The sequence below is a fragment of the Hyaena hyaena genome, unplaced genomic scaffold, assembly GCF_003009895.1.
Source record: "Hyaena hyaena isolate Hyena2069 unplaced genomic scaffold, ASM300989v1 scaffold_8, whole genome shotgun sequence".
Classification (NCBI taxonomy): Eukaryota; Metazoa; Chordata; class Mammalia; order Carnivora; family Hyaenidae; genus Hyaena; species Hyaena hyaena.
Genome location: NW_024080640.1, coordinates 2,632,168 through 2,776,346, shown reverse-complemented (window position 1 = coordinate 2,776,346; position 144,179 = coordinate 2,632,168). Strand labels below are relative to the sequence as shown.

The window sequence follows — 144,179 nt, the reverse complement described above, 5'->3', positions numbered from 1 at the left end:
GGAGGACTTCATAGAAGAGTTAGTACCTGAGCTGAACCTAGGGAAAGAAGGAGTTGGACTTGGGGCAGAGTCATATAACTCGAGGTAAATAAACATTATAAAAAATGCTCCCGTGAGAACACAAAAAGGTTGCTGTAGCATCATCAGACTCCCAAGTATGACTTTAGTATACAGAGCATGAAGGAGGAGACAGAAAAAAAGAGGGATTCGGCAAGCAATTAGAAAATAGCAATGGCTGTTAAGCTAAGAAGTGACATAATAAGAACCCTACTTAAGAAGATTAATTGAACAGAATAGCATGAACTAAAAAGGAAGGGCTAAGGTCAAGGCAAACAGAGGCTATTGTGTTAATCCAGGCAGAAAGGTGAAAGTCTAAAGAAATTGGCACTGGGAATGGAGAGACTGTAGGAAGAACAATATAAAATTAATATAACTTGGCAATTGATTGGATGTTGGTGACACGAGAAGAGAGGAATTAGAAATACTGCTAAACTCTATGCAGCTATAACAAAGGATGAAAAAAGCATTTGATGAAATGATGTCCAAAATACATGCATGAAAATGCAAGTGGAACTGTGTATATGGTATGCTATTTGTATTTTTTAAATTTTTTCTGTTTTTTTATTAAGTGTAATTGACATATCATTATATCAGTTTCAGGTATACATCATAATGATTTTATATTTGTATACATTATGAAATGATCACCACAATAAGTCTAGTTACCATCTGTTACCATACAAAAGTTAAAAAAATTTTTTTTTCAGGGCGTCTGAGTGGCAGTCAGTTAGATGTCAACTCTTGATATTGGCTCAGGTCATGATCTCAAAGTCTGTGGGATGGAGCCCCGTGTCGGGCTCTGTGCCAACAGCACAGAGCCTGCTTGGGATTCTCTCTCTCCCCGTCTCTTTCTGCCCCTACCTTGCTTTCTCTCTCTCTCTCTCTCTCTCTCTCTCAAAATAAATATGCAAACATAAAAAAAATGTTTTTTCTTGTCATGAGAACTTTTTAGCTTTACTTTTCTTGGCAACTTTCAAATATGCACTGCAATGTTATTGACCTTAGTCACCATACTGTACATTACATCCCCATGACTTATTTGTTTTATAACTGGGAGGTTGTACCTCTTGACCCCCTTCACCCATTTCACTCACCTCCCAACCCCTTCTTCCCATAATTTGTATTTTTAAAAGGGAAAAAATGGAAATAAAGATATTTATAGGCATATGTCTCTAAAGGAATACACACAAAACTTTGGCATTAGTGGCATGTTGAGAAGGGAAATGGATGATTGGGGTTCAGTAGTGGGAGAGTCTGTTCATCAATGAACCTTTTGAATTTTGAACCACTTGGATATATTACTTGGTAAAAACAATTCCTAAAACTGCTGGACAAAAACAAACCCCAAGCTCAACGATAAGGCTAAAGTATGGAACTGGTGACAGCAGCTCCTTTACCAAAAATAAAGACAAGAAGAGACACTCATTTGAGGAAAAATGATGTGTTTCAATCATGACATACTGAGACTGAGATGTCAGTTGTACACACATCCAGTTGGAGGCATCCAGCTAGCAGTAGAGGAGGGGAGAACTGAACAACACAGGGTCATTTGGCCCTATCTGGCCTTTGCTAGAATAGTCACTGGAATGGTGCAGACAGAAACCAGAATTCATGGGGTGGCTGGCTGGCTCAGTCAGCAGAGTATGTGACTCTTGATCTCAGAGCTGTAAATTGAAGCCCTGTGTTGGGTGTAAGAGATTATTTAAAGATAAAATCTTAAAAAAAGAAAAGAAAAGAAACCAGAATTCAAAGTGTAGCAGACTGAAGGGGAAATGGGAAAGAAGAGGTAACTGGAGTAGACTGTTCCTTTAAGAACGATGGATAAAAAGGAGTAAGGGTGGGGTTGTGGTGGCTAGAGAGGACTCAAGTCAAGGTAGAACGAGGCAGAGTTGAACATATTTTTAGGTTTTTGGAAAGGAGCCAGTAGAAAAAGAAAATTTGAAACTACAGGAAGAGGGAGGAATTGATGGAGCAAGGTCCCTGAGGAGGAGAGAAAGCACAGGAGTGGGATGAGGTTGAAGGGAGGTGGGGCACCTCCACATTTAAGAGAAGCCAGAAGGGAAGAAAGGAGAGATGAAGATACAGATGTGATGTGCATGTTTGTAAGGGGTTGATGAGGGAGTGAGGATTCAAGTTGGTTAGTCCTTGTTTTCTCTGTGAGGCAAGGGATTAAGTCATCTCTTCAAAATGGGACCCAACAGTCAACAGTCCAAAGGTGTGGAACAGGCCTTGCTTAGGGAGAAAGCACCACACAAGCGCAGACAGGAGGGCTGACCACTAGTGCTAACAGCCCAACTGAAATGAAGACCCACTCATATGGTGGCAGCAATCAACATGGATTACAAACCACTTCCTGTGACTTTCCACAGCAGCCCATAGACACTCAGGTGGCCAATGCATACTTTTGTTTGCTTCTTTGGGGCTTTCTCTTTTCTTGAGAGTCAACTTAGGTTTGTTTTTAACTGTGGTAAAATACACTATATTGGTTTGGTCAGGCTGCCATAACAAAATACCACACTTGGTAGCTTACACAGCCGAACTTTATTTTCTCACAATTCTGTAGGCAAGAAATGTGAGCTCAAGATGTCAGCAGGTTTGGTTTTTTCTGATGCCTCTCTCCTTGGCTTGCAGAAGGCCACCTTCTTGATGTATGTTTATATGGTCATCTCTCTATGCATGCAGTTGTCCGTCATATGTCTCTCTCTGTGTCCAGATTTTCTCTTCTTATAAGGATACTGGTCATATTGGATGAGGGCTACCCTAACAACCCCATTTAACTTAATTACCTCTTATAAGGCCTTTTCTCCAAATACAGTGATATTCTGAGGTACTAGGAGTTAGGACTTCAACATATGAATTTTGGGGAGATGCAATTCAATCCATAACATGCGTATAATATAAAATTTATCTTAACCATTTTTTTAAAATGTTTTATTTATTTCTAGGAGACAGAGAGAGAGAGAGACAGCGTGAGCAGGGGAGGGTCAAAGAGAGAGGGAGTCACAGACTGAAACAGGCTCCAGGCTCTGAGCTGGCAGTCAGCACAGGGCCCGACTCGGGGCTTGAACCCACGAACCGCGAGATCATGACCTAAGCGAAAGTCGGACGCTTAACCGACTAAGCCACCCAGGCGCCCCTATCTTAACCATTTTTAAATGTAGCTGTTTTATTTTGTTTACATATACATTATGGCTCATGAGTCTTACTTGCTTTCCATAGTAAGAAGATATCCCAGGGCCAAATACAATTTTTCAGGCTCATTCTTGCTACATACTATCAATCAACCATTCCTATAAAAATTTCACATTCCTATTAGAAAGGTATTTAGGGACCACAATCTAGACACTAGGAGTCATCATTGCTACCGGGTTGTCAACTTTAATGGATAATAGTATGAAATAAGTATTTTTTAAAGAACAAAAACGGGGGTGCCTGGGTGGCTCAGTCAGTTAAGTATCAGGCTCTGATTTCAGCTCAGGTCATGATCTCATGGTTCGTGATACCAAGCCCCACATCAGGCTCTGCGTTGACCACAAGGAGCCTGCTTGGAATTCTCTCTCTCCCTCTTCTCTCTTTTCCTCCCTCCCTCTCTCCCTCTCCCCAAATAAATAAACCTTACAAAAATAAAAAATAAAAGAACAAAAAGCGTTTACACTGATACTTCCTCTTCCAATTTAACCTTACAATTGTTTACTTAATCTTATCAGTTTTGTGCTTGTATCACTTTTATCTTACACTGAAAAAAATTAGTTCCTAACAACATCAAAACAATTATCATAAAAGCAGGTATCCTCGGGCATTAGGTCCCTTAGAATAGCCCTCCATCAACGAATGGGTGGGGGCTGGAGGATAACTACACCAGCTTCCTCACTTCTTGTTTGGGACCATGTGAGGCATGTTCTACACTGTTTCCCAGAGTTCTTCAGTGAGGTCCAGCTTCAATGCCATATAATTCATGTAAAAGAATTTCAAAATGATAATACCAATAGTTCTATTTATGGTGAGACTATTGAATAAAGGTTAAGATTTCTTTGCAGCTTAACAAAAATATTCCCCCAAGGATGTATAATCAAAATACTATGATCTAAAGTGTCTTGTAATAATTTTTTTCTCTTTGTTGTGACACCAACTTGATATACAATTAAGCTTATTCATTCCTGCTATGCTCAAAACTGGGTACTGGCCACCTGAGAGTCTGTACATACTGCTGTGGAAAATAATGGGATTTTATTTGGTTTTATTTTTCAATACATAAAACATTTACATGATTGCAAAGCTGAAAATATAGAACAAAATATATTCATCCTTATTTTCAGCCTAGTGCCTTTCTCTCATCCTGGTCCATGGATAATCATTTCATTAGCTTTTATTTCTCCTTCTGGTAGTTCTTCTGGCAAAATAAGCACATATAAACATACACACAAATCTTTATTTCCATACACATTTACATTTCTTGAACAGAGTAATATTTTAGAGTTAATGTTTAAGTAGTATATCGTTTTTTATTCTTTTACTTTCAACCTGTCTCTTTATATTTAAAGTGTACTTCTTGTAGACAGCAAATACTTTTGGTCCAGTCTGATAATCTCTGCCTTTTAATTAGGGTATTTAGACCATTTCCATTTAATGTGATTACCAATATGGTTTTTAAGTTTATCATCTTGTAAACTGTATATTATTTATTCCATCTGTTTCCTGCTCCATTTTGTTGTTGTTGTTTTATTTGAGAGAGAGAGAGAGAGAGAGAGAGAAACCTAAGCAGGCACCACACTCAGTGCAGAGCCTGACTCAATGCTCAATCTCACAACCTTGAGATCATGACCTGAGCTGAAATCAAGAGTGATGCTTAACCAACTGAGCCACCCAGCTGCCCCTTTCCTACTCTATTTTTGTATTTGCCCATCTTCCTTTGGATTGAGGATTTGTTTTTCTTTTATGAAAAGAAACTTTCCACTTTAGCTCTGCTATGCGTTTATTAGTTCGACTTCTTTGTTTATTTTTTAGTGGCTGTTCTAGATTTTACAAATATGCACCCTTAATTTAACACAGTCTACCTTTATTTGACATTACATCACTTCATGTTTAATATAAGAACTCAGCTACAATAAAAACCCATGTCTGGTTGCCTATCCTTTCTGCCAATTTTTTCATAGATTTCTCATCTACATATGTTATAAACATCACAATAAATTATGCTATTTTCTTTAACAGTGAACTGTATTTATAATGAATTTTTAAATGAGAGGGAAGCATATGAAAAGATGCTCCACATCATTTGTTATCAGTGAAATGCAAATTAAAACAGTAATAAGATATCATCGCATACCTATTAGAATAACTAAAATAATAATAATAAAAATAAAGAACAATACCAGTTGCTGGTGAAGTTATGGTAGGAAAATCTAAACTGTGGTTGACAAAGTGCTGGAAGCTAAGTGTGGACAAATTTGGGAGTTTAAAACTCTAGGGGGCCCAGTATTAGGGGACTCCCATATTTTTGTGCATTTTACCTCTGCTAGGTTCCCACACTGAAAATAAGGAGAGGGGCCACCTGGGTGGCTCACTCGTTTAAGCATCCGACTTCAGCTCAGGTCATGATCTCACAGTTTGTGAATTCTAGCCCCACATCAGGCTCTGTGCTGGTATCTCAGAGCTCAGAGCCTGCTTTGGATTCTGTGTTTCCCTCTCTCTCTGCTCCTCTCTGACTCATGCTCTGTCTCTCTCTCTCTCTCTCTCTCTCTCTCTCTCAATATAAATAAACATTAAAAAAGAAAGAAAGGAAATAAGGAGAAAAATTCCCTCATGCTTTTGGCAGTGTGTTGGAAGGTGGGGTGCCATTTTGAAATATGTCCAGAATATTCTTTTTTCCTCAAAAAAAATTATTTCACCAGAGCCTAACTGACCCTGGGGAAGGAAAATGCCACGCTCTAGCCCCCTCTAGCCTTTCTGTCTCCCCTCAAGGGAGGCTGAAGAGATTGAGTAGCACGTGTAAAGGTCACAGCCCAGGAATGCAGGCTCACTAAAAGACCAAGATCTAACCATAGGACTTTATGATGTTCCCCTCCCCACAACAACCCAAGCATCAGAACCAGACCCAGATATGACAGAATACTAGAATTATCAGACCAGGATTTAAAATAACTATGATTAATATGCTAAGGACTGGAAAAAGTAGACAATGTGTAAAAACAAATAAGTAGTATAAGCAAAGAGATGGAAATTCTATGAAACAATCAAAAAGAAATGCTAGAAATCAGAAACACTGTAATAAAAATGAATGGCTTTGATAGCGTAGTAGATAGTAGACTGGAAACAGCTGTAGAAGGAATCAAGGGGCTTGGAGATAGATCAGTAGACATGTCTAAAACTTAAATGCAAAGAGAAAAAATATTGGGGAAAAAACCCCAGAACAGAATATCCAATAACTGTTGAGACTATTCCAAAGAATATAATGCACACATAAATGAAATACCAGAAGAAGAAGAAAGCTTCCTCACTCCTTGGTTGGGACCATATGAGGCATATTCTATCCCAGAGTTCTTCAGTGGGGTCCAGGCTTCATGCCCACAAGAGGACCTTGCTCTATCACATACCTTCTGTTGCTTTCCTTCCCTTCCTCATTTCCAGCAGGGCTTCTTGGGATCACTTCCCAAGGCTCACACTCAAATCCTTGGCCGCAGGATTGCTTTCAGGGGTACCCAACCTAGTACATCTTGGTATGTTCATTACGATGTATTTCTTCCATAACAGAGGAAGATTTGAAAAAAGAATCACCCCATCTATAAAGTGTTTTTAAGCATGAACCTAAAGACAACATTTTAGCCAGTGTATTATCTATTTTTTTTTAATGTTTTTATTTATTTCTAGGAGGGAGAGAGAGACAGCATGAGCAGGGGAGGGTCAGAGAGAGAGGGAGACACAGACTCTGAAACAGGCTCCAGGTGCTGAGCTGGCAGTCAGCACAGAGCCCGACGCGGGGCTCGAACCCATGAACCGTGAGATCATGACCCAAGTGAAAGGCGGATGCTCAACCGACTAAGCCACCCAGGCGCCCCAAGCCAGTGTATTATCTAAAGAGTCAGTCATTTGATGTATTTGGAGGGCAGAAAATGGAGTTACATGAGGGAGAGTTCTTTAAGTTGGATATTTGATATTGTGGTAACCAGGCCCACCGTAATGCAGAAACAGGATAGGAAAACCTGTAATCTAGTTGTGGCCCTATTATCCATTGGACCCTGTGCCATGTTTTTTGTACCTAAAGAATAGAGAAAACAAAGCATTGTCCCTTTTATGCAAATAAATCAAGAGTATAAACTGCTTTGACGTATTTGGAATTCAAGATATATTGTTATGCTATTGTTTGAACAGCTAGGTGAAGTTTACTTTGTATTTTTATTTGACATATATTCACATTGCTAAGTATTTTAGAGATGATCTTAAATGCTGGGTAAATATTAGATTTTAATATATTTTTAAATTATAGAGAAAGTGACTAAAACTCTGGATTGGGAAAGAATTATCTCACTAAATTTAAGACCATCTAAATGTGTGTGAAGGAAAATAGATTAGAAGAACATGTATTAAAATTATAAAGTAATTTGTATTTAAATTGATAAGATAGGCTAGGGGTTTTGTTTCTGTTTTTAAAAATTTTGTATGATTACATTATTTCCATAATTAATACAATATTTTAGAAGAAAATTTGCTTCTGCAAACAATACAAGATTTAATTAAGGAAGAGTTACTTTAATATTCAGCTGTCTGCTTATTTAATTTGAAATTTCCACAATAGGAACAGAAGACTTAGGAAACTGCAAAATGTTGTCAGTCACTGAGTTATTAAGCAGGATCTCCTCATAGATTTTTTTTTTAAGTTTATTTAGAGAGAGAGAGAGAGAGAGAGAGAGAGAGAGAATATGAGGGAAGGGTAGAGGAAGAGGGAGAGAGAATCTCACTGAGTGCAGAGCCCAGTGCAGGGCTTGAACCCATGTACCGTAAGATCATAACCTGAGCCAAAATCAAGAGTCAGATGCTTAACCAACTGAGTCATCAGGTGCTCCTCCTCATAGATTTTTTAAAGTGTATTTTTAATAAACTTATTTTTTAAAAATTGTTATTTAATGTTTATTTTAGAGAGAGAATCAAGAGTGTGAGAGGGGGAGGGGCAGAGAGAGAGGGAGACACAGAATCCAAAGCAGGCTCCAGAACACAGAGCCTGACTTGGGCTTAAAACTCACGAACCGCAAGATCATGACCTGAGATAAAGTTGGATGCTTAACCAACTGAGCCACCCAGGAGCCCCTTAATAAATTTCTAAATGATGTATAATATAAAAGGACAAAAATTGGACATGCAGAGCTCAGTGAAATTTCAGTCAACTCATCTGTGTAACAGCCATCCTGTTGGAGAACTAGAACATCCCCAGCGCCCCAGAATCCCCTGTCGTGCCTCCTGCCAGTCATTACTACCCAGTCATCAGCCTGACTGATAACTGAGTGGCAACCCTCTGCCTGACTTCTAACATCATAGATTAGTTGGCTGTTTCCGAAGTTTATGTAAATGGAAATTTACAGTGTGAATTCTTTTGTGTCCTGCATCTTCAGCATATTTTGTGAGATTAACCATGTCATATGTATAAGTATAGCTCCTTCTCACAGTTTACGACTATGCCACCATTTATTTATTGGACTGTTCTGGGCATTTGAGATGTTTCCGGTTTGGTGTTATAGTTAATAATGCTTGTATATTTTTGTGCACGTCTCTGGATGCACATAAGCATATGCAGGTCTATTAAGGAAATACCCAGGAGTGGAAGTTCTGGATCTTTGGGTATGTGTTATGTTCAGTTTTAATAAATATTCTCAGTTTTCTAAGAAGGTTATACTAATTGCCACCCCCACCAGCAGCGTGTGAAAGTCGTAGTCGATCCACATTCTTTGTCAGTACTTGATATTTTCTAATTGTTGCCTTTCTGGCAGGCAGGTGTGGTATCTCGTGGTGAATTCAGTCGGCATTTCCTTGTTGACTAAGAGGTTAAGCACCTTTTTTCCACCTTATGGACTATTTGTATAACTTACAAAATGTCTGTTGAAGTGTTTTGCTCAGTTTTCTATTCAGTTGTAACTTTTTCTTATTGATTTGTAGGAGTTGTTTATATACCCTGGATGCGAGTCCTTTGTGGACTATATCATGTAAAAACCTTCCTACTCTGTGATTGTCACTTCACTCTCTTTGTGGGGAATTTTCATAAACACAATACATTTTTTTTCTTAATGGTTAGTGCTTCCTGTGTCCTGTTTAAGAGATCTTTGCCTACCCTAAGATATTGAAGATCGTTTCCTATATTATCTTCTTGAAACTGTATTATTTAAATTTTTACATTTAGATCTACCATGTACATAGAATATATGTTTGTGTTACGATGTGAAGTAAAGGTCAAGCTGCTTTTTTTATTTTTAAACATAAGGATATCCACTGGACTCACCATCATTTGTTGATGACTGTCCTTTCTGCACCATTCTGCTTTGCCAATACATAAAAAAGTGATTGTACATATGTGAATTTGTTTCTGGATTCAGGCTCTTTTCTGTGCCAGTAGACTTCACAGATTTTTTTTAATTCATGAAAGACCTTCAGAAGGACAAAGGGAAAGTTTAGGGGCATTCATTTTAAACATATATAAATCATAAAATTTATTACTATCATTTTATTTGTTTTAATTTCAAAGTTATTTGTTTTCTCTTTAAAAACAAATATTCAAAACCATCAGTCACTTATTTTTTTGTTGTTCTATAGATGATTATAGATAAAGGGATACTGAGGTCAAATCGAGCAAACTTCAAAATGATTCTTCATTGGGGTGCTTTGTGCCAACTGTTTAAGGCACTGAGCTTTGCATATAATCTTTTCTTTTCTTTTTTGAGAGAGAACATGAGCAGGAGTGGGGGAGGGGTAGAGAGAGAGGGAGAGAGAACCCCAAGAAGGCTTCCCACTGTCAGCCCAAAGCCTGGGGCCCCATCTCATGATCTTCTAAACTGTGAGATCATGACCTGAGCCAAAATCAAGAGTCCAACACTTAACCAACGGAGCCATCCAGGCACTCCTTGAGTATAATCTTTTAAAATTATTCCAACAAAGGTTAAAATGTTTTATTAGAAACTTACTTGTCTAGAAAGCATTGTATATACAAATAAATTTTAGATTCCAATAATGATAGTATACATTTCATAGTTTAAGTGTACTGGGATATGAATGTGGAATTCAACTTGGGTATCTTTGCAGGGAAGAATCAGCCACTTTGTTCTGCTCTGTTTTGTTTGTTTCATACTAGTTTACTTAGGGGTTCCATTTTCACTCTTCAATAGATTTCATGTATTTTTCATATGCTTCTTCACTCATTAATGCCTCCAGTTCTGAAGCACTATTGACTGTTCTCTTGATCAGCCAACCATCTTCATAGCAAGATTTGTTGATAAGTCCTGGATTTTCTACAAGAGCTCCATTAATTTCAGTTACTTCTGATAGAGAATAGAATTCACTAGCAGCTTTCACACTTTCCAAAGCACCAAACTCATCTTGTTTGGTGAACTGTGTCCCAAGTTCAGGCAGACAGCAGTAAACAACATCTCCCAAAGCTTCCTGTGCAAAATTGCTGGTTCCCACTGTTCATATACCGTTTTCTGTTCTTATCCATTCATTTGTGAATTTACACACGGACAGCAGAGCTGAGCCCAGCAGAGCTTCCCAGGCAGTGCTCCTGCTCAGCCTCCAACCTCCATACCTCTTGTAGCGTCATTATTATTTTTTTAATGTTTATTTATTTTTGAGAGAGAAAGCGCAAGCGGAGGCGGGGGTCTGAGAAAGATGGGGACAAAGGATCCAAAGTGGGATCTGTGCTGACAGCAGCAAGCCTAATGCAGGGCTCAAACTCACAAGCAGCAAAATCATGACCTGGACCAAAGTCAGAGGCTTAACCGACTGAGCCACCCAGGTGCCCCTGATCTCTTAACTTAAAATTTTTGTTCACGTTTTTGAGTATATCATATATATTTGTGGCTCAATATTAAAATGTATGTAAAGTTATACAGAGAAAAGTCTCTTTATATTTTTGTTGGCCATTTAATTTCCATTTACCTTAAGAAGTAACTAAAACTATTAATTTCTTATTTTTCCTTCAGATATTTTTATTTTTTAAATTTTTTTCTTTTACAAATAGTTTATTGTCAAGTTGGTTTCCATATAACACCCAGTGCTCATCCCCACAAGTGCCCTCTTCCCTGCCCATCTCCCCCCTCCCCCCCACACCCATCAGTCCTCAGTTTGTTCTCAGCATTCAAGAGTCTCTCAGTTTGCCTCCCTTCCTCTCCTCCACTATTTCCTCCCTTCTTCTCCCCCATGGTCCTCCGTTGTTCCTCCTAATCCTCCTATATGTGCAAACATATGATATTTGTCCTTCTCTGCCTGACTTATTTCGCTCAGCAAAACACCCTTAAGGTCCATCCATGTTGCTACACATGGCCAGATTTCATTGTTTCTCATTGCCATGTAGTATTCCATCGTATAGATAAACCACATCTTGATCCATTCGTCCACTGATGGACACTTAGGCTCTTTCCATGGTTTGGCTATTGTGGAGAGTGCTGCTATGAACTTTGGGGTACATGTGCTCCTATGCCTCAGCATTTCTATATCCCTTGGGTAAATTCCCAGCAGTGCTATTGCTGGGTCATAGGGGAGTTCTATTTTTAATTTTTTGAGGAACCTCCACACTGTTTTCCAGAGGGGCTGCACCAGTTTACATTCCCACCAACAGTGTAGGAGGGTGCCCGTTTCTCCACATCCTCGCCAGCATCTAGAGTTCTCTGATTTGCTCTTTTTAGCCACTCTGACTGGCGTGAGGTGGTATCTCAGTGTGGTTTTGATTTGTATTTCCCTGATGAGGAGGGATGCTGAGCATCGTTTCATGTGTCTGTTGGCCATCTGGATGTCCTCTTTGGAGAAGTGTCTGTTCATATCTTCTGCCCATTTCTTCACTGGGTTGTTTGTTTTTTGGGTGTGGAGTTTGGTGCGTTCCTTATAGATTTTGGATATTAACCCTTTATCTGATATATCATTTGCAACTATCTTTTCCCATTCCGTCGGTTGCCTATTAGTTTTATGGATTGTTTCCTTTGCCGTGCAGAAGCTTCTAATCTTGATGAGGTCCCAATAGTTTATTTTTGCTCTTGATTCTTTTGCTTTTGGGGATGTGTCAAGTAAGAAGTTGCTGCGGTGGAGGTCAAGGAGGTTGTTTCCTGCTTTCTCCTCTAGGGTTTTGATGGTTTCCTGTCTCACGCTCAGGTCCTTTATCCATTTTGAATTTATTTTTGTGTATGGTGTGAGAACATGATCTTTCAGATATTTTTAAATGCATATATAAGCTACCATGAAACTATATTTTACTTTTTTTTGCAATGATAGTATGTTCTATACACTCTTCTGCACCTTGCTTTTTAAACATAACAACAGATCTTAAATATTTTCCCAAAACAATGCAAAAGAAAGATTCCTTATTCTTCAATATGGCTACATAGTGTTCTATTTTATATATATAATGTGTATATATGTGTATATACATATGTATATGATCATTTAATTACTCTGGTGAGGGGCATTTTGTTTGTTCTTAGCCTTTCACTATTATAAATAATACGACAAAAAATAATCTTGTGTGAATGGCATTTGGCCTGTGAGGGACTGTAATTTTGGGATAAATTTCCAGCAGTCAAATTGTTAAGTCAAAGGGTTTCCTTGAGCGATACTGACAAATTCCCACAGAGGCTGTTCCAATTTACACTCCCACCACCAATGGATGAAAGTGCCTCTTTCTCAAGAACTTTGCTAGCATATCATAACCTCACAATTCCAAGACAGGGCACAGAGCCTTCCATCCCAGATCACGCTGATGAATTCAGAGAAGAGGTCACAAGCTGGGTCAAAGGAAAACATCCATGGGCTTTTCGCTCAAGATAGCTGAAAGGAAGTCCTCTCTTTTCTCCAAGATTGTAAGGTGGAAGAATCAAATAAGCCTGGAGCTGCCAGAGTAGCCTTCTGTGAGACCAAGGGTAAGAGCTGCCTGGGAACCAGCCAATCCAGGGAGAAGAAGAGCCAAGAGAGGGAGAATGATGTGAGGGAGCGCCTGAATCCAACAGGCTGCGTGTGTCAACAGTAACTTCATCAGGCGTGCCTGCGAGGCTCCGTGGGTTAAGCGTCCAACTTCGGCTCGGGTCATGATCTCGAGGTTTATGAGTTCAGCCCCACTTTGGGCTCCTCGCTTACAGTGCAGAGTCTGCTCGGGATTCTCTCTGCCGTTCCCCTCCCTCCTCCACTCTCTCTCTCAAAAGAATAAACAAACTTAAAAAAAAGAATAACTGCATCATTTGTTCCTTCTTTTTCTTGTTCTTGTTCTTCCTCCTCTTTTTCCTCTTCTTCCACTTATTCTAATTTTAGGGTTTTTTCCCCCTACAACTTGCAGTCTAAAGAGACTCAACTAACACAATTCCCCACCTTCAAGTTCTTAAAATAATTTGACACTTTAGTTCACTGAGTAAGATGCTCTGTGTTCTTTTACTGTCAACTTCATTCAACTTTCCTTCAGTTGTGGTTTTCTGTTATATAATTCTCGTTTCATTAATGAGTCATCCAACATGGAACATCATGCCTGCAAGACCCACATTGTAGGGACTGTGGGAGATGCTAAAGCCTGGGGTGGGAGCCAGACATGCACATAGGGAAAGGTGATCGGCACCATGGGGAAGATCACCAAATGCCTAACCTAGTGAATAGGAAGCCAGAGTAGAAAGGCCTCACTCTTCCCTGGGGTAGTTAGAAAAGAATTCCCTTTTTAAGCTGTATAATATTCCATTGTGTGTGTCTACCATACCTTGTTTATGCATTCAGGCTTTTCAGAGTTCTTATTCTCCTCATGTCCCCACTCCTTCACGATTTGTGCCACCAAGCACTTTTCTAGAAGTAAAGGCCTTACGTGACTCTTCTCTATTGGGCAGAAGGACCTACTGGCATGACTGTCTTTTCCCAGAGACCAGGAACTGACCTCCAGCACCTCCAGAGGCTAGAGGCCTCGTCTCTTAGTTAACTTGGTTTCTTCCAAGAAACACGTCCTTTTTTTTTAAGTTTTTTTTAAAATTTTTTTTAAAATTTATTTCTAGGAGAGAGAGAGAGAGAGAGAGGGCATGAGCAGGGAAGGGTCAGAGAGAGAGGGAGTCACAGACTGAAACAGGCTCCAGGCTCTGAGCTGGCAGTCAGCACAGAGCCCGACGTGGGGCTCGAACCCACGAACCGCGAGATCATGACCTAAGCGAAAGTCGGACGCTTAACCGACTAAGCCACCCAGGTGCCCCAGAAACACGTCCTTTTAAAGCCCTTCAGGTTGTTGGTGCTCTCAGCCCAGATGCCGTCTGGGAACTGAGCACCCAGTGCTAACCTGGAGCCCATTAGCAGCTTCTGGCAAGGGCCTCTGAGTGGATTTTCTCCATAGCCTTGGCAGGGAGCTTCCAGAAGTGCTGCCTGTTTTCTCCCTGCCCTACTCACTGGGTGCCTGAGGCATGTCATTCTTGGGGTGGGAGGGCACCCTCAGCTACATCCTTTCAGACGCTTTATCTTCCACTCACCTTGACCGTTTGTGTTACCTGGGGCCTTTGCTTAGTCTTTCACAGGAAAATTTGGGGGCCACTCAGACTCCTTAATTCTTTTTCCATTGCTTTTTCACCTTCTTAAAAAACAAACAAACAAACAAACAAACAAACAGGGGAGTCTGGGTGGCTTAGTCGGTTAAGAGTCTGACTTCAGCTCAGGTCATGATCTTAGGTTCATGAGTTTGAGCTCTGCATTGGGCTCACTGCTGTCAATGCAGAGCTGGCTTCTGATTCTCTGTCCTCTCTCTCTCCCCCTCCTCACTGGTTCTCTCTCAAAATAAATAAATAAACTTAAAAAAGAAAAGAAAACAAAACAATCGTGCTGTAAGAGAACGCCCTTGTTCTTAGGAAATACACTTACGTGATACACGTGGTGAGTGGTCCGGGCTGCCGATGAGCTGCAGGCAAGCCCTGTTCCTGGATATTTAGGGGTAAAGGAGTGCAGTGTCTCCATTTTACAAATGATTCAGAAAAAAATACATCTATATAAACATATAAAGGAAAAGGGTGATGGGGCGCCTGAGTGGCTCAGTCAGTTAAGCATCCAACTCAATTTCAGCTCAGGTCATGATCTGGTGGTTTGTGAGTTGAAACTCCACATCACTGTCAGCACACAGCCCACTTGGGATTCTCTCTCTCCCTCTCTGATTCTCCCCTGCTCTTGCTCTCTCTCAAAATAAACTTAAAAAAAAAAAAAAAGAAAAAGGATGATAAAGCAAACGGGGTAAGATGTAACAATTGGTGAATCTGGGGCTATGGGTTGAGTGTTGTCTCCTCCGAAATTCATGGGTTGAAGCCCTAGTCACCAGTGTGATGACATTTGGAGGCATGCCGTTGGCAGGTGATGAGGTCCTCAGAATTATGACAGGCGGAGCCCTTGTGAATGGGATCAGGGCCTTTAAAAAAGAGACCCCAGAGAGCTCCCCCACCTTTCACCATGTAAGGACACAGAGCAGAGAGAGTCATCTGTGAATGCGGAACTGGGCTCTTGCCTGACATGCCATCTGTCGGCACCTTGACTTCAGATCTTTCGGCCTCCAGAACTATAAGAAATAAATTTCTGTTTTTATAAACCACTCAGTCTATGGTATTCTGTTATGGCAGCCCAGACAGCCTAAGCCAGAGGGAAATTCTAAACACAGCAGATTATCGGAGATGTTTATATGAAAAATTGGATTGAAAGGCTGTTGGAGGGTGTGTGCCAGAGAAAACAAAGTAAATGAAAAACCAAGATAGATATTAACTTGGGGGGGGGGCGGTGGTGGGAGGAATTGTACAAACAGTAAATCAATAGGCTCAGCATTCATTCACTGCAGGTGTTTCCCGATGACCTTCTACACGCCAGGAATGTTCTTAGGCCCCGGGGGACACAGTGGTTAACAAAGCCCCTTCCGTCAATAAATATATAATCAATATTTACATCATTAAGTATATAATGTAATGTCAAAGTATGTGTGTGCATGTGTGTGTGCCTGTGTGTGTGTGTGTGAGTGTGTGATAAGTCTGTGAAGAGAAGTAAAGCTGGGAGAATGGATGAAGAGGGGCAATTATTTTGGATAGGATACTCTGGGAAGACTTCTCTGATCAGGTGATATTTGAGCAGATCCATGAATGAAATAAGGAAGGTTTTCAGGCAGGAAAAGAGTCAGGGAGGAGAGTGTAGCGGGAAGAACACGTGTAAAGGCCCTGAGGTCAGAGGGCACTCAGCCTGGTCGCCTGCCGGCGGAACCAGGGACCCCACTGAGGCTGGAGAGGAATGATGGAGAGTGACGCAGCAGGGGAAGGGAGAGCCCAGATCTGTAGGGTTTTATGGGACACGGCAAAGACTCGAATGCTTCATAATCATAATGAAGTACACGCTGAATGCTGATTTAACTAAAACGTGTGGTAAGAGGATGGAGGTGGTGCAAAATGTCAGGTCCTCACCTACCATATGAGAAAGTCAGCAGATAACAATGGTAACAAGAAATGTGAGAAGCAGCATATTATTTGGAAAGGTGGAGATAAACACCAGAAACAACAGCTAGAAGAGTTGGCCGTGGTTGCCTGTGGAAAGGAGCCTGGTTGAGTGGCAAGAGTGGTGTGGAGGAGACCGCTAGTGATCGTTATGAGCATTTTCGTATGACGTCGTAATGTTTCAGACCGTAGGCCACATCGCGCTGACAAAACCACAAAAACAAAACAGGAAACAAAACCCACCAAAAAAAACAAGGAGTGACCTCCCATGTCCTAGTTTCACAGGCAACGGCGGGGATGACCTTCTTCTGTTCTGCTGAAGTTCACGGTGATTGCCCCCTGGGGCCTGGCTCAGCTGTTTGGACCAATCCGGGCAGGCTGCTCCCTCCCGTGCCCTGGCGGCAGGTGTGTGAGGCAGATCTCTCTGGAAGTGCCCCCTGAGCCTGCCTGGCTGCTTGGACTCTTCCTCTTGAGACGAGGTTTGTGCACAGAACCAACTCGACTCAGTGATAAGCAGCAGCCAAGGAGGCGGCGGGCTGGGGACTGTGATAAGGGATGGACAAGGTTGGAACTGAAAACCACACCGAACACGCCATTCTTGCTCCACTCCACACGCTGTGGGCCACGTTCAGTGGGAGAAGTTACGTGACAGGGAACTTCCGTTCGCGGAGTGTTCACTGTGCCTTCGTTCATGTGCTGAGGCTGGATACACATGGCTTCATCTAATCCTCACAACCAGCCCTGTGTGCGTAGTGCCACGAAGCCATACGTTTAAAAATGGTTAAGATGGTAAATTTTATGTTACGTGTATTTTACCATAATCTGTCGCTTTTTAAAATTTGTTTTTTTTTTAACGTTTATTTATTTTTGAGAGAGAGAGCACACAAGTCGGGGAGGGACAGAGAGAGGAGGACACAAAACCTGAAGTAGGTTCCAGGCTCTGAGCTGTCCTCTCAGAGGCCGGCTCTGCACTGACAGCAGTGAGCTCAATGCGGTGCTCGAACCCATGAACTGTGAGATCATGACCTGAACCAAAGTTGGATGCTTAACTGACAGCCACCCAGGAGCCCCTTTTAAAATGTATTTTTGAGAGAGAGAGTGAGCAAGCAGGGGAGGGACGGGGGGGGGGGGGGNGAGGGAGGGGACAGAGTGGGGTCTGTGCCGAAGGCAGAGAGAACCCAATGCAGGGCTTGAGCTCACAAACTGTGAGATCATGACCTGAGCCGAAGTCTGATGCTCCACCAACTGAGCCACCCAGGTGTCCTCTACCATAATTTAAAAAGGACAGCAACGACTTTGTGTGGAAGGTATTGCTTTCTGTTTTCCAGAAGAAGTAACAGAGGCTCAAGCAATTAAAAACCGTGTCCAGCTAGTAGGTGTCTGAGCCGGGTGCATCGGGCTTCTGCCCTGTTGGGAGGACTTGGTGATAAGGAAGATGCTAAATGAAATGGAAGGAATGGGCACTAGCGGAAAATTGTCGTCTTTCTTCAGGGCCTCACAATTTTGCCCTCTACCAGCTTGGCACCCCTCCCTGGTGCAGTGAGCAAATGCGGGAGTGAGGCGCACTGGTGACACTCCCCAGCTCAGCAACTCTGGGAGAGGGGCTCGGGCAGGGAGCCCCTCACTGAGGAAGGAAGGCCGTGCAGGGGAGAGGCTGCATATGTCTGCAGCAGGTGAACACTCGGCTCCCAGACTTCTTAGATAACTCCACAGGGGGTTCCTTTCACTCGATTTCAGGTTCTGAATTAGCTGAATTTTTAGATGATGCAAATCTGATTCTTTCTCTGCGGGAGCTGGAGGAAATGACAAGTGCTTGGCAGAGGGCAAAGAGAGCATCAGCATATCATTAAGATGCAGTTGGAAGAGCAGGGGTGCGGTGGTGGGGGGAGGGAGGCCTAAGAGGGCAGGTGAAGGGATGAAGGATCATTACAATAATAACACCATCAAACACTTCTGCAAAGCCTGCTGGGTGGCAGGCACTGTTCTCAGCACTTTCTGCGTATTAATTCATTTAATTCTCAAAATCATGCCAGGAGCTTATTATCAGTTAGCTAAAGAGTACACAGTTTATAAAGCACCGAATGATCCTTTATGTCAATTTCTGTCTAAGAAAAGTATTATTTATAATAGACAAAACCTAGAAATGACCTAAATGTCCAACAAAAGGAACTATTAAAGCCACAGAATATATGGAGACACAAAGCCATCGCATTACTTCCTTTATTTTTTATTAAAAATTTTTTTTAATGTTTTATTTATTTCTGAGAGAGAGACAGCGTGAGCAGGGGAGGGTCAGAGAGAGAGAGAGAGGGAGACACAGAATCTGAAACAGGCTCCAGGCTCTGAGCTGGCTGTCAGCACAGAGCCCGACACGGGGCTCGAACCCACGAACCATGAGATCATGACCTGAGCCGAAGTCGGATGCTTAACCAACTGAGCCACCCAAGCGCCCCGCATTACCTCCTTTAATCTTTATAACAACCCTATAAGAGAGGTAGGAGCCCATTTTATAGGGATGGAGGCTGAGGCTCAGAAGCCTTAGAATGTTAGTTAGATCTGAAAGTAGATTTGAAACCCAGCTCCAACTAACTTCAGGACCCAAGCTCATACCACGTTCTCCTGCCTCGAAGACTGGAAGAGAAAAGGTATTGCACAAAACCGCCGTTCAGCAGGATGACAGTCACACAAAACCTGAGGCCGTGGGCAAATGCCAGTCATGACTCCAATATATGAACCGCGTAAGGGGGTAATTTGAGTGAAATGAGTGAAGCTGTTCTAGGTAAGATCCTCACAGGAAGCCCAGAACAGAGCATTCTTTCCCCCACGTTCATTGGCAACAGCCCTGGTAGCAGTCACCATGCTCTGTGCCACTTTGAGCATCTGGGCCTTTGCGTCCTGGGTTCCAAAGGGAGAGAGGTGGCAGAAACTAGTGCTCTTCTCAGGCCCCCTAGGACGTGCAGACCTGGACTCTGCCGACGCCACACCTGCTGGGAGCAGAAGAACCCGGCCGGCTGTCCGCCGTGTCCCACGCCGCTGGGAGCCGGGACTCCACTCACACGGCCTCCTCTGGGCTGTGGACGCTTGTGTCCCCATGTGCACTGTCAAATGTCCACAGGTCTCAGGTGAAACTCAGCCCCTTCGACCTCCACAGGGCAGGCCACTCAGCCAGCGCTCGTTAGCACCGCCGAGTTTACAGGCGACTTCAGAGGGGAGGCAGAGAGGCTCGCGTGGAGGCCACACAGTGTCGTCACCTTTCTTACGTCCTTTGCCCTTTCTCACCAGGCTGGCTTCCTGCCACTGCTCTTGCTCTGCTCCGTGTCTTTCACGGGTCCCCCTCTCCTCACTGGTCTCTCTACAGGAGCCAAGGCTGGAATTCCTCCCTCCTCAAGCACAACAGCTTTCCTCCCCGCCAGGCTAGCGTCGCTCATGCAGGTCACACCCCCCTCATCCCCCACCTCCCCAGACTCGCCAAAGCTTTTCTCCTCAAAAGACACCTCCTTCCTTCCTCCCTCCCTTCCTTCCTCTCTTTCTTTTCTTCTCTTTCTTCCTTCCTTTTTAATATTCTAATTTATTTGTTTGTTTGTTTTGAGAGAGAAAGAGCACATGTGAGCTGGGGAGGGGCACAGAGAGAAGGAGAGAGAATCTTAAGCAGGCTCCATGCTCACCATGGGCCCGGTGGGGCTCGATCCCCACAACAGTGAGATCATGACCTGAGCCAAAATCAAGAGTTGGACACTTAACCAACTGAGCCACCCAGGAGCCCCAACACCTCTTTTCTTTCTTTTTTAAAAACCTTATTAAATGTTTATTTATTTTTGAGAGATAGAGCATGAGCAGGGGAGGGGCAAAGAGAGAGGGAGACAGAGAGTCCGAAGCAGACTCCAGGCTCTGAGCTGTCAGCACAGAGCCCAGCGTGGGGCTTGAACCCACAGACCCCAAGATCATGACCTGACCCCAAGGCAGATGCTCCACCCACTGAGCCAAACAACCAGATACTTCCCGACACCTCCTTTTTAAAAAGGAATTCTAGTAACAACTGTTTAGGGGGAAAAAATGTTATTTTAAAAAACTTTTACATTTCCAGTCATCTGAGCTTACCCAGAAAACAGATTTGATGGGACACTCTCTTAGAACAACGCCTGTAAGGAAATGAGGGAAGCAGGCCTGAATGGAGGGAGGCATTAAGCTTTTATGCAGTCGCGATGGGTCTTACTGTAACCCCACAGCCAGTCTGGGAGGTGGAATGGCCCTCGGAGTTACACCACTGAGGCAAGGGGGCCAGGCCTCTGCGTCCGACACACACACTGACTGGTCATTCACTGCATGTGAGGCAGCGCACGTGGCTCAGGACCAGACCAGCCAGGGACAGAGCAGGCTGAGGCCCAGCCACTGAGGGTATGAGCGCCTCCCTCCTCAAGGCGGGACGTGGATGATGCACCATGGCAGCTGCAGCGGTAATAATACTCTTGTAGAAGTGTGAACAATCTCAATGCCTATCTATTGGGGATTTGATAAATAAATAATGGAACATCCACACCAAAGAATGCTATGTGGTTGTTAAAACTTGGTTTGCTGGGGCCCCTGGGTGGCTCAGTCAGTTGGGCGTCCGACTTTGGCTCAGGTCATGATTTCACAGTTCAGGAGTTCGAGCCTGGCGTCGGGCTGTGTGCTGACAGTTCAGAGCATGGTTCCTGCTTCGGATTCTGTGTCTCCCTCTCTCTGCCCCTCCCCCACTCACACTCTGTCTCTCTCTCCTTCAAAAATAAACATTTAAAAAAATGTTTTTAAATTAAAAAACTTTTTTTACTAACATAGAGTGATAGGATATATATTTTTTTATTATTATTTTGAGAGAGAGAGAGAGAATGTGAGGAGGGCAGAGGGAGAGAGAGAGAGAGAGAATGAATCTTAAGTAGGCTCCACACTCATTGAGGAGCCCAGTTCAGGGCTTGATCTCATGGCCCCAGGATCATGACCTGAGCTGAAATTAAGAGATGCTCAACTGACTGAGCCACCTAGACACCCATCAGGATATATTAAGTGAAAAAAGTGAGTTGCAAAACAGTACTATCTCATGGCTCCATTTTTATTTTTAATAAATAAATAGTCTAAAAGTATCTAGTCCAGACTTTTGATACTGACTCCCTCTGGAGACGTGATTATACCAAAAAATGAACAATAAACATTTACTATAATAATCTGAGAGTAAAACTTTTTATTAAAAGATTTTATTTTTAAGTCATCTCCACACCCAATGTGGGGTTTGAACTTACAACCCTGAGATCAAGAGTCACGCGCTCCACCAAGTCAGCTAGGCACCCTGAGAGTAAACGTTTTCTGGAAAAAAAAGTCATAGCCAATTGAAACCAGGTAGCTGTTGATGAAACATAAGTCAAGGAGGTGACGTTTCTTAATGGACTTGAATTTCTTTCCCCATCAGTTTCTGTAAGAAATGGCACTTCTCTCCACTTCCTGCCTTAAATTGTGTGGCAGCCCGTGCAGCTGTCGAGCAGCTGTCACATCCCCTTCCGACACCGAGGTGGCTGCGAGCACCTCATGAGGAGGCTGTTGGCTTTGCGCCCGGTGTGGGAGGAACAGGAAGCGCTGGGGTTGCCCAAATCCCACAGAGCCACGCAGCACATTCCCAGGCCGCTCCGTCCTCCCACCCCTCCTCCTCGTTGTCATTGCAATAAGATCCCGCCAACTGAGGGTTCACCAGGGGCCACGCGAGGTACCACGCACTTTAGATTCATGATCTCCTTTCCTCCTCCCAACAACCTTACGAGGTTGTATACGATTGTCTCAGTTTCCACACGAGAAACTGAAGCCCTTGCCCAACCCAGTGAATATACTAAAACCCACTGAACCGTATGCCTTAGTTGAGTGACTTCCACGTCACCTCAATAAAGCTGTTTTTAAAGAAGAGAAAACTAGGCATCTGGGTGGCTCAGTCACTCAGTCGGGTAGGCGTCCGACTCTTGGTTTTGGCTCAGGTTGTGATCTCACAGTTTGTTAGTTCGAACCCCACATTGGGCTCTGGGTGGACAGTTTGGAGCCTGCTTGGGATTCTTTGTCTCTCTCTCTCTCTCTCTCTGCCCCTCCCTCTCGCTCTCAAAAAATAAACGTTAAATAAAGACAATAAAAAAAGAGAAAACTAAAGTGCATAGACGTTAGATAACTTGCCCCAGAGCACAGAGGCATAAAGTGGCAGGACACTGTCAGGAAGAAGGAAGCAGGCAATGGACGCTGTGCAGTGTCTCTTACACCAGAGCTTCCTGTGTGAGGCAGCCCCTGGGTGCTCAGTGTCACCAGCTCAGCCCGTGGAGGCGACGGGTCTGGAGTGGGCAAGCCCTCCGGGCAGCACTTGCAGCTGTGAGCAGCAGTATCTGGGCTCCTCAGAGCCAGATGGGTGGGAAGGGGCTGGTATGAGAGGGAGAAAAATGAGTGACATCTGTCACTGGACACCCCATGCCAGAAATGCTCGAGTTGTGAGCGAGGTGGAGCAGGGACCCGAGGAACTGCTGGGGTTTATTTCCAGTTTTCTGGGAGCCCAGCCTTGAGCCAAGGCAATGGAGAATGGATATTGGGGGGGGGGGGCAGAAGGCAGCTGATGGAGGGCCTGCGTCAGGCGGGGTCCCACGTCTCTGTCCTCCGCCATGCTGGAATCTGTCCTTCTGCAGCCTGTGTGCCTGTAGAGTGACATTCAAGCTAGGGGCATGTTCTGCTAAAGAGACCTAACGAGACCATCAGCATTCTCTTGAAATAGTTGGTGTGAAAAAGTTTGATGGGTTTGAAATCCTTTGCCTTATCACAAGAAATTTCCATAAGAGCTGTTAAACTCTTTAAAGATAATTTCAACTGCTGCAAAAATTTGAAGGGTGATAAAAACACTTAAAAATTTTTTTATCTCCTGCTTGGGCAAAATTTCTCATTGGTGGTGATTACCAAGGACCTGAATAGATCATTATCTTAAAATCTCCACTGGCAATTATTTATTGCCATCATGAGGCATATAAAAAAGTTTTAAAAGGGGTGCCTGGCTGGCTCAGTCGGTGGAGCATATGATTCTTGATCTCAGGGTTGTGGGTTCTGGCCCTATGTTGGTTACAAAGATTACTTAAAATAAAATCTGGGGGCGCTTGGGTGGCTCAGCTGGTTAAGGATCCGACTTCAGCTTAGGTCCTGATCTTGTAGTTTGTGGGTTCAAGCCCCGCGTCGGGCTCTAGGCTGACAGCTCAGAGCCTGCAGCCTGCTTCAGATTGTGTGTCTTCCTCTCTCTCTGCCCCTCCCCCTCTCTCTTTCTCTCTCTCTCATATAAACATTTTAAAAAACTAAATAAAAATAAAATAAAATCTTTAAAAAAAAGAGGTTTAAAAGAATTACTCCCATGTTAGATTTATTATCCTCACTACAGAGCAGTGCTGTGCAGTCAGGCGGCCACTGGCCACATGTGGGCCCTGAGCACTTGAACTGTGGCTGGTCCAAATGCAGATGTGTTGAATTTCACTTAGAAGTGAAAATATGCACCAGACTTAATAAGAAAACAAGAATGTAAAGTATCTCACTATTAATGTAATCATTTAATAAAATGTCTCAGTATTTAATTTTTATAATATTGTGAATATATTAAGTTAAATATATGGTAAAAAGTTTTTAAGTATGTTCATGGAAACAAGCTCAAGTTTCTCATTAAAAATTTGAAAATATTTTATTTGGAAAATTTTATACAAATTCAGTTTTTAACATGTTCTCTAATGACTTTATGTTTTATTTTTATACCTCTGTAATATAAAGAAAACATAATTATTTTCCATCAAGCCCCACACAGATGTCCCCAAATCCCCTCCAGTTTACCTCAGCATGCCATAAATGTTTCCCATAAGTGCGGTGATGTGAAATCATTTCAGAAAAGGTAGTTTTGAGCATCTGTATTATTTAGTAAGATATTTTTGAGTATCTTTAAGGTTTGAGGAACACCTGGGTGGCTCAGTTGGTTAAGTGTCCAACTCTTGATTTTGACTCAGGTCATGATCTCACGGTTGGTGAGTTTGAGCCCTGCATCTGGCTCTGCACTGGCACTGCAGAGCCTGCTCGAGATTCTCTCTCTCTCCCCCTCTCTCTGCCCCTCCTGTGCTCTCAAATAAATAAACTTAAAAAAAAATTTTTAAAAAGGGTTTATAAAAGGCATCTTTGTGCATCTCTGCCAGGTGCCGTGCTGGGTTCTGGGGATACACAACTCCACAGCCGTATATACGGTACCGCGAATGATAGCGGCAATTATGTGGGGGAAATCTTTGTTGTCTCACTAAGGACAGAAGCACCTGGCAAGGAGCCCCCACAGCCTGCTCTGTTGGCTGCAGAATTCACGGGCACGTTGGTGAGGCCCAGACCAGCAGGTGAGCGGTGGGCCGGGAGGCCTCAGTCTGAACAGACTGGCAAGGAAAGCAGGGCCCTTTGCGTGTGGAGCTGCAGGGCCTCCAGCAGGCTCCGCACTGCATGTTTCTGCTCCAAGAGGCTCTCTCTCTGCACCGCACCCCCCCCCCCCCCCCCCCCCCCGCTGCCCCTGCAAACTCGAGCAGCCCTGCCTCAGCTGCGCAGCATCTGTGTTCAGGTTTCTTCTAATCCATATGCCTGAGGCGATGCGTGTCCTGAAGTCAGAGGCCCGGCTATCCCGGTGCTTGTAAACTCGGTTGTTTTTTACACGTGTGACTTTGGCAAACCACTCAGTTCTCGTTACAGGCGAGTCTCATGCCAAGGCTGACTTTCTGTTCCCAACTTCACCCCCCTGCGTGGAATCCTGCGTTCCCCATCCAGGCAGGAAGCCAGCACTGTGCCCTCACCGGCATAATTTGAGAGGCTGGCGTTATCTCGGCTCTTCCAGAGTGGAGCCTAGGACACCGTCCGTCCAGAAAATCATCCGAGAGCACTGAAGGTGACGGATATCAACAGCAGATCCCAGACTATGGGATCACTTCCTGGAAACGCAAAGAAACAACATGGCATCTGTTCAGATGAATATTACTTTCTCAAATTCTGTGTTGCCGTGGGCTTGCTCTGTGACGTAACTCTGCTCTGTGACATAACTTTCTCCATCTTTGCCCCCAAAACACCCATGTCATTGTGCCGAGGGCAATGGATATACAAATGAAGGTATTGGCGGGGCACCTGGGTGGCTCAAACAGTTAAGTGTCTGACTCTTGATTTCGGCTCAGGTCATGATCTAACAGTATGTGGGTTAGAGCCCGGTGTTGGGCTCCTCGCTGATTGCTTGGGAGTCTCTCTCCCTCCCTCTCTCTCTGCCCTTCCCCCACTTGCATGTGCACACACTCTTTCTCAAAAATAAACTTAAAAAAAAACAACAAATGAAGATATCAGCATACACATTTATCATAAAAACTATGTAAACGTATGGATGTACAGGGGAAGGGATGTACTTAGCTATAAGAAGTGTCATATTTTATACATGTTTATGAAGGAAAGAATAGGGGAATGGCAAAGTAAATTCTAATACTTCTATACATGAACTATTTGGGCAGCTTTCTTAAAAAGCAGCAGTTCCCTATGTAGCAATAAGGAAATGTCTACAAGCTATGCTGGGACATGAAAAACCTAGTTGAGGCCATTAGTTAAAAAGCTGTTTTGTATGAGTGTACAGAGAAAGGTCTTCAAGGATAAGAACTACACTGTTAAAAGTGGTTTACCTCTGAGGCATGGGGGGAGAAGGAGGGAAGGGAAAGTTTTACCTTTTCCTTTATATATTTCTGAATTGTTTTAATTCTTTACTGTGAGTGGGTATTACTTCTGTAATTTAGAAAAAAAACTCATATGGAAAAAATGTTAATGTTTTCAACCAAGTTTTAATGATATGGGAAAATACTGTAACAAGTGAAAAAAACTGGAGCATGGAATTATGTATACAAGTATGATCTCAGCTGCAGAAAAATGCATTTAAACTCTAGAAAGGAAATATATCAAAATGTTAATAGGGACTGCCTCTGGGTGGCAGGATTATAGGTGGATTTTTTTTTGCTTTACTTTTCTATACATTCTAAGTGTGCCTTATTATTTTTATAATTAGAAAAAAATTAAGCAGGTCTGCCAAAGGTGTGTGGCGGGTTATAAAACCAGAGCAGCCCATACTGGGTGGCACGGTCCGAGATTCCTGACCACTGAAGGAAAATGTCCTAATTACAAGGGGATGGATGAGGAGCCAAGATGGGTTTTCTTCATTTTGATTTTTCTGATTAAATTGCAGGGGGAGGGGGCGGCTGAGTAGATCAGGTGGTTAAGCATCTGACTCTTGATTTCAGCTCAGCTCATGATCTCACAGTTTGTGAGTTTGAGCCCCACATTGGGCTCTGCTCTGACAGTGCAGAGCTTCCTTGGGATTCTCTCTCTCCCTCTCTCTTTGCCTCTCCCTGCACACACACATGCGTGTATGTGTGTACTCTCACTCTCTCAGAAATATAAAAGCAAACATTTGAAAAAAAATAAATTGCAGGAGGAAAACGGAGAGGGAAATATCAAAGGATGGGAGAGTCTCCTGGCAGAGAAGGTGAGACTTCTGAAGGTGAGGGCACTGGGCCTCCCATGGGAAGGTTTCCCATCCTGAAGGTCAGTGATGGGTTTTGCAGAGACTGGGGATCACTGTGGCTTTAATGGCGTGTGCAGTGACTGGGCACGGAAGGTTGCTGTGACCCAGCAGCACTGTAGGGGATGGGGGGTGGGGGGCAGTGGGTGAGGCGGGCAGTGCACCGAAGGACTTGTGTGGTTCCCAGACTGGCTGGAATGCTGTATGACACAGTGCAGAGGTTGGGGTCACAGTGTTGGTGGCTGCAGGGAAAGCAACTGTGTCACTTGATCCATACGACCCACTTCTTGAAGTGTCTGAGGCTGCCCGGGGTACTTCATGGAGCAATCATAATGGCAAGTTCTCTGACTCTGGAGGAAAGTATCTTGAAAGAGTATCTCTTTTAAAAGTAATTCTTTTGGTAGAGAGCTCTTGGCCTTTGGGCCAGTTCCAGGCCTGTCGGTGATCCCTTTCTTGCTCTTCTCTTGCTCTGTTTCTGTGATACAGAAAGTCTGCTTCCCGAAGGCTGGGTTCCCACACCTCCTGTGCCTGCTGAATTCTGGCTCAACATAGCTGTTGAGAGGCTGGAAGACCAGAGGCTGGGAGAAGTTGAAGTATTTTTCCTCCTCCCTCTCTGCCTCAGGTGACATCTCTGGCAGCAAATGAGCTTCCTCCATCACATCAGCTCCCACCAGGAAATCCTGGGTTCCAGTTAGCCCACCTCCTCTCCTTCTCCCCTTGAGGGTCGGGGCAGCCGTGCTTCCTGTTGCTGCTGACCTCCGTTTGTTTGGCTTCCCATCTAACTCTTCTATCACGTATGTAATCAATCCCTTGCATTCAATCCTCTCTACTCAAAGTACTGGAAGTGGTTTCTGTTTTCCTGGCTAAATCCTGAACTAATACCTTCTTGGTCTAGGACCATCCCGGTAAAGAGAATCTCAAGATGGCAATATTGAAGAAGACTTATTACATGAAATTGGCTTACCCTCTCCCTTACTATGTCCCCCAGGAGTGCGGGATGTTTCTCAGCCTTAGCTTATATGCATATAACCTGGAGATCTCATTCAAGTACAGATGTGAATTCGATAGTTGTGAGGCAGGGCCGGAGAACTTGTATTTCTAACATGCTCCCACATGGTGCCAATGCTTTGCTGCAGACCTGAATGGGTAGCCAGGCACAAAGGCATCTAGAACGCTGTTAGGGAGGGCAACAGCGCCCTGTAATAGCTCAGAGGCAGCAGCCCTCCGCAGCACTACCACTAGGGGGCACGACACTTGGTGGAACTCTGTCTCTTAGAAGCAATAGAATTCCGCATTTGAATATACTGTCCTGACACACTTACTGAGTGGGAGGTGGAAGCCAGCTACCTGATGGCAGGTTGACTACATTCATGTAGCTGCAAGCATCGGATTCCTTTATTATGACATCGAGATTTGTTGTGCCTGGGTATTTACTTATTAAAATAAGTTTTATTTTTTCCTGACTCCCTGAGTCAGGAGGAAAGCCATTACTGAGGAGGTGATATTTAAGCTACGTTTTGAGGGATAAGTAGAATTTAGAATTTCAACAGGCTGGAGGAATGAGCAGGATAGATGGATCAGAGAGTTGGGTGAGTGGGCAGGCATTCCAGCTATGGCAAAGGCGGGAGTGTGGAGATACTTTAAAATAGATAAAATTCTATTAATTTTACTCATGGAGGTTGGCCCTGGAGAGAGGTCAGAAGACCTAGGTTCAAATATGGATCCAGCAGAGAACTCAGTTGGTTAAGCGTCTGACTTTGGCTCAGATCATGATCTCACAGTTCCTGAGTTGGAGCCCTGAGTTGAGCCCTGTGTCCGGCTGTGCGCTGTCAGCGGAGGGAGGCTGCTTGGAATTCTCTCTCTCCCCCTCTCTGTCCTTCCCCCACTCACACTTTCTCTCTTTCAAAATAAATAAACTTAAAAAAACAACAACATATGGATCTTGCCTTGACTGACCCTGGGCAAGTCCCCGGCCTTCTGGCCTCAGTTCCCTTATCCGGGAAAAAGGGTCCTCCTCCTCCTCTCCATCTGCCATCCTCACACAGTTGTTGCAGGATCACGTGAACATGAATGTAAACTGCTTTAAACGGGAAAGTCTAAATGAAAATTAATAATTGTGAAAAATGTAAGGGGTGGGATACACAAAATGAGAGTCCAGGTCCAGGCTAAGAGAAATTAAAGGAAAATCAAGGCTGAGGAGGGATCTGGCCAAAGACCACTCTTCCCGAAGTGTGGGTGGGGCTGGGGGTGAACAGAGAGCAAGCAGCCAGGAAGCGTTCACAGCTGCGTAGCTGGCAGGTGTCAGGGGGAGCGCAGATACTCAGCCAGAAAAGGGAGGACACTTGCTTTTCTCCTCTTCTGGGGCAAGGCTCGTCCTGATTGTCCCCGAGGTTCTGGTCTGATGCTGTCAACTGCCGTGTGGGCGTTTCCAGTCTTTCAGCCACTCTTGCTACAAATGCCTTGCGTTATTTGCTTTCTCTGGTTGGCCAATGTCTTCTGTCATGTTCTGATTCTTAATTTTCACCCCAGAAAGTAACTTTAATTTCATTTGGAGGAGTTTTGCCGACTCCCCCATGATGTCTCAGATGGAGCACGAGGTGTGGGGTAAACAGCCAGTCAGCCTGGTGCAGAAGAGCACTGAGGCTATTGTGCCCAGAGGCTCCTTGTCAGCCCTGTCCACATAAACGGCACATGAGTGGTCCTCAGAGCCCTCAGGGTCAAGCCTCTACCCTGCTAGTCAGATTGACAACACTTCCTATTTGCATTCCAGACCACCACTAAACCTTGATAAGGCAGGAGGCCTTCGGGAATTCACAAATTAAGGAGTCAATGGTGTGACTATTTGGGAACAACTCCAAAGTCCCTGACCTCCAGCCCTTCGGAATGTGATCACCACTCACCATGTAGGGGTGTTGTAAGGAGTCTCCTAGAAGGTTCTGCAAAGCCCAGCAGGAGGTGAAACTGCACGTGAGAGCAGATAACCAGCAGCCTGCCACCCCTTCAGCCCAGTGAATGATGCTTTTAAAACCAGAGATTCCAGAAAGTCTACAAAAATACGCCTTCTATGACAAGGATCCATTCCCCGCTCTGTAACATCCACGGGTCCCTCTCCTTTCCAATCCCCCGCCCCGTTCCGGTGCCATCTCTGCAGCAGCACCTCCTCTGGTTCCCCCTGTCCCCAGCACAGGCTGCCTCCGCGGATCCCAGAACACACCCCTGGCTGCATCCTGCTGGGACCTCCTGAGTGAGCCTCCCTCCTGCCTCTCAGGTCCTCACTGCTAGGTGCTTCCATCCAGCCCCTCCCCCTGTCCCCCCCACGGCCGGCCCTCCTCTTCCAGCCAAATTCATCTGTGCCATGACTCCATGACTGAAAAGGTGCCCACGTCACACGATCTGTCCAGTCATTGTTGCCACTGTCCTGTGTGTCCTGTTGTTACTCTTACTGACATTCCAAACTACACCTGATTGGCTAAGGCAGGCAAGGCCCAAAGACACGGAAATGGAGCTGACGGTTCAGGTGGGATAAATGAATTGTACGGGGGAGAGGAAGCGGCAGGACCGAGGGCCGGAGCCCCAGTGGCCCTGGGCTGGAAGGCTGCCCCCGCCCCCCAAGGGCCTGGAGGGCTAGGGAGGAGCCCTGCAGCTTCAGGAACCCAGAGCCTTGGTAGATTCCAGCAGGGGTTGCAGTAAGGGATATGCAGGGAATGAGGTCAAGGTCCAGTCCTTGATCCCGTCCTGGGCCCGGCCTTGGGCTTTAGAGGAGGGGCGGACGAGGCAGGAACCAGAGAAGAGCTCTAAGAGGAAGGCAGGGAGAGAGGCAGGCAGGAGGCGAAGCCCAGGTCTTCTTGCAAAGGAAGAATTTTTTTCTTTTTTTTGTTTTGTTTTTATTCGGGCCAAAGGATCAGATGACTGCCACAGAAAAATACTTTGTTACTCTCTTTCTTGTCCATCTTCGTGGAAGTGGCTCGGGTGGTCACGGTTCAGTCCCCGACATGCAGCTCTTTGTCCTCGCCCAGAAGCTACACACCCTTGAGTTGATGGGCCAGGAGATGGGTGCCCAGATTGAGGCACACGTGGCCTTGCTGGAGGCTGTTGCTCCCGGAGATCAAGTCATGCTCCCAGCCGGCACGCCGCTAGAGGATGAGGCTACCCTAGGTCAGTGTGCAGAGGAGGCTCTGAGCACCCTGGAAGTAGCCGGCCGCACGGTGGAGGTAAAGTCCATGGTTCCCGGGCCCGTGCTGGGGAAGCCGTGCTGGGGAAGCAAGAAGGCAGACTCCCAACGTGGCTGAACAAGACAGAAGGAAGACGGGCTGAGCTAAGCGGTGGATGCAGTACGACCAGCACTTTGTCAGTGTTGTGCCCACCTTTGGCAAGACGGGTCCCCATGCCAACTCTTAAGTCCACTGTAATCCTGGCTTTCCCCAAAAAAGCCGCTTAGTCCGGTAAAAACAAAAACAAGAGACAAAAAAAACACCAAAACCTCTGTTACTCACAGTTCCCAAGAGGAGGGGCACACGGCTGCTCAGCCCTCACTGGGAGCCACCAGCATCAGGAATGAGGGGAAAGCGAGGGCCAGGGCCTTTATTGTCGTTTTTGCTGGAAGGAATGGACGAGGCAGGGTGTGTAGGCACACAAGGCAGGATGGGATGGTAGGGTAATTTCAGTGGGTTCTGGCTCCAGTCTGGTCGTCTGGTATCTGGCTCTGGGGTGATTTAGGGTAGGATGGTGTCCTGACTGTAGGAACTTGATAAAAGGAGACAAATGCCGGGGAGGGGGGTGGATTGGTTGGTCTGCATATCAAAGGTAGGCTCACAGGCAAGTTGTTTGCTATTTCTAGAAAGTAACCATGGGAGGGGTGGTCCTCCTCTGGGCCTGCAAGGCCCCAGGGATGTCAAAACATCACCACATACAGAAAATAGAAGGCAGAATGTCAAAATGTGCCAGAACATCACTGAGCCTTTGAGATGGTGTAACCGTGCTATGAACCCCACCCAGTGAGGTTGGGCCCAAGAGACAAAAGAGCGATATGAAAGCAGGAGGCTCCCAGGTTCCAGCAACAGCCCCCTTGGATGGGCAGCTGGTGGAATGGAAACTTCCACTCTCACTCACATGGTGGGGGAGGGAGACTCAAGCTCTGTCTTTGGAGTCAGACCTAGCTGAGTACTGCTGTGTGACCAGGGGTAGGTTACCTCACCCTTCTGAGCCCAAGAGAATCCTTGGGAGAATTAAAGGAATATGAGGACAGAAGCATCTCTATTTCCCTACCGAGGCTCCTTGCTCTGTGAGTTGCACAACTCCTGCTTCAGAGACTTCTCTGGAACTGGCTAAGAAAAAAAATGCTGATTTCTTGGCTCCACTTAGACCTTCAAGTGAGAAGTGCCTGGGCCACACTCAATAAAGTGAGATAAACTGAGTAAAGAGAGCAAGACCAAGAGAAGTGCGGGGTGTTAGGGAGACGGTTCAGGTGACAGTTGGGGGGACACTGGGGCAGTGCAGAATCGCTCCAGGCACGCAGAAGCCAATGCCATTGATGGGGAAAGTTGGCCTGGCATGGGGGGCTGTCACCGCTAACAACTGGAAGCAGGTAACCAGGGCCCTGGGTCACAAATACCAGCCCCAGAGTGTGAGAAGCTCTTTCTGGTGCCACACACAGGGCTGGCACCCCTCGGCTGGGCCCACAGACCTGCTGTAGCCCCGGCACTTGAAGTTGGAGGTGTCCAACCTCCCACGACACTATCTTCAGTCAGCTGTGTGAGGCCCAGAAGGAGAAACAAATTCACATCCTCAGAGGAAAACAGAAGTGTCCTATCCTTTTCAAATTCCTAGTAGTACCTGTACATTCCAAACTGTGGCGAATGAACTCGGTTTATTTTAAAATGGCCATTTTTGTTTCAAGCAAGTCGATTTTTTCCTGGTCATCTCTGTTCTGCAAATTCCATGAAGGCTAAAAATCAAGAGTTCTTCTCTTGGAACACTCCTTACTCCTGCCTGCTCCCAACACAACACATCTTTGTAGGATTTCTGATGGAGGCACATTTTGCTGAGGTGGTTTTGTTTTCTCCCCTCTGAGGTGATTTCACAGAATTCTGCAGCCTGCACTCTGCTGTCACCCATCTTCTGGGCAGCACTGTGACTGAGTCCAGACCTCGGACTCCAGGGCCCCTCTGTTTTCTGAAATGCCTGACTCCTCTTTCCCAGGCTTTCTTGAAGAAAGCAAAGTGAAATTAAGCCCTCCCACACTCCTTTAAAAATGTATACTCTAAATTCCAGTTGTCGTAGTAACATCTTCACGCTGCCCCGCTGCCTTGTGTATATTTTGGTGCTGATGGGCCATCAGTTACCATGAGAACGGAGCGTCTCTAAACAGTGAATCTTGTGAAGCTTCGCTTTGAGTCTTGTGAAAATCAAAGCCAGGTCCACACGGACAGCCTTGACAGAGCCCTGACAGTTAACAACAGAATGGGACCTGGAAACCACTAGGAGTTTTGCTTGGTTTTCTGAATTTTATTTTGAAAAGAAGACGTAATTTTTGAAAAGATTCAGTTGCTCTCTTGTCACTCTGAAGTGAGATTACTTTTAAAAACATATTACTTCCTTCAGACTTGAAGGCAGATCTATTCACTCTGGCCACAAAGCTGTAATCGCTTCCTGAGCCCTGCTTCGCTCCACTCCCCCAGCCAGACCCAGTAGTGACGGGGCAGTGACCAGGCATTCCCTGCTGTTTCAGAGCCAAGGTTTATTCTCTTTCAAAGCTGAATGTTTGAAAAAATGTAAGCTCTCTGGGTTCAAGGACATGACACTTGCTTCTTCAGAACTCTCTGCACAGTCCTTTTTGTTTTGTGTTTAAATTTTTTTAAATGTTTGTTTATTTTTGAGAGAGAGAATGTGAGTAGGGGAGGGACAGAGAGACAGGAAGACACAGAATCTGAAGCAGGCTCCATACTCTGAGCTGTCAGCACAAAGCCCGATGCGGGACTCGAACCCACAAACTGCAAGATCATGACCTGAGCCGAAGTCAGACACTTAACTGACTGAGCCACCTAGGCGCCCCTGCATAGTCCCTTTTATTAATTGATTTGACTTTAAGATTTCCATTCTGATATACAGAATGAAGTGCTGGCTGGGAATTTAAAATAGTTAATTTTAGACAATTTGTGTGTGGGAACAAACTTGAAGGTAGGAAGAAACCAGCCCACAGCCTGAATAGCAGGCTGGGTCGAAAACACATCCTTTAATAAGTCCTACTGCCGTAACTACGTAACATGCATTGTGTGTTTCTCATGTGTTGGGCACTGGGCTGAACACGTGACGTGTATTATCTCATTTCAGCTTCACAATACCCTGTGAAGGAAGTTCTGTTTTTAAGCTTTCATTTTACAGATAAGGAAACAGAGCCATGGGTATTAGGCAACTTGACCCAAAGTCACACACCTAACTGCCCAGTGGAGCTGGGATTTGATTACAGGCATCTTGCTCCACATCCATGCACTTGACCTCCAAGCTAAGTAAGCCTACATTTTACAAAGACATCCTAAATCCAGAGCCAATTAGATGGCCTGCTGCTGTGAACTTGAGCAGCAGATGACAGCCTGAAGACCCTGTTTTAACTGCTCATTCCCTGAATTCTGCCCTGCATTTCCACTCTGCCATGCCTTCTCCAGCTGAAGTAAACCACACTCAAGTGCAAGTGTGAGAATCAAGTCATTACCAGTGGCCCTGTAAATCAGTTCCTGGTCCTTTGGAAAACAATGCACCCCATTTTTGACCCAGTAATCCCATTCATGGGAATTTACTGTAAGGAAATAATTCAAAACAAATCTATACACCAAAAGGCATTCATTCAGCATTATATACAACAGCAACAAATGGAAGCAATATAAACATCCCACTATAATGGATCGTCAGGTAAATTACAGTGAGTCAACTGAATAGAATACCACACAGCTCTTGACAGCTGTGAAGACAACAAAACCACACATTAAAAAGATTATAATTCCACAAACATTCAGTTCAACATCTGAAAATTACCCTTCACTAAGACTATGACAGTGCCTTTTTTTTAAGTTTATAATAAGATGGTCAACAGACACATGAAAAGATGCTCAACATCACTAATCATCAGGAAAATGCAAGTCAAAAATATAATGAGCTATCACCTCACAGCAGTTAGAAGGGCTAAAATAAGAATGACAAGAAAAAACAAGTGTTGGCGAAGATGTGGAGGAAAAGGAACCCTCGTGCATTGTTGGTGGGAATGTAAATTGGCACAACCACTGTGGAAAACAGTATAGAAGTTCATCAAAAAATTAAAAATAGAAATCTCATATGATTTAGGGGGACCTGGGTGGCTCAGTCAGCTGAGCCTCTATTGATTTCAGCTCAGGTCATGATCCCAGGGTCATGGGATTGAGCTCCGTGCTGAGCATAGAGCCTACTTAAGATTCTCTCTTTCCCTCTGTCTCTCTTCCCACATTGCATGCATGCTCTCTCTCTAACACAAAAACAAAAACAAAGAAAGAAATCCTGAATGATCTAATAATTTCACTGTCCACAAAGAAAATGAAAACACTAATTTGAAAAGATATATGTATCCCTATGTTTATTACAGCATTATTTATAATAGCCAAAGTATAGAAGCAATCTAAGTGTCAATCAATAGACGAATGGATAAGGAAATACACACACACTAGAATATTACACAGGCATAAAAAAGGATGAGATTGTGACATTTTAGACAATATGGATGGACCTAGAAGGTATTATGTATGTTAAGTGAAATAAGTCAGACTGATAAAGACAAATACCATAAGATTTCACTCATAAGTGGAATCTAAAAAAAAAAAAAACTAAATGAATAAACAAATGAAAAGCAGAAATGGATCCATAAATTCAGAGGACAAACTGATGGTTGCTAGATGGAAGAGGGTTGAGCAAAATGGGTGAAGAGGAGAGGGAGATACAGGTTTCCAGTTATGGAACAAATAAGTCATGGGAAAAAAAGGCACAGCATAAGGAATACAGTCAACAATACTGTAATGGCGATGTAATGAGACAGATGGTAGCTACCCTTGTGGTGAACACAGCATGATGTATAAACCTGTCAAATCACTAAGTCATACACCTGAAACTAATGCAGCACTGTGTATCAGTGATACTCAAATTTTAAAAATGATAATATTAAGTAAAAAAAATATAAAATGTGTTTGTGTTATTACAATAATAAATATATAATGATAAATTGACTGTATTTGCAGAGGACCTGAAAAGACTGGGAAAAATACCCAAAATGAACAAAGGTCAAGTTTCATTCATCTTGATATTGCCAATACCCAGATAGTGCCTAACACAATGAGGTATTCAGTCAATATTTGTGGATAAATTCTAAAATATGAAAACTAAAGTCAGGGGGTATATTAGTATGAGAGAATCCAGCTTTTTTCCTTAATAATTAATTTAATGCTATTATAATTATGTTAATAAAATTTTTTAAAGGTGGGGTCCTGTCCTAAGTGTGTCTTCTGGATCTGGAGGTTGAGCAATGTATTAGTCTGCTTGGGCCGTCATAACAAAATGAGTGGCTTAAACAACAGCAATTTATTTCTCCTAGTTCTGAAGACTGGGAAGCCCATGGTCAAGGTGCCAGCAAGATAGGTTTCATTCTGAAGGTTTTTCTCTTGGCTTTGTCTCCTTCTTGCCGTGTGCTCATGTGATGTTATCTTTGTGCCTGTGCAGGGAGAAAGTGAGCTCTCTGATATCCCTTCTTATAAGGACACCAATCCTATCTGACAAAGACCTCAGCTTCATGACCTCATCTAACCTTAATTACCTCCCAAAGGCCCCATCTGCAAACCTTATCACACTGGGAGTTAGGGCTTCAACATACAAATCCAGATGTGGGGGAGGGTGTGACATCAAAATTCTGCCCATAACAAGCAGTTCTTGCCCATAAGCCTCCTGTACATGATAGCAGTTGAAGACCATTCTAGGCTGGGCTGACCCCAGCACTGGTGGGGTCACTTGACTTCCTTGACCACCTATGGAGCCCACAAAGGGACAGAGTCAATATATAGACTCTAGGAAGAGAGTGGAAGACCCCAGTAGTGCCAGTGAATGAGGGATCTGGATAAGGCAAAGATCTGGGGCAATGGGTAGGACAGATGGCCCTTGGTAAGCTCTGACTGGGCATGATGGGAAAGAGCAGTCAATAGGTCGCTTCACTTTGACCAGAGATTGAAACTAGAAAAGAACTTTAAGTTGATCCATCAATCACAGCAAAGCTGGGTAAAGGGATTCTTCATGCCAATGGGGCTCCCATAGTAATTCCTTCCTCATACATCCTGTGCAGCCTCCTTTCACTGTCTCTCAAGGCTGCTATCTGTGGTAGGTTCTCAGAGGGTGACTTCCACAGTGGGGATAGAGCTCAGCAATCTTACAGAACAGAAGCCTATGGGCCGCACACAGCTGGGTGCAGATTTTCAAAGAAGTCCAGGCTGAAGGACATCTGGAGACAGAGAAAAAACCAAATGGCACTGGGCGATTCAATGCCCATTGCCAACAGGTGGACCCAGATGGGTGGACATTGTTGTTGATAGCTCTCCCAGGGACCTAACTGTATAAAATAGGACCATGTCGGATGGTGGCTGGTGCCCCAGAAACAACAGGCTGAGGGTCACCCAGTGGCCGGGGGCCTAAAACTGATGAGCCGGCCTGAGTCTGCCCAGCCCCCAGATTCCTGCATGCTGTCCTTGTGCTGAGCCTGCCATGAGCCTGAACTTTCATTCATAGTTTCTCTGTCTCACTTATCATTAAGCATTTTACATCCTCAAACAGGAGAGAAAGCACAAGTTTGATTTAACTGGGAAAGGCTGTTCACAGAGTTATAGAACCAAGGTGCAAATTAGCAGGTAGGAAGTACAGACTCTGAACCAGGGAATGTCAAGCAAGGCCAGGGATGAAGTGGTTTTTGTGGGAATTAGGTCAAGGCAGGTGGAGGGTGAAGGGATGGGTGGTCCAGTGGGTAGTGGCATGTGATGTGGTTTGGGGGCCTCGAGATGAGTTGTGCAGGAGGCCAGAAAGAGCATCCAGGTTTCTCTGAGTTACAGGAAAAAGATGAGAAATAAGGCTGTGTGCAGAGGGAGGGAGCTGGGTGAGGGAGGAGTCCTGGCGGGGGGGAAGGGGGAATAACATCTGCTTCCCACCCCCCACCACTGCTCAACTGCAGAGAGAAAGTCTCTTGTGGGAAGTCTGTGCTGCATAAGCTGTTCCTTCCTTCCACTTCTACAGGAGATCTAGAATAAAGAGCCTTGGTTGATTTTGTGTTTTATTTTTTATAACTTAAATTTTAGTTAATTAACATACAGTGCAATATTGGTTTCAGGAGTAAGAATCTGGTGACTCATCACGTATAAACAGTGCTCATCATAACAAGTGTCCTCCTTAGTATCCATCACCCATCTAGCCCATCTCCCACCCACCTCCCTCTGTCATCCCATAGTTTGATCTCTATCATCAAGAGTCTCTTGTGGTTTGTTTTCCCCTTCCATATGTTCATCTGTTTTGTTTCTTAAATTCTACATGAGTTAAATTATATGGTATTTGTCTTTTTCTGGTTGACTTATTTCGCTTAGCATAATACATTCTAGCTCCATCCACATCATTGTAAATGGTAAGATTTCATTCCTTTTTTTTTTTTAAGGATTTCATTCTTTTTGATAACTGAGTAATATTCCGTTGTGTGTGTATGTATGGCCACATTTTCTTTATCCAATCGTCAGTCGATAGACATTTGGGCTCTCTCCATAGTTTGGCTATTGTTGATAATGCAGGTATAAACGTTGGGGTGCATGTAGCACTTCAAATCCGTATTTTTTGTCCTTTGGGTAAATACCTAATAGTGCAAGTCTTAGACTGTAGGGTAGTTCAATTTTTAGTTTCTTGAGGAACCTCCATACTGCTGTCCAGAGTGGCTGTACCAATTTGCATTCCCACCAACAGTGCAAGAGGGTTCCCCTTCCTCCACCTCCTTGCCAATACCTGTTGTTTCTTAATTTTAGCCATTCTGACAGGTGTGAGGTAGTATCTCATCATAGTTTTGATTTGTATTTCCCTGATGATGCGTGATGTTGAGCATCTTTTCATGTGTCTGTTAGCCATCTGGATGTCTTCTTTGGAAAAGTGTCTATTCATGTCTTCTGCCCATTTCTTAACTGGGTTATTTGTTTTTTGGGTGTTGAGTTTGATAAGTTCTTTACAGATTTTGGATATTAACTTTTTATCAGATATGTCATTTGCAAATATCTTCTCCCATTCTGTAGTTGCCTTACAGTTTTGTTGATTGTTTCCTTCACTGTGCAGAAGCTTTTATCTTGATGAGGTCCCAACAGTTCATGTTTGCTTTGTTTCCCTTGCCTTCAGAGACATATCTAGTAAGAAGTTGTTTCAGGGGCACCTGGGTGGCTCAGTAGGTTAAAGATCTGACTTCAGCTTGGGTCATGATCTCACAGTTCATGGGTTCGAGCCCTGCATCAGGCTCTGTGGTGACAGCTCATAGCCTGGAGCCTGCTTTGGATTCTGTGTCTCCCTCTCTCTCTACCCCTCCCCCACTCATACTCTGTGTCTCTTTCTCTATCAAAAATAAACAAACTTTTTAAAAAATTTAATAATAAAAAAAAAGAAATTGCTTCAGCCAAGGTCAAAGAGGTTGCTGCCGATGTTCTCTTCCAGGATTTTGATGGCTTCCTGTCTAAGATGTAGGTCTTTCATCCATTATTTTTGTGTATGGTGTAAGAAAGTGGTCCAGTTTTCCCAACACCATTTGTTGAAGAAATGATCTCTTCTCCATTGTATATTCCTTCCTGCTTCGTCAAAGGTTAGCTGACCATATAGTTGTGGTATGTTTTCTAATTGTGGTAAAATATATGCAACAAAAAACATCACTTTAACCATTTCTAAGTATCTGGTTTAGTGGCATTATGTCCATTCACATTGTACAACTTTCATCACTGTCCATTTAAAACTTTTTCATCATTCAAACAGAAACTCACTAAACAGTATCTTCCCATTCTGCCCTCCCTTCAATCCCTGGCAACCACTATTCTACATTCTTTCCCTATAAACTTACCCATTCAAGAGAACTCATGCAAGTGAACCATATGACATTTGTCCTTTTGTATCCGACTTAGTTCACTTAGTATAAGGTTTTCAACATTCATCCATGTTGTAGCATGTATCAGAATTTCCTTCTGTTTTCAGGCCGAATAATATTCCATTGTCTGTATAGACCACATTTTACCCATTCACCTGCTGATCGACATCTGGGTTGTTTCCACCTTTTGGCTGTTGTGAATAATGCTGCTATGAACATTGGTACAGAAGTATTTGTGGGGTGCCTGGGTGGCTCAGTTGGTTAAGCGTCCGACTTCAGCTCAGGTCATGATCTCACGGTTTGTGGGTTCAAGCCCCGCATCGGGCTCTGTGCTGACAGCTAGCTCAGAGTCTGGAGACTGTTTCAGATTCTGTATCTCCCTCTCTCTCTGACCCTGTTCATGCTGTCTCTCTCTCTCTCTCTCTCTCTCTCAGAAATAAATAAAAAACATAAAAAAAATTTAGAAGTATTTGTTTAGCTCCCTGCTTTCAATACCATCAGTGGGATTGCTGGATCATATGGTAACTCTATGTCTAACTTTCTGAGGAACCATCAAACTATTTTCCACAATGGCCACACCAAGCCTTGAGCTATTTAAATGAAGAATGAATCTATTCCAAAAGTCTCATGTCACTGTGAACTGGAAAGATGGTCTAAAGTTCAGCATTCAGGAGGCCAGAACCTGGCCGGGAGGTGACATGTGGATGCCCCATCTTACTACAGAAGAAATGACACACTGGAGGTATCCAGAATAGTGTGACCAAGAGGATTATGTTAAGTAAAAAGTGGTAGGGACTGTAGTGTTTGGCCTGGAGCAGAACAGGTGTTCTCTCCACAAAGAACTGTCGCTAGGAGTATATAAGGCTGTCAGGTGGCAGAACAGATGGGCCTTTTTTTTTTTTTTTTTAATTTTTTATTTATTTCTGAGAAAGAGAGAGAGAGAGAGAGAGACAGCGTGAGCAGGGGAGGGTCAGAGAGAGAGGGAGACACAGAATCAGAAACAGGCTCCAGGCTCTGAGCTGGCAGTCAGCACAGAGCCTGATGTGGGGCTTGAACCCACAAACCATGAGATCATGACCTGAGCCGAAGGCGGACGCTCAACCGACTGAGCCACCCAGGTGCCCCCAGATGGGCCTTTCTGTAGCCCTGGAGGAAGAAGGGGGGAGCCAGGTGAAATCCACCAGGGGACCACGTCTGGCTGAATGCTGCTGTGAGAGCAGCGGTGCCAACCCCCAACACCCCTCTTCCAGGGCAGTGGCAGCAGGCTGTAGTCGGGGTTCTTGTGCTGGGTCATTGCTAAGGCTCCATGACTCGGGGAGGCCGCTGAAGAAGACAGAATAAAGCAGGAACTCCTGCTTCATGGGATTCTTTCTTTGTTGTTCTGTCTTGAACAAATGGGAAGGTCGAGCTCAGGAGATTTATTTATTTTTTTTTTGTCAACTGACAAAATCTGAGGTTTTTACATAGGAAAATCAGTCTCAGTACAAATAGTGTAACTGCTGGAATAGTTTTATTTTGATAAATTTAAACACTAATCAAAATAAAATATTTAAGAACAGTCGTCTTATTTGAATGGTCTATTGAGAAGTTGGAGGAGAAAATGTGATCAGAGGTAAGAAAAGTTTTGAGGCTTAAAACCCTGCTTTGCTCAGGTATCCTAACACCTTTGGACACCTTAACGGGTGGCACAATAAACAGAACACACGAGCACAATGCAGCAACCTGAGGCTGCTTTTCTTCTTGAATCTGACTCTGTACCGCTTGTTTCTCAGCCTTAAGTATTGTGTTTCCTTTTTGTTTTCTGGGTCTTTTTTTATTACAAAGGTAATGCATGCTTCAGGTGGTCATTAGTGCTGCTCGGCAGATATTTCTGCCGAGAAATATGCCCCGGGGGGGTGGGGCATGTGTGGCATCACATTTCCCCACTCCCTTAAAGTCGGGTGTGGCCATGTGACTTGTTTTGGCCAATAAAAAGAGAGAAGTGATCTGTCACTTCCAGGTGAGAACATTAAGAACCCATGTACAATTTATACTTCCTTCTTTCCTTCTCTCGGCTTGGCAACCTGCAATACTCCAAGTGGTGGCTGTACTGTAAGCCTGGGTCCCTAAGTGAGGATGCCTAGGGGCAGACGCCCAGCCTATGCTCAATGGAGATGGATCCTGAAGGAGAAATAAGCCTTTGGGTAGCACTCCATGAACTGATGCTTTAATAAGAAATAAACCTTTGTTACAGCAGCTAGCTGGCTCAGTTGGAAGAGCGTATGACTCTAGATCTCAGGGTTATGAATTTGAGTCTCACATTGGGTGTAAGAGATTACTTAAATCAATCGATCAATCAATCAATCAATCTTTAGGGGTGCCTGGGTGGCTCAGTCAGTCAAGCATCCAACTCTTGATTTTGGCTCAGGTCATGATCTCATGGTTTGTAAGTTTGAGCCCCACATCAGGTGCTCTGACAGTGCAGAGCCTGCTTGGGATTCTTAATCTCTCTCTCTGTTCCTCCCCCATTTGTGCTCTCTCTCAAAATAAATAAATAAATAAATAAACTTTTAAAAATAAATAAAAAAAGAAATAAACTTTTGTTGGGGTGCCTGGCTGGCTCAGTCAGAAGAGTATACGACTCCTTGGCACAAAAACAGGCACTCAGATCAATGGAACAGAATAGGGAATCCAGATATGGACCCACAAACGTATGGCCAACTCATCTTTGACAAAGTAGGGAAGAATATCCAATGGAATAAAGACAGTCTCTTCAGCAAGTGGTGCTGGGAAAAGTGGACAGCGACATGCAAAAAAATGAACCTGGACCACTTTTCTTACACCATACACAAAAATAAACTCAAAATGGATGAAAGACAAATGTAAGACAGGAAACCATCAAAACCGTAGAGGAGAAAACAGGCAACAACCTCTTTGACCTGGGCCGCGGCAACTTCTTATTCAACACATCTCCGGAGGCAAGGGAAACAAAAACAAACATGAACTGCTGGGACCTCATCAAAATAAAAAGCTTCTGTACAGTGAAGGAAACAATCAGTAAAACTAAAAGGAAACCGATGGAATGGGAGAAGATATTTGCAAATGACATCTCAGATAAAGGGTTAGTATCCAAAATCTATAAAGAACTTATCAAACTCAACACCCAAAAAACAAATAATACAGTGAAGAAATGGGCAAAGGACATGAATTGACACTTCTCCAAAGAAGACATCCAGATGGCCAACCGATAAATGGAAAAATGCTCAACATCACTCAACATCAGGGAAATATAAATCAAACCCACAATGAGATGCCACCTCACACCTGTCAGAATGGCTAACATTAACAACTCAGGCAACAACAGATGTTGGCGAGGATGTGGAGAAAGAGGATCTCTTGCACTGCGGGTGGGATGCAAACTGGTGCAGCCACTTGGAAAACAGTACGGAGGCTCCCCCAAAAATTAAAAATAGAGCCACCCTACAACCAAGCAATTGCATTTCTAGGTATTTATCCAAGGGATACAGGTATGCACACCAATGTTTATAGCAGCACTATCAACAATAGCCAAAGAATGTAAAGAGCCCAAACGTCCATCAATGGATGAATGGATAAAGAAGATGTGGTGTATCTATACAATCGAGTATTACTCGGCAACCAAAAAGAATAAAATCTTGCCATTTGCAATTACGTGGATGGAACTAGAGGATATTATGCTAAGCGTAAAAATTAGTCAAAGAAAGACAAATATCATATGACTTCCCTCATATGAGGACTTAAGATACAAAACAGATGAACACAAGGGAAGGGAAGCAAAAATAATATAAAAACAGGGAGGGGGGCAAAACATAAGAGACTCTTAAATATGAACAATGGAGGGTTACTAGAGGGCCTGTGGGAGGGGGGATGGGCTAACTGGGTGAGGGGCATTAAGGAATCTACACCTGAAATCACTGTTGCACTATATGCTAACTTGGATGTAAATTTAAAAAATAAATTAACAGAAAAAAGAAGAGTGTATGACTCTTGATCTCAGGGTTTTGAGTTCAATCCCCACATTGAGTGTAAGAGATTACTTAAATAAATAAATCTTTAAAAAAATTAAAAATGGAAAAAAATCCTTTGTTGTCTTAAGCCACTGAAATTTGGGGGTTGTCACTATAGCATAAATAGCTTGTCAGAAAAATCCTTCAACAAATATTTATGTTTGTTGCCAGGATGCTGGCAATTTGACAGGGCACAAGAAAGTCATCAACAAGCCGACAAGCCCTGTGCTCACAGAGCACATTCTAGCAGGGAAGATAACCTTTAAACCATTAGCCACTTGAACTGTAAAAGTATGAAGAAGTACAGAGCACTGAAGAGTGCATACAGCACATGACCTGCTTTGGCCCAGGGCCAGGGAAGCTTCTCTGGGAAGACAGGAATCTGGGGTCTTAAGGATGGCCACGTGTTAGCCAGGGGACAGGAAGAAGAGTGTCCCACACAGAGGGAACAACAGGAGCAAAATCTCTGAGGCAGAAGGGAGCTGGAGTGGCTGGAGTGCCGAGAACAGGGTGCAGACGGTGGGGAGGCGGGGAGGCAGGCAGCACCCTGGCCACCTAGCACTTGCAGACCTTGCTGGGAAGTTTGATCTCAGCCTAAGAGCAGTGGGTCACCATGGAAATATTTGAGGCAGAAAAGTAACATGATCATATCATATTTTTAGAGGGCAACAGCCAACACAGGATTTGTATGAGGTAGAGAATGTCAAGTGAGGAGAAAATCAATCTGAAATTGACTTTGACCAGCAAAACAAAACATGATGCAGCCCCCAAAGCCACCAGCAGGTGGCTCTGCCTGCACGTCTGCCCAGCCACCAGGAGCACCTGGCCGCCAGGGTGGCCCAGCTTCAACCAAGGGCGTCTCTGGGCTCTCACAGAAACTCAGGGACACACGCTGCGTTTTCCCACCACCAGGGGAAGATAAGGACGCACGGCAGCAGGGGCGACCTGGATTCTGACAGGAGGAGGACTGAATGTGTGCACAGGCGAAGCCCCTCTTTCCTCCCTTCCACATTCATGTCCATCCCCTATTATATGGAGGATACCGACACAGGAGGACCCCTCACGCAACAGATCATGGTCCCTGTTCCCATTCTCTCACCCTCCCTGACATCTTTGCAGCATGCAGTCCCACAGATCACCCCCTTTTCTCCCAGGTTTCCTCTCCTTTCTCCTCCCCCTCCTCTAGCCATGACAGTCCTGGGGGACCTGGGTGGCTCAGTGGATTGAGTGTCTGACTTTGGCTCAGGTCATGATCTCATGGTTTGTGAGTTCAAGCCACACACTGGGCTTACTACTGTCAGTGCAAAGCCTGCTTCGGGTCCTCTGTCCCCCTCTCTCTGCCCCTCCCCTGCTTGCACGCTTTCTCTCAAAAATAAATTTAAAAAAAACATTTAAAATATTGTAATTCTGGGGCGCCTGGGTGGCTTAGTCGGTTAAGCGTCCGACTTTCACTTAGGTCATGATCTCGCGGTTCGTGGCTTCGAGCCCCGCATCGGGCTCTGTGCTGACAGCCAGCTCGGAGCCTGGAGCCTGTTTCAGTCTGTGATTCCCTCTCTCTCTGACCCTCCCTTGCTCATGCTCTCTCTCTCTCTCTCTCTCCTAGAAATAAATAAAACATAAAAAAAAATTTTTTTTAAATATTGTAATTCTCTCTGTGACAGTCCCTCTTCTTCCTTCTGCCCCTAAGAAAGGAGACTTTCCCCAAGGCTCCTAACTCTGCGCTCCTTTCTTATTTCTACAACTGACCAGCCTTTGATTCCAACGGGGAGCTTCCATCAAATATACCTAAACCTACATTCCTGGCCAGTATTTATCTTCTGAGCCCCAGTTCCAAATCCCCAGTGCTTGCAGGACCTCTCCCTAGATTTTCCAAGGCCACCTCATGTCTCCCAGGGAGAAGGTCTGATTCAGCAAGCTCATGGCTTATAGGCCGGTGCCCAACCCTGGTGCCATCGCTGAGGGTGAGGAGGGTGGGGAGTGGGAAGGAGAAAAGTGAGGACAGCCAAGGTGGGGCAGCATGGGGAGAACCCGATGGGCAGGAAGGAGAGAAGCACAAACAGATGGAGAAGCACAGTCAAAGACGGGAGTGATAGCATCAAAGAAGTCAACAGAGGGCATCTCAAGAAGGGAAGGGATGCGAGCACAGCATTGGCTTCAACAATTACCATATTCTATCCCTTCAAAGACACTTGTTTTTTCACATTTGGACACAATGTATCATAAAACTGATGGTATTTCATTGTTAATTGGTGATGGGCTCCTCCCATTTCTTAGTGGTATATAAAATGATGGTATGGTTTGCAATCCATGGATTGGAGCATTGATGGAACAGCGCTTACCAAGTGATTTTACCGGAGCTGTACAGGCAGAAGTCTCAATGTAGTGGGTTGAAAAGAGAGGACATCCCAAAAATTTCAATGTCATAAAAGACGAATAAAAAATGGTGGGGAACTTTTTCAGATTAACAGAAACTACAGAGACACAACTACATGATCATGACACATACATTGCTGACCAAAAATCTATAAAGAATATTATTGAGATAGTTAGGAAAAAATGAATACAGGCTATAAAATAATACTGTATTGATGTAAATTTCTTGGCCATGATAATCTCATTGTGGTTACGTACTGGAACATCCTTGTCCAAGGAGCTTAAGTATTTAGGAGGAAGGGTAATGATGTATGCAACTTACTTTGAAATGTTTCAGGAAAAAAGTATGCATATATATGTGTGTGTGCGTGTGTGTGTATAAAATATACATTTTAACATGTTGCCACATTTGCACTCTCTTTATATGTATGTAAAGTACACACACATGCATACATAATACGTATACTTGTATAATATAATTATAGAGATCCATAAAATTAATATTTTGCCACACTTGCTCACTATGATTATATGTATATAAAAATATATACATACATATATGGATATTTACATGTATATACATATATTTGTATCACATGTATATAACATATACACATTTGCATATGGGTACATGTATACACACAGTATGTGTGCATGTGCAAATATGACAAAATGTTAGTTCCTGAATCTCAGTGGTTATCAACTGAAGGCTATTTTGTGTCCCAAAGGACATTTGGTGATGTCTGAGATATTTCTGGTTGTCTCAGTTGAAGGGATGCTACTAGCATCCAGTGGGGAGAGGTCAGGATAAACATCCCACAATGCACTGGACAGGCTCCCACAATAACGAGTTATCCTGCCCCAAATGTCAATGGTGCCAAGGCTGAGAATCCTGGTCTAGGTAAAGGGTCTGTGTACTTTTTTTTTCTATCTTTCTATAGGCTTGGGATTTTAAAAAATACAAAAATGGTGTTTAAAAAAAAGGTAAGAGGAAAAATGTGTGCCAGAAAGGTGAGGAAGTGAAGAAAAATGCATAAGCAAATTCTTTCCAGGATCTTGTCTAAGAAGGGATGAGTTGCAGCGAGGAGGAAAGAAAGCACTCCTGTCACCCACACTAATACTCACCCCCCCATCCCATCCCATGAAGAGTCATCTTGCGTTGTCCGTGTTTAGTAATACCTGACCAGTAATACCAGTCCTATCCCTCAGGCACAGCTGGCTGGACCAGTGGGAGGCCCCAGACCCCCAACAGCTCCATCCACTGGCTGCTAGGACAGAGCCAGGTCTGTTGCAGGACCAGGTGGGTCCATCAGAGTCTGTCCTGTAAAGACCCAGAGAATGAGGCATGTAGGAAGCTGATGCTTGAAGGAAGCAGAGAGAGAGACCATAAGCTCCAATTGGACCCACAGGGGTCCCAACAAGCTGAAGTTGGAGAAAAGCAGAAACCTACAGGAAGCAGAACTCAGGAGGCAGGGCTGTGTGGAGCGCAGAGGGAGGATACAGCGGCAGCAGCCGGCCTGATCAGGCGGGCACATCATTCAAGGTGAACCGGAAACTAACTGCCCTCCTCAGGATAGAACCTGTGCATCAGCCCCCTTCGTTTGGCGTCAACTGTGCCCGATCCAATCAGACTAGTGCTTCCTCGGTTCCAGTGCTTACTAGCCTATCTGCTCATCATTTAACTATGTCAAGAGAAGAAAGCACTTCCGCTTTCAGTTATCTCCTTAGCCTTTCAACGTCTGCTGCCTGGCATGTCTCTGTAGGCCCCTAAATAATGTCATCTATGCTGGGGACAAGATCAGAAAGAAGACGCCACCTCCCCGGCACTCCAATAAACTGCTCAGATACTAGCGCCTACCCAAGCGAGGCAGAGAAGGGCCTTAGACATCCTACGAGTTTAAAGACTCAACTAGCCCCTTAGCACCTGGTTCGGGAGCACTAACTAGAGCAGCGCTTCTCCAAGGCTGTGGTCCAGCAGAAGCACTACCAGGAGGGTTAGTGGGAAGGCAAATGCCCGACCCTCACCCTTCTGCAGGGTAGGGCCCAGCGGTCTGTGCTTTGACACGTCCTCCAGGTGACCATGATGCACGCTCATGAAGGACTGAACCGGGTTAGTGTGTTCACAACCATAAAGCGCCTGGATCCATCCCAGCGGTGTCTAGGCGAGTGGGAAGGTGCTCCTTTCCAAAGCCTCAGCAGAGGACTGAGAGGGCCCCCCTTCAGGTTAACAGCAGCACCAACCTTCAGCCCAGCAAGCGAGGGCTGCTCTGACAACTAGCTAAGGTCTCACAGAGTCTGCACAGATGCAGCAGCTGGACGACTGTCATTCCCAACAGACGCACCCAACTTCTCTAGTACAAGGTTTCGCATGATTTCCCTTTTTCTCTGATATTTATGAAATCCCAAGTCCTAGGTAGCAGCCTTCCTTGGCAGACTTCGTGAGTCTTTGAGATCCTCACAAGGCAACCTGTGGAATCATTATAAGCAATTCAGACGAGCTAGAGCGTCCCCGGACAGGTGCTGCCTTTGAGGAATCAGCTTCAGGCTCACAGCTGTGACTAGAGACCACAGAGCAGGTGTCAGTGTTGGGGGGTGGGGGGGTGACACGACATGCCAGGAAGACAGAGCAGAAGCAGGGATGGAATGCTAAGTGATCCAGAGATGGTGCTTATACTTCAAAATGCCTTTCCTTCCAAGTGTCACATTTGGCGCTTGGAGGCCTTTTGGACTAAAGAGAAAGAGCTGCAGTTTTATCTCCTAAGTGTCTCGGCACAGACTGGGGAGGCTGTGAGAGATCAGCAGCATGCCCATGGCAAGCTTCGAGCACCAATTCCATAAACCAGGGCCAGCCAAGGTTAAAAGAAAGGCTGCAGAAAGTGGAGGAGAAGATGTAAGTGTGGAGGAGAGCGCGGTGAAGAGTCCAGTGAGACAGAAAGGGAGAGCTGTGTGCTGATTTGCTCATTTCCTCCCACTAGAACACACTCCTTTGAGTCATTTGTGTATATGTCCCAGCAAAGTCAGAGCAGGGGTGACAACCTCAGTCTCCACGGCTGCCCCTGGCTAATTAAAAGCAGCCAAGAGTCAGACTGCTGAGAAGAAAATTATAGAAAAAAAGTACCTATTATTTTTCCTGAAAAAGATGGGGAAAGGAAACAGTGCCTAAGAGAGGGACGTTCATAAGCAAATCCTATGCCTTTTGCCACGCCTTTTCTAAATAACAAACCCCGTTGGGCAAAAGAAAACAATTCATGCAAGCCAGAACTGCCTTTTGGGAATGAGGTTTAATTCTGACCCAGAATTATAATAATTTAAAAAATCCTACCAATTCCACCGCACAATTCCCGAGTAGGAATTACTCCGACTCTTTTTCCCCCTTAACTTCTTCTGAAAAACCAAGTTGACTAACGATAGCTGAATTTAGCTGGGAAGTAAAATGCATTTCTTTATCATTAACTACCACAGAAAAGCACACTTAGCTTGCGTCTCAGGTTGTCTTCGGCAAAGTCTATTTTGCTTGCAGTAGTTGTGTTATCCTGATTTCTCTTCCCCAAGTTCCGCTCTCCGTGAAAAACGCCATTAAGTCTTGTTTGTCCCCTTCTTTGATTTGGGAGCACCTGGCCAACGGAAGCCTCGCAGGTGCAGGCAGTCAGCAACGTTGTGGGCGATGTAGTAGAGGTTCAGCATGGCGGCTGGGCTGAGAATGTCCACTTCTGGTTTCTTCTGTTTCTTCCCCTGAGATTTGTCCGGGCCTTTTCCTTGTTTCGCTTTACCTGGCTTTCAAAGACAAGTATATTCACGGGGCATACATTAGTTTTTGTAACCTTGACATAATTTTCAACATTTCTTATTGAACTGAGTGGGGGGCGGGGGTGTGGAAAACCCACGAAAGGGAAAAACTGTAACAACAATAAAAACTTTTGCTTGGAGTGGGAGGAGAGGTCACACGCAGTCGAATTCAACAAATGAAGCACCAGGATTAAAAAGAGACGCAGCCTAAGGTAATGAGCAGGTGGACCTTGTCTGCATTGATTTGAACAAACCATAAAAAGACATTTTTAGGCCATTAGGGAAATTTAGTAATGTCACGAAATTTTTAATTTTGTTAGGGGTGATAATGGCATTCTATTGGGTCACGGAAGAAAATGTTTACACATTTCAGAGATGCATGCTAAAATCTGTGGAAATGAAATGAAAGAAGGCCTCAGATGTGCTTTAAGATACTGTAGCTCCAGGAGCACCTGGGTGGCTCAGTTGGTTAAGCATCCAACAATTGGTTTCGGCTCAGGTCATGATCTCATGGTTTCTGAGTTCGAGCCCCACATCAGGCTCTGTGCTGACGGTACAGAGCCTGCTTGGGATTCTGTCTTCCTCTCTTTCTACCTTTCCCCTGCTTGCTCACTCTCTGTCTCTCTCTCTCTCAAAAATAAACAAATAAACTTTAAAAAACAATTTTCTTAATTAAAAAAATACTGCAGCTCCCTCTTGCACCCCACCCTGCAAAAGGAAAGGTGAAGCAAATGTGGCAAAATCATGACAATTTTTGAGTCTGAGAAATGGATATATGGGGAATCACTTACTATTCTATTTTTGTGTGTGTATACAATCTTTCATAATAAAAATGTAATTAAAAGCACTAGCTAATCAGGATGCAAACACACATTTTTGGCATTTTTTATGTTGTAGTCTGGACCTCATTAGTCATGAGGGTGGAGTCATGAATGTAAGGTGCTTAGCATAGTGTCTGTCTTGAAGGAAACAATAAATGATTGTTCCCATCACTTTATCACCACTAATCCTCTAGGCTGTATTTTGACAGAGAGAGATATATACAGACAGAGAGAAGAAAATACAGGAGAAAACCTTTATGACCTTCGGTTAGGCAAAAATTTTCCTGGATATGACACCAAAGCACAATCCATAAAAGAAATTGATAGATTCACCACCCAAGTTAAAAACTTGTGGTCTTCAAAAGATATTGTTAAGAAAATGAACAGCTGGGGTGCCTGGGTGGCTCAGTTGGTTAAGTGTCTGACTTTGGCTAAGGTCATGATCTCACAGTTCATGGGTTCAAGCCCCACGTCAGGCTCTGTGCTGACAGCTAGCTCAGAGCCCGGAGCCTCCTTTGGATTCTATATCTCCCTCTCTCTCTGACCCTCCCCTGCTTGTGCTCTCTCTCTCTCTGACTCTCAAAAATAAATAAAAAACATTAAAAATTTTTTAAAAAGAAAATGAAAAGCTAAGCCACAGACTGGGAGAAAATATTTGCAAATCAAATATATGATAAAGCCCTTATATCTAGAATAAAGGGCTCTCAAAACGCAGTAAAAAAAAACAAAAAAACAGCCCCATAAAACATGGCCAGCAGATCTGAACAGATACTTCCCCCAAGAAGATATACAAATGGCTGATAAACACATGAAAAGATACGCAACATCAAGTCACGGGGGAAATGTAATTAAAACCCCAATGAGATACCAGTACACACTCATTAGAATGATTCAGTTTGCAAAAACTGACCATTCCAAGGGTTGGTGAAGGTGTGGAGGAACTGGAACTCATACACTGCTGGTGGGAACCTGGCATGAATGACTCATTCTGGAAAACAAGTTAGCAATATCTTTACAAGGTCAAACACATACCTCCCAAATGATCCAGCCATTCTACTTCGAAGTATTTACCAAAAGAAATGAAAGTGTATATCCATTCTAAGACTTGTACATGGAATGTTCATAGTAACTTTATTTGTGATCACTAAAAACTGAAAACAGCCCAAAAGTCCATTCCTGAGTGAATGGATAAACAAACTGTGGTATCACCATACACTGGAATACCATCCAACAATAAAAAGGATTAACTATCGATGCATGCTACAACATGGGTGAATTTAAACATAATTCTGACTGGCTCAGTTGGTGGAATATTTGATTCTTGATCTCAGGATTGTGGGTTCAAGTCCCATGTTGAGTACAGACATTATTTAAAAAATAAAATCTTGATGGGTGCCTGAGTGGCTCAGTTGGTTAAGTGTCTGACTTCAGCTCAGGTCATGATCTCACGGTTTGTGAGTTCGAGCCACGAGTCAGGCTCTGTGCTGACAGCTCAGAGCCTGGAGCCTGCTTCGGATTCTGTCTGTCTGTCTGTCTCTCTCTGTTTCTGCCCCTCCCCTGCTCATGCTCTATCTCTCTCTCAAAACTAAATAAACATTAAAAATTTAAAAAAATAAAATTTGGGGCACCTTGGTGACTCAATCAAGTGCGCATCTGACTCTTGATTCTGGCTCAGGTCATGATCTCATATGACTGTGGGACTGAGCCCAGCACTGAGTTCTGCACTGTCAGTACTTGGGATTCTCTCTCTCTCCCTCTCTGTCCCTCTCTGGCTTTCTCTACTCCTTCTGTCAAAATAAATAAATAAATAAATAAATAAATATTTTTAAAAAATTGAGTAAAGGGCTGATTACAGTCGAGCACAAGGAGACTTCTAGGGGTGATCAACATGTTTGTTATCTGGATCGTGGTGATGGCTTAATGGGAGCATACATATGCCAAACTTACCAAATTGTACGTTATAATATGTGCAATTTACTGTACATCACTTATACATCTCAGTAAATCTGTTAAGAAATTATTGAAAGTGAGTGAAAGCTTTCAGTTTCTCAGCTCGTTGGGTTGGTTTAATACAACTCCATGGGCCTTGGCTGTTCGTAGGCGCAGAGCACGTAACTCGTGACTTGAAACTCTCCAGACTCCTTAATGGAGCCCCCTGGCTCCAGCCACGCGGGCCTTCCTCCTAGTTCCCGACCTGCCCCACTCCTCCCTGCCCCTGCCCCTTTCTGCAGACCTTGGTGAGGTGGGGGGGCCATGATGTGTTACTATCTCTGCTCAGATATCACCTCTCTAGAAAAACCTCTCAGATACTAGGTCTATATTCTACCTATAAGTAGGGTGACCATAAAATTTATTGTCCAAACCAAGACACTTCAACAAACACAAAGTGGGACTGTCCCAGGGAGGGGCAGGGAGGGGGTACAGATGTTTCCCAGCATCCCTCTCAGCACCTTCACCTTCTAGCTCCTTACCCCAAGCACACTCCACTATGTCATAGTGCTAATTTGCTTATTTATTTTCTGTTTGTTTCCCAACCAGAGGTTTGTCTATGAGGTCACCACTTGAATTCCCAGGGCCTCGACCAATGTCTGGTATGAAAAAGATATCGGCTGAGTGAATAGATTGCAACTCAGATATAATACAGTCCTAGGATTTAGAAAGCAAACATAGATAGCCACCTATCTGAATTTGAAGAGGGCCTCCTTCATTCATTCAACAAGTATTTAACAAATATCTACTGAGCACCAGGACCTGCAGTTCTGGGCTCCTGTCTTCATGAAGCTTACCGTCCAGTGAGGGGGAAATTACAAACACATTTACTCTCTGTCTTGTGAAGGAGATGCCAGGAGAACTGGCATTCCGATGACCCAGGATGGGTAGGGTGTGATGTCATCTGGGACATGAAGGGTTCCTGAAGAGCCACCTGTGGGCTGAGGGTCAGGGACTTCCCACACAGCTTGTGCAAAGGCTTTGAGGTTGGAGGGAACATAACGAACTGCAGGGACCTCACAAAAAAGGTCAGTGTGACTGGCCTATAAGCAACCATGGTGCGGGGCGCAAAGTGAGAGGAATTTAGGCTGGAGAGGTAGGCAGTGTGTAACTCTGGCCTGCAGGCCTTTGAAGCTAAGGTATTTAACCTTTATCCAAGTAGCAGTGGAAATCCATTAGCTTAAATGGCTTTATTAAACCATTTTTGCTTCAATTCCCTGGGCTCTGAAAGCGAATGACAATACTAACCATGCAAAGTAACCGTAACCTGGGGAATGACACAATTTAAATCAAGAGACATCTATTTAGTGCCTATACTACGGTCAATGCGGGTGAGGAGTGAGGCTTTCCAAGGTGAAACAGGTGAAGCTCTGGGAGGTTTAGAGGGTCATAGATGCTTAGGAAGCAATAAGGCAGCAGGAGGGCCCATCTTGAAGAAAAGTAGATCAGTAGCTTGATGGGAGATGGGGCAGGAGGCTTCAAGAAGAATGTGGGTCTAGTGTGGAATGTGTTTTTTTGTTTTGGTTAAAGCAGAGAATATAGTAAATAAAGTTCAAGAGGTTGGGGCCCCTTTACCCAGAGCTCTGAGAAGTACGTAGTTGAGCAGACAGTAGAAATTTCTGAGCACCTGGGGCGGGGGTTACAAGGTCACAGCCATGTTGGGACCATCAACCTGGCAAAGAAGGAAGACCAAAGGGATGGAAAGCCCTGGGACAGAGGTAGTGAACTGCTGCCGGATTCCAGGTAGGTGGTAAGGAGGCCAGGATGTGACCGGGGGCGGTGAGGGTGGGCAGCAGGTGAATGACTGGATGAGGGCTGATGAACTGTAATGCTTATGAGTTTGAGGCCAGGAGAATGAACGTGCCATTGGAAAATGCAGAGAAGGTAGTGGTTAAAAACGAGCTGGATTTTGAACACAGTTGGGAAATGCTCTCTGGTGGACAGATCCAGTAGGAAGCTGGAAATAAGGTTTATCATTTCAGAGTGGTTTGGCTTAAGATGGAGCTCTGTGAGCCAACGACTTGGAGGGGAGATAGAAGTTTAAGGATGTTGCAAGCCTTCTGGGGCATAAAATGCAAGAGTTTCCTGCACTAAAGGTTTCCTCCAAAGTCCTTCCTCAAACTAGGGTTGGAAGAGAGAATCACTCGTTAGAGCCGGCAGTCTGGATCGCACCTGGGCTCATTTTCTACTTCTTAATCCGCAAAGAATCCTGCAAGGGACCCAGGACGGCAGCGGCAGCAGGAGGTAAGTGCCGGGCCAGTCGCTGTTGACACGTACTGGCACCCTGGGGTTTCACAGCACGGCACCAGCCTCTCTTTATTGCCCACACATATGGTTACGGATGTGCCTCAACGGAACCAAAGAACGAAAACTAACTCACAAAAAGAGGGCTCTGCCTGATTCTACTTGGCTGTCCGTTTGATGCGCGCAGACCACCTGGGGAACCCCGTCTCCCCCGTCATCTTTTTACCCCAAGTGTTCAAATCACTAGGTTGGACAACCACCTACAACGACAGGAGACGAAGGCGCCAATCTCGTGGCGCGGGTAACAGACCTTGGTAAAGCGTGCCTCGATGAGGCAGAACGGTATTAACTTAACTAAGCGAGAGCCTCGGAATCTCTTAGACTTAAATAAGTATATTTAAGCGTATTACCATGGTAATTCCTCAGTTGAGCAGGTGAATGTGGCATGGGTTCCCAATCCTGAAATACACAGAGAGAGCCCGGTTCTCCGCCTCACTCGAGGGCGGCGCCCCCGCGCCCATCCCTGCCGCGCACCGGGCCGCCTCCGCACTCCCCAGCGAACCGTCGCAGGCCCGGGACCTCGCCACACTTCTCAGGAGCCCCAGACGCTTAGGGGAGCCCGGCGGGGTCAGGGGGCACCCACCGCACGGAGGCCGCTGGCCGCGCGACTCACGGCGAGCACGCCCGGGCTCACGGGCGTCTGCCGGCCGCGCGCACGAACGCCCGGCGCCGCGCGCCGCGGGAGGCGGGGCGGCTCAGTGTTTACCTGTTGCCAGGACACCGGGGCCTGGCGCTCTGCCGTTGGGCCTCGCCCCGCAGTCCTAGCGAGCGCGGGAGTCCGCGCCAGACTTGTTGGGAGCGTCCGCCGTCCCCTGCGCTGCTGGGCCACTTCGCTTCTCGCAACGTCGACGAGGGCTGCAAGTGTCCGGAAGCCCTGCCTCGCGCTGGGGGCGCCTGACCCGGCAGGGCAGGGGCGCGGGGCGGGTGCAGTTCTGGCCTTAGACTGGGCCGATTCCGCTGGTTCAGCTTGGCCACTCACTGGCTGACCTTGGAGAAGTCCTCGAAGACTCCATGACCTCTTTTGGAAAATGAGATAACGCCTTTGAGGGTTGAAGTGACAATAACATGGGGAAATGTTCATCTAGAGCCTGGTACAGGTCCCAAGAGAGAAAAGGCCTGAAAAAAAGGTTCTTAGGTTCCAAATGGGAGTCAGGAAGGCCACAGGAGGCGCAGTTCCTCTGCCAACCTTGTGAGTTCATCCCCATATATATTTACTTGTGTTCTCCTCAGTGAGCAACCTTTCTTTTCTTTCTTTTTTTTAATGTTTATTTTTGAGAGACAGATCACGAGTGGGGGAGGTGCAGAGAGAGAGAGACAGAGAGACAGAGAGAGAGACAGAGACATAATCCGAAGCAGGCTCCAGGCTCTGAGCTGTCAGCGCAGAGCCCAACGAGGGTCTAGAACCCTGGAATAGCAAGATCACGACATGAGCTGAAGTCAGACGCTTAACTTTCTGAGCCACCCAGGTTCCCTGAGCAACCTTTCCTAGACTCATTTTTGTAAGCTGCAGCAGTAGTGAGAGACACTAATGGACAAACTGTCATGATTGTGTATGAAGTATTATCCCCTTCGTTCTACCAACCCTGGCGACTTCTTTGTCCTCACTGATGTCTGAGCTTAAGTTAATGCTGCTCCCCACTTCCCCTCCTCCTGGTAAGTCTCCCCACTTGTTTCCAGTATGTGCATCATGCTCCTTGCTCATCCAGACCTCAGTCATCTCATGTCTGCCTGCCCCTTGCTGCACTCCAAGTGTTGGCTGATTTCAAAGTCCAGTCCTTAGTTCTCTGCTGTTCTTCCTCAGTGTCTCCTCACCTGATGGCTCATCTGATAATGTCAGTGACTACCTCCCTTCAGATGACACAACCACCATCTGGAAGAATGGCCTCCATCTACGCTCCATTCTGCAGGCCACACTATTCCCTGGATTTAGGGCATCTCTCCCTCTGTCAGCGTCTCCATTTCCTTTGTCAGTGGCAACACTGCTCTTCCAGTCTCTTGCCCTTTGTCATTGCTAACTCTTCTCTCCAATGATGAGTCCAAGGCCTAAGCATCTTTTGTAAATTCTTTTATGGCTCGTCTCTTTGACATTTTTATCATCTAAACTAGGCCTTCATAGACCTTCATCATTTCATATTGCAAATAGTAGTTAACAGTGAAGGAGTGCTGATGTCCAGCACCTTGCTGAGCACTTTGCACACATATGGCATCATTACCTCACTACAATTAGTGTGATAGTTTCTGTTATGTTCTCCAATTTGCGTGAAGTCAGGGAGAGTAAGCAACTTGCCCAAGTCCCCACAAGCAGAGTCAAAGCCAGCAATGTCCATCTGTCCAGCTGGTACAGTAAACACTAAAATCATTCAGGAAGGCACCCTGGGCTTGAGGCCAAAAGATGTGGGTTCAAAACTTGGCCTCACTTCTTATTAGTTATGCAATTCTGAACAATTCTCTGAGCTTCACTTTCTTGCTTTGGGTTGCTGTGAAGGTCGTATGATAGAATGAATGTGAAAAAGCTTTGTAGATTCAAAGTATCTCCAGTAAGCCTTGCTTTAAATGATATAAATTTATTCCCAGGTTAGGAATAAAAATGGAAGGTGGAGAGGCTGGTTAAAAGGTACAAATCTTCAGTTATAAGGTGAATGAGGTCTAATGTATAATATGGTGACTATAGTCGATTATACTATATTGTATAATTGGAAATTGCTAAGAGTGGAACTTAAGTGTTCTCACACACAAAAAAGTGAGGTGATGAATATGTTAACTCAGTTGTGGTCATTCTTTCACAATGAATATGTGAGTCAAGTCGTCACACTGTACACTTTAAATATATTACAGTTTTGTCAATTGTGCCCTAATAAAGCTGAAAAATAAAAAAGCATGCCACTGGACAGGCAGGACATAAAATAAATGGTCTAGTGACAGTCAGAACAACTCCAGTGGCAGCACCATTTTCCACTGACCAAATGGGCCTTCAGCCCTTGCACTAGAGAGAGGCTTAGCACTCAGCTGAAGGGAGGGGAGGAGGGCTGCTGAGGTGTGTGGCTGAAAGACTTTGTTATATAACACAGTGCAGGCTGTTTTTAGAATAAAAAAAGTCATTGACAACGCATATAGTTTTCTTAAATACTAGTCCACTTATGAAGTAATGATTAGTACTTAAGATAGATGTGTTTATTCTCTAAGAGCTGAAAAAATCTTCCTGTGTAAATTGGAAGATGAGTTAAATTTAGATAACTATTCAAATTCACATTACAATAGCACTACTGGGGTGTCTGGCTTGCTCAGTCAGTAAAGCATGTGACTTTTGATCTTGGGGTTGTGAGTTCAAGACCCACATTGGGTCTAGAGATTCTAAAAAATAATAATAAACTTTAAAAAAAGAAAAGCACTACTTCATTTTATCTGTTTGTGAATATACATCCTTATGTCTTCTTTATAAATAGTAATACAAACTGTGCTGTTCTTTTAAAAAAAAAAAAAAATAACACTACCAGAATTGAAGCATGCATTCTTAGAACATCCAAACTTAGAATATTCCATCATTATCTTTCTTAGAAGTTACATTTAAAAATTCCTATTTCCTCCTTTCTACTCTTGTCCCTCCCTCTCTTCCTCCTTTCTTTTTATCTCATTAAGTTCAACAGTATAGCACTGCATTCACTTCATCCTTTAGAGCCGTAATATTGAAGAGGAAGTTATAGAAAAAAAAAGAAAGTTCTTTGTAGGTAATTTCCTCTGGTCAGCCACTAGGGTATCAGCAGTGAGAACCTTAGGGTACAATAAAGACCAGCTGGAGCGGATTCAGGAGACAAAATTATCTAGAGCAGGGGTCGGCAAACTCAGTAACTATTTCAGGCTTTCCAGGCCTTATATCCTCTTTTGCAACTACTCTGCTGATATAGAATGAAAGCATTTATAGACAACATGTAAACGAGTGAGCGTGGCTATGTTCCAATAATAGTTGGAAACTGAAATTTGAAATTTCATAGAATTTTCATGTGTCATAAAATATTTTTATGGATGCTTTCCCCCAACCATTTAAGAATGTAAAAGGCGAAAGATTTATTCGATCTGAAGAGAAACCAGAGTATCCAAACATTTAAGAATGTAAAAACCATTCTTAGCTCATGGGCTGAATAAAACCTGGCAGTGGGCCTGATATGGCCAATGGGGCTGTAGTTTGCTGATCGCTGAGCTAGAGGGTTAAAAGGCTACTAATTATTCTTGCTGGGGGATTCTTTGATAAGGAGGGGAATGAGGTGCTGGACACGGGCTCAATCCCATGACCCTGGGATCCTGACCTGAGCCTAATCAAGACCCTCAAACAACCGAGCCACCTAGCTGACCTTAGCAAGCATTATTCTAAGCACTATATGAGCCTTGACTTATTTAATCCTTACAATTCTAGAAGGTAGGCAGTAGTATTATCCCTATTTTACAGATGAGGAATCTGAGGCAGAGAGAGATGAAATAAATAACTTGTCACTCTTCACTTGGTTACTAGATGCAGAGCCTGCATGTAATATTTCACCAAGCTGGGTTCAGCACCCTCAGTCTGAGCCATTATGCTGTGTGGCCTTTCTGGGTAAAATATCTCCCATCTTACTGTGAAGACATATTTTCACAGGCATCCACATGGAGGATCTTTGTCCTGCCAGCTCCATTAAGCATTTGAACAAAAAGTTACAGAATGTTCAAACTAATGTTTCCTTTTGGAGGCAAGGGGACAGATGGTATTGTCATATTTAGTAAGGAAGTCACTGTCACCAAAGGTGTTTGAGCAGAGATGAGATGACTTTTGTACTCTTGTAGTTCCTTAGAAAGACTTTGGTTATTTCCTATAAAATATGTAAAAGTAAAAATTTTAAATACTTGCTTTTTGAAGTTTAAATCTGGCTAATTACTTAAGAGGCAAACAGCCTGAAGACCTCCCCGTAGCCAACTCAGGCACAATCTTATTGCATTTATAGGATCTGGGAGTCTGAATGGCCAGAGGAACTGCTGGTAGGAAATTATATTTCAAATTGCTTTGGGCTATTGCTATGAGAACTGAGTAAATCTCCCATTGCCTCCCCCTACCACACACACACGTATGCATGTGTGTGCATACACACATGCCATTTACCCTTTCTTCTAAGCTGAAACATACTTTAAAAAGCAGTTAGGAGAGAATGATTTCATTATTAAATATACTGAGGTTACAGTTATTTAAGAAAATATTAATATGGAAAGATAGGTCTCTGGAATAAATATGATAGAAGCAAGTACAGAACAGAATATGTTGTGCTCCGATGATCTAGAGGATTAAAACTGTTGTGGGGAAGAGATGGGTATTATCATGGAAACTTTCTGAAAGGATAAAAAATAGAAAAATAATATACTGATTACTTCTGGGAAATGAGATAGGGATCTGGGGTGGGAAATTATATTTTTCATTGCGTACTCTGAGAAATTACTTTGAATCTTTCACATGTATCTTCTTACCAAAAACACCAATAAATACCTAAATGTATTCTTCAATTTACACCTGCTTCCTCAAATCCTATCTTCTACCTAAGCTTGAAACTTTTACTTGAATCTCCTTTGACTACATCAATAGCTGTAAGCATTTTTCAAATAAAAATAATTTTCTTCAGGTCTTGCCTTACACCTCTAATAATGATAGAAAAGGAAGAGTAAATTAATCAATTTCACTGCTACGTGTCTGATGAGTGTTAGTGGGTATAGCAGGTTGAATGGTGGCCTCCCAAAAGATATGTCCATGCCCTTATCTTTGAAACCTGTGAATACTACCTTATAGTAAGAGTGAATATTACCTTATATGGCAAAGATGTAATGAAGAATCTTGAGAAAGGAAGCTTATCCTGGATTATCTTGATGGGCCTTAAATTCAGTCAGAGGTATCCTTGGAAGAGACGGGAGAGGGACTTTTGAGAAGAGGAAGCAATGTGACCAAAAAGGCAGAAACTGGAGTGACATGCCACAAGCCAGGGAATGCCTAGAGCTGCCAGAAACTAGAAGAGGAAAGGAATGATTAGAGCCTTGGGAGGGAGGGAGTCCTGCTGACACCCTGATTTCAGACTTCTGGCACACAGGACTGTGAGAGAATCAATTTCTTGTTTCACGCCATGGTAACCTGTTACAGCAGCCCTAGGAAATTAATACACTGGGGAAGAAAAGTACAATTAATAGCTAGGGTTAGTTTGTATTCCATAGAGGTATTCATGTTTCTTTTGGCTCACATAATGCCATAAGTTGACTGTATTCAAATAGCTAATTCTGTTGTAGACATTTCAGTTATTACTACTGAAACTATGATGTAGTGAGATTCCTGTTTGTGAAAATATTAAGAGACTAGATAAATGTGAAATGTGTAGGGGATATCAGTTAAGGCAATTCTTGCACTGGATAGAGACTGTCCTAGATGATCTCTGATCCCTTTCAACTTAAGAATACATTTCCAGGGGTGCTTGGGTGGCTTAGTTGGTTAAGAATCTGACTTTGGCTCAGGTCATGATCTCATGGTGCATGAGTTTGAGCCCCACATCAGGCTCTTTGAAGACAGCTCAGAGTATGGAGCCTGTTTTGAATTCTGTCTCTCTCTCTCCCTCTCTCTGCCTTTATCCTGCTCACACTGTATCTCAAAAATAAATAAACATTAGGGGCGCCTGGGTGGCTCAGCTGGTTAAGCGTCTGACTTCACCTCAGGTCATGATCTCACAGTTCATGGGTTTGAGCCCCACATCGGGCTCTGTGCTGACTGCCAGCTCAGAGCCTGGAGTGTGTTTCAGATTCTGTATCTCCCTCTCTCTCTGACCCTCCCCTGCTCATGCTATCTCTCTTTCAGAAATAAATAAAACATTAATATAAATAAATAAACATTAAAAAAATACATGTCCATAGAAAAATCTTCCAAATATTAAGGCTTAACATTAGATAACATTAGAATAGTCAAACATTTAGAAAATACATTCACCTGGAAAAAGTGAAGGTATAAAGTACTCAGGATTTACCTTCTATAAACATTCCATACCAGGACTTCTGAAGGAATACGAGGTTACTGAAAACTCATTAGTTGGAAAAAATAAGTAATATAAGGTAACTCATGTGTTTCCCCAAAATCACCAGTTAGGACTTACCCATGCCAACATTTCCAAAAGTGTATGCATACTGCCACCATATAAATAGTTCATTGTTGAGTGGTAAGATTGAGGAGTTAATTTTCTTCACTATTTCTATATTCTTTTTTTTGATTGAAAGAAAATGGAAAAACAAGAGGCCCAGAGGCAGACGAAAGTTATACTTTATATACAGATAATAAAATCATGCTGTAGACATTTGTTCTCTAAAATATATTTTTGAGGTGTCTCATGTTAAAAGCATCATATAAAATATTCATTAAAATATATATTAGTATTAAATACATGTAAGAATAGTAGTAGTTACTCTAAAACCTACTGGATATTTCACAAAAGTTGTTTATAAACTCCACAATATCTTGTAAACATTTTTATTACAGAAAACATTTTACCGTACCATTACAGAAAAGTCTGGCTTGGAATCATAGGCAGACGTTAACTGACCATTGCCCAGTGTTTCTGGAATAGTGGCAGGACTTTCTTTGCCTCTGCAAATTGCTCTAAACACACTTAGCACCTCACTTTTCAGAGTGCCAAAGTGTTGCAAAGTTCATACTTGACCTAGCCTGAATGTTAAGGTGGTTACTTATCTCATCAATAATAGCACTTAGGAGCACCTGGGTGGGTCAGCTGGTTAAGTGTCCAACTCTTGGTTTCAACTCAGGTCATGATCTCATGGTTCATGGGTTCGAGCCCTGCACTGGGCTCCACACTGAAAGTGCATAGCCTGCTTGGGATTCTCTCGGCCCCTCCCCCAGTCATGCACGCGTGCTCTCTCTCTCTCAAAATAAATAAACAAAACAAAAAAAAATAGTTTTGATGAGATCAAGGTCATGAGTCTGATTGTTGTGTGAACCAGTGTCATTTTTGTTTCAGAACCATAGCTGCATTTTTTTAGTCTCAGCTAGTTTTATCATAAACATGGGTCATTAAGAAGGCCTAGAGGAAAGAATTCAAACTCACCACAACTACTTGTGGGAAAAACAGAAGCTATCAAGACACTCATTTATAGAATTGTCTTTATATAACAAAGATTTTTGGTAGGTGGAAGAATTGGGGGAACTATGAACATAAAAGGTCAAAAAAGTCACAACTGAAAATATCTACATAAAGCACTGAAATGGGTAGTTTCAAATGCTCACTGGAATGCTGTTGAAATTCTCAGGAATATCTAAGAAAGCCCAACCACCAAATCTCAAGAGCTCACTGAGAAGCTGCTGTGACTCACTGTCTACACATATGTCTGGTTGTAACTGCCCTCTTGTAGGTAGAATATACTCCTCTGGCCCAATGTTAGGTTTGCCCATGTGAATTGTTTCTTGCCAGTGAATAGGAACAACTTGACTTATGCCACATCCAAGCAGGAGTTTTAAGCACCCTCCAGGTACCTGCATAGGATGGTTTCACGCTTGCTCCTGCCCTTTAGCATGAGAATAGTATCCCCAGGTAGGAGCTATTCCAGCAGCTTTGTGCCAGAATAAGGAGGGTCAAGCAGAGCTGCATCTGATCCCTAGGCCCAGGCACAAGAAATAAGGGTTTGTCATAAATCACTGAGATTTTGCAGTTGTTGGTGTTAGTCTACCCCCAGGAAATACTACACAAGATTTTATATGTTCATCCTCTTCATATATTATTCCTTTCTTATATCTGTTTAAGATTCTTTTGTCTCGAAGAATTAAAGACCATTTTCTTACTCCAGTTCAATTTCTTTTTATTAAAGTGCTTTAGTAAGTAAACAGTGTTATCAACAATCAACACAACTTTACTGAAATATTCACAAATAAAAATCCTCTATAAGTCACTCAAATAATGTTCTTCTAAGTAACAGTAATCACCATTGGAGGCTAGTTAATCTGAACTTATTCCTAACCACACACATGATTCTCAAATTGGAAGATTCAAATCAGTTTAACATATGGGGCTGGCTATCAATACCTGAATGCTATCCCAGCAAGTCAGCGAAAAAATGTTGTGATTGGAAGCTAATCACTTTTCTTGGTGTCTCAGTTTCTCCATCTGCACTGAGAATCTTCCCTTAGAGAAGATTTGTAAAAAGTATGAAATGTTAAAGCTTAGCATACTTACATGCCTCAGAAAGCGTTCATGTGCGTATTTTTAAAAGGGCAACTTATTTGTTCTTGACACAAATTAAGTACTATATGGCTTTAAGAGAAATAGATTGATGACTGCTCTTTCCTTGAAAATTGTCTTTTCAGTTAAACCACATTAAAATAGATTAATAGGGTTCTTATATGATATGCTCAGTAAATTATTTTGATTGCAGTGAGGATAGCTATCTGTCCTATTGAGGTAAACTTTACAAATTATTTTAAAAAGTGTCATCCGTTACTTAAACATTCTCCATAACCTTTCCATAAAAACAAAGCCTGCTACTCTACAGCACAAAGAGGAGAAATCCAAGTTTTAGTTAGAATTCTGGTTTAGTTCCTTTGGATATCATTGGTAACTGTATCATAACTTCCAAATGAGACGGTGGTTGACAGAGTAAATAGCCATTTTTTTACTAGACCTCTGGCACAGTTAAAGTGGCCTGGTGCTATCATAAAAAAGACTCAGTAGTGTCTATACTGGTGGGGAGGGCATTTAAAACAAAAAAGTTGAAAATATAGATAACATAACTATGGGGACAGAGAGAAATAAAATGATCCTGATTGAATCAGAAGCTTTTCTAAAAACCTTGTTTCTGTTGAGAAGTATGTGATTTTGCTCTAAAAGTTTAAAGAGGTTGGTAGATCCACCCCTGTATTTTCAAAGAAATGTGCAATACTTTTAGATAGAAACAGTATTGCTAAATTTCCACATGACACTTTGAAACCACTAGCAGTAAAAAGGAAAAAAAAATCATTAATCAACATAGGAGAAGAAAAATGGTAAGCTGTGATGCTCTTGCTATTCTATTCAATTAAAAAATAAATCGATCACAAGCACAAATGGACATGCCATCTCAATAAATAAAACCTCCTGTAGTTACTTGTCATTTAAAAAGTGAATTGGATGAAAAGGATAGTTTTCTACAGTGTACTCAATCATCTGAAGACTGAAGTAGTTTCAGAAAAACATGAAACATCCTTAGAGGAGGCCTATTTCATACTGGCTGTGGCAGAGCACTCCATGCATTATACAGAATATACAAGGAGATAATTTTCAGACTGAACAGAGATCTCTTCAGGAGTAGAGAAAATACACTTTACACAATATTCCTTACTATAACATGCAGTATTTAGGTAATAGCAAATCATCGTCTGCAAGGTGCAGGTGCTCTAAAATCATCTTTGAAGTAATAATTTTAGAAAGAGGTGTCAAAATTTTAAATTTAAAATACAGACTTAATTTCAAAGTTGGTTTTACCAAACCTCTCTTAAGTCCTTGGAATCCAGGGTGAGCAAGAAGGAAATGTTCTCCCTTTATTTTTATGACTTTACCTCCCATTACCTATGATGAACATCATGGGTCAAATATCATAATAAACTGATTCTCACTCTTGGGGCCAGCAAAGGCTAGGTTTGTTCTAGGCAAGACAAAAGCAGGAAGCAGTCCCGCAAAAGAGCCTGTCCCGGACTTGATCCAGCAGATTTTCAAGACCAACTGGGCACCCAACTCACTCTAGGGGAAGTTGACCAATTTGCTGTGACTCGTGATCCTAGCCTTGCACTATCTCTAGGACCAAAGCCCCCAGAATGGCCCTGCACTAGCCTGGATGTCCTTGGGCTAGGCTAGCTCTCCCTTAGACAAGCATTCCCAGGGCTAGAAACAAAGGCCGAATGGGCAGGGTAGGCACAGCACCATTTATTGGAGCCAACACCCATTTATCAGATGCTTTTTAAGAAAGAGCTCAGTCAGTGATTCTGGAGCAGCTCCTCCCAACAGATGGGCTGTGAAAACACCTCCCTCTCCAGCCAGAGCTCATATGAATAGTGGAAATCCTCAGGCAGATCCAACCTCTGCCCTAGCACACTCTGCAAGCAGTTATCCACAGGTGAAAATTCAGAGTCCTGGGGTTTGTCATATCGGCGGCTGTTAAAAGCCTCAATGTTGGCCCTTAAAGTGCATTCTTCTGCTTGGAAGTCCCATGGCCTGGCATCAATGTCTGTGTTGGGAAGAGAGGAAGAAAAAGATATATACAACTCAGGACACTGCTCCTCTTATCACAGACCATGGTCTATGGGATAAGAACAATGAAACTGCTCAGAATTTCCTTTTATTGTGGGGCAATATACAAAGTAAGTATATAACATGCTGCCACTCTGGTTTAAAAAATATTCTTGGGGGGCGCCTGGGTGGCTCAGTCGGTTAAGTATCCAACTTCAGCTCAGGTCATGATCTCACAGTTTGTATGTTTGAGCCGTGTGCTGGCAGCTCAGAGTTTGGAGGCTGGGCTCAGATTCTGTGTCTCCCCCTCTCTCTCTCTCTGCTCCTCCCCCACTCACCCTCTGTCTCTCTCTCTCTCAAAAATAAAATAAACATTAAATAAAATAAAATAAAAATAAAATAAAATACTCTTGTACATACAGAGACTATCTTTGGAAGAGGAGTCTAGAAATGGTTAACTGATTATCACTAAGAAGGAAATAAGGCCCCTGAGGGAAGTGGACTTCTTTTTTTTAACTGTACTTCCTTTTCATTATTCTACTTTCTTTTTAGTTATATATATTATATTTTCCAAAACAGCAACTCAGTTCCCTTTACTGAGCTTTCCTAGGGGGATGGGAGTTTCCCACTTCAACGGAATCACTAGCTCTCAAGGAATGGAAAGAGGCAGGAAAGGGGTACAACTAAGAATCAGAATGGACCAATTATTGAAGATTTCACTGATTCCCTGCAATCTCTGCCAGCATATGATAAATGTATGTACCAGCTTATGTTAAAATTGTGTTAAAATTAGGGCCGCCTGGGTGGCTCAGTCGGTTAAACGTCTGACTTCGGCTCAGGTCATGATCTCGAGCTCGTGGGTTCGAGCCCCACAACGGGCTCAGAGCTTGGAGCCCACTTCAGATTCTGTGTCTCCTCCTCTCTCTGCCTCTCCTCCACTCGTACTTTGTCTTCAAAAATAAATAAATGTAGGGGCGCCTGGGTGGCTTAGTCTGTTGGGCGTCCGACTTTCGCTTGGGTCATGATCTCGCGGTTCGTGGGTTCGAGCCCCGCGTCGGGCTCTGTGCTGACTGCCAGCTCAGAGCCTGGAGCCTGTTTCAGTCTGTGACTCCCTCTCTCTCTGGCCCTCCCCTGCTCATGCTGTCTCTCTCTCTCTCCTAGAAATAAATTAAAAATAATAATAATAATAAATAAATGTAAAAAAATTTTTTTTAATGTTTTAAAAAACTGTGTTAAAATTATGAGGTGAAAACTTCATGAAGATAAAAATAGAAAGTAGAGAATCTGCTTTCTTCTATTTATCCCACTCAGACACTTATTTCAGGGCTATAGACACATCTTTCCCAGATCTCTTATGTCCCACATAAGTCAATGGCTTATCTTTTTTTTTTTAAGATTTTATTTTTTAAGTAATCTCTAAACCCAATGCAGGGCTTGAACTTATACCACCCTGAGATCAAGAGACGCACACTCTACTGACTGAGCCAGCCAGGCGTCCCTTAATGGTTTATCTTTAAGGAGTACAGATTGGGTTTGGGCTCGTGATGGCAGCAATAACGGACATGACATTTGCAGGATAAAACATTTTCACGTTTTAAAAATCTACAAAAATTTAAATAGTTAATTGTGTTTTATGTCTCATAGAAGTTGTATCCTGGCTTATCTGCTAATCATATATTTCTCTTAGTTCTCTGGGTTCTTTACTGCAGCATTCTCTAAAATTCAGGCAGGTTACAAATCTCCGTAAAGATGAGTCATTAGTCATCTTATCAAAAACTCTTAAATACAATTATGCAAATAATGGTCAAATCCCACTATAGCAATTGGCAATACAATGAAAAATCTCTCCAAAATAAATTCTCCCAAACTCTGGTCAATCTATCATATCTTGATAGTAAACCAGATATTATAATGTCTCCTAACATGAGGGAATATATAGCTCCCAATGTTACCTAGAATGTATTATGGCTTAAAAGTTTTAAACTGAATCCATCAAAATTTCAGACCTAACTTTCATTTACAGGTGATACCAGAGGTAGATAGATAAGGTAAATGATGACACAAAGAAGCAAGAAATAAATCCAGAAGGTGGATATTCTGCAGGACAACTGGTCTAGTTCTTCAATTAGTCAGCATTATGGGAAAAAAACCCTGAAAACAAAACATGGCTAGATTTAACAAATAATAAGATAGAACACTCAGATGGAATTTGTGGCCCTGGGTTGAATTATGACTTGGAAAAAATAGCTTTAAATAACATTTGGGGGCAAAGGAGGAATTTTGAAATTGGATAAAATGAAAACATACTGATATGGAAAGACATAGATAATGTTAACTGAAAAAAGATGATAAAATAGCATGTATGAATTGTTTTCACTTAAGTAAAATGTGTGTATAAATAAATAAATAAATAAATATATAAAAATATATATGTAAAGAAAAAGACCTAGAAGAATATCCAATAAGATGTTAACATTGTCAATCTTTGGGTGGTACAAATAGGGCATAAATATGGTGATATAATAAAGTTTTCTGACTTGTACTTTCAAACTGCTTTTTAAAAAGTTTATTTAAGCAGTTATTACATCCAACATGGGGCTCAAACCTACAACTCCGAGATCAAGAGTTGCATGCTCTCCCGACTGAGCCAGCCAGGTGCTCCTCAAACTGCTTTATAATAGTAAAAGGTTATTTTAATTTTAGAAATCTTTTGGAGAAACCTGTCATTTAAAAGAATGTTTTACAGGGGCGCCTGGGTGGCTTAGTCGGTTGAGCGTCCGACTTTCGCTTAGGTCATGATCTCACGGTTCGTGGGTTCGAGCCCCACGTCGGGCTCTGTGCTGACTGCCAGCTCAGAGCCTGGAGCCTGTTTCAGTCTGTGACTCCCTCTCTCTCTGACCCTCCCCTGCTCACTCTCTCTAGAAATAAATTAAAAAAATAAATAAATAAAAGAATGTTTTACAAAGGGAGTAATTATCTCTTAATTTACTTGTTTCATAAAATGGAATTTTTTTTTTAAAGTAAACTCCACCTGCAACACGGGGCTTGAACTCATAACCCCGAGATCACAATTGTAGGCTCCACTGACTGAGCTAGCCAGGCACCCCTATAATATGGATTTTTATAATCAATAGGACCAGGGTGCATGCTAAAATTTGGGGCAGTACCTTAAAGTTTGTTATATCAGCCCCTGACTAAAATCACATATTTTCTCATCCAAAATATGTAACAATTCATACAAAAGAGTAGAGATACATATTTATTTAATTTTGCTTAAACTCTGGGCAACTCCTTGAGGTCAAGAGCTCTAAGAATACTCACCATTCCCATAAGCCCAGTCATCATTCATGCGGTGGCGCACTTTCTGGTAGATGGCTGACATGGTTTTCATGTTGCTTTTTCTCCACTGGCGCCCCAGGTACTTGGTCTGTATTTTTAGCAGCTTCAGAACATAAAGTTGCAACATGGCCTGTTTGACCTTGAGGGCCCGCTTTAAGATTGGAGCTGATTTGAATACCACCAGCATCTACCAATTTAAAGAAGGGTGGGAGTGAAGAAAGGCAGATAAGGATCTAAAGTTTCTTAGAACTTCCAACTCACAGACAACTTTTTTTTTTTTTAATGTTTATTTTTAGGGGGGGGGAGGGATGAGCAGAGAGAGAGGGAGATACAGAATCTGAAGCAGGCTCCAGGCTCTGAGCTGTCAGCACAGACCTTGATATGGAGCTCAAATCCATGAACTGCGAGATCATGCCCTGAGCAGAAGTCAGACACTTAACCAACTGAGCCATCCAGATGCCCAAATCACAGACAAATTAAGCCAAACCTGACTTGCCTTAGTACTCCAGGGAGCTTTTGGGAATCTATCGTCCAGGTTCTCTTTACATTTAGTCTTCAAGAATATAGAGGAATTGGGCGCCTGGGTGGCTCAGTCAGTGAGTGTCCGACTTTGGCTTAGGTCATAATCTTACAGTTCGTGGGTTTGAGCCCCGTGTTGGGCTCTGTGCTGACAGCTAGCTCAGAGCTTGGAGCCTGTTTTGGATTCTGTGTCTCCCTCTCTCTCTGACCCTCCCCTGCTCATGCTGTCTCTCTCTCTCTCTCTCAGAAATAAATAAAACATTAAAAAAATGTTTTTTAAAAAGAATATAGAGGAATCACTCCATTTATATGTCACAATTCAAAATTTCTAATATTTAAAGTACGTGATATAAACAGCAAAATAATTCTGTCAGCCACACATCCCATTTCTTCTGTTACAATTTCTCAAGAATCTTCTGGATACATAATTCTATGTATACATATATTATTTTTATTAACAAAAACAACAGCTAGCTACATATCCTGTCATATTGTTCCATACCTGCTTTTTATTTAATGTATCTTGAAAATTATTATACATCAGTATAGAATTGCCTCATTCTTTTTAATGGTTGTATAATGTTCTATTATAAAGATGTACCAAAATTATTTAACCAGTTTGTCCTGTATTAATAAGCTTTAGGTTGCTTCCAATTTTTCATGATTCATGCTGCAATGGATAATCTTAAGACTTGCATCATTTGGGATGTGTGATTATAATCCAAATAACAATGCTACCTTTCCAATCAGACCTGCTATGGGGGAGGGTCCATATTGAGTTCCTTGTAAAGAAATGGACTGGTGAATAATTATCTCATATAGAATAAGTGCCCAGAATTAGGAAGTGTTCACCTTATGTAGCATTCAGTGTCTGTTTATAGAGTTCATAGATATTTACGACTAAAAAAATTCAGACGGACACCTCCAAGATCTGAAGCCCCACTACTCACCATGGTTCTGGAATGCTTCCATTTGGTCAGTTTATTGAGCAGCCTCAGAAGGTTGATGCAGGAAAAGAGGTTCCTCCAGCAGAACTGGTTGTTGTCTCCAGCTTCCTGTAATAAGGCAGGCCCACCATTACCTCAACACCTATAAGGCTTTTGTTCCCACAGAAACCTGGAAGTCACAGTTGGTCAGTTTAGGTGAGGCCTTCCTTATGAAATGCTACCTCCTCATCATTCAGCTCTTCACACATCAAGTCCTCAAAGCATGCAATACCCTTCATTTGAAAACACACAGCTGCCAATCCTGGAAGACTGTACCTAGAGCAAGTATTGGTTAGGAAGAGGACACATGAACATAGGAACTTCACTCATGCAAGCCTTCTTGTGTAACTTTCTGCTTTAGAATCAGAAAAGAGATGATAGAATTTTACCTCCATATACTTTGCACTTAAATAAGCTGTTTATAACTGCTAGGACTTATTCTGGTAGTTTCTTTCTCTCTTTTCTTAAAGTAGGCTCTGTGCCCAACGTGGGGCTAGAACTCATGATGCCAACATCAGGAGTCGCATGCTCTATTGACTGAACCAGCCAGGTGCCCCCATTCTAGTAGATTTCAAACTATTTTGGATGGATTTGATATTCATTATGATTGAATTTTTTAATCACCCCCACCCTTCTTTATCAAACCCTATTGCAGTAAATAGCTTGATTCTCTAGCACAGAAGCAAAAATGGCAGATGGTTAATTCTAACCAGGTGTTTCTCTTACACGTTCATTGATAGCTTGTGAGCACCCAACCAGAGGTAACAGATGGATGTCAGATTAGAAACAGGTATCTACTCACAGAAACATCTTTCAGGGACAAAAATAAGAGTGCTTCTGGATTTGGGGACCTGTAAATATACTGGTGTCATAAGTTATATAAATCATTAAGTATGCACGGTTGTCAAACTAACATCTTGGAAATTACTCATGTCTACAAACTGATAGGAGAAAGTAGGAGTAGGAGACAATATGTAGAAGTGAGCTGCTGTCTGAAGAATGGAAAATTATCCTCTCCTTTCCCAAATTAACCAGAAGCAAGCAAGGCAGGCATATATCTAATGTGGAATGAACCTCCAGGAATTTTGAGAGTATTAGAATCTACTAAGAAATAAATAAGACTAAGGGTCAAAAAGTTTCAGAGAAACCTTTTAGAAATATTATTTAAAAACAATGTTCTCTTTCCTGTAGTAAATATTGTGTTTAGAACTAGTCCCCAGAGAACCATCTGTTTCCTTCTAAGAGAAACTTCCATGGGAGTTTCCATTCTAGTGCATCAGCTGGTCAGCTTGCCCAAAACAGATAGGTTCTACAGATGTTCCATCCTGTGTGGCTAACAGAGGAATGGACTCTTAAATGTTTATTTTATTTTTCTAAAGAAGCAGGGAAAACAGAGAACATATGGGAGAGGATAAGTATATCTCCACTTCTCTTATCTTGATTTCTAATGTGCTAACAGCATAAAAAGCCTTGCATTCCTTAGCACCTCAAAAAATAATATGGGAGGGGTGCCTAGCTGGCTCAGTCGGTACAGCCTGCAACTCTTGATCTTGGGGTCTGAGTTCAAGCATTACGTTGGGCATAGAGCTCACCTTCAAACAAATAAAACAAAAGTATGGGAGTAGGGGAATGGCCTCGTAGAAGCAACATTGGAGTAGATGCACTAGGACACCTGGATTATGGCTTTGACCCTGGGTGTATGATGGCAGATAAATCATTTCCCCGTTTCTTTTAAGAGGTTGAACTAGATCATCTTTAAGATTCTTTCACCTCTGATCATTCAATAATCATGTGATTTACTCCAACTTTCTCCAGTTGGCTCAAAAGTGAAGTTTTAAGTGAAAGTAAGCTGATCGTGGCTGCCTTTTCCTCAAAGCTCAGTCTCAAGAGTCCCAGGAAAGACATCTCAGTTCCCTCCTGAAAGAGTCTCCTCTGCCCAGGGCCTTGCTCTTTTTTCTTTCTGATAACGGCTTCCCTACTGACTAAAACTAGCCCCACTTCCTGCATCACCAGATGTTGCCTGAAGCAAGCACTGAAAGAACACGTGCTGGTCAATGGCTCTCTCAGGACCTCCATTCCCAGGCTTGCTGTCTGTTTGTAGCAGCAGGCTCTACATGAAGCCCTGCTCAAGCCTTCTGCCTTGTTCCAACCCAACAGACAATCATTTTCCAGCAGACTTTTAGTTCCATGGGGTGCCTTTTCAGATCTGCTAGACTTGTGGGCAAATCACCTTCTTTCTCTTTTTGGGGAGGGCAGGACTCAGAGGACTCAGCATATTGAGTAAGATGTATACTTCTGTGGGGATATATTGTGAATAGCAGCCACTTGATCATATTCTCTTGTTTCTGATACTTCACACTATCCAAAGCAAGACCTCACCTTTTACTCACCTTCTACTAGCAAAAGTTAAAAAAAAAAACATTTGCCCATATTTCAGTAGCATACACAAACATTTGTTTACAAAAATAATCCCATTTACAATTGTACTAAAAATAATAAAATATCTAGGAATAAACCTAACCAAAGAAGTGAAAGACTGTACTCTGAAAACTATAAAACACTGATGAAAGAAACAAAAGAGGGCCAAAGAGATGGAAAGGCATTCCATGCTCATGGATTGAAAAAAACAAGTATTATTAAAATGGCCATACTACCCAATGCAATCTACAGATTTAATGCAATCCCTAACAAAATACCAACAGTATTTTTCACAGAACTAGAACAAACAATCCTAAAATTTTTACGGAACCACAAAAGACCCTGAATAGCAAAGTAATCTTGAAAGAGAAAAAACTGGAGGTATCACAATTCCAGACTTCAAGTTATACTATAAAGTGGTAGTAATCAAAACAGTATGGTGCTGGCACAAAAACAGACACACAGATCAATATAACAGATACCACATGTATATATATATACACACACCACATCTTCTTTATCCATTTATTTATGGATGGACACTTGGGCTGCTTCTATATCTTGGCTATTGTAAATAATGCTGCAATAAACATACAGGTGCATGTATCCCTTTGAATTAGTATTTTTGTATTTTGGGGGTAAATATCAACTAGTATGATTACTGGATCATAGTTTAGGTCTGTTTTTAACTTTTTGAGGAAACAGTTTGCATTCTTACCAACAGTGCAAGAGAGTTCCTTTTTCTGTGCATTCTCACCAACATTTGTTGTTTCTAATGTTTTTGTTTTAGCCATTCTAACAGGTATGAGGTGATCTATAATTGTAGTTTTGATTTGCATTTCCCTGATGATGAGTGATGTTGAGCATCTTTTCATGTGTCTGTTGGCCAGCTATATGTCTTCTTTGGAGAAATATACATACACACCATGGAATATTTTTCAGCCATAAAAAAGAATGAAATCTTGCCATATGAAACAATATGGATGGAGTTAGACGGTATAATGCTAAGTGAAATAAGTTAAAGACAAATACCATATGATTTCACTCATGTGGAATTTAAGAAACAAAAGTAATGAGCAAAGGGAAAAAGAGAAAGACAAATTAAAAGACTCTTAATTATAGAGAACAAACTGATGGTTACCATAGGGGAGGTAGCGTGGGAAATGGGTGAAATAGGTGATGAGGATTAAGAGTACACTTCTCATGATTAACACTGAGTAATGAATAGGATTGTTGAATCACTATATTGTACACCTGAAATTAATGTAATACTGTATATTAATTATACTGGAATTAAAAACAGTTTAAAAATTTTATTTACATACTCCTTAGGTCTAAAACTTCAGTTCAGGGATCACATCCTACCCTTTCATAGCATCTCTAAGGTACTACAAAGATTCTGTTCTCAAGATCCATCTTGGCCCAGCTGACTGAGCCAAGCCAAATAAAAACAGAGGCTTACACCAGTTATGTTGATAATTAACTCAAATGACTGAAAGAACAGAGTGTTTCTTCCTTTTGTACTGAGGAAATCAAATTGGTTAGAATGTGAGCCTTAGAGGAGACTTAGCTCTTAGATTTGGCTAAGTCTAGTCCAATTCTGTCATCCACAGAAGCAAAACCTGAGGCTCAGGGAAAGGAAGGACTTGACTAAAGTCACAGAAGTGCTCCAACCAGAGCTTGAACCTCTATCTCCAGTAACTGAATGAATTATAACACTCTGTCCTTATTTACTGTTCATCTTCTGGTTGAAGATTCACCTTCTGGAATCCTAGACACAGAAGATGATTCCTGAGAGAAAATTTGATCTGATCCCCTGCTTTCTCAGCTTCTTCAAAGCCTAATGGTAAAGAAACTCTTTCTTATGTCCTATTATAATTGTTATTCCAAACAAACAGAAGATAATAGTTTCCAGAAACAACAACAACAACAACAATAATGAGGTTTCCTTTTGTAAAGGGGAACATCTGACTGAGTTTGGTCAGTCTATGATCAGACTGAAACTTTGAAGTGCTGCTAGGAGCACCTGGCTGTCTCAGTCTGAAGAGCATGCAACTCTTGATCTCAGGGTTGTGAGTTCAAGCCCCATATAGGGGATAGAGATTACTTTAATAAATAAATACATACATACATACATACATACATACATACTTTACAAAAAAATAAAGAAGCACTGCAAAGTGTTAAATCTAATACATCTCAAACCTTCTCAGCTTAGTAAAGTCCCTAGTGATGACTCTTATTTTCAGATTGATAATCAGCTCTTCAGTGAAAATCAGAATTACTAATATTAACTTGGTTGTTATGTAATGAACCTATGGGAGTTTTATAGTCCAGGAAAAGTTCATGTTCACCTAATGGCCCAACCTCTTCCTTTTATAGATAGAACTCCTACAACCTACTTGATCAAGGTAACTTAGAGCTGTAGTTCTGTCTGCCTTTTCTATATTACAAACTAGTCCATTTCTTTGCTGTGTGCTTCAGGTATTCCATGCTATGTCAGCCTTGTATTTACTTGAACCTATTTGAAAATACATTTGCTAGGTTTTAACACTTACTGATTGATAATAATAGCCATTTCTCAGTAAATGATTTTTTTATTCATTCCATTATTGTGGTTCACACAACTGAAAACTAATTCATATTTTTCACTTAGAATTTCTTTTCCCAATCATTATAGTTCCCTTATCATATGCATTTCTGACAGTTAAGGTACTGCTGGATTAAAGACCTAGATATCATAAAAGAGAGCTGTAATTCTTAAATGGTATGAGTAAAAAAAGGAGGAAAGAGAAAAGAAAATCTCAGAGTCACTTGGGGAGCTTTAGCAAAACAAACTATTATTTGCACCCTGGAGATGGATCTGCACATTTGAGTTTGAAAAATCATTCTATAGATTCTAATCTCCTCTAGTACCCATTACAGAAATGGCAATTTAACAGGAAAAATGATAATATGTTAAAAAAACATTTATCAATGGTCCTTCCTCTATCCTCTATATAAATATACCTCCTAGAAAACTGGATATCTACCTTATGATGTGTTTGCATTATATCTAAAACAGAGAAACAACAATGCTAAAGGCAAATTTTGGTTTTAAATAGTGATGGTCATAAATCATTGGTTAAATAATGTCTGAAATGAACGTTAGAGACCTTAATACTTAAACATGATTATATTCCAATTAAGAAAATAAAAACTAAAAAAACAAACAAAAATCTTCTGGGATATCCAAAAATATCTGGATTAGGAAGTTATAAAAACAAAATTTAATAAGGATAGATGAAAGGATCAGGTACATAAATTTAAGTGGTAATAAACATATTTTTATAGATCTTTCTGAATGTAAATTGAACCCAAATTTGAGGACTTTGGAATGAACTACCTTTTAAAAATTAACTTAATAATTTCACTTGCATATATCTAAAAGGAAATGCCAAATGTTTCTTTGCAAATGGCTAGATCATGTAAATTCTGACCCACTGTTTTGGCTCTACCCAGACAAAACTTCATCACTCCACCCATTTCCTCATCAGTAAAGGATGCGATTTGGCAAGATACTAAGAAACGTCTAGCTCTGATACTCAGGGATTCCACATAGACTACCTTTTCTCATTCCTCCATTCTTAATCTATATGCCTACTTGAACATCTACATTGTTCAAAATATGCCCTTCTTTGTATGTGATGCTGCTGTTATTAAATCACCCTCTGGAGAAAAAACCCAGCATTTTGAACAGAGTTGGCTTGGCAGCAGTGACAATGGATTTACACAGAACTTGCCACATTTTTTGGGTCCAAATATCTGTTAAGATAGGAAAGGAGGATGAGGTGTAATCTGCATGATTTGTCTTTAGGGCCAACAGGCCCACAAAGAAAGCTGACCTATAACCTTACCATCATTTCAACATACTCTACAGCAGTGGTTTCTAAAATTTTTTTATTGCACATATCTCTCAGTAAATAATTTTTGTGTACAATCCTAAATACACATTTACTTATAAGTTAGAAATACATTATTGTAATAACATTATATATGTCCTAATATACACATAAATATAGAAAGAGATGTTAATACACATAAAAGATCAAAATATTCCACCCCCCAAAGCATCATCTTGCACACTTTTTATACCACTGCCTTAAATAACTATTCAAAATGATGAGTATTTTATAATACTTGCTGAAGCCCTATCACTGACTTTTCTAGCAACCACCTTCCAAAGACCATACCTATCTTCTACACAACCATGCATTCACTATCCTTCCCTTATGTTTGGAATTTAACTTTTTCCCCTACTTTAATGGATTGGATTTGAATATAGACATTTGGAGAACCAAAATGAACCTTTGGAGAACCTTCCAATACCAGGTAAGTAGGGAAACTTCTCAGTACATGCGTAAGACTCTAGAAATTAATGTCCTTTAACTTTGACCTTATTTCATGTCCATTAAATGTGCAACTGGAGTTCCAGGTGAAGTTGAACTCAGTTCAAATTCAAAAAACTGAGAAAATTAGAATCAAGACTACTTCAGCTGAGTAATTCTACTTCTAGGAATGTATCTTAAAGAGATAATCAGAGGGGCACCTGGGTGGCTCAGTCGCTTAAACATCTGACTTCGGCTCAGGTCATGATCTCACGGTTCATGAGTTCAAGCCCCTCATTGGGCTCTGTGCTGACAATTCAGAGTCTGGAGTCTGCTTCAGATTCTGTGTTTCCCTCTCTCTCTGCGCCTCCCCCAATCACAATCTGTCTGTCTCTCTCTCTCAAAAATAGATAAACATTAAAAAAAAAAAGATAATTAGAGATGAAGTCAAAGATTCATGTGTGAGGACGTTCATTTGGAGTTACACAGAAAACCCCAATAGTAGTAGAAAACGATCAAGTAAAAAAAAATTAAGAAGAGGAATATTATGTGTAGCTATTAAAAATTATGTTCTTGGGCGCCTAGGTGGCTTGGTCAGTTGAGTGTCTGACTCCAGGTTTTGGTTCAGCCTCATGGTTTGTGGGTTCGAGATCCACACTGGGCTCCATGCTGGCAGTGTGGAGTCTGCTTGGGATTCTCTCTCTCTGCCCCTCCCCAGCTTGCTCTCTCTCTCAAAGTAAATAAATAAACTTAAAAAAAAATTATGTTCTCAAATATGTTTAAAGTCACATTGTGATTTAAATTTTATTATGTAAATTGAAACATAACACAAAGTTCTTATTCTCTTAAATAGTGTGTGTGTATATATATATGAATGTATATGCACATACATACAGTAATTGCAGCAAAACATTAACAGTGGTTACATGTAGGTAGTGTAATTAAGGTATTTTTGTTTTCTCCCCCATTATTTTTCTGTATTTAGCCAATTTTCTACAATAGTATATACTGATTTTATATACCAGAAAAAATAGTATATACTGATTTTATAACCAGAAAAAAACTTGAAATATGTTTTAAAGAAAACCCTACACATTCATAAAAACCCAGTACATTTTCTGTTTACAATTAATTCACTGAGCCTGGAAAGAGATAAATCTTACTCATATAAACATTAGTCTTTTCTGAGTACATAAGCCATCAGTTTAGATAAACAAATCATTATATTGAAAACCTATGTGGAGTAAACTTGCTAGTTACTTAAGCTCATGATTGGGCTCATGGGAAGTACTTACACGGTAAATTCAAGCGAACAAACAAAAATCTGTGGTTACGAAACAAAACCACCAGGTGCCACTGTTGCTTTACACAAAGGAGAGGCCTACCTAGCATGAACTGGTTTATTTAGAATAGATATGTGCTTTCACCTGCTCATGGATAACAAAATTTTCTGAGAGGCAAAACAATTATTTCAATAATTTTATGCTCATATCACCAAGGGTCCAGCCAAAGAGATCTGAAGGTATAGTTTCCATCAATTTCCTATATATGGGATTGAGAAAAGAGAACATATTGCATTAAGAAATAGATTTCAGCATTAAAAGCTGACTTTATGTTTTGAAGTACCCTACTAATAGTAGCATTTTAATGCTGTATACCACTGTTTTCTGTGAGAAAGTGCATTCCTCATTCTAACTCTGAATGGTAGGGATGTAAGTCTTCACGCTGGCTCTGCTACTTTCAACTGTAAGGTTTTGGCAGTTAACTTCTCTTTCTATAAAACAGTAATATCAAGCTTATACAGTTATTTTAAAGTTTATTTATTTTGAGAAAGAGAGCATGCAGCGTGCACACATGAGCAGAGGAGGGGCAGAGAGAGAGGAAGAGAATCCCAAGTAGGCTCCGCACTGTCAGTGCAGAGCCTGACACACGCTTGAATTCATGAAACATGAGATCATGACCTGAGCTGAAATCAAGAGTTGGATGCTCAACTGACTGAGCCATCCAGGCACCCCTTACAGTTATTTTAAAGATTGACTAACATCATGTGCATAAACAGGGGTATTAGACAACTTACTGCCTTTCTCTGTAGGCATAAGAAGCTCCCAGCTTCCTTGGCTACTGAGACCACATCTAAGTGAGACAGGAAATCTCTGTCCTGATGCTAAAAAGGGTGCTAGATTTATTATCTTAGGACATGGTCATTTTCTAATTCAGGATCTGTCATCTATGAGGAGTGGACTATGACAAGTCACTTCATCCACTGGGCCTTCTGGTTTTTCATCTTTGAAATAGGGGGTTGGGCTAAATGGCTCTCAGTTCCCCTCCAGCCAAGAATCCTATGGTTCTATACAACTTGTACCATAGAAGGTATCATTCTATTTGTGCATAATATACTTATCTGATACAATTACAATGTTTTACAGGTAAAAAAGTTGGGGGACATGTGGGTGCTTTCACCCAATCATTCAGCATTTGAGCTCCTTACATGTACCCAACATAGTGCTAGGCTCTGGGGATATAAAAATGAAGATGATGTCATCTCTTCAAGGAGTTTTCAGTTAAATGGAGAAACAGATATAGATAACTAAGTAAATGCAACAGGGTGAGGGTGTGGATTCAATATATCTAAGGAGGTATATCCACACAGCAGACAATGGATCTTCAATACGTTGTTGATTAGTCCATATCAAAATAACTCTGAAGAACTTTCTGATTTGTCTAAAGCTGTTTCCAGGATGAAGAAATTTCTGGGTCAATTTCTGTAGCTATTACCAACTTTTGGCTTAGAGGGACCAAAAAGCAAGGTATTCTCTGAAGTACACACTTCTGGGTTTTATAATCTATATGAAAGTGAAAAGTGAATAGCCAGTGACACAGCAGAAAGGAGACAGATTATTGTGTGGAACAGACCAGTAGAGATTGTCCTGCCATTTAGCATAGATGTTCACATTCAATTTCAGTCCCATTATCTTTCTAAATTCCCTCTCCTCCTTAGTGTTTGTCACTGGCCCTTTTCTCTTCTCTGCAATTGCTATGTGCAGTTTTTCCCAATTTTGCTCAGCAGGGTTAGCAGCTCTAAGCGCCCCCTGCCTCTGTGCTCTTGCCAATATGCCTTTATTGATCTGAGACTCCCAAACCGGCGGCATGATGAGGCTGAAGAAGAAATGGAAGAGTAAATATCAGCCTCTGCCACCTGGCAAGTTCAAAAGCTACCAAATCCCCCCCTCTGCTTACCAGACTCTCTGTAGTAAGCTCCGGCAAATCCTGGATGGTACAGCAAGGGTAATCCAGGGCTGAGATGCTGCAGGATGCAGAGAAAGGGACAGGCTTTAGGGAAATAGCAATGGCAAAAAAATGGTAGTATCTGAAATGGCAGGAGTTATTTCTCTCCAGCAGGCCCCATCTATTTCCCAAATTGCTTAGTGACCTCAGCTGAAACTCCAGCTGCAGTCTCGTCTCCTCACAGTCATGAGAGGAACCAACGGAATTCCTTCAGGCTGGCCCCCATCTGGCAGATGCAAAAGAGAGCAGCAAGAGAGCCTGTGGGATAGCCACTTTTCTCCCTTCTTTAAAGAGTACGGACACTTGTGTGCATTTGTGTTTTTGCACTTAAGTGTATGCTTGTGTGTATGTGTGAACTGTGTTCCCAGAGATGCTGCCCAAACTTCACCCAATTACTAACAATCTGTGGATGTGAGGGTAAAATGAAACTCTCTCCTGTGTCTTTTACCAGATGTTTCTGAAAGCCAAGAGCTCTGGGAAATGATCACAGAAGCCACTCCTGAAGGAAGTTTAAGACAAAGGCAGCTTCCTGCAGCAGGACCGATCTAGTCCAAGAATGGGTAAAGGCATCTGCCCCAAAACCCACAGTGGGGGACTGCAAGGGAACTGGAGGCTCTGCAATGAGCCCAGAGAAGCAGGCATGAGTAGGCAGGGAAAATGAGGCACAGCATGATGACAGGGACAGAACTAATCAAAATTACAGTTCTTTTTTCCTTTTCTCCTTTCTTCGTTGGTACAATGCAGAATTTAGCTCAACTCTAACGCTCCTTCTGGTTCTGACATTCCATAAGGTTTATAACCAATCTATCTGAACTAGTGCAATTGGATATGGATAAAGGATGTTAGCAAAGCAGGGGCTACAAAGAGGAGTATGGGGTTTCTTGGACCTGACTCTACGTTTCAAAAGTCAAAACTCTATCCAAGGGGGCACCTGGGTGGCTCAGTCGGTTAAGCGTCTGACTTCGGCTTAGGTCATGATCTCACAGTTCATGGGTTTGAGCCCCGCTTCGGGCTCTGTGTTGACAGCTAGCTCAGAGCCTGGAGCCTGTTTTGGATTCTGTATCTCCCTCTCTCTGACCCTCCCCTGCTCATGCTGTCTCTTTCTCTCAGAAATAAATAGAAAACATTAAAAAAAAAATTAAAAAAAAAAAAACAAAAAACCTCTATCCAAGCAGGGGCACCTGGAGGGCTCAGTTGATGAAGTGTCCCACCTTGACTGGTTGTGATCTCATGGCTCATGAGTTCGAGCCTTGCATTGGGCTCTGTACTAACAGTTCAGAGCCTGGAGCCTGCTCCAGATTCTATGTCTCCCTCTCTCTCTGCCCTTTCCGGCTCACGCTCTGTCTCTTTCTCTCAAAAATAAATAAACATTGGGGAAAAAAAAACCTCCATCCAAGCAAAAAGCAACAATTTGTTTACCTAGAAATATTTACCTTTGTTCAAGAAACTCACATGATAACCTAGGGGAACCAAGGTAGGAGAGAGGGCAGTGGAACAACCTATAACATTGCTCATCATCTTAATTCACTCTACTGGATTCTCCCAGGGTTTCCCGTTCTGTACTGCTCCATTAGGACACACTTTCTTGGCTGGCATATCCACTTGTCTACCCACCTCCCACAGACAAAGCCCCATGGCTAAATTCGTGCTGGCAACCACGAAATGGGGGTGGGAAATCAAAGATGGATTTGTTGCAATCTCAGTGAACTGAATTCTAGCCTAAGGGGGCCAAAAATAAAATTACAAGTTTCTGGAGTATCTATCTGCATTGTATAAGCCATGATAAAACTGTGCAATAAGGAGCTAGGAGTGCTCCAAGTTTTCAGGACTCATGCAACAGTAAAGCTTACAGGTGATGCAAAAGAGGACCATCTTATCCAGGCCAATCTTAGTAAATGATGTAGGCCAGCACTACCACTCTTCCAATTCCAAATGGAACCTAATAGACACCTATCAGATTGTCTGCCCATCCTCTTCTAGGCCCATGTTGCAGGGTAGGTATTTAGTTCCTGAACCCCAGCCATACCTGATTGATCCAAGGGTGGATCTCTAACCCTGGAAATGTGGAGCAGGACTCTCGTATGTTTCTCTTATGTGCTTATATAAAATCTCTATGATATAGTCAGAGGATGTATTATTTTCATTATAAGGTGAAAATACTGTGGCTCAAAAAAATAAAACGTCCTTACTTAGATTACATAGCTAGCAAATGGCAGGTCTCATGACTTCGGGTTCCATGTGTATGTTTTATTTTAAACTATGTTTAAGTAGGCTGCCTCTGTATGATGGACCTTCAGGCAGTACTGACAAGATTGGTGAGGCACCATCTCCTGGTGCTCTCCAGTCAACCCAAGTAATCAGATCAGCCTTCTTACTTCTACTTTACGAACACTGCCTCTGGTAAAAGCATTTCTGCTAAACTTTAATTAGCATGCTTCTAGTTCTTGTGGAAGTAGAAAACTAAAGAACAAGGATTTACTCTGTAACCCCCCAAGTCCCCATTTGGCTGAAGGAGTGGAAAGCAATTTGTATTCAGAGCGATTGTGATCAGAAAACACTTTTGCGTTTTGATCCTGCCTCTGCTGCTTACTTAAGTGGTCTCATTAGCATGTTAATCTTGAGCAAGTCAATTAACCTTTCTGAATTTGTTTCCTAATTGGTGAAACGAGAATAAAACTTGTAAAACTCTTAGCGCTACTGAGATTAAATAAAATTCCATATATTTGTTTTATTACAAACTGATCTCTCTAAGTAAGGGTCTATTATTTACCTTCAATGACAAATTCTGTATAACACTACAATTTACAAAGAAGTGTAATTGATCCAACTTATGATTTATACTAAGATCAGGGCTGGCCAGATAAGAAGGATGTTTCACAAAAAAACATCTTTTGGATCCTTCTGCCATAGTGGTAAAATTTCAGTGTTGCAGTTTTATTTATTTGAGTCATGACATTTTTCAGTTTTCAAAACTATTAAAATACAAATACCTCTGTGAAGACACCAAATCACACACCCCATCATCAACTTACAGTTCAACGAAATTAAATTTAAGAGTGACAGCTCTAAGATTGTAGGGACGAGGGACACAAGAACTGAAAGGCTCAGATGTATATTTCTCAACCCATCCCAAAACAGACCTATGAAATAAATGTCCAGAGTACATACCTGTTTTTGGCAGTGATGTAGGACAAGATATTTTGATTGAAGAACTTCAGGATCAATGGAATGCAGTTGGCAAACACCAAATGTTGTGATACGTATTCAAACTGAATTAAAAGACCGAAGCAGAAAGGGTTGCTTATTTGGGAGAGAATAGAAAGTATGTATGAAAAAGACAGGCAAGTATAACTCTAATATCAATTCCTAAGAATATTCACTGTCCACCTGTGTTATCAACCGTCCTAAAATGGGAGAAGCATCATCAGCCAGCTCATCCTACGTGGAGGACAATCTGCAGTGTGTATATGTTGTTGCAAGAAGCTGACCCAAAGCACAAAACATAACTAAGCCAGAAAGAAAATCCCACTCCAGATAAATAGAAGGAACTGCTGTGATATTTCTTCCTAAGCTCAACAAGAAAGGAAGGCTCCCTGAGGGAGTTGTCTTCCATACCAAACCCCTGGCTCATAGTGTTTCACCAGTGATGGATATAGCAGGAGCAGGTGCGACTTCCTCCCGGCAACTGTTGGCATCACTCAGTCAGGATGGGTATGGCACAACTGAACCACTGGAATGTGGGCTCCAGCATGAGTCTGCGTGGTTCACTATATTATCCCTGTACTTACAATATCAGTATGTTAATGAATATATAAGATCAATAAGAGCCCTATACTGACAATAAGTCCAAGATCTTTTTGATGGCTAAACACCAGAACATAGGGGTTCCATTTTGCTCTCTTCAATTTGGGTGGGGTTTGTGTCTGGGAAAACCTAGTGGGCAGTGTCATGGAGTGGCATCACCTGAATTTTGCCTATGATAGTGAGGAGTATCAGACACAGTGTGCCTCCAGATCCAGAACCCAGACTGCTGGGACAGTACAGAAACTGTGTTGAAAAAGCAGAAAACTATGGTGTTTTAAATCCCTTAGCTTTTCCTGGTCACCAAGAAGTAGCCATGGCAGCAAACCAAGCTGTCCTCTGCCTCTGGGCGTGTGGTTAGAGGTGGGGAGTCAGCTTGTGCTGCCCATTTCTTTCTTCTGCTCAAATATTTTCTCCCTGGTAGCTGACCTGGGGCATTTTTCCAAAGTTCCAGATGGAGCAGCCAATACATACCCACTATGAAGTTATGGAAAATGTTTTTCAGTTAGAGATATATCTGTAGACTTGTTGGGATTCACGGACACTGACACACACTGGCAAGGCCCATCATGCCACCCACCTGTCTGGCTGTTGATCCACACACTGCCCACCAAGAGAAGCAGACAGAAAAACATATCCACAGTTCTCTGTTCTTTCTACTAGGAGCACCATCTCCCACCCACCCCTTCTCCTCCCAGCCCTGCTGTTGCTCAGCAAACACTGGCAGAAGAAATGTGAGCACCCAGGACACCCATAACATACCCAAAGATGTCTCTGAATGTACTAACGTGGAGAAATATGCTGATTGTATAGTCAAACCTGCATGGACACAGACCTTGCAGGAGCCTCTGTGCACTCCGAGAACCTGCTGTTCTAGCAACAAGCTTGGTTCTGACTACTTAGGATGAATGGAGCTGAGACACTGAGCAGTCGTGAGAAGCCTCTCTCTCTTCCCCATGTTCTCACCACAGAGACATCCATTCCTGCTCCCAGGGTCCCCCATATCTTGGCAATGTCCACAGTACCAAGTCCAAACTCCTTAGCATGGCAAACAATGCCTTCATGGGGAAGCGGCATCTTAATCTTTCTTAGGAAACCTCGGTTTCTTCATCTACAAAACAGTGATAATATAAGACCTACCTCATAGGGTGAAGAGAATTAAATGAGACCCCACAGGGACTTAACAGAGTGCCTGCTCATTATAAGTGCTCGATAAATGTGTGCTATCAACTGTGTGATCTGCTCCCTGCCATGTCTCTAGTTTCATGTAGCACTAGGCCTCTCCATCTCCCCCAACCCCAGGCAGAACTCCAGCAACATTTAATCAGTTTCCAAAGGTACTTTGCGCTCTCGCTCTCTCTCTCTCTCCTCTGGACTTTTACAAATTAACATTTCTTCTTGAAAGGCTTCCCATCTTCCTTCCCTGACAACTCCCATATCCTGGCTAACATCTGTTTCTTTAGGACTCCGGTTAGAAGTCACCTCTTCTCCATCTCAGGTTGGATTACCAGCTAATGCTTACTTGTATCTTGCACTTACCATTCCATAATTAGCTATCTATATATCCATACCTCTTATAAGACATCAAAGCCCTTAGGAGTCAAAACGGTGTATTCAGAGTTCTATCTCAAATGTTAGAAAAGTGCTTCACATATAGAAAAGTATGCTCAACATAATTTCCCCCAACCCCCCTTTTTTTGGTAGAATGCTTGAATCCTGTCTTCCACTGCTTCAAAGCTGGCTGGGCACATTCTCAAGAAGCCAAGGATTCTTACCTACAACCTTGGATAATATTCAAAGGTCAAAGATATCTGCACCTCACATCCCAATCCAAACCCCCCACCCCAGCCCCACGCAAGCCTGTGCATCAGGTATATGGATTCCCTGAGGAAGACAAAAAAAAAAGGCTGAAAGACATTCAACTGGACTAAAAAGGCCCCTGCATTCTCTCTTTGGGAGGCAGGGCCTGGAGGACCCCTGAGACCTGTGGAGGAGCACTGCTAGCTGTTCACCTGGTAGATATGGTTCAGTTTGAAGTGTTTGAGGAGTAGCAGGAGCAGAGCAGAGATACTCTTTACAATGATCTCCTTGTGCCTGTTCACATCGATGCCCAACTTCATGCTCTGGAGAACAGTGATGCTACAATGGGGAGAGGAGGAGTCAGTGCCGAGAGTAGCCTTAGAGAGAGGCCTACAAGGACCCGTGTATTTGGGTCAGAGACAACATATACAAGAGAACCAGAACTTGGCAGATCTGAACTTCTGTGCTCGGGAAACCCCCAGAACTCCCCCTCACCAGCCTGTCTGGAGAAAAGCTCGTCTGTTCTCTTTGTTTTTCTCTTTCCTTTGGCAAGCTCAGCCCTTGACAATGTCCACCCATATACCTGCACAGCCAGTCTCTGGCACTGATGCTGCCCTGTAGACCCTTGATTCTGAGCTAAAAAGAACCCACCAGAGAGCACCAGTGGAAAGGGGTTACTGGTAGGGGAAGGGACACATCTTTAGACACAATCCCTATAAGTGTCACCAAGGTGGGGTGGGGACTAGAGAGACACTGTAGACGAAACAGCTAGACAGCTAGGCAAAACAGCTAGCATTCAGCAGCCAACCCAGTTGAAGACTCACGGCATCTCCTCAGGCAGGACATCGGCTAGGATATTGATAGAGTCAGTCTTAGCCTTGGAGGTTGGGGCTGCAGCCAGCAGAATCTTAAGCAGGGCAATCTAGGAAGCAGAAAATGAGGAGATCCATCTCTGTCCATTCCATTCAACAGGCTATTTTTCCACACCTCAACAGCCCTGTGGGAAGTGTTGTAAATGTTTCCTCTATGTTCGTTCCTCAATGACCAAATCTTGTCCACCTCCAGAAGGGCAGACAGGCAGGTGCCCAGGCCTGAGAGGCCTGCCTGTGAGGCTATAGCCAGACAGGCAGACCCAGAAGGGAGCTTATAGGCTATTCTGCTTCAAAATTGTTCTTTCTAAAGAGGATAGAAGCCAGTGAGAGGGGCAATGCCTAGAAATAAGGTGAGAGGTATAAGCATGATCTCACCTCCTCTATCCCTTTCCTCCCTCTAACTCTGACCATCAGCATCCTCACTGCTCAGCCTGGGGCTACCTAGGACATGACAGACCATGGCAGACTTCAAAGGGTCAAGGATACTTACTTAGAAGGAGAGCCCCCAATGAATCCTGCATGGATCCCACCTTATTCTCCACCCCTCCCAAAGAAGAACCTGGGAATAAAGCCAAGTCCTCCTTCCTCTTGGAAAAGCCCTGAGGAAAGCTCAGAATTTTAATGTTTTAGAGAATGCCTTGCATCAGAGGTGAAGGCTCAGGAAATAAGTTCAAATAATGGACAGCTCAGCTTGAAATGGCTCTCAGCTGTCTGTTCCTTTGCAGCAGAGAAGGGCAGCTCTGGCCCAGCAATCTCCTTACCATATACTGGGGGAGACTGTACAGCATGCCTTGGTAGAGGATTTCACATGGTGTCTCTGGTACAACCTCTTCCCCCTATGGTAGGAAACATACAGTTTGCCCAGGCCATTTTCTGGTTGACCAAAGGCCATGTTTTCCTGGTTATGAAGGGTGACATGAAAAGAGCACTGAGCTGGGAGTCAGATCTAGGTTCCTATCCCAGCTGTGTTAATGACTCATTGTATCACTCTGGGTAAGTTACTTTTCCTTTCTGGGTCTAGTTTCCTCTTCTTTAGGATCACTGGGCTCATCTGATGTCCTCTGAGGGCTCTTCCAGCCCTGACAATCTGATTCTGGTTTTCCCATTATCTGGAATCAATCCAGAATTCTTTCCACATCACATAGTAGATCAGGAATCAGAACACCTACCCAGGAGTCGGCTCAGACCACTGCTTTGCTGGTCACACAGCATCTTAAGTCAGGATGAATGTATGTCTGGGACACTAGAACAGATATCCCACACAGTAGCACTTCCTGTGGTGTCAGTTTGAGGCCATCCAAGAGCTCTAGAATGCTCTTAAGTGAGAGGTAGTTAACTCGGTAGAGAAAGTTGATAAGGGAGCTGGGTAACCCATAGCCCAGAAAGGCAGGAAGGAGTATTAGCAGGGAAGCTTTTAGGTAGAAGCTATTTTCTTTCCTTCTCCAGTAGCCCCTACCACATCCTTTCCTCCTTTATAATGAGGCCCTTCATGCACAACTCTCCTTGTCTTTTGATGACCCCATCTAACCCTTTTATAAGAGTAGGGGGAAAGGGGCCTCCAGTGCTCAAGGGGTTACTCAGGCCATTGTCCTCTTTGGCCAATGCAGTCCTTCCTCCCACAAGGTACCTCTATTCCAGGGCAAAGTTCACGGCCTTGAGGCACCTGAGGCAGGGAGGAATGACCTGACCCCTGCCATCCCACATAACTCAGCTGCTGCTTAAATGGGCATTCAATAAACTCAGGCAATCCTGTAAGGTTGCCGTCCTGCTCTCCAAAAGATCTGCCATACCTTCCCTTTTCCCTTGTCCTCAAACCAATCCCCTCACCCCACAACCCCTCAATAGTTGCTAACTCGGCCTCATACTTCATGGGGGACACAGAAGCAATCAGACAGGCACACCTTCATCTTCTCAACACCAAATCTACTAGGGTATCCATCTTCCTTCTTGACATGAACAATGAACCACCTGTGCTCTATTAAAGACCAGCTCTCCACCTGTGCTGGGGTTCTCTCACCCTTTTGCTTTGTCAAATGCATCAGTTCTGCAATCGTCTCTTCTCTCCCAGATCATCTCTTTTAGGACATAAACCTACTCTAGGGTCTCTAGCTATAAAACACTTTCCCTTGACCCCACATCTTCCTTCAGCTACCATCCCATTTCTATCCTGTTTATAATGAAACTATGTTGTCTGTGTTGACTGTCTACCACCTTTCCTTACATTTTTTTTTTTTAACATACTCCATCTAGGCTACTAGCCCCACTTTTTCACTTGAGGTCACCAGTTATCTTCATGGTGCCCTCTCCAATGGGCACCTATGATCTTATCCATTTATCAGCAGCATTTGACACAGCTGATCATTCCCTTCCAGAAAAAATTTTTCTTAGTTTTTATAGTTTCACAATCTCCCACATTCCCTTCTACCTCACTGAGTGTTTCTCTTACTCTTCTTTTCTGACTCCTTTCCTGACTCATCCTACCCTCAACATAGGGGTGTGCCCCAGGGCTTTGTCCTGGGTTCCCTCCTCTATTTCTATTCCCTCCCTGGGTTATCTCAGCCAGTTCTATGGTTTTTAACACTGTCCATTAAGTCAACAGCTCCCAGGTTTATCTCTCTAAGCCACTCCTCTCTCTTAGAATTCTAGATTTATACATTCAATTTGCATGACTGCTCATGTGCATGGCTGCCTAATGGATATCTAAAACTGAGTATGATCAAAATAGAACTCTTGATGAAACAGAACTCCTCATGCTGGCAAATGATTCTTATTCTTGATTCCTCTCTGTACCTTTCCATCCACATCCAATTGACCAGCAAGTCTTGTCAGCTACACCTCCAAAATATAACCCAAATTCATTCCACTTTTCCCTATTTCCCCAGTCCATGTCACCATCATTTCTCACCTTGACTATTTTAAGAGCTCTCTAAGTGATCACTCTGCTTCCACTCTTTTCTGGTAAAGTCTATACACAGCAGCCAGTGGTTTTTGAAAAGATAAATTAGATCATGTCACTCCCCTGCTTAAAATGTGCAAGGGCTTACTTCTGTACTGTGAAACAACTTCACACTCCCTATCTATGCTTAGGGGTCCTTTCTAAAGTCACTCCAGGCTACTCCCTGACTCCATCTCATACAACCTCACCCCCCTCCCCTGTGCTCCTGCCACAAGTCTTCATTTGCTATCCCTAATACACCGAGCTTGCTCTCCCTTTGTTAAGGCTATTCCCTCTGCTCGGAATTCTCTTTCCCCAGATGTTCCTATGGCCAACTCCTTCTTGCACCCCACATTGTAGCTTAGCTGTCACCTTCTCAGAGGTGCACCTATCCTGACTGCCTAGTTGAAAGTAGTCTACTACCTGATAGTTGCCTCTACCATGTCATCCTATTTAAATTTTTCTTCATTGTATCTCTCATTCTCTGATAGTCTTGTTTCCCTAATTACTTATTTTCTTTTTCCTCTAACTTGAATGTATCATGAAAGTAGGGACCTAAAAAACAAAAAATAAAAAGTAGGGACCTTGCCTTGCTTGGTACACATAGTAAAAGCCCAACAGCATGCACGCATGCTCAGTGAAAGCAGTGTAGACAGATTTCCTCCAGCCCTCCTCCTGTGCAGGACCCCCCTGACTTACCAAAGACATGGGGCACTTCTCCAAGTCCTCCTCATTCTTGATCTGAACATCTGCAATGGAGATGTACTTGTGCTGGGGAAGAAAGGAAATTAATTAAGAGGCTGAGGCTACTAAAAAAATAAGATAAATAAATAAATGAATAAATGTAACTCTAGATTTGGGGTTGTGAGTTTGAGCCCCATGTTGGGTTTAGAGATTAGGTAAAAAAAAAAAAAAAAAATACTGAGGGCCTTGATCACATATGTACCAGCCTCTTGCTTAACTTCCTCAATGATAAGGAAATGTCCTGCATATGGGCTGTTACTCCAAATAGGACACGAACTCTTTGAAGGCAGGAGTCTTATTCACCTTTGTACCCTCAACAATTGAGCCAAGTGCTTCATATACAGTGTTTCTGCTTATTCTGTGCTTCCATACTTGTTAAAGAGCAGCAAATACCTAAGTATTTACCTTCAACCAAGGGCAAGGGGAAGTAAAGAAAAGGCCCATGCCCCTGGACCACTGCTCTGAGAGTTTTGCCACATGTGAGTATGCTTGTGTGTGTGTGTACGGAGTGCTGATGATGGGGTAAGGGAGAGCTTAAGATCTGGGCAAGAGATGACTATTCTTACTCTTTGTGCTCACATACACTTTGGATGCAGAGCAGACTGCTACTAATCCTGGGCCTTTGGAAGCTAGTGGTCCTATAGGGACACGAAGTGAGAGGAAAGGAAGCAAGGAGTGGGAGGAGGAAAAAGGCATGAGAGGAAGAAAGGATAACTTTTCCCCAATTTGAATGTAGGAAAATGCTTAAGTAGGGAGAGAACTAATTTCTTCCTCTCTGGCCAAAATGCCTGCAAGGGAAATATAGAATAATTGGTTCAGAATGTGTCTGGTAGAAGAGCCAATACTCAGGACTCTGGTAATCCCCTAACTTGCCTTGTTGGCTCCCTATCCCTGAAGACTGAGAGCCCACCCTGGTCACCTGCTTTAAAGTCTTCACACTCTCGTGGATGGGCCTGGGTAATCCAACCAAGGTGTCTGTGTCCCTGTGAAATGGGAGATATACCAGATCATAAGCATCAAAAGTACCGAGAACTACTGATATCCCCTGGAGTTACATGGACCATGCCACTTTCAACATGCTATATTCTGGATCTTTCTCTATAAGCTTCAGGACCCCCATTATTGCTATAAGACACAGAAAGAACAATGCTACACAGAAGTACTCATGAAAATTTGGATTTTTGTATAGTTTTTTGGGGATTTACTTTGTTAGGGAGCAGTAAGTTCCCCCAAAAGGACATGTAGCCCAACTACAGTGAAACACTAGTAACAATGCTTTCTCAATTTTGTAGGGGCCAGCCAGTGTGAGGAATTCGTGAGGGAGGAGAAATGGGGGGGACACTGAATCTGTTCTGACCATGTTGCTTCACACAATGCTGGCCCATTAAAACAGGAAGGTTTCCTAGGGATCATCTAATCCAATACTCTCATAAGGAAATTGAAGCCCAAGAGGAAATGACTTGTCAGGTCCTGTACCTGGCTAAGAACATAAGAGTTCTAGAAAACTGGAAGGAAAAAATTTCATGGCACAAGCCCAAAGTAGTCACTAGGAGATGCCCATGGCCTAGTGGCTCTAGGTTACATGCTGACTACCAGGCAACATCTCTCATTCCAGCCACCCATTCCTCTGGCCCCCCTAAGAACCACTCTATAGCCAGTTCTGACCATCTAGTCACTTACTGCCCCAGAGTGAATCCGATGAATTTGTTCCTGCTCATCTCCAAGAAGTGCTCAATGTCCTTCTGTCTGAGAGGACAGTGGAGAGACAAACCCCAGAAAAGGAAAAAAAAAAAAAAAAACCTTGAGAGACAGAACCTTTCTGGGCACTTAACCCCTCAATGCAATTGGAGCAGTGGGAGAAGATCACAGCTAAGAGAGAAAACTTCACACCCGGGAGTTCTGACTTCTAGCTGAGCTTATTCAGACTTGAATGCTAGACCACTGCACTCTGGGCCTTCAGTGATTCTAACCTCAAAACTCAGGGTCCTGGAGTTACCAAACCTACCTGACCTTTGGGGCCCAGGGTAGGCCCTTGGGAAAGGCCACCCGTTCGGCAGAAAGAGGTGCCTGTGAAGGTGGAGGTGGCACCAGGGGGTCTTGCTCTAGCAGGTCTAACTCTCCATCCAAGGTTCGTTCTCCATCACCAGCAGACTCCTCTTCCTCCTCTGTGGTTGGTTCCTCAGTCTTAAAGAGATCTCTTTCATTGTAGATGTCCAGGCTATCCTGCTTAGTAAGGAGTTGCTGGGCGGAGGTTGGGAGGGTAGAGAGAAGGTATATAGAGACCTCACTCTGAGCATCCTTGTCTGAAGTCACCCTCTACCCATAGGTTGCTAGACTTCAGGATACAAGAGCTGGATATCCAGCTCTTCTGAGAATATCCCCTTTCCCATCTCAACCCTAGTATCCTCATTAAGCCCTATTCTAGGATAAGCACCTCTCAGGCAATCAAGCTGGGGAACAAAAGCATAGTTAATCCCAAAGTCAGTTACTTAGCTTTCGGAAAGCATGGATGCTTCTCCCCACCCCGCCGCCCAGCACTTTCCTTCCTAATTATGCTCTGCTTAGGTGAACATTCAATTAGTTTGCCTTCTGTGAGCATACACCAGCTGGCTGACTGAGGAAGAGGAGGACAGAGGCTTGCTGCTAGGCAGAGGGAAGCAAGTTTGGAATTTTAAATCTTGTTGCAGAAAGAAAAAAAGGTTGGACAGAAATAGGCCAAAAAGTTAAGAGTGACTGCCTCTGGTTTGTTACGCTTGTGGGTGATTTTCTTTTTTCCTCCCTTCTTCACATTTTTATATTTGCTCCAAATTTTATACAATGAGTAAGCATTATTTTATAAAACAAAAAAATAAAGTCTAAAAAAAATAATCACATTGTAGATTATGTAGACCAGATTATTTAACATGATTATTTGGTCCTGTCACCTATAATTGGTGAGCTCAGGTATTTCAGGGAGGTGAGTTCATGGGTACATGGTCAAGTCTCAGTGCAACTTGTCATTCTGACCTTTCCAGAGATGCAGACTATACCTAGAACACTAATCAATCACCTCCTAAATGTAAGCGTTTGGTTCCAGGGCCGGACAAGAGCAGGGATGGCTCACAATAAACCTTCTTGCTGTCAAGGAAATGATAAAGTGTCTCACCCCGGGCACATAGATTTGCTGGGAGCTTTGTTCAGGTGATCTGGGTCCCTATCTACAGGATTATGACCTAACTGTCATCCAGGATGCTAAGGTACTCCAGGCACACTAGGTCTAGGTCAATAACCCTGTAGCAAAACATGGATCTATGATGTGATACCACAATGTTACATCATGATAGCCCAGGAACCTGCTGCAGCTGGGAGACAGTGACTAAAGTACAGACTCCAAGGTTGGTCTCAAGGTTAGTTTCAGGTTAGTTACAGGGCCAACCAGAGGCAGGATAAACTGGGTCATTTACTGGGTCATTTTCCTTCTACATTCAGAGTAGCTCAATATCTTAATTTTTAGACAACTAGTATCACAACACCACTGTTTGCTTTAGTTCATACCCTTCGAGAACCACGGCGGCCTCGCAGCTTAGAGGGTGGTGGTGCCAGTTGAGACTCCCCCAGGTCGAGGGTGTAAGAGGGTGGGGAGGCAGCACGCATGCTCTTCACCACCTGGATACTATCTTCAGCCAGTGGAGGCAGCCCCAGTTCTGCCCGCTTCTGTACTTTGAGAACCTGTAGATGCTCAAATCCACCAAGAGTAAACTAAGGTGTAAACAGGAAAGGGGCAGAGAAGAACAGAGGGAAGTCAGTAGGAGCAAGTTCAGGGAAATGTGGATAGAGAGGAAGAGCCACAATCTCCAGTCCCTCTAGACTCCCTTCTTAATTAGGAAGTAATAAAACAGCAAGGAGCAAATGTAATTACCATCCCCAGTCTTAGGAGCTCAGGGTTCAGGATGAAGCATTATTTACTGACACTGACTCAGGGCTGGCAACATCACCAGAAATTAGGAAAGGACTCCTAGGGCCTTCTACTGGAAAAAAAAAAGTGGGGGAAACTATGTTTCCTTTTGTTAAGGAGCACACCCAGATGCTATAGAGCCCCAGAGTCACTCAATTTTTTCTGTTGTCAAAAGGTGGTTCCCCCAATGGAGCTTGCCCTGGAGGGTATGTTGTTCAACCACTCCTGTGGAGTGGGTACCAGAGATGAAGGATCAGATTTAATAATTCGTAACAAAGCTATAACCATACATTTATAAGGACTTCATTTTTTTTAAACAAATCTTCTGTTTATCTGAATAGAGAGCAAGCATCAAGCCCCACATTTTATAGCTAGAAAAATTGAGGCACAGACAGTTGCCCGAGGTTCCTTAGTATCAGCAGAAGCTAGATCTCCCAACTCTCAACCAGTGTTCTTTGCATGAAATGTCAGCTCTATCATAGGAAGGTACAATGACACCCCATTCATAGAGTGACATCTCCTGTCAGTCCAACAGAAATAGGTTACCTGCTCTGACACAGAACATCTGATTCCCCTCCATTGGCTAACAGCTGCCTTCCGCCTAGCTCCAGCCTCCTGGAACTAGACTAGAAGAAACTGAGGTGGTGGCAGAGGGCGCTGTTGGTTTGATTAGATGGGAGTGGGGGTGGGGGAATCAGCCACTCACCATGACTACCTTCCAGAGCAAAAGCAGGACCTTCTTTATGGGGAAGTGGGGAGCCAGGCCACTGCAGAACTTGGTAACCATGGAGAAAAGCAGAAGGGCAAAAGGCTCCTCATTATGCATTGAGAAGCCTAGGGGAGAGGAAGGAGAAGAGTGAGGAAGTGAGGATGAGGTAGCTGTAACCCTGCCCCTGTGACCCTGATTCTGGATGCAGTGAGGAAGGCTCTTACCACCCCCAAAGAATTCGAGTATTTGTTCCTTAGAAGGAACAAATTCGAGTATTTGTTCCTTAGAGTTTCCAGAGGGAAAGGGCAGGAAGGAAGGTCATGGAGGCAAAATGGCTTAGCTCCCAAGCTTGGGGATTGATACTGAACTAGAATAGTAATATAAAGATGTTGCTTTCCGGTCAAAGAATTCAATGCATTTCATGGATCACAACTCACTTTTCCACATCAGTGATATATTTTTTATTTTTTTTTTTAAATGTTTATTTATTTTTATTTTATTTTATTTTTTTTGAGAAAGAGAGCGAGTGAGGAGGGGAGGGGCAGAGAGAGGAAGACACGATCCAAAGTGGGCTCCTTGCTGAGAGTGGAGAGCCCGATGTGGGGCTTGAACTCAGGAACCGTATCATAACCTGAGCTGAAGTCAGATGCTTAACCAACTGAGCCACCCAGGTGCCCCTCAGTGAATATATTTTAAAAACCCCACAGGCCTTCATATCTTATCCCTGTCTGATGACATTACCAACTAACATTTTCAAGTTGATTCAACTTCTTTTTTTCATGTGAGATTGATGATGAAACAGGAGATGGATGGCTATCCCCATTTATAACCAAGGAAACCAAGGCACAAAAATGACACATAATTGGTCCTAACTCATAGACACAAGGGCAGTCAAGCCAGGTCTTCATGTCTGCCACATAGTATCTCTGCCTTAAAAGAATGGATGCTAGGAATGCCTGGGTGGCTCAGCTGGTTAAGCATCCAACTCTTCATCTCAGTTCAGCTTGATCTCAGGGTCGTCAGTTCAAGCTCCACATTAGGCTCCATTCCCTGTGAGGAGCCTACTTTAAAAAAAATAAAAATAGGAGCAACTGGGTGGATCAGTTGGTTAAGTGCGTGACTCTTGGTTTCATCTCAGATCATGATCTTGGGGTTCATGAGATGAAGACCCACGTTGGGCTTTGTGCTAATAGTATGGATTCTCTCCCACCCACTCTCTCTGCCCTTCCCCTGCACGTATTCTCTCTTTCTCTTTCTATCTATCAAAATAAATAAACATTTTTTAAAAAGTAAGAATAAAAGAATGGATGCCAATTCTGAACGAGGAAGGAAGGAAGAATGGGAGAAAGGAAGGGAGGGAGGGAGGAAGGAAGGGAGGAAGGAAGAAAGGAAGGAAGGAAGGAAGGAGGGCAGGTAGGAAAGGGAGCTGTTTCTACTAAGCAGAGGCTCAGATGCTATGCTTCCCCTCCATCACCAGCACCTCATCCCCACTCTTCCTCAAATTCCACTTCTTACTCAATTCAGTGCGGAAGGTCTCCCGTGCTGTCTTCCACCGGCAGGAGTCTGTCTCTCGCTCCAGGCGGATATTTTCCACCAATAGGTACATGACACTCAGTAGCACCCTGGGATTATAGAAGGGTTACAAAAGGTTCCCAAAGCAGCTCCTAACCTGTAGTCAGAGACCTCAGAGATGATTTGTGTGGGAGCTCAACCCAGCAGAATTAGCAACTACTAGTAATCTGGGTGTATCTTGGGGACTTGGGCAAAGGGTAACCCATTGCTGACCATCCCTTGTTCCAATCCTAGGGCCAGCTCCACTCACCTGAGCTCTGTGCTATCAGCAATGGAGATGGCTGGTTTCCGAAGAGCACTGCTACAGGCCTGGCTGTTGCTGCCAAGGGGAGGAGAGGGAGAACAGGAACTCAGATATCCTCTTTATGCCCGGTGTCCCCATTTACCATATACACAAACCTGAGTACCTGCTATTCCCTGGCTATGTAGCTAAAAGAAACTGGTCTAAGGTAAATGAGCCCACAGAATTCCTCTGACATCTCAGTAAATGCTTATCCGTGGTAAAGATGGGCAAGGGCAAGGGCAAGGTCTGTGATAATCCCTCCTATAATCCACATTGTGCCTAGTGCTGTGCTGGACACATAGTAGATGCTAAGCAACCCTTTAAATGTGCCCTATTTAAACTCCCGGGTAACAGGCTTGAGATAAAATGAGGGATCACTACAGTGGTAACAGCAACCAAGGCTACCTCTAGAGCTATAACCCACAGGGAAAGAACTGGACACAGCAACAGAAATTGGTCCTGTCTCTCTTGGGTCATGTTCTCAGGTAGAACGGTCTCCTTCATAGATTCCAGTTACGCTGAGTTGAGAAGGTGTTGAGATACAAAGGGAACCCACCTAGGATGGGGCCCTGAAGCCCAGGATTGAAGCTGTAAGTAAGGCAGAACCTGTTGATGAGACCACCTTCAGGAGGAAAACAGAATATCAGAAAGCATGGCTGCATAGATCGGAACTGTCAGTATGCTTTGGACTGAAATATGAATAGACCCTGCTCCCATAGAGGTCGCTATAGGGAGGCAATCAGCCCAGGACATGAGGCACCCTGCAAGAAAGGAGATTGTCTAGGCCAGCCCCCCCCTAAGGCTTCTCACTCGATTTCCATGTGGAGTAGCTCCAGGAAGGCCGAGAAGGTCCCCATCTGATAGAGCAGGAAGCAGTTGTACCTGGACCAGTGTAGCACATCGACCTCTGAATCACATTCCCCAAAAGTGCCTAAAGGACCAGACAGTGCCATGGAGTTGAAGGTGAGAGGAAATATCCCGGTTCTTTCCACTCTGCCCCATGATCTTAAGGCTATCTCCAACACCTTGCCCAACAATTAGGCCGACAAAGATTGGGCAAGGCCCTCCAGAACTTCCTTGAATGAGCCATTTTCAAAAGAGGAGAAGCAGTCTCCAGAGTCAGGTCCAAAGTGCTTATAACTGGTCTGTCTTAAGTTTGAGTTCCCGGAGAAGCAGATCCAGAGAGAAGGATTCAAATGAAAGTAGTTTATGTGGGAGATTGTACTAGTAGAGAAGTGGGGAAATGAGACAGGGAAGAGAAGGCAGCCAAGAACTGAAACCCAGGTTGGGGGAAGCTCTGGGAAACAGTATATATTTTACACACCTCAGAATCCTCCCCACCCAAGAAGGGTGAGGTAGTTGGGGTATTTATCCAATAACTCCTGTCAGTCAGTGATCAGTGCTACTGGACTAGGGGAGCATATTAATTCCCTAGCACTTCCTGGTTACCCCATATAGGCTGCAGACAAAGCTCTCAGGTAAAAAGTTGAAGGTAGTAGCAGCTGGAAGTTGGCCAGAGCACCAGACCCAAGAAAGACGCTTAGGCACTGCCTTGTTTGCTAGTCTTCCCTTCACCACTCTCTTTCTTCTCCATTTATTTTCTTTTATACTTTTTTTTTTTTTAAGTTCCCAGCTAGTCGGTTCTGCCAACAGTCCTCTTATTATGATCTGAGGGCTTATTTTTACTATTCCAGTTAGGCAATCTCATTTCTCTTTCCAACACCTGGCTAATAGGTCTCTTCTGAGGAGGTTTCCTCAATTAATCCCACTGAGTTCTCATCATCTCCCAGTTACACACTGTATCCACTCCTGCTGCTATGCTGGCTTGAACCTTCTAAATGCAAATAAGAAATAATGCAGAGGGTCCACCATCTGTGACTTTGCGATACTCCACTGCCTCCCCTCAGTGGAGGCCAGTGACATAGCTGATGATGATGCTGGTGGTGCATCACCAACTCTAGCCACACTGACTCTTTTGCTAATTCTCCACATATGATTACAGCCCATGTGAAGGAAAAAAAAAACCCTGTAAGAAATCTTGGCATGCCTGGTAAGATGAAGGCCAATTCCAAGGGATCCGGAATAGGACACACCTCTATCTCCTTAACTTCCTCAAAAGCACCAGATTACTTCTTTTTTCTTTTCTTTTTCTTTTTTGGCACTAGTTCACTTCGACCTTGATAAGATCGGTCTTTGAGAGGCAGGGACCTCACTTTCTGAGCTTGGCTTGCCTCATCCTAATCCTGATAACAACACTTCTTTCCCTGGTTTTCACCCATTTCAAGCTGGCAAAGGTGGTCACTTGCCTTGGGCCAGGTAGAGAACAGCCCGGGCCACCTTCAGTCGCTGTTCCCTACTGACCACCTCCAGTCGGTCTAGGAGTCCCATCACATAGGCCTTCTGAGCATCTTCCTCCAATTCCAGCCACTCCTTGCCCTGCACTGGGGACAGAAGGCCATATAGATCCAGTGTCAACTTCTGCCTCCCCTTCCATCTCTGATCCCAGCCCCCAACAAATTTTTCTCTTAAAAGCTTTTCTTATTTAGCTGAGAAGGAATAAGAGATTGGAAAAGTAAAGGACCCAAAAAGTTCTGGCTGAACCTACTCTGAAGCCTTATCTTCCTCCATATTCCCTCCATTCTCCACACATAGTCTATTCTGTCCTTTCTCTGCCTTTTCAAGGAGTTCCCTCTCTCTCCCCACCTATCCAATTCCTATTCATCATTATAGGTCCAATACTAATAATCTCTTTCTCACTAGTGCTCCAGCCAGCTCTGTCCTCCAAGATACTTTTTACTTCTCTTATAATACTTACCACTTTCCTCTGGCCTCAGTTTTGTGACGTACACACCTCCACTCTGCCACTGGACTATAAACTCTTTGAAGATACTGCAAATTCACCTTCACCCCTGCCCCCTGCATCTCTGGCACAAAACAGTACTTACCACACATCTGTTGAGTTGCAAATTGAATTCACTGACCAAGTTAGGAAGTGGAGGTTTGAGAGGAATGCAGTGTGGCACATGAAATTACTATTAGATGTTATTAGGAGTGAGGCAGAGTTGGAGGCAGGGGTTGAACGTTAAGGTCAAGGACTACACTAAGCACAGGGTTTTACCATGTAGCAGGGCACCTGCCCAGGACTCATTCCTCTGCTCTCTGGGCCCTTTACATCAGTGAAAGGGACCCAGCACAGGTTTCTCTTGCTTCCATTCCATGGCCTCTCCACTTGAGGTATAGGAAACTCTTGTGTCCCATATGCAAGGAGGAATAGAGAAGTTATACGGTTATGCAGAGGATGAAGACGGGTTTTGGGCTTTGTTTTGGGCTTTTTCTAGATCAAGCTGGGATATCATGGAAGGAAAAGCAGGTTTCTATGAATAAGAATCTGGGATCACCTTGAGTCTTGAAATCTTCTTCAAAGCACCTCCTGTTAGTGGTGAATTCCAGGTTTTCAGTGTAGCTATACAATTCTGTGGCAGAAAAGATAGGACAGAGTCACAAACATTCAGCAGACCCTTATAAAAGGGGCCTGAGGAGGAGAGGGTGGCATGAAAGAACTAAAGCTTCCAACACATTCCTGTGTCCAATTCAATCCAGAGCCAGCTTCTTCCCTTTCGGAGCAGTTAAAAATAGCCACTTGTGTCCCTGGGTGATTAAACCATCAAACCTGTCCTCCTCCTGCCAGCTGGCTGCTACAGCAAAGTAGGCAGTCTTCAGCACTTGGTGAGGGCCAGGAGGAGGGTTGGAGCAGAGAGGGCTAAATGCCATCACTCCTGTTTCTTAGGGCTGCAGCTCCTTCTGCTTGTCAACCCAGACTGAGGCTATCCTGTCTCTAGGGAAGAGAAGGGCAACACAACGCCTGAAATTTAGACGCAAGATCCTTGGGCTATTCAAGGAGCCAGAGTAAAGGCTGGAGAGTATGTGCTAGATGGCCCTTTGGGGTTAAAGCCAGTTTATTCCCTACTGAATTTCCTCGAAGGGTACAGAGTTTAGGTTCCTGCCCATGGCCACCCAGGTAGAGACAGCTTCAAACCACTTAGAACTAGCTACTGTTGCCAAAGGGCTGCTTAGGCCCAAGAACATCTAACTTTATTGACAATAGCCTCTAAATACAAAATGCAGAGCTTAAGAAATAAAAATGCCCTCTCTTCCACACACACTCCAGGACATTATACTAGTACCTTCATCCTACAGAGGATGAAGAACTGAAGCTGAGAAGTCAACAGGTGACAGAATAGATTTCCTCAAAACTTTCTTCCAAGACCCTTGCTGGAAACTTAACTAGGTCACAGATAGTTCACAAAGAGAAATTCACTTATGTTCTCAATTGTTAGACTGAGAAACACCTTGTCCGGGAGGCAGGGCTTTTGAGTACTGAGTTCCAGAATCCTGGACTGACCAGAAGCAAATCCCAGCCCTGACTCTGATATTCTTCAGTGCTCAGTGGGTAGTGTTCATAGATGTTTTTAAAGAGTGCAGCACAAACCCAGTCAGAAAAGGGAGGAAGGCTGTGAGGTACTAAACTTTTTGTTATTTATTGTTAAATTTTAGATCATGAACTTTCATATAGGGATAAATACAGAATACATATGAGATACCTTTGTATCTTCTACCCAGATTAAACAAATGTTCATACTTGTCATATTTGCTTCCGATATCTAAAGCCTCCCTTTTCCTCCCAGTCAATCTTATTCCCCTCTTTAGCATGAAATTGGTATGTATGCTTCACATGTCTATTTTTCTACTTTTACTACACACATATATACCTATAAACAACATGATACATTGTTTCGAAAGTTTTTATCCAAACAGGATATTATATACTATTTTTTCTAAAAATCATATTCTAGTATGTCTTTCAATAGTTTTTTACATGACAGTTTGACTTACACATCCATTTACTTAACTGACACTGTTCTCAATCAAGTGTGCAACCAGTCTTCCCAGAAACACCTTTTTGGTTTGTGTGTTTAAGCAGTTTTCTGGATACACATATAAATTATTTTGTCACTGTTTCTTTCCCCACTTAACATTGTGCTTTTAATTTATCGATATCAAAACATATGACATAGATCAACTATTTTAACATTTATACGGTAACCTACTATATTGACCAACTACAGTTCATCCATTCCCCTAAGTTGTTTTAAATTTTTTCACAATGGCCAAAATAAACATCTTTATATGTGTTTTCTTGTGCCCAAGTGTTCTTTAAAAGGTACATGTAGAATCACTGGGTTATAATATGCGTGCATCTTCAACTTTGCTAGAAGTGACCAAAGTGCTTTCCAATTTTTATGCTCTGTTCTCTAATGCCAATCAGCATATAAAAGTACTCGTTTCTCTATACCCTCACCAACTTCAGGTTTTTAAGTTTTGCAATCTGATAAACATGAAATATCTCATTTTAATTTGCTTTTACTCATTTACTAAAGTAGTTGAACATCTTTTCATATATTTATTGACCATATGGTTTTCTAGTCTCTGAATTCCTATTCATATTCTTTGACTACTTGTCTATTCCTCTCTTCTCTCTCTATACACAGACACATGCATACGTATATGAAATTTATTTTTTTGTATATATTATTTGGAATTCTTATCCTTTGTTGGTTATTAAACTCAGCTATCTGTCACTCATCACAAAATTTATTCCCTGTGCTCATTCACAAGAACTTCTTTAAAATTGCTTGTCTCTTTTCTCTGAAAAAGCATGTCGCAAAGTGTCACTTCCATGTGACAGAGTATTTAATTTCACACCATCTCCACCCAAAGCTCGTTTATTAATAACTAGTATTCATAGCACGTGTAACATGGAGGCTCTTAATGTGAGGGGATCACACTGCCTAAGCTAAAAATTCAGACAGAGAGACAGAAAGGGAGAGGGTGGCAGAAAGAAGGGGGCATGCATGCAAAGATACTAGTGAATATGAGAAGAGAAACAAGAGTGGGTAAAAAATGGAAAGACAAAGGATTTAAGAGTACACCAAAAGAGAATAAAGAAGGGTGAGCAAAAAAGAGTGAAAGAATGAAAGTGGAGAATACTGTAGCCAGAGGAGAATTCACAGAAAGAACTGTAAAAGCACAGATATTTACTGCTGGAGGCTGGAGAGAGAAGGGAATGTGGAGAATAGATAAGCTGCCAGGAGAGATCATAGACTCAGGCCCTCTCCTCTTGGCCATCCCTCCACTCTCCACAGACCCATCTCCACCTCATACCTGACAACTCTGCTGCGTGCCCATCTGCATCTCCATACTCAAATTCCAGAGTGGGGCAGTCCACAGAGCCCTGTAATAGAGAAGTGTTTGCAGTAACGTGGAAAAAGGGATGAAAAAGGAAATTATACTCTCACTTAATCTTCTTCCTCTCTTGGAGGCCAACATTAGATCGGGGAGGCAGCTAGGAGAATCCCATCTGGGCCTTTAATCCAAGAGGTACCCTCCTCCAAGCCAAAATGTGAGGCTCAATGCAGGACAGGGCTGAAGATTCCTATATAGAATCAGAAACTCTGAGTAAAGGATCGTGAACAGATATGAAAGCTATGAAATCTGTGCCTGTATCTGACCTACATAAACACAGACCAGAAGAGCTTCTAGCTGATGTCTAGAAAAATGAGATGGACAAAAACAAAAGAAGTGAGCTGGATTCTAATATTAGCTCTGTCATTAACCCACTGTGTGATTTTGGGCAGATCTCGTTCTTTGGATCATAGTTCCTCATATATAAAAGGAGGTCCCTCAACTCTAGTGTTCCACAACTCTAGGATTATCAGATAAGGTTGTATTTCTACTCCAAGTTATATTAAAACTAGATTTCATATGTTGTTGTAGGTATAATGTTACAATCGTATATAAAAAACATCTTAATGTAATCCTATCTCCTAACCTCTCTAAGCATTTTGGAGTATTTCCTACCAGTGTACATTAATATATATAAATTAAAAAGTTTCTGAATCTCAAAAAAATGTATTTTGAGTCTCATCTGTCACACACTGAGATCTTGAGCAAGTTACTTACTCTCCCTATGCCCCAGTGTGGTAGAAAAAGTGTATTTGGTCTTTGTCCCCTGTTCCAGGCACAGAGCTCCTAAAACCTTTGGAATTTCCTGATAGGAGTGTCTATAATTTAAAAGCCCCTGTCAACAATACTAGAGTTTATGCTAGTGAGGTGACTCCTGGTGAGCCTTTAAGAGTTTCAAAGGAGGGAATGGCCCCACCTCCAGAGAGTTGAAGAGGCTGAAGATTAAGTCAACTACCAGCCAATGGCCAATGGTTTAATAGCCTGAGACAGCCCCTGTGTCTAATGGTTTAAACAATCATGCCTCGGTAATGAAACTGTATAAAAGCCCTGAAACAATGAGTTTTGGGCAAACCAAAGTGCTGAGGGGGTGATACCCAGAGGGCATGGAAGCTCTGTACCATCTTACCCCCATATCTTGTCTTTGCTCTCTTCATTCTTTTTTTTTTTTTTTAATATTTTTATTTATTTCTAGGAGAGAGAGAGAGAGACAGCGTGAGCAGGGGAGGGTCAGAGAGAGAGGGAGACACAGACTCTGAAGTAGGCTCCAGGCTCTGAGCTGGCAGTCAGCAGAGAGCCCGACGCGGGGCTCAAACCCATGAACCGCGAGATCATAACCTAAGCGAAAGTCGGACGTTTAACCAACTAAGCCACCCAGGCGCCCCTGCTCTCTTCATTCTTGAATTGTATCCTTTATATTAAAATTGTAATCATAAACGTAGCAGTTTCTTTTTTTTTAATTCTGTGAGTCATTGTTGCAAATTATGGAATCAAGAGATGGCAGCAGGTGGGTAGGATGGGGGTGGTCAAGAAACCTCTGAATTTGCAGTTGGCCAGGTACAGTGAATGCGTGTAGCCTGGGGGGCCCGGGGTGTGGCTGGCATCTGAAGTGGGGACAGTCTTATGGCACTGTGCCCTTAACCTGTAAGGTTTGTGCTAACTACTGATAGTATCAGAACTGAATTGGTGTCAGGGAATTACTGGAAAATGACATGCTCAGTCTTCTCATCTGTAAAATGAGGATAATTCATAGAGTCATTATAAGCAATAGATGAATTAACAGAGGACAAAGAACTTAGCACACTTACCTAGCACTTGATAGCATTATGTAGGTGGTTATACTACTTAGAATTTTACTTACTGTACTTACAATTTTAATATTATAAAGGTGTTTTTCTTATATTCTTATGACTATCATTTTAAATAGCTAAGTGTACAGCAAAGCAGGCAGATAACTAACTGGTTTACTTAACCAGTTCTCTATTGTTGATCATTTAAGTTTTAATTTTTCTTTACTATAAACATAAAGTTGTAATACACCTATACATTTTTTCATATTTAGGATCTTTCCTAAGGATAGATTCTTTTTTTTGTTTTCCAAAACCACTTTATCAATTTACACTGCCAACAACGCAAATTATGTTATGTTTAAACCCACTATTGCAAATACTTCCAAATACATCTGGGTTACAGAAACCAGTAAGAAAAAAAAAAGATGGAGGGGGGGAATGACATTAGGTAGTTGAGGTTTTATTCTGATCAGTAGAGACTTAAAAAAACCTTTTTAAAATACAATTTCATAAAAGAACAGTTTAAAACCCCCAAAATGAGGACGTAATGTTAGAATAAAAGAGGCATTAAAAGTAATGTTTTTCAAAGCTTTTTGATTGTAAATCAAAGAATAAATAAATTTTACATCATGCTCTGACAGATACACAAAACTGGAACAAAAGTTTTTAACAAAATAATACCACCATTACTATGTGACATAGATACTTTCTATTATTCTATTTCTTTAAAAAAAATGTTGGTTGTTGGTCTCAACTCACAGTTTGAAAAATACTGTTTTAAATTGCATACATGCTGTGACAAGGCCAAGGGCCAGCCTCCCAGTGACAAGATGTTGCATGTCCCCTGACATGATGTGACAAGAAGGGCAGTCACCTCTGTGGTCTTCCATCTGAAAGCCCAAAACCTGGCCTCATGTCAGACAGACCATGGACGAGGCTCACTGAGAAATTCTCACAGCCCAGAGGAGGTTCAGAAGAACTGCTATGGGTGAGGCGGGGCCAGGCCAGGCCTGAGAAGGACTCTCAGGGAACAGAGCTTTCCATGAGTCAAAGGACCAGTGCTGCTTCCATGGTTTGGCTAAAAGCACTGTGGAAACCTGAAAGGCTGGCATCAGGGGAAACTGAGTGAGGGGTACAGGAGCCCTCTGTACCATCTCTGCAACTTTTCCATAAACCTAAAATCACTCCAAAGTAAAAAGTTTAGTAAATAAATAAATAAATCACACACATCTGTTTGTTGGTTGGTTTACTAAGCTCTTCACCCAACATGGGGCTTGAACTCATGACCCTGGATCAAGAATCGCATGCTCTACCAACAGAGCTCACCAGATGCTCCAAATTGAACACATCCTTTAAATTTATTGTCTCAAACTACATTTTATGAAAAACTTACTTCAATGCCCTGAATTTTCCTCCTTTTTCCACAAACCAGTAAAACTCTGTCAAGGACTTTGGGAACCAACTAAACCAGGGGATCTGGCTAAAAGAGGCCTGAGGTGAATCGTTTGGTTAAGAACTCCCTGTTTCTTTTAAAATTTTAAAAATGTTTATTTATTTACTTTGAGAACGTGTGTGGGCACATATGAGGGAGGGACAGAGAGTGAGGGAGAGGGTCAGAGAGAGGGAGAGAATCCCAAGCAGGCTCCTTTCCGTCAGTGTGGAGGCTGGGCTCAGTCTCTAAACCATGAGAACATGACATGGGTGGAAATCAAGAGTCAGATGTTTAACTCACTGAGGCACCCAGGCGCCCTAAGAATCTTATTAAGCAAACAATTAGTCTCTAGCTTCCTATTTTCGTTGGGATATTCATACACTAAACCACTGGGAGAGGGCAGGTCAACCAGTGTCCCCCACAGGCACAATGATGGATGAGGAGGCTCTCTTGAATTGTGCCAACAGTAATTCTCTTCCAGTAATCCTTTAGAAGTCCAAGAGAGGGGGGAAAAGATAAACCATCTCCCCTGAGGACTGTCTTTCACAGGAAAGCAAAAGGAGGGAAGGAAGGAAAGGCACATAGTCACCCGAGTCTGGGAATGTACTGACAGGTAAAAGGCAGCTTTCCTGCTGCAGTGGAAGGTGGAGGAAAGCTAATCTTTCCAGCCAGCCTGTTGGCAGGCAATGAGCCCAGATGGAGAGGATCACTGCAGTTGTCCATTTGCAAGCATAAGAAGTACAGCTGCAGACAACCAGGAGGTAAAACTGGGGGCAGGTGGAAAGCTCTGAGTCTCTGGATACTGGACTCACTGGCAAAACGAAAGTACTATTAGAGCCCTTTTCCTGGTGGAAAACTTGATAGGCAGGGAAAAGCCCTCTAACATCAGGAGTTTTAACTCTCCCAAAGAACATATCATTCTGAAACTAATTATTTTATTTACTTGCATATTGTCTCTCCACCCTGGCTAGAATGTTCGCTCCACAGAAAAAGACCTTGTCTTGTTCACCACTGCATCCCTAGCACCTAAATAGTGCTGGGCATGTAGAAAGGACTCAATACTTTTTGAAATAATGAATGACCCACCCCCTCCTCCCAAAAAAACATTTAAGCAAAAACAATGTTGCTTTGTGGGGGAGGAGGTACAGGGTGCTCTAAAAGGCGAGATTCATAGTAAGGCAGGGAGGGAGATGACGTGGATAGAACCCTCAACTAGCAAAACAGTAGAGCTGAGCTCTGTCTCTGAAAGATGGTGTGATTTTTGGACTAGTCTTTTCATTTCCACTTCCTGCTTTTAAAAAATGGGATGGAGGGGCACCTGGGTGGCTCAGTAGGTTGGGCGTCCAACTTCGGCTCAGTTCATGATCTCATGGTTCGTGGGTTCGAGCCCCGCATCGGGCTCTGTGCTGACAGCTAGCTCAGAGCCTGGAGCTTGTTTCAGATTCTGTGTCTCCCTCTCTCTGACCCTCCCTTGCTCTCTCTCTCTCTCCCTCTCTCTCTCTCTCAGAAATAAATAAAACATTAAAAAAAAATTGGATGGATTCTTACTTTTCTGTATCAAAATGAAAAATATACATGAACTCCCTTTGGAAACTGGGATGTACAATTCAAATGGTAAACCGACTGGGACAAGTAAGACCTGGCTTCTAGTATAAGCTCTGGCCCTATGAGCTACTATGTACTGACCAATTACATACCCTGTGCCTGCACTGAATTAAACATCTGACATCTGATGATCTCATATGACTTTATCACAATCTTCTGAGGTGGGTCGCATTAACCTCCTTTACAGAAGAAGAAACTGGAGCTCAGAGAGGTTTGGCAATTTGCCAAAAGTCACACAGAGTAAGTGATAGGGCTAGGATTCAAAACCTGGTCTGGATGGGAGCACCTGGATGGCTCAGTCGGTTGAATATTGGACTTCAGCTCAGGTCATGATCTCATGGTTCATGAGTTCGAGCCCCATGTCAGGCTCTGTGCTGACAGCTCAGAGCCTTGAGCCTGCTTCCAATTCTGTGTCTCCATCTCTCTCTGCCTCTCCCCTGCTCACACTCAGTCTCTGTCTCTCTCAAAAATAAACAAACATTTTTAAAAAACCCGGTCTGGATGATCCCCAAGCTCGGTGCTCCTGGCCACTATGCCAGATGCATGATCTTGGGCAAGTTACTTCTGTCTCTTAACTTGTGTTAAGAGAAAGGGCTAGAGCGGATGATCGCTACAGTCCCTTTCACACCTGACCTTTCATGGTCTATTCTGATCCCCGCTCAGATCCAATTCTACTCTTGCCTAGTTAATGGGCACTGGCTGGATGAGGGAGAAGGAGACTAATACTTCACTCCTTTCATTCTCCTAGTTAGGATTCCTTAGGTAACCCAAACATTCATATTCCTATCTGTGGGTTTGTATCCTGAGCAGTTCCATTCCCCGTCCTCTCCCCCTCACCCCAGCTGAAGCCTCTCATTGACCCTCACTGGTAGGGGTCCTGATGTCTGGGGAAGGCACTCCCTAAACAGCCTGCCAACACGCGGGGGCAGGGGACGAGCAGAAGTCACTCGGCACATCTGGATCAGCTCGCTAGCCCAGGGGTGGGAGCGCGGCTGCCCCCCACGCCGGCCCCCGTCCACTGCGGCGGAGCTCTGGCCCCTCACCCTTCAGGCCAGTCGCTTAACCTGTCCGCGCCCGCTCCTTCCGTAAATCGAAAACACGAATCCTCACTTCAAGGGGCTGCAGAAATTAAGTGCGATAAATATTTGAAAAGTACCAGGTATGGTCTCTATCGCGCTACATCCCCGCATTCCCAGAGGAGAGGCCAGAGGGCTAAGAAGCCCCCGACAGGGAGACAGGCAGAGAGGGCTCCTGGGCTGTAGAGCCCAGAGTCCGGGCTGCAGAGGACCCCGCAGACGTCCGCTCCCAGGGGCGGCACCGAGCGCGCCGGGGGGCTCCGGAAGGGGAGGAGGACCGGGCCGAATCACCTCAGCCACTGCTTCCCGCCCGCGGGCGTCTCCCGGCCCCAACCGAAGCTCCCCGGGTTCCTCACCTCCGACTCCCGCCGCTGGCTTCTGAACGCTTCCCGGCCCTTGGGCGCCGTCTGCTTCCCTTTGCCGCTGCCGTTGCCGTTGCCATTGGTGGACGCGCTTCCGGCCCCGGGCGCCGCGGGGTCCTCCATGCCACCTTAACTCAGCGGCTACCTCAGCCGCTCGGCGAGCTCTGCCCGGGGCGACCCCGCTGCCGCGCGCGGGGATCCAGGCCCCGCCCTCCCCACAGCTATTGGCTGCGGTCGCGCTCCGCAGCCCCGCCCCGCAGCGCGATTGGTTACTCGGCTGTTCGAAGCGGGACTTGGAGGCGGGCGGGGGGGCTCATTCACGGGATGTTCCCCTCCCCTCCTATTTTTTTAAGTCCTGCCGCACTGCTGGTAGCTTTAGGCTCTGGGGTAGGCTCCGGGCTCTACCTCCCGAATTCTGGTCCTCGAGCTTTGGCAGGTTATCTTTTAGCTTCACTCAGCACTCTCCCCCTCCCAAATAGCGACCTTTTCGGGGAGCTCTAGTCTCCGCCTCCTGCTCCACTGCAGTCTCGGTTTCCCCATTACCACAGATGTCTGTCCTAGCTCTCGTATTACGCCCCCAGTCCCGATTCCGTCGCAGGGGAGGCACGGCACCGCCGGGTGGCCAGGGACACCGAAGGCAACGAGAGATTTGCCCTCTCAGATTTCTCGAGAACTCATCCCGCCTGGAGTGAGGGCTAGACTGGGAGATGGTGGGTTGTGGGGTGGGGTGGGGCGTTTTCACTTCACTGAAATTGCTGGTGCCCTTCAGGGCTGCTTCTGGTCATCTACCTTTCTCTGCTGAAGTAGGGCACCTTCCTCAAGTGTGAGCTAGAGAAAAATGTTGAGTGCAGAGCAAACCCCCGTGTGCTCCCTAGTACTTTGCTTCCTTCCCCTAAAATCCTTCCTGAGGGCTCGATACAAAGGAGGCTGTGTAGTCAGCCAATTTATCTTAAAAAGTTGTTTACAGTAAATAGTCCCAAACCAGCAGCCTGAGGGAAATGGGTGGGATTGGGGGAATTGCTGAACTGCCACTTTGTTCCTGGCATTGCACTAGAAACTTCTCAGACATCATTTGCTCTGACAGGTTGTTTCCACTAATCCTGTATTACTGTTGAGAAAACCAAGGCTCAGAGATTACTTCTTGCAGTTCCCAAGGTATGGTGTTCTTTTTTTTTTTTTTTTTTTAATTTTTAGCGTTTATTTGTTTTTGCGAGAGAGAGAGCACAAGTTGGGGAGGGGCAGAGAGAGAGAGGGAGACACAGAATCTGAAGCAGGCTCCAGGCTCTGAGCTGTCAGCACAGAGACCAGTGTGGGGCTAGAACACACAAACTGTGAGATCATGACATGAGCCGAAGTCGGTCACTTAACCCACTGAGCTACCCTCCCCCCCACCCCCAAGGTATGGTGTTCTATTTTATTTAAGTGTATTTGCTGTTCTTTCTGGAAAAACTTTCTGCTCTTCTTCTTGGCTAACTTCTATTGTTCCGTAATGATTCTATTTCATTATTACCTCCTCTTCCAGAATGCCTTCCTTTTGGCTGTACTCAACCCGCTCAGGCTGTGTGGGTGTCACGCCAAGTCTGCTTGGATTCAAAATTCTTGTATTTTCTACTATATCCCCAAAATAAGAGGCTCAAAGGAATTACTACTCCCCCTCCTTATATCTCACAAACAGCTCTGTCTCTTTCTTAACCATATTTCTCCCTCAGACTTTCCTCTGCTAGTCAGTAGGTAACGGATGAAGGCACAGTTGAGAGAACTCCTTGGAGCTTTCTCAGTTACTTTCTCTTCTGTCCCCAACATCTCCTTACTGTACTCACTTATTGTACTAATTTTCCCTTTCCTCTCCCATTCCCAACCTTTCCCTCAATGTGGTAGAAGTTCCCTGAAAGTAGGGCCAAGTTTTGTTCATTTTGTATACCTCATATATGTATGTTTAACACAAGATTTCTGGAATAGTGACTGAAAAATTTGTTGTGGGGAGCTGTTCCATGCATTGTAGGATGTTTAGCAGAGTCCCTGGCCTCTCCCTACTAGATGCCAGTAGTACCCTTCCCTAAGTTGTGACAGCCAAAAGTGTCTCCAGATGTGGCAATGTTTCCTGAGGGGCAGTTATCTTCTGCAGTTGAGACCTACTGGTTTAACAGAATTGAAATGACCTGAATTTCCAAGAAAGTCCATGGCTTGAGGCCTAAACTATTTGATTTTGGAAAATGGTTTTAAGGGTATAATTTGTTAAACTCTAAAACATTCACACTCTGCTTTAAAATTCACAACCCACGCCTAGCTCATCACTGCTGCAGTGTGGTAAACCTGCCACTGCACAGCCCATTAGGGTTTCTTAATAAAAGAATAATTATTCTATCTTCCTCTTCTCAATTCCTGTCCTCCTAAGCAGTTCTAGGATTGATAGGCCCAGAACTTCATCGTCTCTTCTGTGAGCTTAGTCAATCATTAGGATCCCTGAAGTGGTGGCATCTGATAGGAGTGGCCAGTTTTGAGGCTTTGTTCCTTTTCCAGTGTATACCTTGGGCAAAGGAACAAAGCCTCAAACTGGCTTCAGTTGGGAGGGAGGACTGAAGACACATCTCAAGTCCTCTCTGGCCTCTATGCAAAGCTAATTGCTAAGCCTAGAGCTCCATCTGGCTTCACTTTCAGAGAAGGGGTTTGAAAAACTGGTGTTAATGGAGATGTTGTGTTGCAGAGAATCAAAACAAGAGACCTCAATCCATTATCTTCTCTACACCCCGTGAAATGGGACACAGTAAAGATCAGACATCTGTCTGCTCATTATAGGCCCACTTTCAGAACTAGTCATAAGAAAAAAGGTATCTGGAAACAAATCCTGGAAGAAGTAACAAGAAACCACAGATGAACCAAAAACTTTGAAATTATAGGCCATGGACTTGGCACACACTGAACTTCTTTTTTTTTTTTTTTTAATGTTTATTTAGTTTTGAGAGACAGAGTATGAGCAGGGGAGGGGTAAAGAGAGAGAGGGAGACACAGAATCCAAAGCAGGCTCCAGGCCCTGAGCTGTCAGCACAGAACCCGATATGGGACTCGAATCCATAAGCCGTGAGATCGTGACCTTAGCCAAAGTCGGAAGCTCAACCTACCGAGCCACCCAGGCGCCCCTGAACTTCTTTTAGCTTATTGGTCAACAAAGATGTGCTAGCCCTCAATACCATTGACCGCAGAGGCGTCCATACATATACCTGAGGGCTAATTAGTCAGGGGCTGGTCTACAAGTTTTTCTATCTTACAGAGATGGCTCCAGTGCTGAATAATTTTTAAATTAACACTATCACTTTTCCTTGTCCCCAAAGTCAGGCATTTGGGGGCTGCTGGCAGAGGTATAAATGGGTATAATTATAAGGACCGAACATATCCCTTTAATCAGACAATTGATTAAATTAGACAGCACTTATTATGGAGCTTAAAAATAAGATGCAGACTGGGGCGCCTGGGTGGCTCAGTTGGTTAAACGTCCAGCTTCGGCTCAGGTCATGATCTCACGTTTGTGGGTTCAAGCCCCGCATTGGCCTCTGTGCTGACAGCTAGCTCAGAGCCTGGAGCCTGTTTCGGATTCTGTGTCTCCCTCTCTCCCTGACCCTCCCCTGTTCACACTGTCTCTCTCTCTCTCAGAAATAAAAAATAAAAATAAAACAAAACCAAAAATAAGATGTAGAGGGGTACCTGGGTGCCTCAGTTAAGAGTCCACTTCGGCTAAGGTCTCGATCCCATGGTTCATGGGTTCAAGCCCCGTGTTTGGCTCTGTGCTGACAGCTCAGAGCCTGGAGCCTGCTTGGATTCTGTGTGTGTGTGTGTGTGTGTGTGTGTGTGTGTGTGTGTCTGCCCCTCTCCTGCTCACGCTCTGTCTCACTCTCAAAAATAAACAAACGCTTAAAAAAACATAAGGTGCAGGGGCGCCTGGGTGGCTTAGTCGGTTAAGCATCCGACTTTTGCTTAGGTCATGATCTCGCAGTTCGTGGGTTCGAGCCCCGCGTCGGGCTCTGTGCTGACTGCCAGCTTGGAGCCTGGAGCCTGTTTCAGTCTGTGACTCCCTCTCTCTCTGACCCTCCCCTGTTCACGCTGTCTCTCTCTCTCCTAGAAATAAATAAAACATTAAAAAAAAAAAACATAAGGTGCAGAAAGTCTTATAGTATCTAATTTTTGAGGGCATTGGGCAGCCAGAATGACGTGGTTGAAAAAGGACAGAATAGCTTCCTCTCCCGTCAATGCTACACTTGTGGGTATAATGAGGCAACAGAGGCTTTAGGACCCTAGACTGAGATAAGGAATTGATGTTTGTGTAGCACACTGTGTGTGCCAGATTTTTAAGCAGCATTTTAAAAATTAAATGAGATTGTTAAATCCTTACCCTAGGAGATAAGCAATACCCATTTCACAGGCAAGAAAACCAAGGCTCTGAGTCATTATATAATATTGGTCAAATAACGCAACTTGTAAATGGAAGAGCTAGTCAAGTGAACCTGACTTAAAAAGTCCAGTCTCTTTCCACAGGCCCACAAGCTAGAGAAATTGCACAGCAGTGCATAGTCAGGGCTCACCCTGTGAGTCTGAAACTAAGAGCCAGACACCCAACCTCCCATCTTTCACAGAAGAAGAGCCAAGCCCTGCTGTCAGTGGGGGTGACACCTGCCAGCTGGCTCATTGGCTTCATTGCTAGCCACTGCACTCTCCTTCTCCTGAACTGGAGTGGCACCAGCTTTGACCCATTACCAACTGCCTGGACTGTTTTAGCCCTTAAGTAAACATTAAGTCAAAGTAGCAGAAGGTTCTAAGAGGGAAGAAAACATCTTGCATACAGGAAGAACTAGTTTAGTTTGTCAACTAAGAGAGGTGGCTATTAGAAAGCTGCTCAAAAATGGCCACTCTACTGGTAGTTGAGGAAGAAGAGGCAGTTGGATTCACCCTTTAGTTTCTGACTTATTCAGGTAAAAGCTGACTTGGAAACAAATCTCTGTCAGATTAATTTATTTCTTCCTTTTGGTTGGACGTAGTCAAGTTCTGGAGGTCAGGACCCTTTAATCCCAAACCATGGATGTGGGCTTCTTGTGCTGTCTAGCTAAGGGCAGCACACAGAGGGCTTGGGGGACCTAGAACCACACTTTAGTTTCTCTGTATGCTTCAACTCCCCAGGGTGATGGTTCTGAGAGAGCAGGTTCTTTACACACATAACCAGGGGGTGGGTTGGGGGGAAGATATTAGTGGAATGGCCTACCTTGGAAGAAGGGACCCCAGGCTAAGGCCATTCAAATATGCTACTGGTAACCACTTCAACTTTTCACATCTTTGCCCTGCAGCAGGTTCTCCAGCCTGTTGCCAAGAACCATCGCTCATCTTTGTATTCCAAGTTCACAGAAGGAAGCAATACTCTCAAGATAAGAATCCATTTTAAGAATATTTTATTTATCTTTAGAGATTACATAGTCATTATTGCTGATCTAATACAATCACTTAGACTTAAAGATTTCCAAGAGCCTCTCAGAAATGGCGATCCTTAGAGGTTTTATTTCCTTTCAGTAAGATGACAATGAGAACTAGATGATTATATATATAATATATACATATTATATATATATGGTTTAGTTTATTCTCTACATATAATTTGCTGGTGTTGCCTATTTTCTTTCCATGATTTTCCTTTATTAAAAAAGCTTAATGCAACAATGCATTTTGATTTCTTTTTTTTAAAACCATGACAAAGTTAATTTTGAGAAAAACCACAGGAGCAGCAATTTCAGATCTGTTTAGAGAAAAGCCGAGCAGCAAAAAAGCTTTGCAGGAGTATGTGGCCATGGGGAGCCGTGCTCATATGGGAGGGTAGGGTGAGGAGGTAGGAGGGCAGACAGAAGGTAGACCAGATACTTTTTTTGTTTTTTAATGAGAAACAAAACAAAACCCTGAATTTCCATGAAGAAGGCAAAAGAGACCTTGAAAACTAGCAGAAATTCATTGCAGAGAAAATGGTAAGTATCCCCACCAGCCAGGGTCATATACAAACAGATAATTAGTCTTCTGTCCTATGCTTCCAGATACCTAGGATGCATCTAAGGTGAGAGCTTGAGGGAAGAAGACACATTTGTTCTGATTCCAAGGGTAGAGGGAATAATGACCAAATTCCAACACTAAGGTAGAACTCAAATACTCAGGAGGCCTGGGCCTCTTTCTTCTTAATGGCTGATGACATGGGGTCCCCAGAGAGAAAGGAAAGAAGGTCATCTGAAACAGAGGCAAATATCTCACCATGGGCAGCAACACTGGCAACCAAACGTAGAGGCCCAAAGGTGGCTCCTTTTTTATTCAGAATGGGTCTCTTCACTGTAACAAGGCAGGGTGTGCTTGGTCAGGATCAGTACACAGTAATACTGCTCCCTAAAGAAGTAGGCTTTACTGAGAAACAGTGAGTTATGCTTTTTGGCTTATGAACATAACAGGCTAGAGTCCAAATATCTACCTAGTGTAATCTGCCCTTGATATAAGTTACAAAGATCTGTATCCAATTAACTAATACAAAAGAGATGCTGGGTAGGCAAAAGGAAGAACGGAGTGGACTAGTAGAATTTTCAGCATTTACAATCTTCCTCAATATAGCCATATATGTGGCACGTTTCCGGTATGTGCTAAGACAGAAAGCCTTTAAGGAACCAGACTCTCTAGGAACAGCCATTTATCCGAAGCCCCACCTCTCTACCTCCAAAAGGAAGGTCACTTCCAGACTAGCTCTGAAAGTGTATGTGAAGACCAGGGCAAGTTGCAGAAAGTGAAGATAGGAGAAGAGAATCAGGGTGGGAAGGTTATAGTGATCCTGGTCTGGTGGTGTTTCCTTGAGGCACCTTCGTCTTGAGACTATGAGGCAGACCAGGGTAGGAAAAAAAAAATAATGGGAAAATAAACGAACGAACATGAGAGTGTTAAACAAGGTTGTCAGCGGGGAAAGAGACTCACTTCATTCAAGATTTCTAGGGCCACTCCAGACTTTAACTCTTAGAACAAGTCTGGTCCCAGTGAAACCCTTAAGACCGACAGGTCAGTCTCTAAAAGGTATCCAACTCTTACGTGGGACACAAAATTTCAGGCTGCTTGGATTACTAGTTTTTTTGTAATGTTGGAGTTACTCAAGAAGCTACTTCTGAATTATAGAATCTTAAGATGGAAGAGGCAAGAACATAAAAACATATCCCAGCAGAAAAGAAAAACCACAGACTAAATCGTAGAGCCATCAGATCCCAGTTTCATCAATGGCAATGGCCAAAGAAATGAAACGCCTGATGAAGTTCAAACTAGTCAAACTAGCTTTAATCATTTGGACACAGTTTACAGTGTCATCTCTGTATAGCTTAGCCAGTTTAGCTGAAGAGCTCTTCCCAGGAGACAAATCAATACATTCTGCTTCTTTAGAGGGTCAAGCTGTGGGCCTGAGTGATCTGTGCCACTTCCAGAGCCCTACACCCCCAAATCCATTGGAAGGTACATCTTTCCTTGCTCACTTTTAAAGTCAGTTTTAGGCAATAAGAGGAAATTTCAGGAAGCAGTTTCTTTCCTTTTCTGAGACAGTGCCAGTCTAGAGGGAACTTCCCAGGAAACTGTCCAGTTAAATGACAAGTAAAACTATGGGCCCCAGTGGGCTGGCCACTGAACAGAGGTTAGTTGGGTTAGAAAGATGGCAGAACAAATGTCTGACAAACAGCAGAGCTGCTGAGGAAATAATGGAGGCACATCCCTCTTGGAAACAGAAAGTGTTAAAATAGACATGACTATTCAAGGAAGAAAGGAGTCCTGGGTAAGGAAGGAGACTCCAAGTAAGCATAGGCATAGCTTCGTTCTTGGTGTAGCTTGCCAAAGCCACAACATGCACTCCTTCCTTCTTGGTCATTTTATAAAGAAGGCAGTGATAGTGACGGTCAAGGCTGGGAACCCAGGCCATCTTAACTCGGTAGCTTCCAAAAGGCCTAACCCGGGGAAGGGCCAAAGCTGAGAAAGGCAGCTGCTGAAAATTTATTCTAAAAACCCCAGGGAACAAGGAGTCTGGAATCCCTGGACTATCTCCTGAACCTGGACAAGAGACAAATGACCATTGCTGAGGATTCCAAGTCAATGGGGAATGATGCAAAAGATGCACTGGGAAGGATTACCCCATTTCTTTCCTTCCTCAGCCTGTCCTTTGTGGCTCTCACAGCCCGCGGGGCAGTAACCACACTCTGGGCCAAGGCAACAGGCACAGGATTCTAGGTTTTAATAAATAAATAACCTAACATGTAGGGTGAGCACGGCGGGCAGCTGATTGGAGAAGCAGCTTGCTGGGTTCTTTCCTGTATAGGAGTGGAGAAAAGACTTGGAGTTCTATTCCTTAAAACTTCTTCTGGCTTGAATTACAGGAACTTAATACCTAGAGGGAGAAAGAAAGATGAGACTGTGATGTTATCAACTTGTGAGGATGCTGGGACAGGAAGAGCCCACCTAAAGGTACAGCAGGGAGACAGGGACTTTTCTGGAATGGATGGTGAGGGTAAATACTTGTGGTGCTTTTTCACATCAGTGAAAATGACCAATATTTCTCCATAAAGAGGTAAAAATAATATTATGAAGATGAAATGGAGAAAGGCAAATTCAGAAAAGGGAACCCTATATAATGTCTAGAGAAAGCCTCAAAGAGTCCTTTGGGGGCGGTACTGATGGGGAGTGGGTTTATTTTTCTGAGTTCATGTAAATGTAGTAAAAGTTATAAAGACCAATTCCAGTGCAGAAAGCTCTTTACCACCCGGGTTTCCCTGTTTGGGGGAGGGCAAGGCACCTGTAGTAATTAGGCTTGAAAGGCCCATTCTTGTTGAGTCCCAGATACTTGGCCTGTTCATCTGTCAGCTCTGTCAGGTGGGCATCAAAGGTGGGCAGGTGTAGGCTCGCCACATACTCATCTGGAACAGACCACAGAAGCCCTGGTATAAACATTCATGCCTCTTGTCTGGCTGTTCTCTCCAGGCTAGGCCTTAAAAAGTTGGAAGACGGGGGACGCCTGGGTGGCTTAGTCGGTTGAGCGCCCGACTTCGGCTCAGACCATGATCTCATGGCTAGTGAGTTCTAGCCCCGCGTCAGGCTCTGTGCTGACATCTCAGCCTGGAGCCTGCTTCTGATTCTGTATCTCCCTCTATCTCTGCTCCTCCTCCGTTCACACTGTCTCTCTCTCAAAAATAAATAAACATCAAAAACAATTTTTTTTTTTAAGTTGAAGACACCTTCTAATTCTCGGAGCTGAAAGAAAAATGCTCAGCTTTGGCTCACTGGCCCAGAATTCTAAGGAGTGGTTGTTTGAGCTTCAAGCCCAGTGTTTTTCAAAACCATAACACTTCTTTCTTATAAGCTGTTTCATCCTTGAATCTTTCCTTTTCCCCAGAAAGGTAAAGGAGACATGAAAGAAGCAATAGTTCTTAGGATCTAAAAGAAAGGATGGGATAGCAAGGGACTAAGAAATGGGAAACTCCAACTTTAGTTTTGCCTTAGACTCTGTACTTTGGGTTACTCAGAAAAACTAATACCTGAGGAGACTGGAAAGGAAAGTCCAAGAATGATAATACACTGTTTTCTTTGCTTTTAGTGTTCTTAGTTATAGGTTCTGTTTACATTCTATTACCTGAATACATATTAGTCAGAATTTTATGTCATTTTCCTAAGTATTTATTTGGTCTTCCTAACTTCATCATATATTCAGCCAAAATATAAACTGTTCTATTTCTTTTCTATCCTTCCAAAGGATATATTAAAGGGAAAATATGTCAACTTCTAACAGTTGCTACGCATCTAGTGCTAAAGCAAAACAATACCAGAAGCTGATTTATTCCATGATCTTTGCCTCAGGAGTTTATAAACGCACTGTATCAGTTCAGGTGCTTAAAGCAGGTTCTTTAAAAATTCAAGAGTTTAATGTTTCTCTTATATGAAACACCCACGTAACTAGTCTTAACAGAAGCTATTTAGTCTTTCCTTTGGCCCTGACAGTGAGACCAGAGTTAGAAGATATAGTATGAAAAGTCTTGGTCAGGAAAGTCTGGAAGGGGCTATGCAGCAGCCTAGAACCGGAATAAGATGTCACAAGGTAGAAGATGAGTCCTCTTTCTTAGGGGAAGATTTTTTTTCTCCTTTGAGATCCTTGCATATAAGATACTTTAAGAGAAAAAATCCTTAAAATTCACAGGTAGGCAAGCCAAATCAGAGCAAAATGTAATGATTTCACTAGGACAACTCATGTGGAAAATGTGATAAATCAACCAGGAATGGAACTTAGGAATCCTAGCTCCTCCTTTATAAGACACAGGTATCTTTTTCCCCCCATCCATAAGAAATTTAGTGCCCCAAACTTCATTTAGCCTCTAACTCTGAACTACTCTGGTAAGGATAAGGATGGAAGAGCACATGCTTACCCATTTTCTTGGGCAACAGGTAGACATCCTGCTTATAGCGACCCTCAGGAGCATTGTAAAGCTCTATCAAGGCAAGAGCCTAGAAAAGCAGAGAGATGGGTGCTGATGTGTCACATCAAGTGAAACCCTGATGGCCTGATGACCCTCTCCAGCCCCCTGCTTTCCCACTCTGGAGGCCCTACCTGAGTAGTAGCGGTGATTGAGAGCACAAATGTAGGCACTGTGGAGCAGCTTAGGTTCAGCAGACGGCCCTGAAGAGCAAGGGTTAGGACACAGATGAGTTAGGACAAAGTCTTTCCTTGAGGAGTGAAGGATGAGCACATTTCCCAAATACTTCCCAACTAACATTGCTGGACAAAAGGCAGGTGCTCAATAAATAGAAATGAATTGGTTGCCATTTAAGTGGAATTTAAAACTTCTGGAAAATCTGATGAAGGTAATAGATAAGAGATCTCTGGGATTATGCATGTACAAAGGAATAGAGATGGTCACATGATACTGAGGCTTATGCTAAGGAAGGGTATGTTTCTCTTGAATTTTCTACTTTCTGCCACAGTTCTCAGGTACTGGCATTCCTTTGAAAGATTATTGGAAACAAGGATGTAGTCAAGTCCAGGGGTAACCTCTCCGGGTTGTGAGGGGAAGTATCTCTGGACTTAGGAAGCTGTGATGATTTCTGTGCTTCTTCCTCAGTTTGGTTCTCCTGAATTCAAGGGTATTCTTGTATTTCTAGTGGGTGATTCAGAGAATACAAGGGCTGGAGGCTATTGGAGATTGTGATCCTTTCCTATTTTGTTTCCAAGGAAGCTTGACCACCTTTTTGCTCAAACACAGTACCCAAAAACAATTGTGGTGCTTGCTTCTGTCACCCAAATTACTAGATGCGACCTCCCAGGGCAACTAGAAATAAGTCACCAGACAGCTGGCTGATATAAAAGCAATTAATGAATATTTAACAACCTGCTCTTCCCTTCCCTGTACATGCTCCTTTCTTGTGAAGAAGTAATCCAGTCCCTTACAGATGCCCTAAAGTATGTGAGAAGGTGAGATAAGGTGAAAAAAGGTAAAGAGAACAGAAAGGATACTCAAGCATAAATTTAAGGGTCCCTAGGTGAAGATGGTATATCTTTTACATTTTCATATTCAGTTTCTTTAATTAAAAAAAAAAAGGAAGGAAAACTGACTGAAAATCAAAACTCAAGAAAAGTATTATTATCGTTCTTGTTATTTTGGTATCTTTCTCTGAAGGAGAGAAACTGTCAAGGTAAGAACAAGAGGCATCAATATGGCTGTCAGGAATCTAAGACTAGGGAAGAGAAGCTTTCAAGAAAGGAAAAGTAGCCAAACACTGACACAGAAGGCTAAGTGGGATGAAAGTGAAGAATGAGTCTGAGCCAGAAGAAGTCAGGACAGGGAAATGTTAATCACACAACCAATACATAGCTGGGTGCCTACTGAACATCAGGCTCAACTCAGAGGAATGTCACTCAAAAACATGGAGTCTATCTGCAAAGACATGACTTTCCTCGAGCTTGCCTCCAACAGTCTTAGGTACCGTCAGGAATATCTGCTTTGTGCTTACTGATTAAGCCATCCTGCAAATGACATTATCTCTTTGGAAGCATCACTCAAAGTGGCATTGGTTCTATCTGTTAATTCTTCCACAGTAATTGTCATTATCTGACTCAACCCGTAGATTGACATAGAGAGACAGGATAATTGCTGAAAAGTAAGGAACCAAAATAGTTTCTTAATTGCTGAATGAAAAGACCTTTCACAATCAGATGTAAAATGCATTGGGAAAGGAGTTAAGCTTGTGCTCAAGAGGAGCTGAACCTGAGAGAGCCTGTGGAGGAGGGGACCTGGATTTTGCAGGCTCTCCTGGCAGGGGTGAATTTCTCTTACCAGTCTTCGGTCCTACCTCTGCCAGCAATACTATCCTCTTGCCATCAGGCCATATTACATGGTCAACTTGGGATCTCACTCGCTCCCAGGTCAGTTCTGGTGTCCGCAGACTCGCCTGGAACACATACAAACAAATACATCATCGGCCCTGGCTTGTCCCACTTTGTGGATGGAAGAGGTCGAAGGAAGCCATTTCAAATAGCAAGTTGAAAGGAGCAACCAACATGCCAGATGGAGAATACCTGTCCCAGGTTGGTTAGGACTGTTCCATGTCAGGGTATTTAATCTTAGGCCCAGCCAGGGAGGGATCACTCAGGATGTCATTCCACAACATGTACCGTGCGCCCACTCTCTGCTGAGCACAGTAAAAGGTGCTATGGGAAATACAAACCGAAGACGTGGTTTCTGCCTTCAAAAAGCTCATCCTTTAGGTGGGGACACAAAACAATATGTGAGGAGGAAAAAGCCTCTAAAATACTTCTAAAGCAACGTGCAAACAAACGCAAATTAATACAAAGCAAACTGAATACACCAATGCTGAAGAGAAACAGAAAAAAGGAGGATCAGAGCTAAGTGAGACTTGTTAGAGAAGGCCGGTCCTCCTAAATGTAGCATGCTGGGGCCCGAAGTTCTGCTTTCTTATCTTCGTGCCCCGGGTTCCACCTGGTCAATGGTGGTGGTTCACCCTAAAGTTACAGAAGCTTTGTGACCTAAGTGCAAATGTGAGGCAGCCTTTAGAGAAATGCTTAATGGCGGAGTAAAGCTCCCAACAGCTCACCCTCTTTCCATTTCTGTATATTGTATATTCCGAGAACAAGAGAAGAAATGTTAAGTTTATTAACAGCAGCAATCAAATAAATAACAGTCACAGGGTTTAGACTTAAGACAACAACTTCCTTCTTCCAATAGGCCATTCCTAAAATAGAAAGGGAGTCCATATTCTAAAACCAACCTTTGGCTCAGCTGGTAAAATTGAGAGGATCTGCCAAACAGTAGTTGTCAGACAAAGAGAGAAATACTTTAGTTATACAATACTCATTTGCTGAGTACATTCTATATTGTAGGTGATGTAGTAAAGGACACTGTTATAGACAAAACTGGGGACTCCTCTACTAGATTGTGAGCTATTTATAGATGGGGACTATATTATCTTTTAATTACCAATCATGTGGGAAAGACAAATATAATTTCAGTATATTCAGGACTGTACTGATGATCTAGACCATTTCTTTATTAGGTAGATGGGAAATATAAAATGTCTCGAGATGCCAAGTTTCGTAATTTGGTTCAACAGAAAGAGCAATTTGGTAGTAGCTAACAGAATTTTGTATGTACCTAATCTCTGACCAATCAGTTTCACCTTTAGGGCTCTATACTATAGAAACACTTGCTCAAGGTCATAAATATAAGTGCCCAAGAATGTTCAATCCAGTGTTATCTGTAATAGCAAAAAATTTAATTTAACAAAGGAATAGCTAAGTAAATCTGGTAATTTCATACAATGGAATATTATGCAATTCTTATATTAAAAAGCAGATCTATATGTGTTAACATGAAAACCATTCATTATTGTAAAGTGAAAACACAGAGTTGCAAAACAATATACTATAACCTCAATTTTGTAAATGTTTTATTTCTTAAACATATTTATGTTGCTTGAATTTTTATTTTTTTTTTTAATTTTTATTTATTTCTAGGAGAGAGAGAGACAGCGTGAGCAGGGGAGGGTCAGAGAGAGAGGGAGACACAGACTCTGAAACAGGCTCCAGGCTCTGAGCTGGCAGTCAGCACAGAGCCCGACGCGGGGCTCGAACCCACGAACCGCGAGATCATGACCTAAGCAAAAGTCAGACGCTTAACCGACTAAGCCACCCAGGCGCCCCTTGAATTTTTAAAATAAGCAACTATTAGGGCACCTGGGAGGTTCAGCTGGTAAGTGACTCAAGTCTGACTCTTAATTTAGGCTCAGGTCATGATCTCAAGGTCGTGACATCAAGCCCTGCATCTGGCTCCATGCTGACTGTGGAGCCTGCTTAAGGTCCTCTCTCTGTCTCTGTCTCTCTCTGCCCCTCTCCTCTGCTTATGCTCGGTCTCTCTTTCTCAATAAAAAAAGGCAATTATCACTTTACAGTTAGAATTCATTTTTTTAAACAAACACTGTAAATAGAGTTAAAAAGAATTTAAGAAAATAGACCACTTTGGGAAGTTAAGGATATACAAAGTAAATCCATTAGCCTTCAGAAATAACAACATAGAAGGCAAGAGTCAAAAGATACTCCTTTTGACCCTGGCATTTTTTTTTATTGAGATGTCGGAAATTTAAAGTATTTTAGGTTTGGTGTCTCACACTTGTAATTTTCCAGAGGACAAGCAATCTTAGTGATTGGCAGTAAAGGGTGACACCATGATAAAAGGAGTCTCCTGTCGGGGCGCCTGAGTGGCTTAGTAGGTTAAGCGTCCGACTTTCGCTTAGGTCATGATCTTGTGGTTCGTGGGTTCGAGCCCCGCATCGGGCTCTGTGCTGACTGCCAGCTCAGAGCCTGGAGCCTATTTCGGAGTCTGTATCTCCCTCTCTCTCTGACCCTCCCCTGCTCACGCTGTCTCTCTCTCTCCTAGAAATAAATAAAATTAAAAAAAAAAAAAAGGAGTCTCCTCTCTTAGGATATGGTGGAATCAAGGAAGAGACACTTCTTAGGAACATCATAAAAGATCAATGCTTTGTTGAGGCAGTGTGCTGGGGCACTGGGATGGTGACTGTGCAAGCATAAGACCGACTCGAGGGTCAGTTTAAAACAGGGAGATACTAAGAGACAGTAAGTTAAATTATCTCTAACACTGCCCAGGCAGCTCCAATAACCTAGTAAGTTTATCTGGCAGTGACAGTCCTTGGGAGAAGGATTTCCTCAAGGAAAATGGCCAGCACAGTTTTATAAGAGTTTCTCTTAAAAGCATCAAATTATCTTTTCTGTTGATTTACAACCACTAAGCAGTCTATCAGGAAAAAGATTCCTTACGGAGACTATGTTCCCAAACAAGTGTATATCTCACTGTAAATTACCGTGCTTGCACAGACTGGTATTATATGATTTTTGATAGTACATATCAATTTTTTTTAGGGAAACAACTGTAGTTCTAGTCCTGCAAAGTGCAGAGTCAATAGCAAGTCTCAGGTTCTAGTTCTTTTGCTGGCAAAAACTTTTAAAGCAGTGTACATGATGGTTTAGCCACTTGAAGTGTGAAGCTTACAATCATAAAGGCCATCTATGTGATGCATATGGGTAAACAGGTCTGTTTTCAAGAGGAAAGGAAACATATCAAAGAAAGACATGGCCAAAAGGCAGCTAAGAGCACAATCCTATCACATGTTCCCTAAGTATTTACAGCAGGAAAAAAATGCAGTTTTCTAAATGACCAATTCTTTTGATGAGCTATTCCTTCCTAGAAATGTAGCAGTGAACATCTCCAGGTTAGGAAAAACTATAAATTCCTACAAACAAAACCAAACAAAACACCCTTATATTTTTGATTGCTAAAAATATCTGGCAAAAATTTACTGAATCATTCTCCTTTGCAATTTCACTGAGATAACACAGAGATTCTCCTCTTTTTTTCACTCTCTGCATTCAAGCCATTTAGCAAATCCCACTGGGTCTACGTTCACAATATACTACCTTTATTGCTTACTCATGTCATCCGAGCTACCACCTTCTATCACTGGAAATACTGAAAGAGCCTTTACTGTCCCTATCACTACTCAAGCTCCAGAAGTGTTTTCTTTACCCCATGCCAGAGTAATCTGTTAAAACAAGTCAGAGTTTTTCAGTTACCTGGTCAAAACTTTCCAATTGGAATGCTTCTTCTTCTTCTTTTTTTTTTTTTAAAGTAATCTTTACGTTCATGGTGGGGCTTGAACTCACAACCCCAGGATCAAGACTCACGTGCTCTACTGACTGAGCCAGCTAGGTGTGGCTTGAATGGCTTCCAATGGCTTCCACCATGCCCAGAATAAAATCTGAAGTCCTTATTGTGGCCTACAGTGGCCTACATAACCCACTGCCCTCCTTCACTCCTCTTATTCTCATCCCTTTCCCCATCCTTTTCCTGCCACAATGGCCTCTTTTCTGTTCCTCAAACATCAAGCATGTTTCTAACTCAGCGTCTTTTTACTCACCATTCTCTCTGAATAGAATGCTCAGATGCCTTGTTCCTTCCATTCATTCAGGTTTTTGTTCAAATGTTATCTCCTCAAAGAGACCTTCCTTGATCACCTTAACTAACTAGCATCCTCAATGTCCTCACCTTGCTGTTTTTCTTCCATACTAGGCACTAACTGACAAAACTGTCTTATCTGTTTATTGTCTGTGTCCCTCACTAGAATATTAGTACCATGAGAGCAGGAATACTGTTCACTATTTCTTCAGCCAATAAATACTCAACATAGAGCAGAGCAATTATTTCATACATTCTTATTCAATACAAATTAAATAGGGAATGAACACTTTCAACTAGACGAGTTTGCTATTTCCTTAAATTTCATTTTATATGTCCTGTGACACTACCATCAAAGGTTGAGTAATTTAACTTTTCCAAAGCCCTTCTGAGCCTGTCCCTTTTTGGACCATTTAGTTTAGTCATACACCTTCTACTAAGAAGAGCACAAAGAGAATTGAGACATTGCCCTTGGCTAGTGTCCGTGCCAGATATTGGAGGCTACCTAGCAATACCTGAAAAACTAGGTCCAGTATCAACACAGCAGCCAGTGTGAGCCATTTTTAGAAGACAGATTATTACAAATCCTATAATGGCACCCTATTTCAGAATATAATCAGGAGTTCTTACGATGGCCTGTGAGGCTCTATAAGATCCAGCCCATTCCCTCTGACCTTATCTTCACTTTTCCCTGCCTCTTGCTCATTTATTTAAACCACACTGGCCTCATTGTTGATCCTCAAACAGACTAGGTACACTCTTGCCTTAGGGCATTTGCTCTGGCTGTTCTCAAAATGTTCTTCACCTAAAAGTCTATTTGCTAATTCCTTCAAGTCTGCTCAAACATCACATTTTTAATGACGCTTATACCTTGATCCCACTCTTTAAAATTATAACCTGGCACTCTTGATTCCCCTTACTGGACTCTACTTTTTCTTTTTTCCATGTGCTTTTAGCTTCTAACATACTATAAATTTATTATGTTTATTGTCTTTTTTATCCTTTAAAATGTAATAAATTCTCTGAGGGCAGGAATCTTTGCCTGTTTTGTTCACTGACTCCAAGCATCTAGAATAGCACCTGGCATATAGCAATCACACAATACACATTTATGATTGAACATAGAGTTTCCTGGGCTTTATCCTGAGAGATTACTTCTATCTCGGTTGCCTTTAGAAGACAGATTACCATCACAATTTAAAGTTAACCTAGAAATCATGAGGAGGTAACAGTACAATGCACAGGAAAACAAAACCGAATAAAACAAAAACTGGACTAGAATTTTAAAAACCCTGAATTTTGTGCTCCAGTTTAATTTTGAATCAATGTATATGACTGGACAATGGGCTTAACTTCTTAGTTTCCCAAATGAAAATCAGGGATAAGAATAATGCCTTGTATACTGCCAGGAGGATGAAATAAGATTAAGTAAAAATGTAAAAATTATATGATTACATTGTTTTTATTTAAGCGCTTGAGGCTTTAGGAGAGAAAATTCCTTCCCTCTTCTCTTACTCAGAAGATTCTTTTTAGAGTTCAGAACATGACTACTTCCCTTAAGCCTTTTCCCATCTGGGGGCTCTATAAGCAGATTAATCCAGGAAAGGACAATCATGTGCTAGACAATTTTAGAAATATTACTATCTTTGACTGTTTAGTAAAGGGGAGTATGGCATATAAGTGAAACTTAACAAAAAAAACCCCATTCAATATTTAAATTTCAAAACTGAAAGAAGAAATGACTCATTATGAGCAAAATATCATGATAAAACAGAGTAATGGAGCCATGCCACTCAGAAACCTTAGGAAATAGGCTTCAGTATTTCCAGCTATTTTTAATAACAGAAGAATAGAGCACAAGTTAAAAAGAGAAATCATTTAAAATAGATATTATCCAACAGGCTCTCAATAGATCAACTGATCCTTACCTGCCAATGCTGGAGCTCAATCAGAGCAGCCCTCAGGGGAGATGAAAGCATGCTTTGCTTGAGCCATTTACCCAGAGAGAAATACAGTTGTGTCAGAAAAATGCCATAAAAATTTAAAACCAGAGTGAAAGTCACACTGAGAGATACTTTGGTAAGTCTGAAAAGAAATAAATAACACTTCTATTAACTATTACTTGGGCAACTTAGTAGGACCAAGTATTATGTTGGACTGGATAATTTGAGGGTGAATATAATCAAATTAGAGAACCAAACTGATAGATAAAATGGCTTACGGTGGAAGAAGGTATCAAGCTAGGGTGGAAGGAAATAATCATTTGAAATGACTGAGATGAAAAAGCTTGATAGTATCCACAAGCACAGGTCACAGGGCTAGTACCTGAACAGACTATGGACAGCTCTGCTAGGGCGGTCATGTTCAGGATGGCTGGTGACTCTTTCCTTTCTTCTCCTAGTTCATGTTTCTTGGGAAGAAGAGGAAAAAAAAAAAGCCCCCAATAATGAGTAATTTAATCTTACCACGTCAATCTCTGTGTTGGAATGTCCCATGTTACAAACGATGCAGCTATTCTTCATACGATCTAAGTGCTCTCTGGTTACCACATTCTTGTTACCTTAAAAACAGAAGAGATAGCCACATGGAAAGAAAGAAAGTTGGACCTCTACCTCATACCATATGTGAAATTTAATTTGACCAAATGTAAGAGCTAAAACTATAAAACTCATAGCAGGGAGCGCCTGGGTGGCTCAGTTGATTAAGCATCCAACTCTTGATTTCGGCTCAGATCATGATCTCACAGTCTGTGAGACTGAGCTTCTCATCAGGCTCTGCGCCATAGTGCGGGGCTTGCTTTGGACTCTCTCTCTCCCTCTCCTGCTGACACCGGCATGTGAGCTGTCTCCTTTTCTCTCTCTCAAAATAAATACATAAACATTAAAAAAAAACCTCTTAGCAGAACATAGGAATAAATCTTTGTGACCTTGGGTTAGACAAGGCTTTCTTAGCTATAACACCAAAAGCACAAACAACCAAAGAAAAAATAAACTTGTGCTGCAAATGATCCACCAAGAAAATGAAAAGACAACCCATATATTGGGATATTTATTTACAAATAAATAAATGGGACAAAATATTTACAAATCATGTAACTGATAAGGTATTTGTTTCAAAAATTTATAAAGAATTCTTACAACTCCATACTTAAAAGACAAATAACCCAATTTAAAAATGAGCAAAGTGGGGGTGCCTGGGTGGCTTAGTCAGTTAAGTGCCCAACTGTTGATTTCTGCTCAGGTCATGATCTCACAGTGTGGGAGTTTGAGCCCTCCATTGGGCTCTGTATTGACAGTGCGGAGCCTGCTTGGGATTTTTCTCTCCCCCTCTCTCTGCCACTCTCTGGCATGCTTTCTCTCTCTCTCTCTAAACAAACAAACATACATATATAATAAACATAATAAACAAATTCTTTTAGAGCAAAGGATCTGAGTAGACATTTCTCAAAAGAAGAAGTACAAAAGAAGATGTGCCAAAATGTACATGAAAAGATGTTTCACATTGGGGCACTTGGGTGGCTCAGTCGGTTAAGCGTCTGACTTTGGCTCAGGTCATGATCTCATGTTTTGAGTTTGAGCCCCGTGTCGGGCTCTGTGCTGACAGCTCAGGGCCTAGAGCCTGCTTTGGATTCTTTGTCTCCCTCTCTTTCTGCCTCTCCCCTGCTCATCTTGGGGTTGGGAGTAGAGATTACTCAGAAACAAAAGCCTTTAAGAACCAAAACCACAGCAGAACATAATTTCACACCTACTAGGATGGCTACAATAAAAACAACAGACAATAACAAGCATTGGCAAGGATGTTGAGAAATTGTAACCCCCACACATTCTTGGTGGATTGTAAAATGGTGCTGTCTATTTGGAAAAGCTTGCAATTCCTCAAAATATTAAAAATACAGTTATCATATGTTCCAGCAATTCCAAGGTATACATAGGCAGGTATATATATTCACAAGGATGGAAAACATGTTAACAGAAAAACACTCTGCACAATGTTCATAATAGCAACATTATTCAAAATAGCCCAAAGGCGAAAACATCCCAAGTGTCCATCAACTAATAAATAAAATGTGGTATATCCTTAAAATGAAATATAATTCAGCAATAAAAAGGAATGAAATATCGACACATACTACGATATGGATGAAACTTGAAAAAACACTATGCTAAATGAAAAAAGCATTACAAAAGACCACATAGTGTATGATTCCATGGATATGAAATGTCTAGAATAGGCAAATCTGTAGAAACAGGGAAATTGGTGGTTGCTTAGGGCTGGGGAGAGGTAGAGGAAAGAATAAGGACTAACTGTTAGTGGTGTGGAGTTTCTTTGTGGGGTGATGAAAAGTTTCTGGAATCAGACATTGTACAACTTCACTAAAAACCATTGAACTGTATACTTTAAAAGGGTAAATTGTATGGTATGTGGTATCTCAAAAAAATTAGATTTGTGTGATGGTTGTATGACCCTGTGAATTTGCTAGAAAATACTGAGTTGTGCACTTTAAATGGGTGAGATGTATAATACGTGAATCTCATCTCAATAAAGCTATAAAAAAAAAAGCTATGAAGGGATTGATGGGAAGCAAGAACAGTTTCTTCTCTGCCCCTATCTCACCCTGAGAGTACAAATATATTTTTGTTCTTTTTTAAAAAAATTTTTTTAATGTTTTATTTATTTCTGAGAGAGAGAGAGAGAGAGAGAGACAGCATGAGCAGGGGAGGGTCAGGAGAGGGAGACACAGAATCCGAAACAGGCTCCAGTCTCTGAGCTAGCTGTCAGCACAGAGCCTGATGTGGGGCTCAAACCCACGAACCGTGAGATCATGACCTGAGCCGAAGCCTGACACCCAACCGACTGAGCAACCCAGGTGCCCCTATTTTTATTCTTAAATATTCTGATTTTCCTCGTCTAAAAGATAATTACAAATAAAAACCAGTGTTCTATCAGTTTATGGTCCTACCATAAAAACAAAGTAAGTGTCTCAGTGCAAGGAAACTAGCCATTTCTGCATATTCCTCCCTCCCTAAAACTCCAATCTAGCATATCACTCCCTAAAACTCCAATCTACCTCTTTGGGAATTAATATAGCTATCTTTCCCACATTCTCTAACTGAATTTTGTTTTAGGCCTGCTTTAATTATAGAGACTAGAGAGAAATATACATTACTTTTGGAGGTCAAATAAAAAAATCAATGTACAAATATAAGATCCTGCTGCCCAAATAAAACTTACCTCTGGTCATCTCCTTGGTAGTTGAGGACGGATGGAGGTATAGAACAGTTAAAAGGGATGGAGAGAAACTTTTCTCCAGGATGACCTAGATGACTTATACTTTTGGTCAGAGCTCTAAAGAGGTTGGAAGAATGTGAAAGATTGACTGGTTTTATAGAAATCTGCATCTGGCTTTAATTTTTTTACTTATTATTTTTTAAATGTTTGTTTATTTATTTTGAGAGCAAGGGAGCAGAGGGTGTGCAGAGAGAAAGGGAGAGAAAGAATCCCAAGCAGGCTCCTTGCTGTCAGTGCAGAGTCCAAAAAGAGACTCGATCTCACGATGTGAAATCAAGACCTGAGCTGAAATCAAAAGTTGGACATTTAACCGACTGAGCCACCTAGGTGCCCCTGTATCTGGCTTTTATTTATTTTTTTTTATGTTTTAATTTTTTAAAGGTTTTATTTATTTTTGAGAGACACATAGTATAAGCGAGGGTGGGGCAGAGAGAAAGAGAGGGAGACACAGAATCTGAAGCAGGCTCCAGGCTCTGAGCTGTCAGCACAGAGCCCAATGTGGGGCTCAAACTTGTGAACCGTGAGATCATGACCTGAGCTGAAGTGGAACACTTAACCAACAAACCACTCAGGCGCCCCCCCCCTTATATCTGGCTTTTAGAGTTTAGTTTTATTCAGAACAGTTTCTAGTAATTTTTCACTTGTTCCACGAAAGCATTCAAAAGTGCCAAAATGTATACTGTATATGTCAAAATCATACCTGTACAGGTAATAACAATATCCACTTGTCGGATGACCTCATTTAATTTCACCAGTCGAAATCCATCCATACTGTAAAAATAAAGCATGATCAATTAACTTAAAAATAGCAGTTGGGGAGCCTTTTGCCACAGAACGTCAAAAGCTATTACCAAGTTCCTCTCGTACCTACACTGTCACTTCTTGATATAGCTAGATTATTCTTAGCAGTGAAAAATTCAGACCATTTCCTTAGTTCATACAGGACAAAATAAAGTTTCCTTCGTATCACTGCAACTTAATTCTTCCTGAAAATAAAGAGCCAGGGGTTACCATGAGTTTCCCTGAGTTTCTTTTCTTTTCTTTTTTTTTTTTATTTTCCCTGAGTTTCTAGAAATAGAATTTAGCCACTGAATCTTACCCCATTGAAACGACTCTCCCCAAGTTCATCAACGATCTCCTGGATGTACCCCCTACCCACTCCCCTCTTATATTATTTAATTTTCTCTGCTACATTAACCATTATCTACCTTCTTGAAACTACACTCCTTGGAGTCCATGATACTGTTCTTTCCTGGTTTTCCTTCTACTTTTCTGAATATTCCTTTTCAACCTGAGTCTTTAAATGTTGGTGTTCTCTGTAGAGTTCTGCCCTTGACTCTTGTCCTAGCCTACTGCTTCTCCCTAATGGTAGTTTTCCCTTAATTCCTTATAATCTCTTGAGTTGGTCCCTTCCTCTCCTTATATGCTGGTCTTGCTTATGTTCAGGTCTTATTACTTCTTACCTGGATTCCTATAGTAGCCCCTAGCTCGACCTCATCATCCTAGGTTTATGTCTCATTTATTGTGCAGAGTAATTTTCCTAAATGCAATTTAGATCATGTCACTTCCTTGATTAAAATACTTCAGTGAGATTGCCTGTTCTCAGGTTAAGACCTAAATATTTATGCAGACATATGATTATGTTCACATATGATTCCTAACTCCGGTATTACCATTCCCCCAAATACCATCTTCTTAAATATGCCCTGTTCTCTCCTTCCTCAGTGACTATGCTCCTTGTGACATATTCCTTGTACCTGAAATTTACTTCCAAACTAAGAACTCACTTACACAAGTTTCAAGACTCAGCTCTATTAACATCTCTTTCTACACTGCCTTTTTGCTCTTTAGTTAAATAATTCTCCCTTGGCTCCCAGAGAAGCATATGCTGTTTACCCCCATCATAGATCTTATTCCACTCAACGGTAGTTATTTGTATGCTTCTAAAAGCAGGGAACTTGCCTCATTCATATATTCATCTTATTCATCCTAAGCACAGAGCACAGTACCTATTATACAGTAAGTGATCAGTTCATGTCTCTAAGAATTTGAATCAGTGTCTCAGTCAGTATTAAAACATGTTAATGAACCCTGACTCAGAAAAGGCCGACAACTCTGTTGGGGAAACTTGAGATTCACGGCTAGGATGTATGAGGAGTAGAAAGACAGGGGAAAATGGGTATAACAAAATCTTTATGCCATGCCTTATTCTATCGTGGTGGCCCTCCTCTGGAGGATTAATGTAAAGGCTGGGTGGGTTATGGAGGCTGCATACACTGGAGCTCTGCAGTAGTTTTCAAGGACAGTAGTATTTCCATCCTGATGAGGATGGCAGGAGACAATTTTAATAATATCTACATTTAGCAAGCATTTATTATGTGACAGCAGTTCAACACTTTATGGGATTATATATTCATTATAAAATGTATAATCATATGTAATAATTATATAATTATTTTACTGAACTTTTGCAACTCTTTGAGGTAGGTATCATTAGCCACATTGTGGATGAGACAAGAGCTATTTTTTTAACTTTAAATTTTGAAATAACTTCTAACTTAAGAATTAGAAGAATAGTACAAATTCCTATACACCCTTCACTCAGAGACAGCAGATTTTATTTGCATCTGCCCGATGTTTCCTCCTGATGAGATTCAGGTTATACATTTAGGGGAAGAATATCACAGAAGTGTTCTTTTCAGTTCATCACATCAGAAAGGATCTGATGTCAACTTATTTCTTTTTTGATTATCCTTTTTTCTGAATTTTTTTAATGTTTTATTTATTTTTGAGACAAAGACAGAGCATGAGTGGAGGAGGGGCAGAGAGAGAGGGAGACACAGAATACAGAGCAGGCTCCAGGCTCCAGGCTCTGAGCTGTCAGCACAGAGCCCAACATGGGGCTTCAACCCTGAACCATGAGATCATGACCTGAGCTGAAGTTGGACACTTAACCAACTGAGACACCCAGGCATTGAGACACCCCAATCATCCTTTTTTTTACAAAGGGAGAACGGGAAGGGCTGGCATGCCTGTCTGGCTCAGTTGGTGGAGCATGCAACTCTTGCTCTTGGGGTCATGAATTTGAGCCCCATGCTAGGTGTAGAGCTTACTTTACAAAAAAGGGGGGGTGGTGCCTGGGTAGCTCAGTCAATTAAGCATCCAACTTCAGGTCAGGTGATGATCTGTGCTGACAGCTCAGAGCCTAGGAGCCTGCTTCAGATTCTGTGTCTCCTTCTCATTCTGTCCCTCCCCTGCTCATGCTCAGTCTGTCTCTCTCTCTCTCTCAAAAATAAAATAAACATTTTTTAAAAAGGGAGAAGAATTATACATGGATAAGGGAAGGAACTACTTGTTTTCTGTCTCAGGGCATCCCCTCTTATTATTTCCACAGGAATTTTAAATTTTAGTTTCTCTGATAGTCTCTGCTCCTTGATCTTTGAAAGAGAGGAGCTTACATTCAACGGCAGCATCTCTCAGGATCTGGGCCTCTCTAAGATAAAATGTAGCATTAACTAGGCCATTCTTTGGTGACAATTACAAGATCCCATGTTAGATGGTGGCATAGAGGAAAAAGCAGGTTTCCTTTTGCATGCTTACCAGGCTTGAAGAGCACAGATGGGGTCAATCTCAGTTACATACACAATAGAGCCCATGGCTTTGAGAGCAGCACAGCAGCCCTTCCCCACCTAAAGAGGGAAGAAAGTACACATAATAAGGAAGTCAGTGAGAAAACAACATCTCAAAGCTTCTGGTAAACTGTACCCCATTTTCCACCCCCAGAAGGATTTCACTGAATAGATTCGTGTTTGGAGGAAAAATAAGAACAAATAAATAAATGAATGCAGTTCACAAACAAACTCCTAGCCCCTGTTTAGCACATGCATGTACATAAGAACACCCACACTCACGATTTATAATCAAAACACAAGCTAAGAGAACATCACAAACAGTGCACTAGAATTAGTCAGAAAATCAACTTAAAAAAAATGGCAAAAATGCAAAGGGAAAAAGAAAGATTGTACTTTAACCAGAAGGTCTCTAAAGTTACTTTTTTCTCATCTAGAGTGGTAAGTGAATGTTTCTCACATCCACTGAATGAAAAAGTCTAGTATATTTCACCAGAATAACATTTTATACATCTAATAAGTGAAAAGTTAAGGTTTACCTCTCCATAGCCACAGACTACCACCTGCTTTCCACCAAACATCATGTCTGTTGTCCTTTTAAGTCTAGGGGAAGAAAAACCATTAAATCAGAAAAATCCCTCATTTCTCCTTGGAGATTAGATAGGGTCCCTCTGTTTTCATGTTTGTTCCATTTTGAAAGGAAGCCTGGTTAGTGTACTATCTAATGATTAGAAAGAAAGGTGGAGAAAATAGATACTTTCTCATTCCATGCTATCTGATCTATCAATATGTGAGGTTTTTTTCCTTTTTCTTCTTGTTTTGGGAGTGGTGCAGAAAGGAGGAAACTATAGACTACAAAGTAACTTTTAAACAAAAAGCAGTATACTTTTATTATGTAATTTTTGGAAATAAAAAATAGAAGAAAATAAAAATAAAATATTTTTATTTAGGAGACAAAGTTCTAGCTCAAAGGGAAACATTATTCTAGCTTATTGAATGACATAGAAACATAAAAGAAAACACTGATAAATGAGTGCTACATTTAGTATTATCAGAATGGCCACGGGGCACCTGGGTGTCTCAGTCAGGTTCAGCATCCACTATTGATTCTGGATCAGGTTAAGATCCCAGGATTGTGGGATCAAGCCCCTCATCAAGTTCCACATGGAGCATAGAGCCTGCTTAAGATCACCCCCGCCCTGCTCTCTCTGCCCCTCCCCCACTCATTCTCATTCTCTCTCTCAAAATAAATAAATAAACTTAAAAAAAAAAAAAAGAATGGCCAATAGGTCCCTCAATAATTCAACACAGAGGGTAATGGGCAACTAGACGGTGAAGAGCTTTGAACACACCAATACCAACTACATAAGAGTGAATTTTCTAGAACTGATTCTTTCTTAAACATGTTCTATTTCTTTGTCTCTGATTCTCTATGAAGCTAGAATAATGTCCTTATTGTTTTTAGAGCCTCTTGGAAGAACTTGTAGGAACAGTTTCTGGTTTCTCTTTAGATTCAGCCAGTCTCCTTTCTCTAGGAATCCCTCACTAGGCAGAAGAAAGTTTGCAACTAAAACCAGTCTATTCTGAGATAGACAGTTCCTACAAATATTTGTGACTCTTTCTATTCACTCATTGGCTTACCTTTCCTATAGAAAACAGTCTGTAAATGCCCTAAAGGCAGCATAGGAATTCTGTCTTTTTAATGATTTGACAACGCCACTCAGTAGGAACTCATATAACTCCATGAACTGCAATGAAACTCAATAATATCAAATACTATTCAGGCATAAAGAAGAATGAAATCTTGCCATTTTCAACAACACCACAGGAGCTAAAGAGTATAATGCTAAGTGAAATAAGTCAGTCAGGAAAAGACAATACCAAATGACTTCACTTATAAAGAATAAAGTGATGGTTACCAGAGGGGGAGGTAGGTAGGAAGATAGGTGAAATAGGTGATGGGGATTAAGGAGTGCGCTTATTGCAAATCACTGTATTATAAACCTGAAGCTAATCTAACAGTGTATGTTAATATTAGTTAATTAATTAAAAGTTAATTAATTAAATTTTAAAAACATCAATTAAGTATAGAGGCAATTCTTGTTGCGTGACAGAGTAAGTCTGGCTGGGCTACTACCATACTCAAAAGTCATAGTTTAGAAGAATGGTCCTGGAATGGCTATCACAGCAAAGAAAATCAATAAATCATATTTATGAGCCTCCTTTGCTTTACTCTCAAGCTTTTCTGCCTCTCTTCCCAAAGGAATATCAGGTGCCAAGCTATTCATATAAGCTATTAACACTTCTATGTAGCCAGGGATAGTTTATAAACTGACTGATAGATTGATAATTCACTTAAATGTCCAATCTATGTGGTAATACTATTGACTCTATAGAAGTAATAATTACCAATAAATTGAATTTGCATTGAATATCTTCCCTACCCCCCCCCAAAAGATCTGAAAGCAAAAAGCTTCCCCTAAGATCTAACTCAATCCTAGAACTTAATGTATAGGGTTCTAGAAAGAAGGGCAAGGGAACTAACATTGAAGACCAGGTTCATAACTTATTCTCCTTTAATCCTCACAATAACTCTATGATGTAGCTCTTACTGTTACCATTTTACAGATAAGGGACCAGGCACAGAGAGAGTCAAATAACTAGTCCAAGACTAAATGGTCAATAGTCAAATCAGGACAGTCTTTCTGGCTTTAACACCTGTGGTGTTGCAAACTGCCTATGGTCCAGACTGCTTAGTAATGTGGCCCGCAGCCCTTTGTTAGCTTTTCCATTAACCTAAACATGATGGAAACCATTTGGCTTGGCAATATTCTAAACCAACTTAATGGTTTTACATAGGGAATTACTGAGTCTTCTGAACAAGGCTGAAGGAGTATCTGGACACAAGTGTAGAAACAAAACTGGGTATTGGAAGAATACAGTATAGTATTTGGTATATACCTAAGTAAATTTTGTCAGACTTGCAGACCTTATAGATTTGAAAAACTTGAAATGTTTCTGGGATGGACTCTTTGCTTACAGTTTTTCAGATGGCCAGCGAATTATATGCTAGTTGGAGTTTAAACTTTTGTTTTTAATGACTGTTTATTTTTGAGAGAGAGAAAGACAGACCGTGAGCAGGGGAGGGGCAGAGAGACAGGGAGACATGGAATCTGAAACAGGCTCCAGGCTCTGAGCTGTCAATACAGAGCCTCATGCAGGACTTGAATTCACAAGCCATGAGATCATGACCTGAGCCAAAGTTGGACACTTAACCGACTGAGCCACCCAGGTGTCCCATGCTAGTTGGAGTTTAAAAACTTGTAATGTGACCTAGAAATAGGAACACTAGGAACCTTTGCCCAAATCATCAAAGATACTCAGCTGTTTAGGACTTTAGCTACTGTCTTGCAGGGCTGATAGGGTCACAATGTAAAAGCTCTGCCACCAATAAATAGAGGCCAGTCTGATTTTTTAAGTAAAATAGATGTGCTTGTCAGGGGGATAGCAATGGTAGATCTGGGTTATAAAATACCGAGTATTATATAGTGATAGATCCAGAGGTGCTACATGAATCATTTCCAGAAATAACAAAACCCAAAAAACTCAGAACCTCCATTCAACAACTCAAGTTCACTGCAAAGATAATAAAACATTACCCATCTAGAATTGATTCACGGCAACAGTAGAGGTTGTCAAATTTCTGTTTGGTAACAGAGTCATTTACATTCATGGCTGGAACACACAGCTTCCCGGCCTTGGATAGCTGGTACAGCCTGAGGATGAGGGGCATCAAGAAGAACACAAAACAGTGAGATAATGCAATCTACTGTCAGTTTCATAACAAATTACAGAAATATGTTGATTGGGTAGGCGTGAGAGCATGGGACACACTAGTTTCATCCCAGTAGGTGTACATAGAGAAATAAAGACTACCTTTCTAGAGTCTGTATACAGCTTAGAAATAAAGATCTTAGTCACAAGGCACGTGAGGAAAATCTTTGACGCACCTCTAAATTTCAATCATTAAAAAGTAAAATTTAAAATTGCTTATTGGGGCACGTGGGTGGCCCAGTTGATTAAGCATCTGACTCTTGATTGCGGCTCAGGTCATGATCTCACAGTTCATGAGATGGAGCCCGCTTTGGATTCTGCACTGAGCCTGCTTGGGATTCCCTCTCTCTGACCCTCCTCTGCTCATGCTCGCATGTGTACTCTCTGTCTCTGAAAATAAAAAAATAAACATTAAAAAATAAATTCCTTAGTTTTACTCCCCCCTTTAAATTATATAAACAGTAACTGTAAGTACTATTTAATTCCACTATTCTAGTACAACAATTTTAACTTTCAAATAGCCTCGATTTTATCATCTCAGTACAAATACCTATAAATATGTATATCTATACATAAGTTTCATTTTAATACCTATAAGTATGTATATCTATATATGTTTCATTTTAAGTTGAATCACCTAAAAATTAGAACCAGGTGTTGTATTCAAAATTCATCCCTTTCTAAGATTCTGAAGGTATGGTATATTAAAAAAGGTCAAACTATATTAAAGCAGTGATGGTGGCTTATTCAGAATTCACTTCCCTAAAACTCATTTCATACTTTCAGTTCCTGTTGAGTAAATAACAGTAAACAGAAATTATTTCAATTTTACTCAGGGAATTACTGCTCATTTGAGAAATAGAACCATAAATCCTTGTTCTCTAAGTCAAAATGTAAGCCCTATGAGGACCTAGGTTTTCATCGTGTTTTGCCCACTGCTAGATCCCTAGCATAGTTCCTGCAGAAGCTCCTGGCTCATTGTACAAGTTAACTAAACATCTATGGAAAAAACGAATTAGTCTAAAAAGGACACACAGTCATTGTATTACAATGACTAGAAAACACGAGGACCACACTTGTTGCCTTACCTGTCCCCACTCCCAATTGCAGGTTTTTTATTTGCATTGTTAATTAAAAAAACAAGTGTGCAGACTCAGATCTCCTCACCTCATAGCAGGTTCCAATTTTTAACATAATGTATTCTATAGGGTGTGTGATTATCAGAGTATATATCTCAGCAGCAAAAAACCAGGTATGCCCATGTCAAATCTTACCTATGGACTCCCGTAACGCTCTCCTCTACTATGCCCTTGATTTTTTTGAACATATTAGGATACTTCTTATAAATCCAGTGAGTAAGATCCCCTCCATCATCCAATATCTGCAATAAGCATCAATAATGTCATTTATTTTGCTGAAGGCTCAGGGCTTCCGGTGTTGCTCTGGGTCTTTTATCTCAATTTCTGCCAATTTACAGATATTTCAAATTTCCCATAGGTTTATGCAAAGTAACTTAAAGCCAGTCATTACACTGAAGTAAAAGCAATGAGGGGTGAAAGGCCAACTATAATTCTCACAGCCAAATGACCTTCCCACATAACCTATCTACTGTATCAAAATACACAGCAAAGCAATGAGGATTTTCTTATGAACTAACAGGTTAAGTGGTTATCTAGACAATTAGTTCTTGAATGCACTGTAGATATTTAGAAAGCCTGACCTTGATATTAGCATATTTCTACCAGTTACATTCAGGACTTCAGTTATATTCAGTAAAAGCTTAGTTTAAATAAAGCCAGATAATTAGTCTCCCTCCCAGAACAATGGCTTATAGAACTGTATTTGTTAATACTTCACTTCTTCCAAAGCATAGGCACTATCCTACCCAAAATATCAGGCAGCACTGAAGGGTTTTGCCTAGCGAAACCTCACACTCTTTATAAACCAAATTAAAAATAACCAGGGAACTGTGCAGCATGTAGGTGTGCAAGCATGCCTCTGAATAGCTCATCACTATTTCAGGTTGGGATTAAAGATAAACACAATGCCATGCCCACTGGAGCTTTCATCAGCAGAGGAAAGTTTCTGAATTATAAATAAGCTAAAGAAAGACCAGCTTAGAATGCTCTTAGGCCCTAGGCTGTGGCACTTCATTCAGCCCTTCACCTATCTGTCAGAAAGGCTTAGCAGGGCTTTCCAAATCGTTATCCCTTTGAAGTCCCCACAGAACTGAATTGCTCCGTACTGGCACATACCCATTTTGGAGTCTCATCAAATATCAACTCCACCACAAGTGCCCCCAGTGCCTTGCTGGGCCCCTGGGTACACAAACTCCCCCACTTCACGTCTAGCACCTAAACTCTTTTTGCTTCTAGTCTTGCTCTTAATCTCTTTTCCTGACTTAACTAAAGTTTATTTGAGAGCAGGGATCCAAGACAAGACTCTCATTAAAATACATTCGCTTTATTCTATAAGTTAACGCTTCACTCTCTTCTAGTAGAAAGCCTTCCTCAGAACAGAGTTTCTGTGGGCACCTGGGTGGCTCAGTCGGTTAAGCGTCCGACTTTGGCTCAAGTCATGATCTCACAGTTCGTGGGTTCCAGCCCCGCATCTGGCTCTGTGCTGACAGCCAGCTCAGAGCCTGGAGCCTGTTTCAGATTTTGTGTCTCCCTCTCTCTCTGACCCTCCCCTGCTCACGCTGTCTCTCTCTCTCTCTCTCAGAAATAAAAAATATTAAAAAAAAAAAAAAGAACAGGGTTTCTGATCCCTATCCACACAAAAGATCAGAGACAAAAAAGCCTGAGCAACTAGAAACTCTTTGTCTCAAGTCCCACTATTCTGGTCCACTTTTCTTTTAACAGAGGGATCTACAGGCAGGTAGTTGTTATCCCTCGTATTTATTTAATGATGGTAGCCCATAATTCTATACCATGGTATTCTATTGCAGAAAACTCTTGCCACTAGGGAGTCTTCCTGAGATTGGAAAGCAAGTAAAAGTACTTGATCTTGACGGATCCCTACAGGAATGGGCTCTCTTTCTGGGGTTACAAAGGCTTTTATCCTTGCTTACTTTCTTCATCAGCTCTTCCAGCAGGTTGTGCTGGCTCTATAGTCTGTAAATGCGCCCTAGTTGCAATCCCATATCCTCCTCAAGTTCTCCACTCTAAAATTAATGTTTTATTCCCCACAGAAACCCCCCAGCACATCTCCTTTAGGTCTGTCAGTCAAACTCCTTCCAGTCCCTGTTCAACTCTGTGGGAATGAGCTGACTCATCTCACAGCTGATTCCTCCCTCCCTTTAAGCAGGATATTAACCAGCTTCCTCACACCAGCACACGGTGCAATGTAACCTGGATCACAGAATCCAGAAAGAGGATGCTTCTCTCTTTGTGCACCAAGTGAGGCCTGCTCTGCAACCGGCAGCAGCAAGCAATAGCTGGAGCAGACCTTCTTTTTCCAGTTGATTCCCTAATTTCTCTTCTCTTTCATATACAGAAATGTTTATGAAGTAGGAGTGCCTCATATTTTGTGCAGCTTTTTGCTTCTCAGTGAAATCTAATGTGCTATCAGCCTTCAAAAACTTGATCAAAAACTTGATTTTCAAAAATGAAACACAAATAAAATGAAGCAAAATAAAAAACCCCAAATGTTTTGCCTCGTCATTTTTCTTCAAGTACAGAATAAAGAGAAGAAATTTGAACTTGGAATCTCTTCAGGTTTACTATAAATTCAGCATGTAACTCTAGAGAAC

General features: G+C 42.6%; 3 protein-coding genes, 1 long non-coding RNA gene and 1 pseudogene across 7 annotated transcripts in view; 2 read left to right on the top strand and 3 right to left on the bottom strand.

Annotated features, from left to right (window-relative positions):
- The first annotated feature begins 25,238 nt into the window (after positions 1–25,238).
- Positions 25,239–30,709, top strand: LOC120239445. Its single transcript, XR_005530429.1, has 3 exons — positions 25,239–25,859; positions 27,923–28,094; positions 30,071–30,709. It is a non-coding gene; the product is annotated as an uncharacterized LOC120239445 (long non-coding RNA).
- A 512-nt stretch (positions 30,710–31,221) lies between these two features.
- On the top strand, positions 31,222–32,035 carry LOC120239529 (annotated as a pseudogene).
- Positions 32,036–50,104: 18,069 nt separating this feature from the next.
- SMKR1 (small lysine rich protein 1) lies at positions 50,105–56,391 on the bottom strand. 2 transcript variants are annotated; one of them, XM_039243798.1, is made up of 3 exons: positions 56,326–56,363; positions 56,093–56,141; positions 50,105–50,616 (listed from the first exon to the last, which is right to left on the bottom strand). In XM_039243798.1, the coding sequence occupies exons 2-3, from the start codon at positions 56,093–56,095 to the stop codon at positions 50,419–50,421; spliced, it is 201 nt and encodes a 66-aa protein (XP_039099729.1). In that variant the 5' UTR covers positions 56,096–56,141; positions 56,326–56,363; the 3' UTR covers positions 50,105–50,418. The 2 variants fall into 2 exon arrangements, with proteins under 2 accessions (XP_039099729.1, XP_039099720.1); XM_039243789.1 differs by having other exon boundaries at positions 56,093–56,391.
- Positions 56,392–66,667: 10,276 nt separating this feature from the next.
- Positions 66,668–111,243, bottom strand: STRIP2 (striatin interacting protein 2). Its single transcript, XM_039242471.1, has 21 exons — positions 111,115–111,243; positions 104,778–104,847; positions 101,954–102,028; positions 100,862–100,996; positions 99,366–99,486; positions 98,523–98,591; positions 98,216–98,322; positions 96,698–96,825; positions 95,592–95,795; positions 94,063–94,298; positions 93,738–93,803; positions 92,977–93,040; positions 92,013–92,084; positions 89,140–89,214; positions 88,331–88,428; positions 87,719–87,845; positions 85,074–85,174; positions 81,858–81,924; positions 71,800–71,904; positions 70,313–70,517; positions 66,668–66,989 (listed from the first exon to the last, which is right to left on the bottom strand). Exons 1-21 carry the CDS (start codon positions 111,241–111,243, stop codon positions 66,739–66,741), a joined length of 2,505 nt encoding a protein of 834 aa, XP_039098402.1. The 3' UTR covers positions 66,668–66,738.
- Positions 111,244–116,535: 5,292 nt separating this feature from the next.
- AHCYL2 (adenosylhomocysteinase like 2) overlaps positions 116,536–144,179 on the bottom strand; it is a 173,285-nt gene continuing 145,641 nt past the window's right edge. For all 3 annotated transcript variants that reach the window (XM_039243131.1, XM_039243139.1, XM_039243142.1), the window contains exons 7-17: positions 141,703–141,809; positions 140,254–140,370; positions 137,134–137,197; positions 136,566–136,654; positions 133,666–133,736; positions 130,142–130,236; positions 123,484–123,582; positions 121,745–121,813; positions 121,563–121,641; positions 119,942–120,062; positions 116,536–119,536 (exon numbers count right to left, since the gene is read on the bottom strand). In XM_039243131.1, the coding sequence (XP_039099062.1) occupies positions 119,530–119,536; positions 119,942–120,062; positions 121,563–121,641; positions 121,745–121,813; positions 123,484–123,582; positions 130,142–130,236; positions 133,666–133,736; positions 136,566–136,654; positions 137,134–137,197; positions 140,254–140,370; positions 141,703–141,809 (918 nt within the window). In that variant the 3' untranslated portion in view covers positions 116,536–119,529. The remainder of the gene's footprint in view (positions 119,537–119,941; positions 120,063–121,562; positions 121,642–121,744; positions 121,814–123,483; positions 123,583–130,141; positions 130,237–133,665; positions 133,737–136,565; positions 136,655–137,133; positions 137,198–140,253; positions 140,371–141,702; positions 141,810–144,179) is intronic.

Excerpts from the sequence above, each read along its gene's own strand:
- STRIP2 (XM_039242471.1), bottom strand. The coding sequence starts at position 111,243 with ATGGAGGACCCCGCGGCGCCCGGGGCCGGAAGCGCGTCCACCAATGGC. Across the intron at positions 98,323-98,522 it reads GCTGATAGCACAGAGCTCAG|GGTGCTACTGAGTGTCATGT; the intron begins GTGAGTGGAGCT and ends CTATAATCCCAG. Across the intron at positions 92,085-92,976 it reads GTGTGAAGACTTTAAAGCAG|CACAAGTACATCTCCATTGC; the intron begins GTGACCAGGGTG and ends TTTCTTCCCCAG.